This window comes from Dryobates pubescens, chromosome 12 (genome assembly GCF_014839835.1).
Source record: "Dryobates pubescens isolate bDryPub1 chromosome 12, bDryPub1.pri, whole genome shotgun sequence".
NCBI lineage: Eukaryota > Metazoa > Chordata > Aves > Piciformes > Picidae > Dryobates > Dryobates pubescens.
The window spans coordinates 21,700,017-21,844,195 of NC_071623.1; the positions used below are offsets into that span (position 1 = coordinate 21,700,017).

The window sequence follows — 144,179 nt, forward strand, 5'->3', positions numbered from 1 at the left end:
ACAGTATCTCCTGTAAGACGTAGGCCATTGTTGTTTTTTCCACGTGTAATACCCTCTGTTGCTCCTCAAAGTATGATAAATCACTTTCCTGCATTTGCTTATCAGCAGAGACTTCATGCAAGAGCTTATATCCAGCCTGCTCTTGCAAAAATGCAGAAAAACAAGTTTTGAAATCATGGTATCAAGTAATTTGGCACCTACCTATCCAGCCAGCTATTTGGGTCTGCCATAAGAAGGTGCTGAATAGGACAAAGCTCTGAATTTGCAGAGCCTAATGTGATCAAATAGCAAAAAATCTATTCTGTGACTATGCCATCCAGTCTGTGAGCCTGGCAGGAAGAGATTAATCAAGATTGGGGTGTAAATTTACATTAGTGGGAAGTATAAATCAGGCTTTAAACACATTAAGTAGCCAGTAGGCCTGTAAATAATGGCACAAACACAAAACCCAGACTCTTGGCAAGAGGCTGCCCTTGGGACACAATGGTAGAGGCTCCTGAGATTTGACAAAGGTTCAGAAAATAATCAAAAAGGGAAGGGAAATGCTATCAGTCCCCAGTGTGTATAAAACAGGGGACTAAACAAATCAGAATAACCTTAAGACATGAAGGCCTCCCTGATATTTCTCAGCTTCTCAGCTGCCCATGCTCCACTTGCAAAGCTCTGAAACCCTTCAATAAAAAAGCAGTTTCCAGGTATTCTGTCAGCAAGAGCAGTTTCCAATGTTTATCATGGAGAGAGAAGAGCAAAAACATTGTTCAGTCTTAACCTCACTGGCTGCTAGAAGATCAAAACCAAAGCAAATCTCCTCTATAGTTCAACTTTTCTAAATTAACTGATTTGCTCTACATCAGCACTTCCAAGTCCTTTTCTGATGTGGAGAGCTCCAGAACATTCCCAGTTAGTCAAAACACCACTATCTAAGATACTAGGACAAGGATACAGTGTCTAAATATGTAAGATGATATTTACTTTTCTTCCTCAGAGACAGGTTTTTGTCCTCTCCAAAATCAAGATGATGATCATAGGATTTATTTGCCCAGAATCATCAAGAAGGAAGGATTTTGACTGGTTTGGAAATAGCTTCCAGGTTACTTTTTAGTCACTGAAGGATGAATAGTGGGTGACCCTTCCAGGTACTCACAAGGACTTCCAGTCCAGACTTGTATTCATATTAGGAAGGGAACAGGAGTGAAAGGACACCTATATAAGGGGGAAACAGACAGGAAACAAATACTAGAAGCATTTGTGTTTATCTACACATGCAATGGACTTGATGTTTGTATGGCTTGTAACTTCCACAAGACCCCTGGTGTGTCAAACAAGTAACTGCTGAATGACTAAACTACAAACTCTGCTTCAAGTGTGTTTTGATCAAGTTTGCCCATTTCACAAAACTTTCCCATCTGGAGAACTCTGGCTCTGTGTGTCCACCCCTTTCCTGCAGGCTGAAGAGGGGAACTGAGCATAGCATGGGCCTCCTGTAAGACACTCTGAGGCTAGAGGGATGAGGATGCTGGCTTCTGTCATGGAGAGCATAAGCACCAGGGGACTTTGACCCACAGTAGCAAAGACCTCTTCCAGTGTTACTTTTCTCCATCCAAAAACTACATAACTTTTTCTTGGCCACTCCTGCCAGGTGGCAAGGAAAGGATTCATATTGCCAAGCCCATGTTCATTTGCTCAGAGCCAGACTAATTTTACTTTGCTCTGTACCCTCTGCATCATTGGCAATGCATCTCCATCTCAACAACTCTCCAAGCAGCTACAGTCAACACTAGGTTCAATCTGTGCACAACTCCAGATGGTCTAGGGGGCTGAGTCTTGGAGGAAGGGAGCATGCCCAAACAGCCACTGTAAATACAGGTGGTACCACCCCACCAATGCTTACATAAAACAACAGTGATTAAACTGGAGTTGCCTACTTATCTTTAGTTCTTGCCATCTCCCATGCTGAGTTGATAGGCAGTTGTAGGCACTATATACTTTGTGAAAACAGATCTCCATTACTCGTTGGGCTCTACTGATTGAATACTGACTGAATCTACTGATTTGGGGGCAGGTGTTGATCTGTTAGAGGGTAGGAGAGCTCAGCAGAGGGGCCTTGACAGGCTGGACAGATGGGCAGAGTCCAACGGCATGAGATTTAACACATCCAAGTGCCGGGTTCTGCACATTGGCCACAACAACCCCATGCAGCGCTACAGGCTGGGGTCAGAGTGGCTGGAGAGTGGCTGGAGAGTGGCCAGGCAGGAAGGGACCTGGGGGTACTGGTTGACAGTAGGCTGAATATGAGCCAGCAGTGTGCCCAGGTGGCCAAGAAGGCAAATGGCATCCTGGCTGGTATTAGGAGCAGTTTGGCCAGCAGGAACAGGGAGGTTATTGTGTCCCTGTACTCAGCACTGGTTAGGTCACACCTTGAGTCCTGTGTCCAGTTCTGGGCCTCTCAGTTTATGAAAGATGTTGAGTTGCTGAAATGTGTCCAGAGAAGGGTAACAAAGGTGGTGAGGGGTTTGGAGCACAGCACAGAGGAGAAGCTGAGGGAGCTGGGGTTGCTTAGCCTGGAGAAGAGGAGGCTCAGGGGAGACCTTATTGCTGTCTACAACTACCTGAAGGGAGGCTGTAGACAGATGGGGGCTGGTCTCTTCTCCCAGGCAACCAGCACCAGAACAAGAGGACACAGTCTCAAGCTGTGCCAGGGGAGGTTTAGGATGGATGTTAGGAAGGAGTTCTTCATAGAAAGAGAGATTGGCCTTTGGAATGGGTTGTCTGGGGAGGTGGTGGAGTCGCCATCACTGGAGGTGTTTAAGAGGAGACTGGATGGGGTGCTTGGTGCCATGGTTTTGTTGATTAGATAGTGTTGGATGATAGGTTGGACTCGATCTTGATGGTTGCTATTCTGTTCTATTCTATGCTATGCTATGCTAATCTTTCTCTATTCCTTTTCAGCCACTTGTACTGCCCTTATATTCCTTTTGTAATAACCCAAAAAAAAATTCCTCCATCTTGCTATCTGGCCTGCTTTCTGGAGCACTAAGAGCAGACAAAATAGTCTCTCTGTTCTCAGTCTGTGCCTACAGCATTCCCAAGCAGTCACCTATAAACTTCTGCCTAGCTTCTGAAGTTGTGGTCTGAAGCACGCCTCAGTGCCAAATTTTCTAAATCTGTCTACTGACTGTGTGTGCCTGTCAAATTTCAAAAGCTGCTAAGTGGGCCAAATAGAGGCAATTCATCTTGGAAAAATAGCAAAAGGCATGCCCCTGACACTGTGGCATCCCATTGCGAAATCAGGAGCATGGAAACACCAAAGTTTCTCAGCAAAAGCTCTGACAGAATTTTTTATTTATTCCCCCCCCCCCCCAAATGCAGTGAGGGCAAACCATTTTCAATATCCAAACAGTTTTCAATCCCCTTGTTCCTGGAAATGTTTGAACTAATCTAGGCAAACCTTCCCCCAAGACATCAGTGCGGCTACCTGACCCAGGAAATACCTTGTCAAACCAAGTGAAAAATGTGTAGGTCTAAAGTTTGGCCAGTGCAGGAGAAGAACCTGTGCTGTGCATGTGCATGCACATACTTGTGCATGAGCATAAAAAAAAGACATTTTTCAGTAACAGGCATCGTCCTGCTCTGGCACCACTTGGGCTCTTCACTAGTTTGCCTGGCATCAAAACAATCTCCTGGGGTAGCAAAACAGATTGGAGCGCATCCAAGTTTCACCCCCACTGGCTGTCAGGATGCTTACAAGGATGGGTACCCAGAGGTAAAGCATGCTGCCAAAGCCAACAATTTAGGAGTAGCTGAAGTGCCCCAAATGCTAGGAGGAAGGACTGCTTGGAAAACCAGAGAGGTCTAACTGTTAGCTTTTCCTCTCTTCATGCTAGGTGTTGCTCTCACTATGCGGAGGATGACCTAACACTTAGAGGTGTTAGTTTGCTATACTGCCAGAGATGCCTCCTTCTCCCACTCAGGTGAGACCTCACAGGGCCAAAAGAAAGGGGAAGCCTGAGCCTTTTCATAACAGTAACAGATGGTGTATCTAACCATGTCCAGTTTACCTTGCAAACCATTACAAGGAGACAATGGGTGGGCTGTCAGTAGGAGGCAGTGGAGCAATTCACGTATGGATGTGTTTCAAACTACCACCTGCACTGGAGTCATCATGCATTTAGTTCTTATCATAGTTCTCAGCAGATATGGACGGAGAATCCCTCTCTTTAGCAGCCCTGTTGTGACAGCAGATCAGTATTCGTGAGGAAAGCTGGCATTCAGCTTTGGTACTTGCTAAATGTCACAACTGGTATTGGAAATACAATAGCAAACACCCCAGTCAGAGAAAGATAGAGATTCCACTGGAGTTACACCCTTCAAACTCATACCATTATTGCAGAGGGAACTTGCATGCTTTCCAAAGACTGCCATGCATGCACTCTCAAATGTCCCTCATTTCTCCTGTTGCACACTACTATTTTGTTTAGCATCTCCTTTCTAAGGAGTGGCTTCGCCGCTCATAATGCAGCAGCTGCCAGTAAGTCACTAGGATAGACAGCCTTGTTTTCCACAGGGAAGTGTGTGTAGTCAGAAAGAAATGAAACATCTAAAAATAATGCCCTTAACACTCTTCATGCAGCTGGTTTTCTCCAATTTTCCACTGGCCCACTGCTGTATGCTGATGACAGTGTAAGAGGAGATCAGAGAGCCAGCTCAGTACTTTTCCATGGAAGGATGAAATCTCTAAGAATAACAATTTATCAGAAGAGCTGTGTCTGTTTGACCTGGCTCATTTTCAGAGATTAGAAACCAAATAACTCACAATGTATTGTGCTGACTTTGTGGGCTTTTCTTTATCTAAAAAGTGATTTTCATGTTTCATCAGTTCTTGGAGGTGGGGGGGAGGGGGAAGTATGCACATCTGTCTTCCAAAGTGGATCAGTGAGAGGATAATAACAAATAATGATAACTTACCCACGTGGAGTGCTTTTCATCTTGAAGGATCCCAGAAATGCTGTAGTTTGTGGTCCAGTCCTGAACAGCTGAAGTCACTGCAGCATTGCTAGAATTGTTATAATTCGCACATTTCTGCTTTCCCAAGGCAGAAGGAGATCTTAGAAGAAACCACTAGCCCTGATCTTCCACACTGGCAGACAAGCAGGCCAGTTGAAGGGAGTGGTAGACAACACTGTTGTGATGGAGGAGACAATTATGAAAAGAGCTTGAAAAAATACTCATCACGACAGTAACTGACAGGCTTGCTGCTGTTATTTCAGGTATAGAAACAGACCTCGCATCACTGTCCTAGCAGACTGCACAGTGGCAAGGCCCACACACTGACCCCGAGGTCAGCTGGCACAGACTGGTCACATCTGTGCTATTAAACTCTCTTAGCCTACAAATCAGGGTAGATGCATTCAAACTGACTGTTAGGAATGGTCCTTGTACTGAGGGAGCTGGCTAGCCCCGGCACTGGCACTGACACCACCGGAACTATTAAATCATTAACAATTAAACAGTAGGGAAAATCAAATTGCAGTGCTTTGGGATCAAGCTCTTGTAGTCTTTATTTTCCTAATACTGGAATAACTCCTGGCTTCCATGCAGAAGTGTCTCATTTGCTGCTGTGATGGCCTATATCCAAAGATGTGGATGTACATAAAGTCAAGGTGTCCTGGTTTAGACCTCTCTTTTTTCAGCATGGATCCCACTTATCCCACAGTGGTGCCAGCCACGGCTGAAGAGACAAGTGATGGCTCTAGCCACAAGGCCACTGGAGTAGACTTGAGGCAAAGCCAACACAGTAGAAGTGAATGTCCAAGGATGCTTAGACATTACACCACTGAGCTGAAAAAACAAAACCCATATATCAGTAAGGACTCAGATTCCACTGTTGGTTACCTCCACACACTCAAAGGCATTTCCCTTTGCTGCCTGCTCCTGCCCTCTTCCACACCATACCAAAACCACTTGTGTTAAGCTAATGAGATGTACATTCCAGATCTTTCCCAAGTCAGAAATGCCAGGTGCAACTTCAAAGCAACAACTTCAAGTAGGTTATTATGATATGATCTCCAAATCAGATTTGAGGGATACACATATTAAAAATATAACAGCAAATGATGAAGATATGAATTCATTACTTGAGCCCCTGGAGAAATTACCTGACTTCAGCACTGTAGAATGCCATCAGGATTCCTGTGGAGAAGAATTACTTAAGTCCTCAGTGAATTTGAGGGGCAGGGGAAAGGTCTTTCTCTTCTCAGTGGACATCTGTCAAACAAAATGGGATACATTTTAAAGGACTCTGCCAAATTCAGACGTTGTATGCTCCTGCCTAGCTGTCATGAGCATTCTGGAGAACTAGTTCTCACAGCACAAACCCAAGTGAAGTGCATAGCAACCTACTCTTTCAAGTATAATAGGAGCTTCTCCATTCCCTCTAGGAAACCCCCATCTACGTGCTGTGATGCCACATCCCATCTCAAGTGCTAAATTTGTCCAACACACAACATCTGGGAGATATTCACATGCACATGAAGAGCCCTGTCCCACAGCACTGAGGGAGGAGCCACGTGGAACCACACTTGCTCTGAATGTTTGCCAGGCAAAATAGTTCTGGATACTATATATACAAAGGTGCAATTTTGAGGCCCAAATCTACTCCTCCTGAAAGTAATGGCAAAATTACCACCACCTGTTGCAACCACTGGTGCTTCAGGAGACCCTCAGAAGAAACAGCAGCGAAGCTTTGCCATTCAAGTGGCAGCAGAAGCTCAACGACATGGTGGCAATACATGCTGCAGGTGGCCAACACACAGCTGTTGCAAACACCCAGCAGTGCAAACTCCAGTGAGAATTAAAAATAAATTTAGTGCTTTGGAAAATATTTATGGCTCCTATCACAGTTTGAAGTTATGAGCTGAGCAGCAGTAAAACCCGTTGTCATTAAGGATGTGGCTCCTTTCTCATCTATCAGTCTCTTCCCAGATGTTTCTGTGACATTTTAATGCGGATTTTCTTTCCAGTAATCTCATTTGAGAATCCAAATAAACTCGTAAAACCTCAAAATATGCTACTGGGGTGCATGCCATATGCTGCTGAAAAGTCCCCCAAAACCTTCACCAATCACCAAGCAATGCCTGCTCTGAGCACAGCATTGTCAATACATACCCAGACATGAAACAGGCCTGCATTCCAGAATGGCAGAGCAGATCAGGACTGCTCAAGTCAGTTCCTATAATACTCCCTTCTCTCTCCAGAAACATCAGACTGCAGTTTCATATCTTTTTTTGTTAGCCTCTGTTCAGACAATACAAATTGTGCTGCAGAGGTCACTCCAATAGCATGGTATGAGCCCTGATTGTCCCCATGAATTCAGAGACTGCAAGTACCTGAAGAGTTAACCGTTTATTCAAGTACTTTCTGACACTTGTCACAGTGTTGGTATTTTGCCACTTATTTTAGCCTCCACAAGGTCTGATCCCTATTTCCCAGCCCAAAGATCAGTGAAGCCAAAGGCAAACTTCTGAATTTGAAGTCTTTGCTGCACAACACCCACAAAATGAACCAAAGTGGATTAAGAGTGAGCAAGCTGGAGGGCTATGGGCTTTGAAGCAAGTGGTTCTTAGAACATTTGGACTCGGCCATTATTTCATTCTGTTTTAAAATTAGGCTAGGAAAAATAAAATGCTTTTACAATCAAATTATATTTGTTTTGCTCTTTCGTGTTTTAGCATGTTAAACTGAACACGCACTGCCTTCAAGGCAACTCTGTTTCAAGGGAGTCTGCTTCATTGTTTCTGGGAGAGAAGAAGAAAAAAGATGAACTTTGATGTCCTGCAGCCCAAAGCAGAATTGCTCATGAGATACACTCTGCCACAAAGAAGGGAGCCTTCTAGGTATCAGCAAACTATGCATGAAAGTAAAACTTATAGCATACAGTGAAACTGTTGTTGATTATAGAAATATTCACCCAACATACAGCATCAGTCTGAAGACGTGTGACAGCCACACGACACTGGGTGAGAAGGTCTCCACAGACAGGCAAGGAACTGCATTGACAGTGTCGTACATCACTCCTGCACCCATCTTTTCAGGAAGGTGAGTTCCCCAAGCATTAAACAGGCTGTGCAGAATTAGCTTGAAGGTAAGCATGCAGGAGGGTGGGGGAAGAAGAAATTCTCCTATTTCCAGGAGAACTACAGGAGAGTGGCACTGTGTTCCAACCATTGCTACCAGACTGCAGAGCTGGGAAAATCAATACATCTGCTCACATCTCCATGTCCCAAACAATACTCTGTCAGCCTTGGCTATTCAGGCCATGCACTTGTTCAGCCAGGGATTTGTACAATGTCTGGCACACTGGGCTCTCTAGACACTCACAACACAGAAACAGGTAAGAATCATCATGCCCAAAGCCTGCTAGGGCAGCTTCTAGGGCTGCAACCAGGAGGCACAGTTGTGTAATGCCTCCACATTTAGTTGTTATGACTTGGAATTTCCATTCAGAGTACATTAGGCACTATTTGAGGGGGAACAAGAAGTACCAACTTAGACTACATTTGGTAGCTCCTAAGTAGGACACAGAGCTAAGTCTGAACTTTCACCCTCGCTCTGAGCTCATGTCTTGCCACTGCTGGCCTCCTTACTCCAAGTTTTCCTTTCATCTTGGTTCTCTTATGGAGAAGGGGTCATCTGGAGTCATGAGGTTTCTTTTTCACATCTGCAGTTACCCAACTCTCCTTCAGGTAGATAGGGAATATCTGCATGTTGTAATAGAGAATGCATTTATCCACATTCATCTCTTTTTTTTCCACATTTCTCTTTTTTTTCCACACACCTGGGAAGTCCTCTCTTCACATATTCCACAAAGAGAAAGTTGTGTGAAGGGTATAAAGTCTTTAAACAGTTTTTCCCCTGGGATTTGAAAGTGGTATCAGCAAACCCTTTCCTCATTTCCCTGTTCTTTAGCCCTGATTCAAACGGGGAAGAGGGTCAGCAGCACACAGCTCAGCTTGGTGGTGCAGTTGAGAAGAAAAACATCAATGATCTGTTTGGGACAGAAAAGGAAAGAATTTGCTTTATTCTTATGCCAGTGTTACACAGTAGTTGTAGCTAATGGAAAAAGCATATAGTAAATGCAGCAAGTGTAATCCCAGGATGAGGGATACTCAGGTTGAAGTGTTTCTGAGGTGACCATGAAGAGCAGGAAGTGAATGTAGTCTCAATGCGGAACAAAAGGTGATATGTTCTCTTACCCTGGCATCACAAATCTGGCAGACTGGGGAACAAATTGAGGATGAAAAAGGAGTGAACACATCTCTGAGTCCTTATAAGTCTGCCCAGTACCAGCACAACATAACTATATTTTGAAAACCAACACTATTCACAAGAAGTGTATGAAATGAGGTCAAAAATCATCCCACGGAATCAGATGTGATCAAACACCTACTCAGACGTGGTCTGCAGGCTCTTGCTCTGATTGTTAACAGAGAGGAATCAGTGCCAATCACCTGATTTCTTAATTAGGCAGTAGAAGGATTACTTGGTCCAAATCTATAACCCTGAGCAGGATGTAGTTCCCAGTGAAGACAATATAGTGGAGTAGGCTGAACTCCCTTTGCCTTTTTCAAGGCCTAAAATGACTATTATCCTCAGATTAAATATTTCAGTGATACTCCCCCACCCCACTATATCCACAGCAGTACCAGAGCCTGGCAATCACAGGCAACTCTGCAATAACAAACTGGCAAATTCACAATGGAAAGTAAACTATTTCAACGAGGAATCAGATTTCATTTTATACCATCCAACAACTTATTTAACCAGAAGCAAAAGGCATTTTCCCCCAGATTAGGAATCTGCTTATTAAAAGAGAAGTATTATAGGGCTGGCATATGTTACATTTTATTGCAGAAAATTTGATGAAATAGTCCACTCTTGTATTATTGTTAGTTCTAAACCAACAAAAACGAAATAGAAAGACATGGAAGTTTTAGAGACTAATTTGGCTAAGTATCGGTTTCAGCTGTGCTTGTGCAACTCCAGGGAAGCCAATAGATAGCTCAGGGACGTGATATAGAGCAGGATTTAGGCTACCCAGTGCAGTGATCATCTCTTACAAATTTCTGGACTAGAGCATCACTACAGGAAGGAAAGGCAGGAATAAACATGGAGGTTTCTCCATCTTCTAGCAGATATGAGTCTCCAGAAGAAAAAAAATGATGGCTTTGTTTAACATTAGGTTAAAAAATGGTTTTTAAAGTGACATCACTGTCATGTTAGAAAATTACCAAAGACCACTTTAAAAGGGGGAGGAGCACTAATGAGTTTTTCCTTGAGGAAATATTAGAAGGACTCAGAGAATAGCTGATGGTACATAGACATCTCCTGGACAAGTGTCTGCAACATGCTGAGTGCAGATCTCTGTTTATGTGGAGGTAGGTGTGAAGCCTTGACCATGCCTTTTGACCAATTCTGATTGATTGGCAAGTGACAAACTGAGAGATCATTTTAATGAAGTAACAGATTTCAGTATTCTAAGAAAAAGGAACCATGAGAGCAGCAGCAAAGGAATAACAGGTCTCAGGAGATCAGGCTTCACCAGCTGAGCAAGTGGCTGGTAAAGTCTTCTAGGAAAATAATTACAGATAGCTGTGAGTTAGCAAAGGCTGCTATACCGAATGTGCAGGTTCAAAAGAAATGTCTTGATGCAACCTCTGAGCCTGCAATGCTGAGTTCCTCAGTGACCAGACTATCAAAAAGGGCTTGTGCAAATAATGAAAGCAAAAGCACGTAACAGGATGAGTGAAGTGGAACAGACGAAGCACACAGGAATAGAAATGAATGTCAAGTGACAAGGGATATAAAGGCAATAAGAAATAAATTAGAAGTGTAAAAAGTACTGCTTTCCCAAGCAGGAATGGGGAAGAGCCTCTTTCTGCATTGACAAAAAAACATTTACTATGACCTAGCATTAATAGGGAAATAGCCAGGTAGGCCACAGTGTAGAAAACACAGGTTAAAACTATTTCAATAAATTAAGGATGTTTCAACTGAAGTACATATGACATCTCCATTAATATCAAATTAATCCTTTATGATCAATAGAATAGAATAAACCAGGTTGGAAGAGACCTTTGAGATCATCATGTCCAACCTATCATCCAACACTACCCAATCAACTAAACCATACAACCAAGCATCCTGTCAAGCCTTGCCCTGAACACCCCCAGCGACGGCGACCCCACCACCTCCTCAGGCAGCCCATTCCAGTGGGCAATCACTCTCTCTGTGTAAAACTTCCTCCTAACCTCCAGCCTAAACCTCCCCTGACGCAGCCTGAGACTGTGTCCTCTTGTTCTGGTACTGGTTGCCTGGGAGAAGAGACCAACCTCATACAGTTAGGGGCTGAGCAGATCCTCCCTTGGATGATAAGGAGCTAGTTACAGTAATCTGAGAGCCCTGAGGGGTCACCTTGAATGGCTGATAGATAGACAACACTACTTCTCTTTGAAAATGGTGGGGGAATTACAGACCTGTCAGCAAACCAGGGATCCCTGAAAAACAGAAGCTCTTTATTAAATAAAACTGCCATTTTTCAAGTACCTAGAAGATGATAACAGTTACCCTGAGTTTGTGGAGAACAAATCGTGCCAAACTAATACAATTGCCTCCTTATAAAAGATAACAGGCATAGTGTGTTTGGGGACATTATGGTACAAGTCTCTTCTCCCAGGCAGCCAGTCCCAGAACAAGAGGACAGTCTCAAGCTGTGCCAGGGGAGGTTTAGGCTGGATGTTAGGAAGAAATTCTTCATAGAGAGAGTGATTGCCCATTGGAATGGGCTGCCCGGGAAGGTGGTGAAGTCACCATCACTGGAGGTGTTTAGGAGGAGACTTGATGGGGTGCTTGTTGCCATGGTTTAGTTGATTAGGTGGTGTTAGATGATAGGTTGGACACGATGATCTTGAAGGTCTCTTCCAACCTGGTCTATTCTATTCTATTCTATTCTATTCTATTCTATTCTATTCTATTCTATTCTATTCTAAAGTTGTTGTTTGACCACCAAATGCTGACTTACATTCTCTTCAACAAGCAGAGATGGTATGGTCTAGGTCTAATTCTGTGTTACAGGGCCATTTTGACTTTCAATAGCAAAGCACCTTCTTTATCATCCATGCCAGCTGAGATCCTCTTCATTTTGCATTGGCTCACATTACTGTCAGCAATGGATTATAGCCGGGCAATCAGTTGAGTTAGAAACCAGACAGTCTTTTGCATCCTTACACAGCTTTACTTCTGCAATAGAGTAGTTGGGAACTAGTGAAAGAAGGCTTGAAGGGTAGTAGAGAAAGCATGAAGGAGAGATTCTCACAGTGCCAAGAGAAGGATGAGGCTGTAAGATGAAATAAAGAGAGGTTAAGAGAGGAATGATGGTGCTGTGCGAGGAGGATGCCTTGCGAGACACAAAAATGCCAGAAATGATAGAGAATTCAAGAGGATGGGTAGGGAAAGACAGCCAGCAGACACACATTCCTGGGGAGGGAATATTTTTGGAAACCTCATTTAGCTATTCATGCAATCTTTCCTTCTCTTTCTCTCACACACAGAACAACACACATGGTGCACACAGACACCATCCAGTCTCCTTACATTAACAAATACATACAGCTAGTCTTGCCTATCACAGTGGTCCCAGAAAATGTCTGCTTCTTTATCTAATCTGGTTAGAGGGAGATACCAACCCAGGATATCTTGGGGCATCAAACTTTGAAGCTGCTCTCCCTGGGCATACCATATGGTTAAGTGACAGAAAAAGGTTCCTCCAAGAGGAAATTGAGAGCAAGAGCCTGATTTATGTGTCCAGAATCATGCTGTGTAGCAGATTTTCTCTCTGGATTACACAGACAGCCTAGGAGCCAGCCTTCTGAATTAGATACCTAAAATTAGTGCAAGCATGAACTAATATGTTTCAATAGAATAAAGTAAGTGATTGCTTTCAGAATGCACTTGGAAGTCCAGGATATTTTTATGTAAAAAACACACTTGCTAAACAGAAATCTTTTCATTCATTTCCAGCCTTCCACAGAATTTTTCAAGCTTCCGCCCCAAAACTAGAGCCCATCCACAAACTATTTTCCAGCTTTCTACCATCAAAAAGCATAACCCCCAAAACTTCAGCCAGTCAGATGACCACTGGTCAGTTTGTTTAAGTTTAGATTGCCAGACACAGGAAGATCTTTTAGCTCTCAGTTTTCCTAATGGACAACATGAAAATGTAATTAAATGAGATATTTTTAAGCAAGGAGAATTCCATTTTGGCTAACATTTCAGTCTTCATTTTAAAAGTCACTTTAAGTTTAAAATTCCACTGAAAAGGCATTCTACTGCAGGCAATGGTGTGACATAAATATCTAGACTGGACAGGAGAAAAAGAAATAGATGCTTTGATTTGGCAACCTATCTAAACACAAGTAAACTCTGACCATACAAGTAGTTCTGCTGAGAACACACACTGCAGAACACTGTAGCTGTTACACTAGATAATCAAAACATAAGGCACAAACATCTTTGCATTTGCTGTACTTGGAAACTGCCAGTTCCCATGTTTAAAATGCTGCCTTGGCTTACAGTTGCAGGCTAGCTCATCTAGTGGCCAGTTATTTGTCTAAGATGATAAATCTTCACTAAGACCCGAGTAAAGGACAATCACAGATTCATGCTGTCACTTAGTTACACACTTTCTCAAGTCCAATGTGCCAAATGAATGAGGAGTCTTCTGTAAAAAAATGCACATTTATTTTGTTAGGTAGACAAACCAAGCTAATGGTTGGAGAGTATTAAAAAGGCAGATCAAGTTGCTTTGCAATGGGAATTAGTAATCAATTCACTGGTGAAAATACAATTTTAATGTCAAGAAGAGCAACCAAATTAGGATAAAGTACATAATTTTCATTAGTAAAGATGTTTTCAGTCTGAATGGAGATGTTTTTGTAGCTAGTAAGAACATTATGTGCATATAAAGAAGCAAAGCTTCAGCAATTCTAACTTCAGCTCTGGAATAATAAAAGCTGAATAGCTACTTAGTTAAGATATTGTTTAGACTTATGTTAGTCCCATCACTCTGTGTTCTGCTATATTTCACATGGACAATGACTACTGCAGGATCTGGATTAATCAATAGAACTAAAGAGAAGAAATTATTTCAAAGTTGGTCTTTGTTAATGCCAATGCACAGGCTTGGGAGTGCTGTAGAAAATGCACATTGCATTTCCCTCCATGACAGAAGCATTCTCATTTTTTCATATTGGATATTACCACATGTCCATCCTGTTATGCTGTAGTCAGGGCTGTGGATGTGTAACATGTTAAGGTATCCTGAAGACTCACAAATCAGTCTGAAGTCAATGAGAGCCTGGAGGCTCCATGAGGTTACCAACATGATGGCTACTTACAATGGTATTTGGACACACAGCACTCAACACTGTAGTTGTTTCATCTCTGGGTGCAGGGCTCCACAGTAGGATTCCCAACACTAAGCTAGGCAGCCAGGCTCACTATAGGGTGTTTAGGGATCTGCCAGTACAATAGGATTCACATGGGGATATTCAATGGACAACAGATACTTCAGGTGGCTCAGATAAAGTGCCAAGAACACATATTCAAATCCTACATTCACATAAGGCTCAGCTGCCTTATTCTGGGCTGTGTGAAGTAGTTGCCTCCGTGCCACTCCACTCTCTGTACCCTCCCCTGTCCTTGAAGCATCTCAGCATTCTCTTTGGCAAAGAACAGGGCTAACTCACTCCTGCCTTGCATGGCATCCCTCTACCACCTCAGAAAGTAAGATAAATTGATGGAGTATTCACCAAGGGGTCTGGGGCTAGGTCACTTTTCTGGTGAGATTCGGACTTCTCTCTCCCATGTGAGCATACTAGCTACCAGGCTAGTTTCCCCAGTCACATGAATTGGCCTCTCAGGGAATAAAGCAATAAAACAAAAGTGGTTCTGGTACAGCCCAACCCCACAGCACTGCACTGGGTCTGGTGTGGAACCCTCTTCTTCCCACCTATGAAGTACAACAGGCCTTCCTTTGCTCTCTGCTCTCCAGAGAATGTTGTGTGGGGCTTGTAACAGTCAAGAAGAAAGCCACCTTTTACCTCTGTCAGTGAAAGGTAGAGGTTTGAATAGCAGAGAAAAAAAAAGAAAAGAAAAAAAAAAAAACACTACAGGAAGGAAAATCATTCAGGTTGCCCAGTGACTATTGACAATCAGACTCTTAAAGGCACCTCACTTACTGTGACCAAAATCACCAGCCACATCTGAGACAGCCTAAAGAGTTTCACTCATAATAAAACAATAAGTGAATTAAGCAGCCTGAAAGCTAGAAAACACAGAGAACAAAATAATCCACCAAAGCTACCAGGATGGCACCAAGTGGAAGAAACTTCTTGAAATACATTTTAGGTGAGTTACAGAATTTGAAAGGCTTCCAAAATACAGAGTATCATTTTAAAGTTATCTTGTAAGACAAAAACTGAGAAGAAAGCCCAACACACAGGACTCTGGTCCCAGAAATCACTCTTCCAAGGAGGTAGGTTGAAATCTTAGGCTGCTTCTTTTCCTGCAGACACTCTCTTCAAAGTAGATCAGACCAACTGTATCAGCAAATGGTTGTCCAGGAAGATGCCTTCTGAATAGAGGCAGGAAAAAGGAATAGCACAGGTGGAGCCCTCAGCAAGTGAGTGTCTAGAAAGGTGTAGTATCTAGGGAGAATGAGGGTAAAAACTCTTGATACATCTACACTGCAAAGCCAGCTGGATTTACAGAAAGAGACATCCAACAGAACAAATAGTGCTAGACACTGCTCAGATTGTCACAAACCAGTCAAGAGGGATCTAAGGAAGCAGGCTGGCAAGTGCTCACCCAAAGGTGCCTCTCTGGCCCTGCAGATCAATATAGACCAAAATCACTGATCCTCTCTCTCAGAGATCTCCTAAATTTCTATCTCCATGTAAACTCCTTGGCACAAAAGCAAATATTTGGTGATGCATTATTAGTCAGCCACTAATGGCTTCTGTGTCATATAAGAAAAACTCTGAACTGACCTAGTTTAACTGAAAGTAAGACATCTAGAGATGATTATATGATCCTGGTCTGCCAGGGGGATTGGACTAGAAGGTCTCAAGAGGTCCCTTCCAACCCCTAACATCCTGTGATGCTGTGAAATGCTTTTACTGCTGTCCAAGGGAGTTTTAGAATTGCTTTCAGATTTTACCTTAAAGGAAGATGATTTCTAAGTCTTTAAACTATTGAAAAACATCATCAAGCCAGAAACATCAGATGAACAGAAAAGTGTGAGCTTGAGTAAGACTGAGTTAATGTCTGAATCTCTCACAATTTCATGCTCCTAGCTCTTCATTCTCTCAGCCTGCATTTTAGAGAGCAGAAAACCAAAACCCTCTGACTGCAAACAGGAAAAACTACCACTGCAGCACCGGTTCTTCCTATGCTGGAGGACACATGACAGCTCTGAAAACTAGGTTAACAACTGTGTGCACTTCTAGCACAAAGCAAGGCTATGCCAAAGTGGAAACAATCAATACAATTGGTTTCTGTCTTTATAAGTGGCTGATAATTCAGTATTAAAGCTTCATTCTGCTCATGCAATATTCAGTAGTAAATCTCCATCAGTCTGCCTGAAGAGATAGGAAACTTGAGAACTCAGTGAGGCTTATGCACTAGTGTGCATGGAATCAGTGAAGTGGACTGAGCAAACAAGTTGAGAAAAGTGAAGCCATGCTCAGAACTGGATTAGATTGGATTGCTTGCCCTCATTTTCACTTCAAGAGGCACAAAATACCCAGAGGATCAGCTGGTTTCACAGAACCACAGAATGTTAGGGAGTTGGAAGGGATCTCCAGAGATCTTTGAGTCCAACCACCCTGCCAAAGCAGGATCACCTAGGACAGGCTGCACAGGAAAGCTTCCAGGTGGGTTTTGAAAATCTCCAAAGGAGACTCCACAACCTCTCTGGGCAGCCTGTTCCAGTGCTCTGTCACCCTTACCGTAAAGAAGTGGTGAAACCTCCTGTGTTCTAGTTTATACCCATTGTTCCTTATCCTATCGCGAGGCATCATCAAAAAGAGACTGGCACCTTCATCTTCCTACCCACCCCTCAAGATATTTATAAACATTGATTGGATCTCCTCTTGGCCTTCTCTTCTCAAAACTAAACAGCCCCAGTTGTTTCAGTCTTTCTTCACAGGAGAGATGTTCAAGTCCCCTAATCATCCTCATGGCTCTCTGTTGGATTCATTCCAGCAGGTCTCTGTCTCTCTTGAACTGGAGAGCCCAAAACTGGACATAGTATTCCAGGTGTGGTCTCACTGTTATCATCTGTGCCAGCAGTTTAACCATGGGAGATTTCCTCAAGTATGGTACTGTAGACACAAGCACAGTGTAAATAGTTGGGCAGCTGCTCCTCTGGGAATGCCAGCCACACCAAGAACTGCCAAACAGCAGCAGCAGCCAAGGTGGACTGTTCTCTCCTTGTTCACAGCAGTGATGGATGAGGTGCAGAGGGCTGAACAGGCCTGTTACAGGGCTCACATTGTTGTAAGCAAACATTTTCCTCTCATTTCAAATAACTGAAACAATTAAAATGGAAATTAAAACAAATCCAGAGAACTGCCTTAACATGATATAAGTACCTCAGACTTAAAAATCATACTAAGTTCATACATAATTCCAGCAACCACTGCAGCAGAGGAGAACTAGCTTTTGGATAGCCAGACCCTCTTTTCTCTCCCATTCCATCTACTCTCTAGCCCCTCAAAAAAAAATCCTAAAAAGACTGGGGCTGAGTTCAGGAAAAGGGTGTACAAGACAGAAGGACACTCATCTACCTTCAAATCAGCCTCTTAGCATAAAGACCCTTGACAGCATTGCTTAAAGTTTCAGGTTTTCTCACATTCAAAAGTCTGTCTTTACCATGGAGGCATAGACCAAAACCACCTCTGGTTCACAGTTCACCTAAATTTCCATCTCTGCATGAACTTCTTAGCACAAAAGCCAGTATTTGATGATGCACTATTAGACAGGCACTAAGGGTTACTGTGCCATTTAAGACAAACTGTTCACAGATGCAACAGAGGATGAATAACCTGGTTTTCATTTCCAAGAAGGCTCCTTTATACATGTCTAGTAGTCTAATAGTGGTTTAAGTATACTTTACACCAACTAGTTTCCACCAGATGACACAGAAGTATTAATCATAGAATCAATAAGGTTGGAAAAGACCTCAAAGATCATCAAGTCCAACCTGTCACCCAAGACCTCATGACTACTCGACCACGGCACCAAGTGCCACGTCCAATCCCCTCTTGAACACCTCCAGGGACGGTGACTCCACCACCTCCCTAGGCAGCCCAATCCAATGGCTAACAACTCTCTGAAGAACTTTCTCCTCACCTCAAGCCTAAACTTCCCTTGATGCAGCTTGAGACTGTGTCCTCTAACATACACAAAAAGCAGGTCTCACCCTCTATTTTTCATTTGCACCCAAAAAAATAAATAAATTACTTTTATGTTTGCTTGCTGTAAATTCCAAGACTACAAAGTAAATAGGCAGGGCAATAGGAAAGTACTTGGGAAAGATGAAGCAAGTCCATCATCTGCAGTGATTCTACTAAGTTCAAAACCAGACCTAACGATTAACCTGCTTTGATAGAATCATGTTTTTCATTACATCGTTCCATATATTTAATTATGCACTAATCCACCTCCAAGAAATCAGAGTGAGCTAAACTAGAGAACCATTACCTAAAAACATGACTAGGAGCCAAGCATTTGAAATTCACTTATTGATATAAAACACAAGGCAGACTTCCAGCACAAGCCGTCCCTCAGGTTTCATCCTAAGATCTATAATGAAAAATCTCTTCTCTTTACCACTTGTAGTCTTTCATCTCTTCCCAGGAGGGAGCAATCATCTTCCCAAGCCCTCCCTTGTGGTCCTAATTGTCAAAAGGGAGTCTTTCTGTTACTGCAGCACTGTAAGGATAATGAATTTACTGAAGTAAAGATCGTATCTGACAAAGACCAACTACTGATCTACAGCGGTGTACTGGTTCCCGGCAATGTGTTCTGGGCAAATCACTTCCAGGCAAACCAGCACCACTGAAAACTTACTGATTAATTTTCATGAAAGTGCAGTTTGTCACTAGCTTTAGAGACACTGTCAAGTTTCAAAATTTTCATGTAGGAATTGTAGTTGTTCCTCACCTGGAACTGAGTAAAGAATGTTACCCCAATAAGAGCTGGGAGATTCATTAGGAAACTGGCACACATTTAGAGGAGAAGACCTGATGTGGCAGGTAGGATGGAGTGGATTTTGGCTTATCTGCACATTGTCTCAAGATGTGGAGAGGGTGGGGTGCTGAAGTAAGGCTAAACTGAAGTGCAAGCTTGCTCTGGGCCGTCTGAGATAGTCAGGATGACAAAGAGGTGTGGCTTCCAACTATACAACTTCAGTTGCTGCAAGCCCAGCTGTTGACCTAATTACTCTGGCAAAACTGGACATCTCCCATGATTGATAGTTTCCTTTGGTGGGGGAGAGAAGCTTGCTCCTGCAATACCTAGCACAGTTTCAACCAGCCATACTTAGACAGATGCTGAATTAAATGCTTGATGCTCTGCAGGTTGGGATTTTTCTTTTTTCAAGATGCTTTGGTCAAAAGGCATACACTTCCAAAGCCTCAGAGTCAATCCCAAGCTTGCTTTCTTAGCAACCATTTTGGATGGAAATTGTAAAAGTGTGTGCCATCAGGCCAGATAGTATCTTCTGAACTGTAAACCTCTCTGAGCCCAGGACATGTTGCTGTAGGCTATCAGCCAGTCAGGAAACTGTCCTTTTCAAGACACTAGCCTCTTTACCAAATTTAAAGCCAGTTCACAGCACTAGCTTGAGACTAAAAGGGAGCCAAAAGGTGAGGCTTAACAGTGAGAGCATGGAAAAGAGGGTGTCTTAATCTTTAAGACTTCCAAGAGACCTGAAGAGGCCATTGAGTAGTCTTTGCATGACTGTAGTCAGCAAAACAAAGCATGACTTATAGGTATATGCATGCTTCAAATTTGTGCTGTAAAAAGTGAGTGTTAGTGAGGGAGAAAGCATTTAGCACTGATCAAGAATACCAGCCTTTTTGTTATTGTTGTTTGGGGTTTTTGTATGCAAAGTCCATTTCCTTACACTTCTGCCCTCTCTTTAGTAATAGTTGGTATTTTCAAGTCAGCTCTGCAGACACAAATAACTTCAAACCAAACCAGCTGGTGCCAGGACACATTACAGTCACTGGTCAGAAGTCTGGGCTGTCACAGTTCCACCATGTTCAGTCACCTGAAGTTCAGCAAGGGGCAGCTTCTCTCAAATGAACTCATTTTTTCAGAGCACCATGGTGACTCAAGTTCCTAAGCCATTTCCACCTGGGACAAAAGTGCATTTCAGGGTCAGATCCCCAGAAGAGACTTTCACACCATGATGCTGAGTGAGCTGCTAAGTCACCGACTGGAACCCCTTTTGTTGGCATAAGCATGGAGGCTTTCAGGGAAGAACTGCTTCTATATCCACATTAAAAAATACAAAGAGTAAAGAGCTACCTAAGTCAGACAGTGGTGGAGTTCCAAGGACTAGGAGGTTCTTTAAATCTCACTCCCCTCTAGAAACCTGAAACCCGATAGTGACGATGAGGTGTCTCTCTTCCCACAGAAGTCACAGCCCTGAATCTTTTTCCTCATATTTGGCACTCACACTCATGAATCTGGAGATTTAAAAACAAACAAACAAACCCAAAACAAATCTGTCAAGGAAGGAAGAATCCATGTCCCATTTTCATCCAATGGCTCTTTGGTTATTGGACTCCTCCAGGCCATGGAGTTGTTGTTCACTGGAAGTTCTGTCCAGGATCTCTATTTCAGTTTTAGGTAGCTAATATTACTGTTGTGTGGCTGTATCTAACTCGTGGTACTCAAGCAGCTTTAAAATCTGGAGTTTCTCAGAAGTCATCACAGCTATGATTCCTGCATCATCTCTGAAGATGGTTATTAGGGTCCAAGGTCTTTTGAAGTGAAATACTTTGAAATGAAATTAAAATATTTAGTCCATGATAAACATCTGGACTTCCCCTCTGTATACCCCCAGAGATAACTTCAGGTATTCCATCCTAGTCTAAAGTATATTTGAAGAAATGATTCATAATTCTGGCTTGCTTCCACTTTATAGCAAAGATAAGTGCATAGCTCTTAAATGTTTGCAGAGCTAATGAGCAGCAGCTGGGAGGCTCAAGAGACTTGAAAAGAAATTCATTTTCTAACAGAATCATCTGAACTAAGGTGCAGTCAGGCTTTACAGCCCACAACTGCTGAATTAAACAGACCTGATACATTCATCAAGCCTAAAACAACAGCAACAGGATTTGGAAAGTGGCACTCAGCTTCTTGTGATTCTATGCTGTCTGACAATCAGTGTCAAAGGAGGCAGAGCTGGAGTGTTTTCTCTGAGCTGCTTGCAGTTTCTGATAGACCAGATACAGGAAGGAAAGGCGTCAAGGAGCAAGGAAGGCCAAAATCCCCCCGTCCACCGCCACACACATATTTGGAATGTGGCTCAGCAGGGAGGCTCCCAAAATCATTGTTGGGAGAATAAAGGCAAGTTTTAGATGACAGGCATTTCAAACAACAGAAAAGTTTGAGGAGACCAATAAGAATAACAATTAGAATGGGAAAGGATTAAGTGGCCAACAGAAAGCAACAAAAGGAAAATTAACATCTTTTCAAAAATCACAAAGCAACTTCAAAAGCAGGGTAAGAACAATGAAAACCCCAAATTATGCACAGTTTAGCAGCAAAGCTCACAAAGAAATTAAGTGACTCCTGCAGAGAAAGGGTGTGGGGCCATCTTATAAAATTTACCAAATTCCAAACAGGATAACAAAAAAAAAAAAAAATAAATCTCACACACATAGCCTGGTAGGCAGCCAGCACCACTCAGTGTCATGATCTTGGAAGGCCAAATTCTAAAGTGCCTTTCTAATGTTAGCAGTTTTGTGAAGGGGGAAAGCTAGAAAATGAAACAATATTAATGAAGTCCCACTGGGATTAGCAGGGACAGGCAACCAGTGACACAGCACAAGGCGTCTGTGACAGCACCTTGCTTTTGTGCACCTAGTTCAGCTTCCACAGTTTGGGATTAACATTTGTATGGCAAGCACTTAACTCAGGTGGGCTTCTATCCATTTTAGGAAGAAATTCTTCATAGAAAGAGAGATTGGCCATTGGAATGGGCTGCCCGGGGAGGTGGTGGAGTCGCCATCACTGGAGGTGTTTACGAGGAGACTTGATGGGGTGCTTGGTGCCATGGGTTAGTTGATTAGGTGGTGTTGGATAACAACACGATGATCTTGAAGGTCTCTTCCAACCTGGTCTATTCTATTCTATTCTATTCTATTCTATTTTATTCTATTCTATTCTATTCTATTCTGTTCTGTTCTGTTCTATTCTATTCTGTTCTGTTCTATTCTATTCTATCTGTTGTTTGTTTCCAAATGCTCAGCCAAAATAATTGTGCTGTTCCCAGAAGGAGATTCGAAGCCGAAAGATTACCTCACTCTAATCAACTGAAGAGTTTTACTGCTCCTGTATGATCAGAGAGAATGCTAAAATTTAGCAGTAGCCTGAAACTTAGCCTGTTTTATGGCTTTACCTTCTGCTGTAAAAGTCCAAGTGAATTTAATTATAGATCTTAGAGAAACCACACTTCACACATCCTTACCAGAGACTGCCTCAATTTCAGCAGCTAATGATTTTGTCCTAGTGTTATTCAGTCTGTAGGTAAACTCAGGGAAATCTTGCAAAAGCTGCTTTTGACTTTTCCAGGCTGTCATGAGAGCGGGTACTGGACCTGAGACCAGGAAACTGCTTTGCTACACTCTGATGCTGTTCCTGCTGGCATCTAAAGTAGAGTGATTGAGATGGTGAAAAGAGAAAAAGGATTTGAGAGGGGGAAAAGAGAATATTGAGATCCCGAGACAATATAGGAGAAATTGTGGCAGAGGGAAGAGGACACCTACAAAACTGCCAAGTGAAGAGAACAAGCAAGGCCATAGAGTCAAGACCTTTGACACTAGGACAGGGCAGAAGGACAGGCTGGTGAGGAAAAGATTCAAGGAAGGACAAGGGAAAGGTGAAAGGCTGTCATTTATCTGATCACTGAGCAGAACTGAAGGTGTTCACAGTCCACAGTTGTGGCAGTTTAGGCTGGGTGCCTCCTGCTACTGCCACATCAGTTACACCTCCAATGTCCCAAGGGTCCAGCCCAGTAAGTAGACACAGGAAACAGTGTATTTCATACCCATAAATCCTGTGCCCTATAAATCCATTTGAAAAGTCATTCTCTTCCTATTTCTTCCCTCTCTGCTCCCATGGGAGATGCTCCCTATCAGGTAATGGTGGGGGAGTATCTCAAGTCCTCTTAGGCACAGCTAGGCCTAATGCCAGGAGGAGAAGGGGGGAGGGGGGGGTATAGTCTCAGACCTGGCCAGCCTGAGACTAGCCTAGCAGTGGTGGGGGGAAGGAAGAGCCCTGGGGGTTTTGCGCATACCCTCAGGTGGGGAGAAGGGAAGTGCTGGGAGGCTTTTGGGTGAGCTGTAGGGGACTCTGTATGCTTTGGGATTCTTTTGTCACTGCGCTTGTAGCTTCTGTAAAACACCAATTGCTTTTCCATTTAAACTTTCCATCACTTTTGCAATCCATTTGTGTGTGTCACTCTTTTGCCCCTTTCTTGGGGCAAGAGAGGATCTGCCTGGCCTCAAACCAGGACACCAGTGCACCTACAAGGTCTATTGCTGTTGGTCACCAGTGGGAATAGCGGCTGCCTAGCACTCTTAGTGAAGTGTATGCATGTGCTGCAAAGAGACCTTGCTTAGATAGATGCCCCAGTCTTAGCATTCAGAGGGCTGGACACAGGGTCACTTTCCTGTTTTTTTCCACACAGCCAAGGAATTTGCATGCAAAATTACTGCATTCAAAACTCATAGCGTTGCTGTGGAACCCTCATTTACCTCTCTCGTATCTGTATACTCAGATAAGAGCTTTTAATGACACAATCACATGCCATTTTTCTTTCAGCCCCATGCCTCCATCCACACGTGGAATGGACCACACTCTCTTAACAAACATCTATTCAATAGCTTGTTTTCCCATAACCGTTGAGCATTGGCAAACATTATTTACAGCATACAATTCAAATTATCTGTGAAGGAAGTCATTATCTCTCACAGTAAATTTCCTTCAGCTTATATCCATAAATACATCACTTATTCACAGTGTTGGCATTTCCAAGCCTAAAGACTCCATAGTTTCTTCAGGAGCCCAAGAATGCAGATAGATGTTTAAATTGAGTTTCAAATAATTAGGACCAGCATCTCTGGGAGTGTTTGGTATATTGCCCTACATATTTTTCTGTATTTGAATAAACACCTCTGAAAATCTGCCTCTCTGTGCTTGCACAACATCAATTCATTTATTTGCACAACAGCTCCCGGAGGGCAGGGCAGACAATATTATTCCCTCATTAGGAAACTGAAGCAATGAAAGTGTCTGGTCAGAGTGGGTGCCCAATTTGAAATAGGCAGGCACTGCTTTCTGTGCAAGAGCAATGCCAACAGCACAATATTGGCAGCAGTTCTGCATGCGCCTCGAATGAGCCCCCCAGGCTTGCAAGTAATTCAGGAAATAAGGAACACACCATTCATGACCACCTGTGGCTGCATAAATGATTGTCCCAGGATCACAGAGGCTTGTGGCAGAGAATGTGGACAACAGCTTGCTCTGGAGCAGGACAGCAGAAGGCTTTTATTTATCAGGCAGTTGTCCTCCTGCCTCCTACAAGACCGTGTTTTGTACCTCACACACATTTTTGCTTCAGCAACAAGATGCCAGGCAGCACCCCCTTTACTACACTGTGATTCATCTCTAGAGGAATAATCCTACTTTGCAGACTGCATCATATCAAAACCCCTTTGTAATCCCACTGTACCTTTGACAATATGGGCATGTCAAGGTAGTGGTGAATCCGGCCTTGCTTAACCTCTGAATGAACAGGAGCCTATGCACTTTATTCAGCTTTAATCTCTTTTCCAGGGCTGTGCACCTTAGAGACTGGACATAGGATGAAGATGCTGGACAGCCTGTTCTGGTGTCACTATACCACTAGTCTGCAGGGCAACTGTAGCTAGGTTGTCCACTTTCTGAGGTCTCCCTCTCCTATTTGTAAAATAAGGACATTAATATTGACATCACTTATAAAATATTTTGAGAAGCATTGATGGAGGCACTCTTTGAGTGTTAAGCATCATCACTGTCATTGCACATAGCAGGTTTTATGTGTAATACATACTTACATGTTTTCTGCATGTGGCTGCTGAACTTCTGGAGGTGACATATGAAGCTAAACAAACCAGTGCTGGTAAACCCAAGATTCAGGTCTTCAGGCAGTTCATCATCATAATTCCATGGTCTGAGGACACAGAGACACATTTAAGTCGACGCCTTAATCTCAAAATGAGTATAACTGTCATATTTTAAAGATGAAAGGACTGAGTTAGAACAACAACTGGTGGAAAGACATAAAACAATGCAAGAAAAATCAGTGGTTTGTGATCACTGTGCCAGTTTTGCTACTAACCCACCACTAACCTGACATTTATACCATGGTTGAAATTCCCCCATGACTTGTTCAGAGTCAGCAGAGAAGCTGTGTGCATAACTGATCTCCATGTCAACATGGCTGTTTTACAGTTATCTTATGCAACACATCTATGCCAAGAAGTCTGGTGCACAGAGGGAGAAGAACAAGCTCTCAGAGTGAATAGAAAACTAGATTAAGCCTTTGGGTTCAGAATCTTTTTCTTTGTTTGATTGCCATGCCATTAAATTGACATTGAAATGACACTTGAACTGCACTCGAACTTTGTAGCCAGTTGAGATCAGCTCTTGATCACCTTTTTGAAATGCAAAGCGTCTTCAGAGAGCTCGCCTCTAACCCCCACGGTTTTCATCCTCTTGCATTTTTACAGGCTGGTCAGAAAGGGATTTGTCTGCAAATTTAAACATTAGGAGTCATTTAATAAAGGCCTTCCATTCAGACACTTTGAAAACTGCAGTATGAGTATGAACCAGGATGTTCTGGGGTGCATCAAGAAAAGTGTGTCCAGCAGGTCTTGAGAAGTTCTTCTCCCCCACAACTCCATCCTAGTGAGACCACACCTGGAATACTGTGTCCAGCTTGGGGCTCCCCAGTTCAAGAGAGACAGGGACCTGCTGGAGAGAGTCCAACGGAGAGCTACAAGGATGGTTAGGGGACTTGAGCATCTCCCTTACAAAGAGAGACTGAGAAACCTGGGGTTGTTTAGTCTTGAGAAGACACAGAGAGGATCTGATCAATGTCTATAAATATCTCAGAGGTGGGTGTCAAGTGGAGGGGGACAATCTCTTTTTGGTGGTGTGCAGTAGTAAGACAAGGAACAAGGGGTACAAACTTGAATATAGAAGATTTCACCTCAACATGAGGAGGAACTTCTTTACAACGGGGGTGACAGAGTACTGGAATAGGCTGTCCAGTGAGATTGTGGAGTTTCCTTCTCTAAACACATTCAAAACCCACCTGGATTCATTCCTGTGTGGACTACCCTAGGTGATCCTGCTTTGGCAAGTGGGTTGGACTCAATGATCTCTGGAGATCCCTTCCAACCTCTAATGTTCTGTGATTCTGCATGATGATATGGCCACACCTTAGGTGGCAAACTAATGATGTTTTTCTGACTTACTGCTCTCCCTGAGAAGAACTGTTATTTTTGAGGTTTCAATTTTCTAGATAAAATCAATATTAAATATATATATGTATATATAATCATTCTGGTTGATGAGATTTAAAAGCAGGATTACAGAAAGATTGAAAACTCCATTCAACTGGAGAAAATAATTCCCCACTCAACAGATTTGTGCTTTGCTGATGATCAGAAGATAGCAATACCCACATTAATACCCACATTACAGAGCACCATAATACCACACAAGAGCAACAAGCACACATTTGATGAGATTACAGTTCCATACATTTGGAATGAGTATTGCAGAGCCAGTGCAGGGAATTTTATGCAACAGAAAGTCATTGTGATAAATAACACAGCCATCCTTTTGAGAAGAACAGGGTCATTTTGTGGACATTAGCAGCCATACAAGTGAAGATAAAGAAAACAGAAACACACACATTCTTTCCAAAGACAGCCCTGTTTTTCCAGTCTGTGTCCTTCAATGAAAAGAGGCAGCTCCAGAAATAAAAGCACAGGTCTGATGTTGTGGTTACGTCCATGTCCATGTCTTTAAGCAACCTACTATATATGTCCATTGCCTGAGCTTGGCAGAGAGCTGGTCTAAGGCAGGATTCAGGCCTCTAGACAAGCTTTGGGTCAAGCCCAAACCAGAGGTAAAATGTTTATGGAGTTCAGGCACTGCAAATCCCACAATCAGTTGGATGAGAGTTCATGTAAATGTTAAATCTTATAGGATCATGTTACATATAAACTTGGTGCCATCTTGGGCTGTAATGGCATGTGAGAACAGATTTTAAAAGAAAATTTATGAATACAATGCAACACAAAGCCCAGACAGACAAGTCTGGTACTAGGAAGCATTATTCAGCCCCAACGCTGCTGCACACAGCTGATTAGCAACAGCACTGATACTGAACTGATAGCAAATAGCATTGAACTGATAGCATATAGCACTGAACTGATGGCAAATAGCATCCACACTGGAGGGGCAAGGTTGAGTCTAGCTCTGCTGCCAGAGAAGGCCAGTTCACTTCTTTGGCTCAACAAAATGAGAAGCAGGTGCAAAATTTGCATACATTTACCCCAGCATCTGTGAAACACTTACAGCAACACAATCTGTGTATAAGCTATCGGAGATTTATCACCCCTGAGCTGAAGGCTACATCCAGGCAGAATATGAGGGTTAACCTTACTCTCTGAGCACAGCTCCTCAAACATCTCCTCCTTTGGCTGCCCCACCATCTGGAATAAAAACAAACCAGAGCGCTCAGTGTGGAGGTTTCCTGCATCTGGGTGCAGTGACCAAGTTCCCCAGAAACGGCAGTCACATCCCTAGCCAAGCAAACTAGAGATCCAGTCCTCCACACCTGGTTTTCACAACCTGTTTCCCATCACTGTGCTATGTCCCAGAGCCAGAGTTGAGGAAGGACACAAATGCTGTGCCACCCCAGCAACTATTTCCAGCTCAGCGAGGATTTCTGTCATATCATGGAGAGATTTACAGTTTTCTTTTTGTGGGAAAACACATCTCTTTCCTAGCAGCACGAGGCTAACTCCCTGCCTTGCTGCCTGCAGCTAGGCTTTGCCATGTTTTACTGTGCTGGGCTATCCACTTTAATGCACTGACAGTTTCACTTTCTCTGCACAGTGTGTGTTTTTGAACTTGCTTTGCAGCATGTTGTGAAGCAGACAAGGGAGGAGGGAGTAAAGAAGGAAGGAGTGAAAGAGGGAAGGTGGTTCAGGCCCATGGAAACATTGCAATTCCCTGGAGATTAATCTTTTTTTTTTTTCCCCCAACAGTCCCAATAAGAGAATCTAAATGTTCAGCAGAGCAAATCATAAAATAAGATGGTATGTACCATCTTCTCCCAGCCAAAAGCATTACCCCTACTTAGCAGCAGCCCAGACGCACTGACGTGAGTTCGCACCAACTTGCTGGTGGGTGTGGTGAGCAGAATAACTCTTTGTGCTGCTTGCCTGCACCCGCTCCAGCACTCACAAGCCCCACAAAAACACCTGAAGGTGCTGCTCTGCGTTATTCACTTGCCACCATAAACATGAACAGCACTTTGTGAAACACGGGAAGGTCTGCTTCTCTGGTTCAGGAAATTCCCATCATGAGGCAGCAGAGTCCTGCTGGTTTCAACCACAAAGCTGCTGATGTACATCAGACCCAGCTTCAGCCTACATCCCTGCCCTAAGCACCTTACAGTTTATGCCTAGAGTCTGCCACACAACCCTGTGGCATTTGGCCCAGACTGTATAGCTACTGAGCTAAAACCCTCACTGCCCTTTCCATTAGCCCACACTTGATAAGGTCACCTGACTGGATGGGTGTCCAGAGCATGTGATTAGGTGAGCTTGGAAAAGCTTTTTAAAACAAAATAATAAAGAAAACCTCAGCAAGGTGGTAGTCCATTCATTTCTACTCACTGTTTGCATTGATGAAGTCAGAGACGGTCAGTTCCCAGTTCATTTCCTAGGCTGATCTAGTTGACAGCAATCCAAACTCCACTTGCCCGCTGTGCCCTCACAGTTACCACATGCAGTCTGTTACATCAAGGAACCATCCTACAGTTTCATGCCAGGGAGTACAGTTTCTGGGAAAGATGCCACTGCTTCTTCTAATCAATTGTTTTAAGATGGCACTACTTCACCACGGCTGAAAGTGCCACTCTTGGGGACATATGAAAATAATTCCTTCATTTTTAGGTCAAATTTTGCCCTACAGCACCGCACAGCCCACATTATAAGAGAAACTGAAGCGAGAAGAGGTCCATTCCGGTATTGTGACGCCCAGAACTGAGCACATTGCTCCTGGTGTGGTCCCATCTGGAATATCCTTTAATATCCAAATCAACAAGGTTTCGAGTCAAGAGATTTAGCTTAATCCAACTAGTCCCCTCTCCTTGGGGGTAAGGGAGGGGAGCAATAGTTTAGGTTTCAACCTCAAGTGATACCTCATTCATGTAGCAAAACCTCCAGCTAAGAGAGGCAATGTATCACATAACAAACAAACCCCAAAAGACCAAAGTTACAGCATTAGCAAGCCCTAATGCATTTGCTGTGATAGCTATTTATCAGAGCATAAACAAGCAATGAGTAAACTAATTCAGCTTTGCTTTAGTAAAGGCTTAGCTGTAAGGGAAATCTGAGCTTGTTATAGCTTTCCTACAGAGCAGTATGAAATCCTATGAAGAAGTTTTGGACATTAGGAAGTTCTTTGCTATGAGGGTGGTGGAAGGCTAGAAGAGGTTGCTCAGGGAGGTGGTGGAGGCCCCATCCATGGAGACATTCAAGGCTAGGCTTGATGGGGCTCTGAGCAACCTGATCTAGTTGGGGATGTCACTGCAACACCCTGAAAGGGTGTTGGTCTAGATGACCTCTAAAGGTCCCTTCCAACCCAGTGCATTCTATGATTCTGTGCAAATGTCAGACAAGATGGAAGCTTCTGAATCTGTTGGGTCTGAGGAGTAGCTTGCAGTACCTGAAGCAGCACCACTTCCCTTTAGTACATCCATTTGGTTAAGGAGTAAACAAGGCACACCTTATCTGCACTAGATCTCTCTGTCTCCTGAGCCTTAATTGGCATATTCAAGAAAATTGGGATCAATTATCTCAGGCAGCATTCCACTGGCACCTATGGAGGACCAAGGAGGAACACAGGAGCCAGAATTACCCACCTTGCCCTGCAGCCTGCACTAACAGATACACAAATTATCCTACAGCAGCAAGTCTCACCTTTCCACAGAGCTACAAGAAGCATTTACCCTGGCATCAGTGAAACAAGGAAAACAAGGTGGGAAAGCATTTCAGGAAGTGGCTCCTGAAAGACAGGCACCTCACCTCAGGCAAACTCACCAGCATGAGGAACTGCCAGAGCACATTTTTGCCAGCCTAGGGGTGTTTTCACTGTGGTACAAATTGGCTAAGTCAGGACAAACCCAGAATTTCACGAACTGTCTTTTTGGTGCTCTGTGTCCATGAAAACCAGCCCCCATATGCTCACAAAACTGTCCTTGTGCACACAAGCAGGACTTCAGTTAAGCCACTGTAGTAGGAAGGGTCATAATTAAACAATTTTGATTTGCTGTTAAACAGGGCTGAATTTGGGAGGCAAAATGTGGACGTCTTTTAGACAGCTAACAGTCTTCTTCAAGTCACAGTCTGCAAAGGGTGACTGGGAAAGTGCCAGAACTGAAAGAGTTTTTCAGTAAAGACTCCAACTCTTAATGATACCTGCCTGCAGTTTCCCAGTTGCTGAGCACAAAAGAGACAGTAACTCAGTGAATTGTTCACATATAATCAGCCATCTAATTGTGCGTGCAACTGCCAAGCTGGAATATGCAAATCCATCTGTAAAATGAATATGCTCACTCTGGAAAGTGAACTTTAAAAGGCAGCCAGCAAGACCAAGTTCCAAATGTCTTCTGTAACAAATGGCATTCAGTTAAGTAGCTCTCAATCCATTTCTGACCACTTGACTTTGTGGTGACTTTTCCTAGATACTAAACTGCCCTACCTACATTCATCCTTCACACCACTGCGAGACCATATGTAAGCCTCAATAAGGTTCTTTGTCAAGGTGAAGTGCATGAGCTCTGCTCCATCTCCTGGAACAGTTCAGAGAGCTGGTCCTCTCATTTCAGTCATAAAGCAGCTGACAGTAATTGCTTGTTCTGTCTTGCTTCCAAGCAAATAAGAAGGAGGACCTGAGGAACAATAGAGTAGAAATGACACTTGTGAAACAAGCATGTTGTAAGTCCCAGATAATCAGCTATGACAAATGCATTCATAAATGTGTAATTGTTACATGAAGTGGCGAGGGGGGAGCTAGAGAGGTACTGTGTACAGACTCACAAATCACTGAAATTAGAGAAGGAAAAGGAACAAGCCACCTAGGGCCAACACAGAATCATCACCAATGGCAGATCATTAATTAAAGGCCCTAAGGAAATAACATATGGCTAAATGGGAGAAATTAAGAGGTTCTACAGGCTGGACTAGCATGCAGTTGCATGTTTGGAAACCCAGTGATAATGAAGGCAATGATAAATGACTGTGAGAAAAAAAAAAGAAAGAAAAACAAAGTGGGGGGGGGGGGGAACAAGAGGGAAATCAGATGAGCCAAAACTGAGTCTGAAAAAAAATAGCCCGAGGTATTGAAACAAATCAGGCAGAGGTCATTTCAGGATTTGTCTACATTAGACTTTCAATTCAGACCAGGAGCATGCTTTAGATGCAAATCTCATCGGCTTCACTTCATATGTTTTGTTCATGTCTGAGAGCAAACAAACTGGATCCTTCTCAGATGAAACTAAACCAGAAGATGCACTCTGAGAATGTGCTCCAGTTGCTGAGTGGTGGTCACTTTGTGGGACTAGGACAGAACAAATCTCAGATTAAAACATGAGCGTGTGCATCTTGCATCTTCAGCAGTTTTAGAACAGAATAAACCAGGCTGGAAGAGACCTTCAAGATCATCACATCCAACCTATTATCCAACCCACCTAATCAACTAAACCATGCAACCAAGCACCCTATCAAGCCTCCTCCTAAACACTTCCAAAGATGGTGACTGCACCCCCTCCCCAGGCAGCCCATTCCAATGGGCAATCACTCTCTGTGTGTAGAATTTCTTCCTAACCTCCAGCCTAAACCATCCCCAGGCACAGTTTGAGACTGTGTCCTCTTGTTCTGGTGCTGGTTACCTGGGAGAAGAGACCAACCTCTGCCTATCCACAACCTCCCTTCATCAACCATTCTGCTTTGGGAGCCTTCTCCTGATGGCTGTTACCTTGTGCTTGAATACACACAATTTCCATGTCTACAAATCTTGAAATGAGGACCTGAAATGAACTTTGAACCTGGAAATGTGTGAAGAAATCTGGACTCTCACCAGACTGGTGAGACTTTAGGGAAACAATCACTGCAGGTGCTACACTTCTGCAAAGCTGAGAAATTCCTTTGCACCCATCTTCAGCATTAAAGATACTGAGGAAATACCTACCTGTGCTTTTTTTAGCTCCTAACACAGCCTGACTAGGAGGTATGTTGGTAATAACAGCACATGCCAGAGCACAAGAATGGGTGTAAAAAGCACCCACTTTCTACACTTACCTTCATGAGTCTGGGTGAAACTTGTGTGCAAATCAAGTCACATTCTTACAGAAATAGGTAAGCTCATTCAAAACACTCCCCAATTTAATGGCTGGAAAGACAGCACAGGTTTGTACCCCTTTTTTTTCCCTTATTTTTCCCCCTTTTTCCTTCAGAAGGCTGAAGAGCTGAGTCACACACCACTAGTTACACACTGCTCAGTTAAAAAAAACTTTTTAAAACAGAACAAGATGTCCTCAGAAGATCACTCAGGCATAATCATTTCCAACAAATGTTGTTCCTGTCCTGTGAAGATTGTGTGTCATTGTTACAGGTTTTCTAGAATAGGTTGCTAAAGGGCAACAAGGCTGGTGAGAGGCCTTGAGCACAGCCCTATGAGGAGAGGCTGAGGGAGCTGGGATTGTTTAGCCTGGAGAAGAGAAGGATCAGGGGTGACCTCATTGCACTCTACAACTACCTGAAAGGTGGTTGTAGCCAGGAAGGGGTTGGTCTCTTCTCCCAGGCAACCAGCACCAGAACAAGGGGACACAGTCTCAAGCTGTGCCAGGGGAGGTTTAGACTCGAAGTGAGGAAAAAGTTCTTCACTGAGCGAGTCATTCGTCATTGGAATGTGCTGCCCAGGGAGGTGGTGGAGTCACCGTCCCTGGAGGTGTTCAAGGGGAGATTGGATGTGGCACTTGGTGCCATGGTCTAGTCATGAGGTCTGTTGGGACAGGTTGGACTTGATGATCCTTGGGGTCTCTTCCAACCTTAGTTATACTGTGATACTGTGATACACTGGAGAACCATCTGACAAAGCTTTGCAGGCATGCAAAAGACTCTCAACAAAGACCCTGTAGAAGTCACTACAGGTGTGGAGTGGATGTGGTAGAGGTCAGTGCTGTTGCAGAAGGCAGCATTCAGCTGATCTGCCAAGGCTCTCTCTGCCGTTGTGGCACAGTGACGTTTACTCAAATATTCATGCTTTGAAGATACAAAGTGATCTTAGGCTGTGAGACCAGGTACTCTCTTGTGGCAAAAAATATATCTGAATATCAGGAAGTAATGATATGAAAGTCAATAGACAATTTTCCTCATGGCCAAATGTAGCAATGATACCCTTACAGTTCCACAGTAGGTCTGTTGTCTTTAAACACCGGCACTGATGACCTGGAAGGCAGTAACGATTCTTAACAGCTTTTTTAGGTTACTCAGGCAACAACATTTTCCAAGGGAGTGTACAGTAGCTACAGGATACCAAGCAACATTTAATGCACATAAATATTGCACAGTGCAGGGGGAAACTGCCTTTCATTGTTGCAGAACCACATCAACTCAGCAAAGGGTGCTACTTCAAATGAGTACAGGGTACCCTGACTCAGGAGCTGAATGAACTAAGGTATTTTGGCTGTAGAAGGAGTGTCCTGCAGAACAATGCAGAGAGATTATCATTTCAGCTTCCTACATGAGTGGAGGTGCAGGCACAGCTGGGAAAAGGCACCGGTCACCTGATTTCAAAGTCGGTGCCACAGAAGTCACTACTGATCAATGATCTCCTGTTGTCCTTTTTCATCTGCCAACTCAATCAAAATGAGATAAGTTAATTTAAACAATTTATACAGCAAGGTCTTGCTGCCACAGCAGACTCACTTTGATTGGAACAGGTTAAGGAGTATTCACATGGGCAGTTACACCACCATGTCAGAGACAAAATAAGTTCTTTATGCAGTGAGGTGTGAGAAATTGCTGGAGACAAAGTTGGAGGACTGTGAAGGGGAAAAGAATACAGCAATAGCTAACTGCAGCACCAGAGACAGGATGGACTGACTGTACCCAAACATGACAAGCAGTTCCGATGAGGTTATTCAGTTATCTAGCACCGTCAATTGTAAGGGCATTTAATGCATTTTAATGTGATGGTAGATAAAATGTTTTGAGTACAGGTCTTCTGAATCAATCTTTCCAGACCTAGTGTGGTATCTGTTAAGCTGAGGGGATCCAGAAGAGTAAACTGAGATCATGTTCTTATTTAAATCTCTCCTTTGACATTCTGCAGGGTATTTGTGACTAGTCCCAGCTGTTAGCACCCATGGGTAAAATGCTCACAGTCTCTAGAAACTCCAAAGCACATTCATGGCTGCTGAGGTAACACCCCTATCCTCTCACCATTGACAGGCAGGGACAGGTAACAGCCCCAGCACTCAGGTGAAGTCAGGCAAACTTTTGTGGTCATCCTGGCAGCTGCAAAGATTTATCTGTTTGGATCAGCAGCTCATTTCCCATGCATACAAAGGACTTCGACTTGTCAGCACTCTCCATTCCCTTGCACTGCACAGGGCAGTATCTGACAGACATTCAGGGAGCAGACTGGTGGATGTGGGGAAGGCTGTGGATGTAGTCTACCTGGACTTCAGCAAGGCCTTTGATACTGTCCCCCATAGCAAACTGCTGGCCAAGCTGTCAGCACATGGCTTGGAGAGCAGCACTCTGCACTGGATTAGGAACTGGCTTTTGGATATATTACATCTGGTTTCCAGCGTCAATTTTAGGACTTTATTTAATTTTAACATATATTCTATTTTATGGAAGTTCTTGTACTTCATATTTTCCTGTTCTATCATGCCTAATCAACAGAATTATGCACTGACTAATGCTGACATGTCATAATATGACATATCATAATTTCAACACCTATTCTACCAAAAAGGGTGATTTAGAATAGAATAGAATTAACCAGGTTGGAAGAGACCTTTGAGATCATTGAGACCAACCTATCACCCAACACTATCTAATCAACTAAACCATGGCACCAAGCACCTCATCAAGCCTCTTCCTAAATGTGTCCAGTGATGGTGACTCCACCACCTCCCTGGGCAGCCCATTCCAATGGCCAATCACTCTTAATCACACTTAAATCATGGCAGCCCCTCACCGCATACCCCAAAATTGCCTCATGGTCAGGACCCCACCTGCTGCTGGCTGCTGAGCCACAACAAGGTGGATATGAAGCTTTCAGCATATAGCTGTTGCCACCCTTTGCTCTTACATGAAGGAATAGAATACATAGAATACATAGAATAAACCAGGTTGGAAGAGACCTTCAAGATCATCGCGTCCAACCCATCAACCAATCCAACACCACCCAAACAACTAACCCACGGCACCAAGCACCCCATCAAGTCTTCTCCTGAAAACCTCCAATGATGGTGACTCCACCACCTCCCCATGCAGCCCATTCCAATGGGCAATCACTCTCTCTGTACAGAACTTTTTCCTGACATCCAGCCTGAACCTCCCCTGGCACAGCCTGAGACTGTGTCCTCTGATGAACATCTCCATCCATATTACTGGAAATAGCATAAGGTGCTGCCAGAAAGCAATTGAGAGTTGGTTGGGTGCTTGATTTCTCCCTTCCCCCACCTCACAAAGAGCATGAGATGTAAGGAAGCTCATTTACATAAATGGAAGATGTTTTTCCTAATAAAGAGTGAAGAAAACTTCACCATAAGAAGCAGCCCCCCTCTGTTATTGACATTGGATTTTAAGAACCTGCACCAAACAAACTCTGCAGCAGCCTGAGTTTGGAGACAGTGCCTGACAGTGACAACAATACCCCATATCTTCTAGAGGGAAATAAATATTTGAAGCTGGAGGATGCATGCTCTGTGTCTTAAAATTGTCTCTGATTTAACAGGAAACCATTTCATTAAAAGGTGTTGGTGTGATGGGAGAAGACTTGTTCATGTCATAACATCTCCCTACAAATCTCACTCTGAGCACAGCTGTCGAGGAGAAACAAGAGAGATTTTTCTCACAACCTGAGAATGACAGAGCATTACATGAAGGGAAACTCTGGCACCTGCTTTTAAAATGAGCAGTTAATTTCGTTTTTGCATGTCTATAAAGCTCCTATGGGTTACAATGACACATGCTCAGATGCAGTCTTTTATCACTAAGTGTTTTTCAAAGTGTTTTACAAACTCAGCTGGTTCTGCAAAACTGTATAAATGCACATGCATGTTAACACGTTCTTGCCTGTTCCTGAGGTGCAGCTACCCAGCAGAGAAAATAAAGCCAATTTTTAAAGCAACAGTGCAGAGCAGGAGATAATTTAAGTAATGTAACATCATGCTCTTGAGCATTTCCATTGCCCTTGCTGGGACACAGAGTATTCATCTGCAGAGCAACACACACCTTTTAGCTAAAAATCGATGGCCATTCTGGAACTGCACTGACCCAGAGCTCATGAAGAGATTTAGAGGGTGGTCAGGTCCTGTAAGATATGTAGGTAGAAGTTCCAGTGAAAGCCAAGCACCTGGATGCCTGTGAGGCTCTAAATTCCAGATATCCTAGGGTGAACAGCTTATGGTCTTCAGGTGGGGAAAAAACTGCCTGTAGTAGAAGCTGTTGGACGCGATGATCTTGAAGGTCTCTTCCAACCTGGTTTATTCTAATCTGATTCTATTAAGCAAAGAATTACTCAACCTATAGCTGCCATTGCTTGCCTTGCAGTGGATACTCCCTAGCTTCACAATCTTCTAATGCCATCCTGATGCCAGTCCTTCCCAGGTAATTTTACACACAGGTATGGAAGCTGAATGACCCTTCCAAAAGGATGTTCCCAGTTGTAGTTGGGTACAACCGAGAATATGGTCCTGTGGTCCACTGTCAGCACACTGGGACAGCATCTTCTGCAACAGGCTGCAGAAAGCAGAGCAGTGCAGAAATGAAGTCTCATGATACAATACTAGGCAGGTGTGCATATGCCAGCAGGCAGATTCAGGCATACAGGCAGCAAATGGACAGTAAGTACAAAAGCCAGAAAATACAGACCCAGATTGTTGTGGGACAGCATTAGAAAGCTACCACAACCTGGTATATGGGCTTTGGTTAACCTCTTACTGCTAGGCAAAGAGTTGGAAAGTCTCTGTTTTATGGTGAAGCTAAAGCCCTAGTATCTGCTACCAGTCAATTAAGCAAGCCTAAGCTTTCAGAAAAGTGCTAGGAGTTCAGTGTAAGGGAAAAGTCTCCTGTGTAAGTGGACGTGATCTGAGGCTCCTAGGTTCAAATACAAAGTTATTGGATATAAAACCAAGGTCCTACCCTTTTGTGACCATTTAAGTTCTTGCCATTGGGCCTTGCTCTGTGTTCATATCATCTTTAGTCCAACCTGCAGCAGCCCTATCTGCAGAGGACAGGGTTTTTTTGGCTGTGCCAGACCAAACACGCAGCCCTCAATCCTGAAGGTTGTCAAAACTCTCTGCCAGCAATTTGGAAGCTGTGGACCACAGAGGCCACATTAGTCAGGCAGATCTCAGCTGTAGCAGTAAATATTAATCTCTAGTCACCTTGACTTTATCCACACTGTCAAGCTGTCTGGAGTCCAGACCTGAGCTTGCAGATGTAAGTGATAGCATTGAAAGTGCCCATAGGAGCAGAGCTTGAATGCAAGATAATCCCCTCCTATACCTACCCAATCCTACCTGGACAGCTAACATCCAGAGAAAACCAACACACAGGGAGTGTAAACAGGGAGTTTCAGGCTCAGTTGTGAACACATGGCCTAAAAGTAACAGTACACATGCATTTTCTGTGTTTATACACAAGGATACACCTTGACTCCAGCAGGGTTTTATGAAAACAGAATGTGGAAAAGATAGGTGTGAGGGAAGCAGAAGAAATTCTATCAACTCAGGAGATTCTGCTTCAGTTTAAAGCCTAACAAAGCAGCAGCAAACTAAATGCTGTCTTCAATTAGATCGTGGAGTCACCATCCCTGGAGGTGTTTAAGAAACGTGTAGCATAGCACTTTGGGACATACTATAATGGCCATGGTGGTCTTAGGTGGACAGTTGGAGACAATGACCTTGGAGGTCCTTTCCAACTGAAACAATTCTATACATTTTTGTCTCACACACTTCATGGGCAATTTAGGAAATCAAACAGAAGTGTGATGCAGGTCACCATTTGGATTATTTGTTTCTAAAATTCACTTATCTCCTCAGTGGCTCCTGAATTTTCTTCTTCCTGATTAGACCACTGGGGTTTTGTGGTGTTTGTTTTGGGTTGTTTGGGGTTTTTTTTGTCAAGTGTGCTCTCAAACTATTGTATTGTCTTCCTTTAAGTATCTTTTTTTCCCCAACCCCAACTGAAAAATGGGATATCTTGTCTCCTCCCTTCCAGGGAAAGGTTCTTGGAAGGAATAGACTTAACTTGCTGGTAATATATAGATAAAGGTAAAAATAAACATAATAGCTTTATAAATATAGATGACTTACGCAAAGCCTCTCATAAAACTGTTCCTACTAAAGGGATGCTGTACACCAGAGAAATCTAATCATAAGCAGTGCAAGTCTTACAAACAAGCATTCTTATGAGCACGTCTTCTGCTTCTCCAGGTGACAGGGACAATGCCTCATGCTGCCCTTTTCCTGAGTGTATTGGGTTGAACTGAGCTGGAGTTAATTCTCTTCACAGCATCTTTCTAGTGTTGTGGTTCTTGCAGCAGTAGTTGATAACACAGCAGTGTTTTGGCTACGGCTAAATCCAGTATCCAAGCTGTGTCCTTTCAACATTTCCCTGGCCCAGGAGTACATTGAGGGGTGGGCAAAATCTTGGGAGGGGACACAGCTGAGCCAGCTGACTCAGACAGGCCAAAGAGGTATTCCATACCATATGACGTCAGCTCAGGTATAAGAAGGAAGTGAAAGAAGGAAGTTTGGGGATTCGTCCATGGTGTTTATCCTCCCAAGAAACCACCAAGCTTAGAGAGCCCTGCTTCCTGAGACCGACCATCATCCTGCTGATGGGAAGTAGAGACTAATAGCTCTCTCTCTGCTTTCTTTTGCTTCCACATGGTCTATTTGCTGTTTGCTTATTAATGTTATTAAATTGCTCCTATCTTATCCCCAGCTTCCGTTATATTTTCTTTCCCTTCTTCCCCTGTTCACTTAAGAGGGGGAGTGATAGAGTGGCTTGGTGGGTATCTGGCCTCCAGGCCAGAGCCAAACCACCACACTGAGCTTAAACCTTCTAGTTTGTGCTTCTTTCACTCTTCTTGCAGTGGAGGATGTGGAGAAGCTTGTCTGTAACAGCAGCACCAGAGGCGGTATAAGCATTATCAAAGGCAACGGGCAGATCTGGAGAAGGTCTGCATCTCAACAGCACTGCTTTAACAATATTTAATGTTTAAAGAGACTGTCTGCTTTTATCATGTCATTATGAGAGTGGAGAACCAGAAATCTCATCTTCCCCTTTCTTCCTTTTTCTTGTTTTGGCTGTTGTTTTTTTTAAGGTCCAAGAGGCAAGGGGAAGATGCATTTCAGAAAGTAAATCCCAAAAGTGGGAACTTGCCTCACTTAAACAGATGGCAAGCTGTAGGAAGCCAGGCAGAAACAACATTCTTATTTTACAGTGGGAATGATTAACCAGTGGAAGAGGCTTTCCAGAGGACAGACCAACTTTCACTTGAAATCTTAATTTGAAATTTGGCTCCCTCTCAAAGAGAACATCTATGCCAAACTGAACTGATTGGGCCAACTCAAAACAGTTTGGAGTATGGCAATAAGTAAAGTTTGTGACAGTCAGAAGATTAAACCAAATGATTTAAGGCACCCTTTGGCCCTTAAGGTGTGTATGAGCATATGAAGCCAGGAGAGCACAGCTCTAAAGTGTTTTGGGACTTGCTTGATCTCTTCCATAATTTCTGCAGAGGACATAATAGAAAGTTCTTCAAACAGCTTTCTGGTCAAGGACAATGATGAAAGTGCTCAATTAGAAGAACTCAGAAGAGAAGACATTGATTCAGGACTGCATTGAAGACAACATAAGTGTAGAAGAATATGTGAAAATTAATCTAATTATAGAAAGACACTTGAAACAGCTTGAAAGTCAAGTGACTTCAAGTGCCTCCAAACTGCAATTTCCTACAACAGAAAGAGGATTGGCATATTCTTTTTGAAATGTTTTCTCTTCCTGACAATGAGGCTTCAATTAAGAAAAAAATAAATAAATAAAATGAAAAATGAACTACTTTATAGTAAAAAGTGCTGCAGAAAACTTACATGTAGCTGTGCAAGGGGAAAAAGAAGATTCAGGGATTTCCTCTGAATCACAGAATGGTCTGGGTTGGAAGGGACCTCCAAAGGCCATCTAGTCCAACCCCCTCTGCAGTAAGCAGGGACATCCTCAACTATATCAGGCTGCCCAGAGCCCTGTCAAGCCTCACTTTAAGTATCTCCAGGGAAGGGGCCACAACCACCTCCCTGGGCACCCCGTTCCAGTGTTCACCATCCTCACAGTAAAGAACTTGTTCCTAACATTCAATCTAAAACTGTTCTTATCTAGTTTGAAGCCATTGCCCCTTGTCCTGTCCCCACAGGCCTTTGTAAACAGTCTCTCTCCATCCTTCTTGTAGGTCCCCTTCAGGTACTGGAAGGCTGCTATTAGGTCTCTCCAGGGCCTCCTCTTGCCAGGCTGAACAACCCCAGCTCCTTCAGCCTGTCCTTGTAGCAGAGGTGCTCCAACTCCTTGATCATTTTCATGCCCATACTCTGGACCCTCTCCATCAGGTTCATGTCCTTCCTGGATTGAGGTCTGTGGTAGTTTTAGGCTATGCCTTTTAAATTAGCTGCAGATTTTGAGCAGAAAAGTAGAAAAATATAAATAAGTCACTATTGGGTGTAAAAAGGAAAAACAAAAGATTACTCTAAACAAATTCATTGGATAAATGTCTGGGATAAAAGAAGCTGTATCATAGCCAATTCTTCACATTGCATTTCACATTTCCCCCTTCCTTTTCTCTTCTCTTCTCATCTTGGCTGTTACTGCTTTGCTTGTGAGATAGTGTGCTTCTGGCTGACCTTGGGATAAGTCTAACCCACTGCTTTCTCTCAACTCCTTTCACTCTCTTGGGAGAAGTGGGTTTCGGGGGGGCAGTGGAACAGGCTTCTCTGGTCTTTTGACCAGGGAGGGGTTTCATGTTGTTTGCTAATTGTAAATATCTGTATACTATTGTAAAAAATGTATAATTTGTGCATATCCATTGCATTCCATTGTCAAGTGTAAGTTTTGCTTGTAAATACAGCTTCATTTGCTTCTGAGTTAATCTGGCTGAAGTTAATGCTGGGGGGAAACTTCAGCCCACCACAAGGGCTAATAGGAGGGACACTGAAATTCTATCTGACCTCCAAGTAAGGGACAGAAGTTTGAAATATGTCAGGAACAAATGGCAGCCATTTATCTGAAGCCAGAAAAAAAAAATCCTTCCCTCAACATGCCTAGAACACATCAGCCTGGAGAAACCAGCAGCTTTCCATGAACTCCAGAAGGCTCTCAACCAAGTGCTACAAGGTATTTCCAACTAATGGGCACAGATAGCAAAGAGGAAAAATATCATTAAAGTGAATGGGCACACCTAGAGAGTCTTCTCTCTGCCAAGAGTTGCCTCTTTTTTTGATCTTTTTTTCCTTTTTATTTCTTCTTTTTTTTGTTCAAAAAAAATGGCCCTTCACTGGACACCTTCCAGCACCTCCAGAGCCTTCCTGTAACTTTAACTCTTTAAAACCAGCGAGAGGGACTTCATTTCCTTGGCAAATACTAAGCACATCTCTGCTCGCATCAGAGCATTGAAGACATTACTTTTAAAGCTCAGTAAAAGAAGGAAAGATTTGCCCAGGTCTAAGTGCAGAGTTGTTTGAAGATTTAGTGGTAGCTCTGCATTTGGCCTGGCTTTGGAGTCAGAGTTCCTTTACACCAGCCAGAAGTTCCTTTAGGATCTATCAAACTGAGATACAGACTGGTTTAAGGTTGCAGTCATGAGCATTTGAAATACATTTCTGTTTGCTTGGGGCTTGCTTTGTTGAGGTGGTTTTTTTGGCTGTTGTTTTTGGGGGGCAGCTGTTTGTTTGGTTTGGGGTTTTTTGTTGTTGTGGGTTTGGGTGTTTTTTTTGGTGTGGGTTTTGTTGGGGAGATGTTTGGTGATCTTTTGGGGTTTTTTTATTTCATTTGGGTTTGGGTTGTTGTGGGGTTTTTTTTGGTTCAACTCTCCTGACTTTGCCTTTCCAAAACTGAACAGGAAGAGTTTTGTATAACCTGAAGATTTTTTTGTTTTGTGGTGGGTTTTGTGTGGTTTTTTTCCAGTGAAGGTTGTGCCAAGCTTGGGAATAAATCTGCTTACAAGATTAGGCTCATCAGTGTGCCTGGCTGAGGCACTGCAGACACTGGACAGGTGCCTGGTGACCTGTAGCCATGCTCCCTGACAGATCTGTACATGGCCACAGGCAAGACTGTAAAAAGTAGAGCAAAGAATTCCCAGAGAACAGAGACAGAAGTGAAGAACAGCACCTTAGGGAGAACAGGCACCACCTAGAGTGGACAAGGAGCTGTGGTCAGCCTCAGTACTTACTGCAGGGATTCTCTGGATCTGTGAAGTGCTTCACACTCTTTCAGGGGTGAGCTTTGAAGTTTCTTCTCACTGTTAAAGAGGATTTCTGCTCTGGGGATTCCATTATTGGAAGGTGTCTCCTGCAGGAGCTGTTCATTATCCATCCCTCAGTACCCTCTGCACAATCTCCCTATCAGCTGTTACCTACTGGCAGCTCTTCCACAGAGTGTAAGGAGGATGGGGAGGAGTGCCCAAGGTCATCTGCCCACATCCTGAGCATCAGAATGACCTGAGGGAAACCTGCTCTGAGGGAGGATACAGGATGACAGAATTCAGTATGGTGGAGAAACATTTCACATCAGTTTTTATTAATCTAAGCTCTCTGACTAGAGCAGACTCCAGGGTCCTCAGGTAAAAACAGTGTAATTAGCAAAATATCATGAGACTGAACAGCTCCTGCTCCACCACCACCACTCCTGCATCCATCCCAGAGCCAGGGGCAAGACCCTCACCAGCCAATACACCACCCAGAGGAGCTCAGCCCCAGCAAGGAGCCCCAGCCAGCACCAGTGAATGATATTGGAGGAGTCATCAATCCTGGCCCTAACAACCGGGGGGCCACCAGGCCCCCCGGCCTTTGTTGTCACCACCACCATCACCCAGTGTGCACCATGGGCACTCACCAGAGATGAGAGGAGGATCCTCAGCCCAGAAGGGCTCAGCTTGGGGCTTCTGCCCTTCCTGGAGGGGATTAAAAAGGGGAGTGGGTGGGGAGGGCAAAGTGGCCACACCTGGGGTGGGAGGAGACTCCAACAGAGCCCAGGTGCTCTGGGTTTGAGGGGAAAAGGGGGGAAATGGGGCAAGTGAGGGGCTTCTAGGGTGTCAGGGAGTGATAGGACTGAGGGAATGGAAAAACAAAATAGAGATGGGTAGATTCAGATTGGATGCTAGGAAGAAGTTCTTCCCCATGAGGATGGTGAGACATTGGCACAGGTTGCCCAGGGAAGTGGTAGAAGCCCCATCCCTGGATGTTTTTAAGGCCAGGCTGGATGTGGCTCTGAGCTGCCTGCTCTAGTGTGAGGTGTCCCTGCCCATGGCAGTGGGGTTTGAACTGGATGACCCTTGGGGTCCCTTCCAACCCTAACAATTCTGTGATTCTAAAACAGTTTTGCAGTTTAGGCTGGATGTTAGGAGGAAATTCTTCACAGACAGAGATTGGCCACTGGAATGGGCTGCCCAGGGAGGTGGTGGAGTCACCGTCCCTGGAAGTGTTTAAAATAAGGCTGGATGAGGCACTCAGTGCCATGGTTTAGTTGATTGGATGGTGTTGGGTGATGGGCTGGACTCGGTGATCTTGAAGGTCTTTTCCAGCCTGGTTAGTTCTGTGACTCTGTGATTCTGTGAGCTGTGTCGCTAGCACTGATCAAAGTCAAAACAGTTGAACACTCAGTAAAATCCTACAGGATTTTTACTTTCACTCAGGTATGAGCTAAAAAATTACATCTGAATGAGTGAATAGCTGGTATGCAGGCAACACACTAGGTCTTATGTCAGGATTAAAAACAAACAAACAAACAAACAAGCCTCAATGTTTGTTAGAAACCCTTTGGGAGGTCTCTTCAGAAAGCTCTGGTTTTTGGACCTGGGTGACACCAAGCAAGCTGTCGATCCTGCCGATTTTCAGGTACGTGCTGAGCTTTGTGCACGTAAGCAGTCAGGTTGAAATCATCAGGGCCAGCAAAGTAAACACACATTCTTTCCCAGATGCAAGGAGAAAGCAAAGACAACGGGAATAAAACAAAGCCTGTGCATGTGCTTGCAGGAATGAGATACCTTGATGACCATCTGGACTTCCTTAATTTTCAGCCTCGCATAAAATACCTTAGCAAATCCTTTTGGTATAACTATCTACCATGGGCTCCCACTGGCTTCAGCGGGCTGGCCACATTTACCATCAGCAGAACCCACCACATTTCTGTGGATTCTCACATGAGGAAGACCACTATTGTACTTTCTTAAATGCCAGCATTTAAGGACCATGTAATTCAAATCGTAATAACACTCAGAGGGGGCTCTTGCTCTTCACAGTGCAATTAACTGAGGGTTTCAGACCACAGCTGTTTTTAGAGTTCTCAGAGGTCAAGAGGAATGTTACGTGTGGGAACGATTATAGCGCTGTGATTTACAGTCCTCTTCACAGTCAGTGGCCTCGCTCCTCTCCGAGTAATTATTCAGTGCCAGCGGAGGCTGCAGAGAAGCTGGCAGCACAGACCTACGCAAGAAGTGCCCTGCTCTTCGGCAGTGATTCACTCTCCCAGCACAGACAGCCTTCAGAGAAACCTGTTGCAGCCTTCCTCAGCCAGGAAGATGGGCTGCCCCGCTCCCTCACCCTCCAGGCTGCCCTGGCCTCTCGCGTCAGGGATGCCAGGGGACCCCTCAGTCACGATGGCAGGCTTGGAACCTCATCAGTAGCATTCTCAGATATACCCAAACCCCTTACACACCCACAGGATAACACAGTGCCTGCCAAACCACTGCACACCCAAACTGACCCCTGCCCCACAGCAGACACTCTGTCTCCTCCAAGGTCACATGTCACCCAGTGCACCAGTGAGGGGGGACTGCAGGAAGCTCTGGCACCAGAGGCAAGTCCCACTTGCTACTCATCCTGCCACCAGGTCCTCCAACCACACAGCACTAGCCAATGCAGTGAGCTTGGGCACAGCACTGCATGCACAGGCCTGACACCGTTCTGTCACCTGCAAGACTGCTGCTCCCCACACTCCCTGTTCTGGCCAAGCCCTCTCCACCCACCCCTGAACCTAAGTTGTAAATCCAAGGTGCAGCAGAGACAAGCCCATCTGGTGCTGCTGTCTCAATTCAGGCAGCCACCTTGTGTGAGAATGCACCTCCCAGCACATAGAGATCCCAGGTACAGAATCATTTAAGTTGGAAAAGACCTTCAATATCACCAAGCCAAGTCAAACCAAAGTGATGCACTTGTGTCTTGGGGATGGTGAAGGAAGCACATATGAGGATCCATGAAGTGATTCCAGCTCTGGTCTACCCATTCACCAGCACCTGTGACACATCTGATCTCTGCCACAGGCCACCTGCCCACACTTCATTGTGGCTTGTGTTGTGGTTTAACCTGTGACAGGCAGCTAAAGACCACACAGCCATTCACTCACTTGCCCCAGATGGGATGGGGAAAAGAATTGGAAAAAAAGGTAAAACTCATGGCTTGAGATAAAGACAGTTTAATAGGTCAGAAAAAGAAGGAAAATATGCTATAGCAATGTCCAAAACAAGTGATGTACAATGCAATTGCTCACCCTCCACTGCCCAAACAGTAGGCTGCCACCCCCAGCCAACTCCCTCCAGTTTTTTTGGCTCAAAGTGATGTCAGATGGCATGGAATATCCCTTTGAGTCAGCTGTCCTGGCTGTGTCCCCTCCCAACTTCTTGTGCACACCCAGCCTGCAAAGTCCTTGACTTAATATGAACACTGCAACAACTAAAATATCAGTGTGTTATCAACATTGTTCTCATCCTAAATCCAAAGCACAGCACCATACCAGCTCACACTCCCACCCAGTTTACTGTCATCTGCAAACTTCCCAAGGGTGCACTCAATTCCCTCATCACTGATAAGGACAACCCCAAATACACACACATCCTTTAAAGTCAAATCGTGGGCCCACCACTCAGCAATTGATGCTCCCTTTGCAATTCTTTAACCAGATCTATGCCAGCAGCTCTGCCAGTGTATCCAGCCAAGAGAGAGAAACCCTCCACAGCTCTCTTTATCCACAAAGTCACTTTTTAGCAAAGCTTAACAAGGTGCCAGAGCAAGTCTGTAATGATGTCTCTGTGCATGTGGAACGTGGAAGAGCCACCACATCAAAGCAGAGGCAGCTGCTACCGACCTGGAGGACAGTCAGTGTAGAAACCTCTGGGTGAAAACCCCTGAGAATGAGTAGCTGAGAGTGACCCAACATAGCACTCCCCCTCGGCTGCTCACCTTACCGCTCCAGCTGCATCCTGTGTAACAAAGTCTCAGGGCCTGGAACTTCTCCAAAACTACTTTTCCAGACCAAGATTATGCAGATTTTCCTTTCTGATAATTGTCCTCCTTTCTCTGGCAGGAATCCCAAGGTCTCCTACTGCAGCTCAGATGAACCTGACCAGAATGGTGAGTGCACTCGCTCCTTTTTTGTTGTTATTTCATTGATGTTTTCCCTTTTGGCTGGGTTTAGTTATGATGTAATTCATTTTTTTCATCAATATAGGGGAGGACATTATTTATAGGGGATTACAAGGATTACTGAAGCAAACCATTTGCACTTTCTAGTGACTGGTACAAATTGCAATATCCAGTCCTGCCTCATAGTTAGCCAGTTGGAGGATCAAACAGTTTTGGTTTGATTCCTCTCCAGCATGCTGACGCAGCACAAGTCTTGTGTCCACACTTTGAGCACAGTGGGCACAGACCTATACCCACCAGCTGCTTCCAGCACTCCACTGTGCAAACATACTGATTGCTTCAGGGAACTTTGGTTTTATCTCTCCAGCATTCCTACATGTCTCTATGACCTGCACTTAGTGTGGGTCCCCTTCAGTGTCTCCACAAAGACCTTCTACTCCTCTGACACCCTTCTCCATCACATTTTTCACCCAGTGTGGTCTGTTGTGACCATGGCTGCAGCCACTCACTGTTGGAAGAGATGCTCAGCCCCATTCAGCCTTCCACTCCACTGCTGTAGCACCTAGAACTTTTAAGGTGCCTAGCTCCTTGTCATTTAATGAGTGAATGTATTACTTTCATGACATTCCCACTCACTGAGCAAGAGAATGGAAATGATGGCTGTGCATAATAAGATAATAAACATCCTGCTCTTTACATTTCCCTCAGTCATATATCTCCCAGGTAGCAATGCATACAGAGGGAACAGACTATATATGACATTTTCTTTCTGCTTGTCACATACCAAAAAAACAGTGAAGAAGACAGCCTGCAAAAACACTGACTATGCAACAAGCCTTCTCCACCCTGCCTCACCCCACTGCTGCTGCTTCTAAGGTGAATTGTAAAGGGAAACTCAAAATTAAAGGGCTTTTTCTCCCTGCAAGTAACTTTCATGTCAGGCCTTAGCAGAAAACTGAGATGAACTTACCTCATTACTACACTCAGAAGCCCCATGAGCGCCCTGCACACATTAGGCATTCTCCAAGGTGCACCAACCAGCCCTTGCATGAAGGCATCATGTGAGTCTTTATCTACAAAAAGTTCAAAAGTCTGCAAATCCTGTCAAGGTGATTTAAGGATTCTGCTTGGGAGAAAGTGCATCACAGTGTCAGGAAACCTCTGCTCCTACAGAACTCAGCCAGAGGCCTCTTATGGATTCAGTGAAGCAACACTATCCCCCCCCAAAGTATCCTCAAGATAAACATGTTGAAGATTTTAATGAGGCAGATTTTCTACGTGCCAGTTCACATTCTCCAAACAAGGTTGACTTGGCAGCCTAAGCACAATGCAAAAATAACAGGGACAAAAACTCTCCCAGGTTTAACAGTGAGCATTATCTCCCATTAAAAACACTTTTAGAAGGCAACCTTGAATACTCCAGAACTCGAATCTGTCAATGCATCACTCCCCCTCTTAACCAGCATTCAATAAGCAGTGACTCTCCCACTCCTCCGCAGCAATGCACAAATAGCTGTGCAAAGAGGAGCAGCATTAGCCTAAGGTAGTCCACCAGCTGCAGCCTGTGTGTTTTTAAAGGTCTGTTGAAGCAACACATTACATAGGTCACAGAGAGCAACGTGCTTTTAATCTTCCTTTCATGCAGCAGTCGAGAAAACGTGTTTGGCTCCACATCAATTCTCATTTTCATCCTATCTGAACCTCAGAATTCTAGAAAAGGACACAATAATTATTCCCTTTTAAAATTCTCTTGTTCAGTTTTAGTGGGTGGAGGGACACAGCACCAGCCTTAATGAATTTATCAAGCTTCTCATTTGCTATAGCTGTGTTTTTCTGAGAGCTCTTCAGGCAAATGCTGTGTCAAAATCACGCCAGCAACAAAGTTTGAAAGAAGTGAATCATAAAATCCAGAAGGCCAATAAAAAGAAGCTCTCAACTTAAGCAATACTCATGATTTTAAAACTCATAATTAGGTGGCTAATATCTGGGGGGTTGGCCTTGTGATACTTGAACATTTATGCTGTAGACACTGGCAGTGCTGGACAGATCCTAGGAGCCTCCCTGAGCAAAAATAATGTGTGGCAGACTGGTCAAGTCTGAACAGAAATTTCTGCGACTCCAACAGGGCTGCTTTGTATTCAAAGTCTTCCTTCATAACTTCTACAGGCCTGTCAGTCTGACTTCAGTACTAGGGAAGCTTATGGAGCACATTATCTTGAGTGCCATTATGCAGCATGTACAATCATGTATGCACAAGCATGTACAAGCAGGCAATCAAGCCCAGTCAGCACAGGTTTGTGAAGGGCAGGTCCTGCTTGGCTAACTTGATCTCCTATGGCAAGGTCACCTGCCCAGTGGATGAGGGAAATGACGTGGATGTTGTCTACAGTTAGGCTTTGACACTCTTTCCCACAGCATTCTCCTAGAGAACTAGCTGCTCATGGCTTGCACAGATGTACTCTTGTCTGAGTAAAAAAAATGGCTGTATGGCCAGGCCCAAAGAGTGGTGGTGAATGGGTTTCAATCCAGCTGGCAGCTGGTCACAAGTGGTATTTCCCAGGGCTCTGCACTGCAGCCAGTTCTGTTTAATATCTTAATCAATTATTTGAGTGAGGGAATCAAGAGCACCTTGAGTAAATTTGCAGATGACACCAAATTGGTTAGCACTGTTGGTCTGCTTGAGAGTAGGAAGGCTCCAGAGAGGGATCTGGACAGTGGTATGAGGTTAAATAAGGCCACGTGCCAGGTCTTACACCTGGGTCACAGCAACTCCATGCAACACTCCAGCCTTGGAGAAGAGTGGCTGGAAAGCTGACATGTAGCAAAGGACAGGGTGTGGTGTTGGTCAACAGTTGCTTGAATACAAGCCAGCAGCATGCCCAGGTGGCCAAGAAGGCCAACAGCATCCTGGTCTGAATGACAAATACTGTGGCCAGCAGAAGTAAAGAAGTGATTATGCCCTTGTACTTGACACTGGTGAGGTAGGACCTTGAACCCTGTGTTCAATTTTGGACCCCTCAGTAAAAGAAAAACATTGAGGTGCTATAACACGCCCAGAGAAAGGCAACAATGCCAGTAACAAGGCTGAAGAACAAGCATTATGAAGGGCGGCTGAGGGAGCTGGGGCTATTTAGCCTGGAGAAAAGGACACTCAGGGAAGACCTTATCACTCTCTACAGCTACCTGAAAGGAGGCAGAGTTTGGTCTCCTCCCCCAACAAGTGATAAAACAAGAGGAAACAGCCTCACGATGCACTGAGAGAAGTTTAGATTGGATACCAGGGAAAGCTCCTGCGCCAAAAGGGATGCCAAGCCTTGCAACGGGCTGCCCGTGGAAGTGGTTGAGTCACCATCCCTGGAAGTATTTAAAAGGCATGTAGGTGAGGTGCTGAGGAACATGGTTTAGTGGTGGACTTGGCAGTGCAAGTTTAAGTTGGACTCAGTGGTCTTGAAAGCCTTTTCCAACCTAAACAGTTCCATGATTCTATGATTCTATAACAGTATGTTAACTTACTAAACAGAAAACAATCCCCTGAAGTGACAGGTGATGTGTTTCAGTGCTCCAAGCCTAGATTCAACAGTAGGAGCAGATGAGTCATGTCGACTGTTGTCATTCTAGCTGCTCCTTGGATGATTTCCAAACCAGTACCTCTCTGCACCCCTAGCTCAGGCTGCAGCTCCAACAGTTCACTTCAAAGTAGCCGTCCAGCGGCCAAATTATATTCAGAGTCCCATTAAAACACTGAGCAACAACTCCTGCTCTGCTGCAATTGAGCATCCCAAAATTCCTTAAGCTCACACTACAAACAAAGAGGATTTTGACAGAATAGTCAGATGTATGGAAGATACACTCTTGGTCCGTGGAGCACATTACTGCATACACAAACCTCCTGGGGTGAAGCCAGTGGCCACAGAGACTGCTTTGCAAGCAGAGTGCCGAGTGCTTTGATGGTGCTGAGCCCTCAGTACGCTGAATAAACCTCCAGAGTGAAAGATTCAGCTGAGAAAGAGAAACAAGATCAGGATAAAGGAGCGACTGAAGACATGTCCAAGATCTTCACCACAAAACCAGTTGTGCTTATTTGTTTGCTGAAGGTTGAGACAGAGAAGAGAACATTTCAGAGCCAGGAGAACTGCCAGTTGTTATTTTATTACTTGCCCAACTCTGTATGTCCACAATCCACAAACAAGAAAACCAAAGTATCTAGGAGCATAAAACTACTTATTTTATACACTTGGGAACATAATCTAAGGAAGGGTTGAAGAGCTTCACCATCCAATTCTTTGGTAAACAAAACTAAAATACTGGTATTCAATCCATTTAGGGCTTTGGGAATGCCAAGAGAGTTGGACATTTTAGGTATTTGGCCATGGTTTGGCTGCAGAGACTCTGCTGGCTCTCCAGCCACACCATAGTGCCCTGAAATTTTATTCTTGGAGATCAAGTCGGTCACAGCCCAGTGGGACAAACGGGCTATTGATGAGGACAAATAGACAAGCACATCTTGAAAGCCTTGCTTAGGTTTCCTTTCCTCTGCAGGGAGAATTTACAATCATTCAGGGTACAGCTACTTGCCTTCCTCCACGGCACAACTCAAACTTTTTGCTCAAGCCCAGAGCTGGTGCAATCCTCTGATACACTCCAGTGTCCTCTCCCACACTTACAGCTATGGAGAGAGAAGGCTCACTCTGTTATGTATTAGCTTCCCAAAATAGCTAACTACCAGTCTGGGTGGCTGACCGGGCTAAACAAATTGCAACCCAAGACTCCTTCCTTAGCCTCTCCCACCCCACCCCCTATTAAAACAAAACAAAAAATAAAAAGTTCTTATTAGAAACTATCAATTATGAAGGAAACAGTGCATCCAGTTGAGAGGCAGCTATTCAGCAGCTCTTTCATAAATAAACCGGGCTGCTGAGAAAGCACCAGCGCTTATGTGACCACAGACCAGTCCATGGCTCTGCTTGTGGCTACTTGTTTCACTGGCGAGTGCTTCTATCCCAAAGGTAGACAAGACTTTCTGCTACTCCTTTCTGCACAGTCAGTACCTCAGAAAATAGGATCAGCTGCAGCTCCAAGATGCACTACTGCCAATATGGTCTTTGGATGAACTGGACTCAGAAGCCCAAGTCTTCTGCTCTTGACGTCCTATGAGCCCTGTGAGGAGAGGCTGCGGGAGCTGGGATTGTTTAGCCTGGTGTGATAGTTTTAGGCTGTGCCTTTATGGAAAAGACAGCTGCTGAACACTCTAACTGAATGTTTTGGTGTAAAACAGAAAACAAAGATAATTCTAAACGAATTTCATTGGTAGATCAGTAGAAATGTATCTTTAAGGATTTCAGTTGGGGTTCAGTCGGTGCAGCTGTCTTCTTTCTGTTCTGTTCTTGGCAGTGCTGAGCTTGGACCAATGAGACAAGAAAACTTTTTCTCCCTTAACACCTGCTTTGAACTAAGGGAATTCCCTCAATATCCATTTTCTCTCTTTAATCCTTTTTGGGAAAAAAGGAGGAAGGGGGAAAGGGGCTTTTGGGGGGAACCCTCCTCCATCAGGAGGGAGTTTTCTGTGTTACGTTCTTTCCTGTATATTTTTGTATATACTGTATATTTTCTATCTATTCATTGCATTTCATTCTGCTTGTACAAATACAGCTTTTCCCTTTGCTTCTCCAACTGAGTTAGCTGGGGGGGGAGAACTGAACTTTTCTCACTACCACACCTGGAGAAGAGGAGGCTCAGGGGAGACCTTATTGCTGTCTACAACTACCTCAAGGGTGGTTGTAGCCAGGAGCGGGTTGGTCTCTTCTCCCAGACAATCAGCACCAGAACAAGAGGACACAGTCTCAAGCTGCACCAGGGGAAGTTTAGGCTCGAGGTGAGGAGAAAGTTCTTCACAGAGAGAGTTGTTAGCTGTTGGAATGGGCTGCCCAGGGAGGTGGTGGAGGTGTTCAAGACGGGGCTGAACATGGCACTTGGTGCCATGGTCTAGTAGGCATGAGGTCCTGGGTGACAGGTTGGACTTGATGATCTTTGAGGTCTTTTCCAACCTTGTTGATTCTATGATTAATCTTCTGTTAAAATTAGGAATGAGCCCCACAGAAACAAGGAGCACGAACACCTGACTGACCAAAGATTCTAATTCACAACAAATAATGCCTCAGATTTAATAAACTGACAGGCTCATCTCTAACGAGCATCTAGAAGTTTCCTAGTGAATGCAGGCATCAAATTAGAAAGCGGAACAAATTAATTGCAAAATTTAATACTACACTAAAGGGAACTGAATAAAGACAAACTCTGTTCACAACCTTTTTCATTTTGTGATGCTGAAAAAACATACATTCTCCTTTCAACTCAGATGAAATCTAGGGCCCACAGTCCTAGCCAAAGGCAAAGTAACTTTAAAGCACATTTTATTTTACTCTCCATTTAAGAAAACTTCTGAGAAACAGAATTCTAAACCATGCTTTAAATGATTCCATATTTCCCTGTTTGTAACTCGTGCTTTTTTATCCCACAAATCTGAATTTTTCAGTAGCCCATCAGGAAGGGCAGCTCCGGAAGCCGAACTCGTGGCATAGTTACAAACCTGCGGCTGCTCCTGGCTCAGCTTACACTCATGTGGAAGGAAGGTCTGTCCTGGAAGCAAGAATCATTGATAAGCAAAGCTCTGCCTGGAGCAGGCACCAGTGCACACCACAAAACTGGCAGTAACTATGTTTTTTAAAAAGACAAACCCCACACCTAATATAAATCCAGCTTCAGTAAGCATGTAGCCCGTGCTCTCTATTCTCCCAACGTTTTTTCCCAGGAAAGAAGAGACAAAACGTGACAATATTCTCTTGAAAGTTAAAACTGGGGGTGGGGGAAAAGAAAAAGACCAAAAACCCAAACAAAACCAAACCAACAAGAACCAACCAACCAACAACCCCCAACAGAAACCACCCCCAACAGAAACCCACAAACATTCACATCTCCTAAATAAAGAGGTTCAGGGAGAAAATTTCCTCTTCCATTTCCATCATCAGTAAATTTGCTGACGACACCAAGCTGGGGGCAGGAGTTGATCTGCTGGAGGGTAGAGAGGCTCTGCAGAGGGACCTCGACAGGCTGGGCAGATGGGCAGAATCCAACGGCATGAGATTTAACACATCCAAGTGCCAGGTTCTGCACATTGGCCACAGCAACCCCATGCAGAGTTACAAGCTGGGGTCAGAGTGGCTGGAGAGCAGTCAGCTGCAAAGGGACCTGGGGGTACTGGTTGATGGTAGGCTGAACATGAGCCTGCAGTGTGCCCAGGCAGCCAGGAGGGCCAATGGCATCCTGGCCTGCATCAGGAACAGTGTGGCCAGCAGGAGCAGGGAGGTCATTCTGCCCCTGTACACTGCACTGGTTAGGCCGCACCTTGAGTACTGTGTCCAGTTCTGGGCCCCTCAGTTTAGGAAGGATGTTGACTTGCTGGAACGTGTCCAGAAAAGGGCAACAAGGTTGGTGAGGGGCTTGGAGCACAAGCCCTATGAGGAGAGATTGAGGGAGCTGGGGTTGCTTAGCCTGGAGAGGAGGAGACTCAGGGGTGACCTTATTGCTCTCTACAACTACCAGAAGGGGGGTTGTAGTCAGGCAGAGGTTGGTCTCTTCTCCCAGGCAACCAGTACCAGAACAAGAGGACACAGTCTCAGGCTGCATCAGAGGAGGTTTAGGCTGGAGGTTAGGAGGAAGTTTTACACAGAGAGAGTGATTGCCCACTGGAATGGGCTGCCTGAGGCGGTGGTGGGGTCGCCGTCGCTGGGGGTGTTCAGGGCGAGGCTTGACAGGATGCTTGGTTGCATGGTTTAGTTGGTTGGGTAGTGTTGGATGATAGGTTGGACATGATGATCTTGAAGGTCTCTTCCAACCTGGTTTATTCTATTCTATTCTATTCTATTCTATTCTATTCTATTCTATTCTATTCTATTCTATTCTATTCTATTCTCTAATTCACTTTTTCATCTGACAAAGAAGATACTAAAGAAAACGATGCTTTCTTTTCCCCTGAAGTTCTGCATCCAAGTTAAAAACAGCATCCCTCAAACCCCCCCCCCACAAAACAAAACCCCAACAAACCCAACCAACCAAAACAAACCAACCAAACCAACCCCAAACAAAACCAACCATGCAAAGGAGAGACCAACTCATGATGAAACAGCATGCTGAAGAGTAGTCACACCAACAAGACCTTGACTTCTGGGCTGGCCTTGACTTTGGCAACACACAAAGCTGGAGTGCCAGAGGAGGCAGCTTCTGGATGAAGCTCATTCAAGTAAAGAATATCCTCTTTGCATAACAACACATCAATGTCAGCTTACTTTATTCTACAGAAATAACTACACACACACATTCCTTCAGAACCAGAAATGGCCACAGCATTTAGAATAGAATAGAATAGGATAGACCAGGTTGGAAGAGACCTTTGAGATCATTGCATCCAACACCATCTAATCAACTGAACCATGATATCAAGCACCCTATCAAGTCTCATCCTAAACACCTCCAGTGATGGCGACTCCACCACCTCCCTTGGCAGCCCATTCCAATGGGCAATCACTCTCTCTGTGAAGAATTTCTTCCTAACATCCAGTCTAAACCTCCCCTGGTGCAGCTTGAGACTGTGTCCTCTTGTTCTAGTGCTGGTTGCCTGGGAGAAGAGACCAACCCCCACCTGGCTACAACCTCCCTTCAGGTAGTTGAAGAGAGCAATAAGGTCTCCCCTGAGCCTCCTCTTCTCCAGGCTAAGCAACCCCAGCTCCCTCAGCGTCTCCTCATAGGGCTTGTGCTCCAAACCCCTCACCAGCTTTGTTGCCCTTCTCTGAACACGTCTTCAGCAGCATGGGGGAAATATGAAGATCCTCTGGAAACTACTCAGTTTATGTTGGACCTGCAAGAGCCCTCACGACATTAATGTCATCTTCCACATGCACTGCTTTTCCTTTGGTTTCCACAAGAGCAAAAGAAAGACACAATACACACTAAGGATTTTGTCCTGATGCTTTTTGCAGTTTTGAATGTGCATCTGCATCTAGCTGATGGTAAAACAAAGCACCTTTTATTCTTCTGTCCATCTATGAGCATGGCTATTCTCTACCCTGCCAGCTGGAAGTTTCTGGCCATTTCTGTAGAGAGTGATCTTTTACCTGTACTTTGAAGGGAGTTACTACCTTAAAGAAAGCAGTATGATGTGGCTTTTGGAAACCTAAGTTATTTTTAATGCTTTTAAACACAGAATGAGTCAAGTTTTGGTTTTAATCACACTTTATTACAGTTTTCCAAAAACAAGCAAAAAAACCCAACCCACCCTCACCTCCAACAAATCAGCAAACCTCCAACAAATCAGAAAACCTCCAGCAAATCAACAAATCAGATTCTATACTCCTATATTTGTCCTGCAGACTTCCTAATCTCTCCTGTCGACGCACGTATTCTGCAGTCATGTCTTTGTGGAGCGGAAGGCTATTTTTAGCATTCTGACGCTGGATAAATCATCATCAAAGTAATGCTCTCAGAGAAAGGAAAACCAATTTTCACACTAGCCAGATATGAAGATAAACATATAGATTAAGCCCATTCAAACAATGTTTAACAGAAAGAAACTTCAAACTTTACAGTAACTGGAGACAGTGTACTGTAACCACACATGCAGCATGGCCCAAACTGATCTTTGGTGGGCATTAGATTGTTTTCCAAAGCAGGAATAAAAAAGGTTGTAAAAAAAAACAACCCCTTTCAGCCTTGGTTCTAGTTGGAGTATTCACTTCCTCTTGGCAATTAGTTTGTCTTCATAGTTGACTGGGTTTATGCCACTGCATTCTTCTGTCTTCGATACACGGTGCTTTATAAAGGCAGGTCTAATTACATCGATATCACGTCCCAAGTGATCCATCATGGTTGACACAATCGAAGGCGGGGCCTCTAAGTCTATCAAAAAATACCTGCAAGGAAACACACACATGATAAAAACCACAAAACAACACCTGTGCTGCAGCAACTTCAATTCAAGCAACTGCTTTGTGGGATCTCTTACATGAAACTTTGCAATTTTTCCTTCTATTTTGGCACCAGAATGGTTGGAAATAAAAACTCAGTCGTTCCTTGATTTCAAACAGAAGTTCAAATGAAGCCGACTCAGCCCACACTTTCCTTTGTTGTACAGCACCGCTCACCCAAAGAGATTCAAGAGAGCTTACTCTCCTTGTACCTGTTCCATTCATTTCCACACCTTGATTTGAATAATCCTAAAATAAAGGTAGGGTGGCACATTCATTTCAGCTACAACATGCATCCTCCTCCAAACTCCTCCAAACAGCATTGTTTCTCTGGGGAAGACACGCCAGTGTGAAACAAAACACTAGAGGCAATGCAGGTGCACTGCTCAGTGAGATGGGTGCCCTAATGACAGAGGTACAAAGAATGCAGAGCTACTGAATGCCACCTTTGTCTCTGTACTGCTGGAGACTGACCTCAGGTGCCTCAGTTGATGGGGACTGGGTTAGGGCTCAGTTAAGCAACAGGAGAGGAGCCTGAGGACTGGAGGAAAGTAAAAGTCACTCCAGTCTTCAAAAAGGGCAAGAAGGAGGAACCAGGTAACTACAGACTGATCAGCCTCACCTCTGCTCCTGGAAAGGTGATGGAACAACTTATCCATGGCACTGTCTCTGGGCATACCAAGGATAAGAAGGTCATTGGGAGTAACCTCATTAATGTTTATAAGTACGTGAAGGGCAAGTGTCAGGAGGACAGAGCCAGGCTCTTCTCAGTGACGTCTGACAATAGGACAAGGGACAATGGATGAAAGCTGCAGCACTGGAGGTTCCACATGAACATAAGGAAAAACTTTTTCACTGCAAGGGTGACAGAGCACTGGAAGAAGCTACCCAGAGGGGTTGTGGAGTCTTCTTCACTGGAGACTTTCAAAACCCACCTGGGTGCATTCCTGTGTGACCTACTCTAGGTGATCCTGCTCTGGCAGCAGGGTTCACAGTATCACCACCACCAAGGCTGGACTAGATGATCTTTTGAGGTCCCTTCAAACCCCTGATATTCTGTGATTTTAAGCTTATATACATAAAGGAACATTTCTTCTGTTAAAGTTCTGCTTCAGAGCTGAATGGAAATTTAAAACCAAACCAAAACCCCACAGCAACAGCAAAAGAAACCCAAGGAGGTGATCTTATCCCAAATTAGGCACATTGCTGATGTGAACATGGCTTACATTTTCAATCTGAAGGGTGGGAGCTGATGTTGCATACATGCCATGCCCACTTGTGCAGTTGGCACTTGACAGGACACTGTCATGCTGACCTAGGTGGGACTGAAGTCTTACTTTCCCGTGTGCACAGCCTCTATTACATGCACTGCTCCAGGGAAGCACTTTGTGTTCACCACATAGCTATCTTTGACCATCTATAATGAAAAAGTTGACCATCCCATTAATATCTTAGGTCAGCAAGGTTCCTTCTGCAATAAACTCCTTTGCTGAAGAACTGCACCTTGTACATGAGCTGAATTATAATTTTGTAAGAGGCTTATGAAAATCCAGTACACCCAAACAAATGAGAGGTCTACTGCACTTCATGAGCCCCATTTCAGACAAGGGACACAGCCACACACTGCACATCAACTAGACCCATTTCTTAATGTGACACATACCTTAAATTCACTAGCAACATTATGTCTGCTTTCCCTACAATATGAGCAACCTACTACCAGCTATCATACTAATGCAAAAACCAAATTGGCCATGCCACTGGCCACCTCTCCTCCCTTGAAATGCTGTGAATGAACCAAGATGGTCAATGGAGAGCTAGAACACTTTTTAATTGCTTTGTCTGCATTTGGGATCACACCAACCACAGTACAGTAAAAAGACATTGCAACTGTCTCAGAAATCCTACTGAAGAGAGCTAACCACTCACCTTGTTTGCAGGGACTACCAGTAATTTAAAGCCTAGATGTACAGCACTCTGCTTCCTGCCTATCTCACTGTAATCTTTATACATCCTTTTATTAATGTGCCCCTTTTCTTGTAGTCCACTTACCAGTATAACCTGAAAGTGATAGCCCTTAAAATAAAGTCACATTACCCAAACATGATCATGCCTCCCAGTTTGATTTAAACACTGTACCTAACACAGAGCAGTGGATTCTTACTAAATCAGCTTAGCATGAGCATCACAATCCATTTCCATAAAGGTAATCTCAGAAGGTAAGTCACAAGTCACCAGGTTTAGAAGCTGAACTGGGAGTCTGAAGAGGAAATAGAGGAGATGGGGTCATGAACAACAGACACATTCACATTATTCACACTGCACGGGGTTCATGGTCATCCAACTAAATGTGTTACATCCAACATGTTACACACAGTGGAGACCCAATGGGCCAAAAATGACTCAAGGAGCACTCTGGGATTATTACAGAGGTGGAACCCACCTGTGGAAAGCCCAGTGAAGATGCTTCTCCTTGGCCAGAGACATCCTAATCCAAAGCCCTTACACAGTCCTTTACTTAAATAGCCACAATAAGACTCTGAAGTCTCTTTAAGAAAGACCAGATTGAAGCACTGAATTCTTGTATGTGAAGGGTCTGATAGCAAAAACAAAAGTTTCCCTGCAGCCTATACTGCAGCAATGAGTCCTCCAGAAAAGGTGCCCAGCTGGTGCTATCTGTGGCTGAGCATCACTGAAGCCAAGGGACCAACGCCAGGTCACGTCAGCAAGGGTGCTGCTCTTCTGACTGCAACAGGGCTGCTAGGAGCTACAGGAATAACTTTCCTCGAGCAGGACTTGGAGGAACACTGGTGAGGTCAGTCCTTGCAAATCCTCACAGGCTTCAATGGGGAACAGGATTTGGCTTAATATAGTTGTAAGACTGAACTGCCTACCATTTTCTGGTCTCCAGAATTAAGAGATGCCACCTGGTTAAAAGTTTAGGGAGAGAAACGATTTTTAAGCTTGGATAATTCATTAGAAATACTGCCCAGCAACATCTGAAGGATGTACACCCCTTAGAAAGGGCAAGTTGTGTTTTCTGTTAAAGCTATTAAAAGCCACTGGTAAATTTAACAGATGACACTTCAACTCTCCTCCTTGGGAGGAAACCTTCCAAATCGTCGCACAGTGGCAGCGAACCAAAAGGAAGATGGGGCAAGAATTTCTGGCTGGTGATCTACCCCCACTCCCATGGCCCATTCCCTTAGGAAGGGCACTCACTCCTATTCCCATCTGCGCTCTTTGCAGCACCACTTCAGTCCCTCCATCTCTCAAAAATGACTCAATTTCTGCTTGCAAGTTGCATGCTGCCTTCCATTGTGTTCCTAAAACAGCAACAGTGTTGTTGTTTTTTTTTCCCCTCCGAAGGCTGCTTTGCAACTTTGTGCTTTCTCTCACATTAGCAAAGGGTGGAAATTTCCACTGACGCACTGTTGATAACCGAAGGAGAAGGGGGGGGGGGGGGATGGGAGGATGAGCTGTTACAGCATATCTTTATGACTCCTCACAGAATAGGTATTTCATCTGACAACACAAAAGTGCTGTAATTGGGAACAAGGCAGGTTTTTAAAAACAACCACCACATGTCGGCATTAACAAGCAACGTTTGCCTTCCTGTGCCAAAAAAAGAGAGGAGAAAAGGAGGGCCCACGTAGAAAATACTGTTTCTACATTAAAGAAAGAGAAGAATCTAACAGCTGCGAGAGCCGTAAGCAAACACAACTGATAGCGTAATCCCTGAGGAGCTCTGGAAACCCTCCCCCCCCAGAATATGCATATGGAAATCAACTGTCACCAGGCTGTGGGGCTTTTAATCCACCCTCCATAAGGCATACAGCCACCTTCATTTCAGGCAGTGGTCTGTGACCCAGTACCCGAGGCTGTAGCTACTGTTTGTGTAGTAAACGAAACCACATCCCAGTGAGACTTAAAGATAGGGGAAAACACAGGAATGCAGGAGGGAAACCACCTCATTTTTTCAAGCAAAAATGCAAAAGCATTTAGGCTCTCTAGGAGTCAGTCACCAGGGGAGAAATGCAGGAAAATTCCACTGATTCAATATGAGACCAGAGTTATTTTTGTCATCCTGCTTGACTGTAAATAGAAGGATGATTTAAATGCAGGAGAGCAAACTCAAATGTATTAAAACAATGCACTAACTGAAACAAAAATTACAATAGCATAGAATCTCAAGTAAAGGAGGACATGTCTTTGCACAGGAGAGGGGAGGGGGGGAGGAGATGAAAAAAAATCCATGCTTCATTTCTCCTTTTTAATATATTCAAGCCAGAAATTGTTTGAACCTTGAGTCCTAAGGATACTCAAATATTTTGCTTTCAAATTGACAGTTTAGGACTTCAAAGAACCCTGAAAAGCATCTGCATCAAAATGCACTTTTGAATCCTTCTAGAATGCATCTTTGTCACCCTGGAGAGCTGAGGAAACATCACATGTATGGCAGACTTGGAAGAGGCTGTGTAGTCCCATGGTTGTGCCCAAAAAATGTCTGTATGCTTACATTTCTCTTTTACACAGTGGCAGTAAGTGAATGGAAGTCTCCCCTGCAGATGTGGAAGATACAAAGAAACTGCTGTGATGAACAGGTAGAGGTGAGGCATTGAGCAGGGAAACAGGAAAACACCTGGAGCACGCTGCAGCACTTGTGTGAGAGCTTTCATTCTCATTAAGGTAATCACACACAAATTAAATTTTTTTGCTACTTGAATGATCTCTTCATCTCTGGGACCACTGAAGAGAGGTTGTTTGCTTTTTTCTCAACTCTGATGGTAGCTGCCCTTCCTCAGCATAGCAGGCAGGCAAGTTCATACTCAGAAGGATTATCATTTTGTAGCTGGAAGGACTAACACACTCGTTACAGCCAAGGGGGCCAATGGCATCCTGGCCTGCATCAGGAACAGTGTGGCCAGCAGGAGCAGGGAGGTCATTCTGCCCCTGTACACTGCACTGGTTAGGCCGCACCTTCAGTGCTGTGTCCAGTTCTGGGCCCCTCAGTTTAGGAAGGATGTTGACTTGCTGGAACGAGTCCAGAGAAGAGCAACAAAGTTGGTGAGGGGTTTGGAACACAAGCCCTACGAGGAGAGGCTGAGGGAGCTGGGGTTGCTTAGCATGGAGAAGAGGAGACTGAGGGGTGACCTTATTACTCTCTACAACTACCTGAAGGGAGGTTGTAGACAGACGGATGTTGGTCTCTTCTCCCAGGCAGCCAGTACCAGAACAAGAGGACACAGTCTCAGGCTGTGCCAGGGGAGGTTCAGGCTGGATGTTAGGAAAAAGTTCTACACAGAGAGAGTGATTGCCCATTGGAATGGGCTGCCTGGGGAGGTGGTGGAGTCACTATCATTGGAGGTGTTCAGGAGGAGACTTGATGGGGTGCTTGGTGCCATGGGTTAGTTGTTTAGGTGGTGTTGGATTGGTTGATGGGTTGGACGCGATGATCTTGAAGGTCTCTTCCAACCTGGTTTATTCTGTGTATTCTATAAAGAATAGATGGAAGCCCCTTGAAAAATCACAAGAACAACAACTGGGGAAATGCCAGATCAAAATCAAAAGCTGGTACCTTAGTAACTGGGCTGTGCTGTAGCAATGACACAAACAATCCATAGTGAGCTAGCACTTTGAGGAAAAATTCACTTTACCATCCACAGTCTTCAGAAATACCATTTGTCAAATTGTATGCATAGATGCCTGTGATGAAGTTAATCAAATAATGGAAAGACATTTTGCAGTGTTGCAGAAAAATAGTCTTTAAAGAGACACTGTTACCCTGCAGAAGAGAAACCAGCCTGATCTGTTTGGAGTGTTTGAAAAGTCATGCTCACTGGACAGCAGCTGAGAAGTCTGCAGAATCGTTATGAGCAGGGCTGAAGTTACAACAGCAAGTATTCATTTTGCCTGTGTCGGTTCTCTGCCTTCTGTATAATTTACAGCTTAAAAAAAAACCCCAAAATGGTGACTGATTCCCATCCCACCAAGCCCACTATTTGAAAGCAGCCTTCAAATTTCATCCTTTTTTTTTTCCTTGCACAAGGACTCCACAGAATTTAATGCATCAGCAAACGATACTGGCGCCTCAGCACCACAAACTATTTATTACACGGTGCCATTTCTTCTGGAAAGCACTAAAACTGCAAACTGCACTCCCTCAGGTAAGGGGGAAGGGGGGAAAAAAAAAGGTATTTCAGGGCTCTGATACTTGAGGCACATCCAGGCTTACATGTATGTGCATGTTGGCAAAAGCATTTGAAGAAAAAGTAATGGTTCAAGAAGCAAGCCCCATCTAGTGGAAGAAGATAATCAGTTTAGCAGAAAATACCACAAATGTGCATAGGGCTCAAATACTCAAACTGATTTTGTTCTCATCCAAGTGCACTACAGATCCAGAACTCCTGTTTTTTGCTGGAACATATCAATATGCTCTAAAATCTGAACAGAAACTAACAGTGCAGGCTGTGCAGTAGCTATCAATTTAGCTTGGTGGTATTAAGAAAGGGAAAGTTTGCAAACTCTTTCATCTGTTTTTCTTTCCTTCTCTCAGGTCATCAGGAGTCTGTCTTGAGTGAAGCTAAACATGTCAGAACATTTGTCTGCAGGATGAAGTCCCTTTAGCTATGCAGTAGTTTGGATTTTACTAGGGGGTGGGGAGAAGGTTTGTTAAAAGTTATAGACACCCTAGAGAACAATTCTGATAGGCAGCTGTTATTTCACTCTTACAGATAAACAAAATTGTATCCAGACATCATGGGTTACTGGAAGACACTTCAAGCATCTCTTATCCACATGGAATAATATTCTGCTGCAACCTACTTGTGCCACAAGCTACTTTTTAAAAGTAAGTTGTGTTAAGTACAGTTTCTAAGCTTAGGTACTTTCTGGAAAGAGGAAAAGTCTGAAGATGTCACACAACTTATACAGCTATGCTTCCAAAATATTCAAATATCTTAACATGATGCTCAGGTACTGAAATACTCCTCTTAGTAACTATCTATTCCTTGTGTACTAGATCACTGAGGCACCAAGAACTGAGACAGTCATGCCCCTTTTCCTGAGCACATGCTTTGGCAAAGCAACACACCCCATAAAGAGGGCAAAACACAAGGTGCTCCTACAGGAGGGCAAAATCACTTCAGATTCTACACAACCCAGAGGAGGTCAGAGTGATCTGTGGGAAGGCCAGGACAGCCTCCCTCTTTGCAGTCAAGAGAGGAACCCTGTGCTGAAGCTTGGTGCTCCCAGTGAGTAATCATGGTGCCACAGGGCCTGGAGGACAAGTTCATTGTGCTGTATGCTTGGAAAAGGATCTCCTTGCCCTGCCATTTTCCTCCATCACACAAACAAGTTCACAGCGTAACTGAAACTGCAACCTGGATATTCCAATTCCTGACCCACAAGAAGCTGTCAGTCTAAATCCTGTGCTCCTCAGTAGACTCTGGCAATCACCAGGGCCCCTGCACAACTCCTACAGAAAATTCCCCATGCACACATTAAAGTAGGATTCAAAAATACAATTCAGCAAGAACAAAAGTAAGACCTGAGTTTGCTATTTCAGAAAACAAGTGGGCTGATGAGATAACTGGAAATGAACAGCTAAACAAAAAAGCAAATAACAAAAGAAAATTGCCATCTTTTCAAAATCAAATTTGAAGGGGGGGGGGGGGGAATAAAAACCACACAAGGCAATGAAAAATTGGCAAATAGAACATGGAAATTGTTATTAATAATCAGAACTATGCACAGCTTAGCTGCAGCACTCACAAACAGAGTAAATGAAATAAAAATGCAGGGAGAGAGGTCCACAAGCGTTTCTGTATTGCAGGTAGATTTCATAGGGGAAAGCACACACATACACAAAACAAAGCAGAAGGGAAAAGGCACAATGCTCTGTGAGGTTACAAAACCCTATTTAGATCTGAGCACTGCCCAGGCTGAAGTGTGGGGGTTTTTTCTAAAACAGAGGTAATAAAAACAAGCATGGAAGCAACAGTGAGTGGGAGAATAACATCACTACCAACAAATCTTTATCAATGATATAAAGAGTGAGATTGAGTGAACCCTCAGCAAGTTTGCAGGTGACACCAAGCTGAGTGGCACAGTTGATATGCCAGCAGGACAGGATGTCATCCAGGAGGACCTGGACAAGCTGTAGAGGTCCCTTCCAACCCAGAGCATTCTATGATTCTAAATCTCTAGAGACAGTATTCAAAATCCAGTCACACCTGGCCACTTTCTTTTTTATTACAGGCTCTGTCATAGCTCCTTCCAGTTTAATAGATTCCTAGTCTGCAAAAAGTTTTAGCCATTACCTTCCCAGAGGAGTGTCTGAACCTTCTTTTTCAAAGATCTGTTTTGCAGCCACCCTTGTCCCATCTTCCCTAAAGTAAAAATATCCTACATACCAACCACAGCCCCCAAAACCACCTCCTTTATCTGGTGCCCCAAAGCATGAAGTGTCACAAGCATATGATTAAGGCATAGCCTGGGAAGGCCAAAGAAAACAGGTATGCCAAAAAGTGCAAACCCACAGACTGTGCTACTGAGCTGTATCATTTTACAAGCAGTTGCAATATTCTCCACTTTAGCTCTGACCAAATATGTGCAATGGCTCTGCAATGTCATCAACCAGCCTCAGGCTGGATCCTTTATTTGAAGGCTGCTTTGAGGGATTCAGTGCTTCTGCATCATCTTAAACAGCCAACAAATCCAGAGTTTAACGTTCCTTGAATTCAAATACCGGTACACAGCTTATTGAAATGGGTTCACTTTTGCTTGTTCCAGAAATAAGCACCTCCTGATGCATGCAGTGCAGTATTAAATGTTAAAAGTAATTGGAATACAACTCATTAGTAACTATAAACAAGTAGTGGCCAGTAAAACAAATACTTGGCACAAATCTGCTGTCCATTAGGAGATAAAGGTTGTAATCCTTATTTACATTTTTCCACTGGGTTTTTTTTTTTTTTCAGTGGCAGGGTGGCCATGGGCAAGTCCCTCATGCTCCATGCCTCAACTAAATTTACATATCTAACCCACACTGGAGCCTATTTGTCCTTCACACAGTTTATTAATGCGTAAGATAAACAGTATTTGTTATAGCTTTGTGAGATGTTACTCGAATCGTGGTCTTAAAGGCTTTAAAATCAAAACATTCATGTTCTACTGCAGGAATTTAATAGCATAAATTGAATTAGTAGCTAATTCAGCTTCAGTTTAAAATATCAGTAAACCAGTGATTTCAAAGTTTAATTCCTCAGACATATCCACACCGCTCCTGAAACACACTATTGCTGTAATTACTTGAACGTAAAAGCTGTCAGTGTTTGGTCTCTAGAAAAAGGGGAGTGTTTTCTGCCAAAATAGGTGCATTTAAGAGAAAGACCTAAATTTGTTGTAATAGACCCTTAATCCCCATGCACCACCTGCTAAGCGAATATAATTTCCTGAAAAGAAGCAAGTCAATCATTTGTTAGCATCTGAGGTCTTCAAATCTGCCTGGGAAAGTAAAAACTGCTCGTTCCAGTGACAGCTGTGGGCCACAATCCCCTGTGACGGGCTTGGAAAAAAATCTCAGATTAAGAGATCAATTGGCAGCAAAATTCTCATTCTCCACAAGGTCTCCTGGATATTCTTAAATGAGTAATGTGCCTGTAATACAGTATGCCCAAGACAGATGATGCTGGAGCACTACAGAACGCAGAGGGAAAAGAAAAAGCCCCCTATTAAGAATACAACCATCCTCCCTATTGACTTAAGAATACTCACTTTTAAGTTTAGTTCTTAACTCTTCACTAAAGACACTACCAACACCTAAGTCCAGCAGTAGCTTTGCCATGGACATCACACGCCCATGGGTCCTTTCACTGTCAATCACTCCATTTTATGATATGCTGTATATTAAAAGACTTGAACTGCAGTTAAAACCAGAATTAACTAAATGAAGAAAATATACAGGAGACAGATGGCTACGAGGCATGCCAGAGAACACACCTCAGTTTACCTGTGAATAGCTGGTGCTGTCCAGAGCACCGGCCTGGATAGCACTGGCAGTTTTAGGAGGGAGCAAAGCTAGGCTCACTAATGCTGATGAGAAAGATTGCTTTAGTGGGGTTTGATTTTCAGGCAAACACCCCACAGAGGTGGGGGGGATTCCTTGCCATTCTGAGTGACAGGTTCATGCAGCTGTCACTAGGACAAGAGCCATCTCTAAGACACACAATATTAAGCTGTGACCCCCGTGCCACAACTATTGTATTGCACTCGTTTTCATATAATTTATTGCTATGAATATTGAGTTTCACAGATTGCATTGGGTTGGAAGGAACCCAAGAATCACAAAACAAGTAAAAATCAATAAATACAATTTTAAAAATCAAACCAAAAAACCCTCCAGACTTGAAAGCTTTGAAAAATTCAGTGCTCTCCCCACCACAGTCACAGAGCATCATCTGCACACTCACTGAAGCCCTTTCAGCTTTTTGGGTTTTTTTTCCAACTCTGTCCTGTTAAAACAAACAAACATAAAAAAGTAGAACTGACTGATTTTATAAGGTGGATCAAAACCTGACTTTTCACTTCCTATTCCTAATTTATGTTTAATATCCCAACTAATTTGTTCTAGAGATAGTATAAAACATTGGATGGTGTAGAGGAATCCACCATACTCATACACTGAACTGCAACCTCCCCAGCAAAATCTACACAAAACCAATTCTCCCTCACTACCAGGTACTGAAACTGCCTTCTGGTCCCCTCTGTAGTATCTCCTGTGAATTTGTGTTTTCCAATTAAAAGCACACAAAACAACTATTTCCTGTGGTACCCTCTCTCCATCACTTCTCCCTTTCAAGGAGTCAAGCAGTTTAGGGGAGGAAGCTACCATATTCAAATGCAGAACTTCCACATGAAGGGCAAGCAGAGCGACCGCTAAACACGTAGATGCACTTGAATTGGGAGTCAGAGGAGGAACAGTGATGGTGACATTAATCTGACGGCTTCCTGCCCATTTTTCAAGACACAACTGCAATTATTTGCTACTAAATCTTTGCAACCTTGCTTCATTCAGAACACAAAATACATCTGCTCTAAGGACTCTCCAAAAAAAGGAGGGTTATAGTCGAGATTCCCTCATCCCGCTTACTATGTAAGTAATCTGCTGCAGTAAATGAGTTCAGCCAGTTTACATATCTGAAAGATCCTCTAGAGAAATGGCTTCTATTAATCTCTGCTACATAGTTCTTGTGATTCGGGTTACTATTCTCTCCTGTCCTGTTTTTTTGAAGAACCCAAGACCTGATCTGCAGAAGTACTGCCTCCCAAGCCAAGCAGAAACTGTCATCTGAAGTGGTGAAATGTTAGAGTGCTTAAGTACTCTAGAGAAAAAAAAATCAAGAACCAGAAGTCTCAATTTCATCATCCAATATTAGTGGAACTCAGTCCCTGTGCCTCAGCTCCCCTCCTTTACAATGAGAGTAATGCCAGCTAGTTGCCCTGCTTAAACCATCAGAAAAGGCTTTAATGTTTATAAAATGCTTCTACTCCAACAAAAGATGAAGTAATTAGTAATCTGTTTGAGGCAAGTCTTTGATTAGCTCCCACGTGAGGGCAACAAGAATTCATCCTAAGATGCAAAACTGACAGGACCAGGCCAGTTTTGCAGAAAACCATAGAGCGCAAGTGCAAGACGGTTGCACTCACAATGCCATTGCTTTCTGTTGAGTTACAGGCATGTGGTGGAGATTTCATTCCCTTCCCTTTCTGTCAGTCTACTTTAACTGACAGCTGTTACCACTCCTACTTGTACAGGAGAATGAAGAAGTCCTCAGAAGAGGGAGTGAAACTGTGAGCCACCTCCAGAGGGATGATCCAAGAAGGGCTTCACAAAAAGTGCCCCTCTGGAATCACCTCACCTTCCCCAGCGCCGGACAACCCTCAGGGAAGTTGGGAGGCAGGCAGGTTCACCAGCCATTTGATTAGGCAGAGTTGCATTACAGGGATTAGGAGGAGCATGTTGCTAATTGTTATTGTGATTACCACAGGCAGCCCCAGCACTGTGGGTTGCCTAGCAACATTTCTCACTCCTCGCAAGAGCCAGAAAGAGCCATCGTCCATTTTGGAGGTAGCCTGAAGCAGCAACAACGAGCTGGTCTAAGGGAGCAGGGGGTGAGATCCACATCACCTTCCTCCTGCACTGCAGAGCAAGCCAGACATTTGAGATGCCAGTTCACAGCTTCTTTTACGTTTATCATACTTCCTTGTAAGCCACATGGTCCTCTTCAACATCCTTAATAAAAGCTGGATCAGAAACACAAGCAAAAATCTTGCAGAGCGCACATTTTAATCAACATTTAGTTCAGATGCATGAGAGAGGAAGAATCAATCCTGCCAATAAGCAACTAGCAGATTAAGTATGAGTTTTATCAGTAAACAGCCTGACTGCCTTGGAAAACAGTTACATAAAAATGGCAAAACAAAGTCACACTGTGTATGCTTAGGAAAGGAGTTCTGCAAGCCTGGACTCAGGCTACTTGGAACACCACAACTAAATACTAACAAAAAGCAAAATGCCATAAAAAATAAAAGAGCAAAAAAAAACACCACTTGAAGCACAGCGCACACACACAGAGCCACACAACCCCTTACTGAGATCAGACAATACAGGCATACTCTCAAAAATCACAGGGAAGGGTAAACTATGAGTTAGTTGTGTACATTTTAAGGGGTTTTAAGGAAAAAGGCACCGTGCATACCCTCCTCTTCTGTGGCGCTCCCTGTGCTTGGAGATTCTGTAAGGCAGAGATCTTTCTCCCAGGTTTTCCAGGTTTCTCACGATGGCTCCTCTCTCCATAAGAGCCTCAACAGTGCGCTTCAGCGCAGCTGCAGTCTCAGGCTTTAAAAGAAAAGAGAAAAAAGGCAAAAAAAGTGGGAAATGTACACAAATCTGGTTATTCTTACCATGGGATTAGAAGGGACGCCTGTATTTGCACGGTTCAGTGCTGGAGGAGATCATTCTGTAACCTAGGAGGGCAAAGTGGAAGCAGAAGCAGACCTCCTAAGACAGACAATTTTTAAGAACAGGCAAATTCCTCTGTGAATTACGGCAACAGCAAATTTCCCACCAATTTCAAGGTCAAGCCCCAACAACAACAGGACAAAGGAAATAGATAATGTGTGTGTGTGTGTGTGTGTGTGTGTGTGTGTAAATTCACCTGGACAGGTGTAAGTAATGAGTAATTATAAATATTCAACAGTTTTAAGGTCCCTGGACCATCAAGGCTGATCAATATTGTTCACTACTCCATTTCAAGTGAATGGTGTGAAGGGAACACTAATCTGTGGCTTGCTACAGAGACAACAATTAGCACTACATTCATGGCATTCTCACAGCCAAGCTTAACAACTGTGGGTTGGATTGGTGAGATGGATTGGGAGCTGGCTGAAGGACAGAGCTCAGAAAGTTGTGGTCAGTGGGGCAGAGTCTAGCTGGGGGCCTGTGGCTGGCAGTGTCCCCCAGGACCAGTACTGCATCCAGCCCTATTGAGTATATTCATTAATGATCTGGACAAAGGGACAGAGTGTATTCTCAGCAAGTTTGCTGATGATACCGAACTGGGAGGAGCAGCTGACACACCAGAAGGCTGTGCTGCCATCCAGTGTGACCCAGACAGGCTGCAGAGGTGGGTGGGGAGGCATGTAATGAAATTCAAATATGGGCAAGTATAAAGTACTGCATGTGGGGAAGAACAACCCTATATACCAATACAGATCGGGTGCTGACCTGGAAAGCAGCTCTAAGAAAAAGGATCTGGGACTCCTGGTAGACAAGAGGATCACCACGAGCCGACAGTGTGTCCCTGAGGCCAAGAAAGCAAATGGTATCCCAGGATGCATTAAGAGGAGTGTGGCCATTAGGTCGAAGGAGGTTCTTCTCCCCCTCTTCTCTGTGCTGGTGAGGCCTCACCAGGAGTATTGTGTCCAGTTCTGGGCACCCAGCTCAAGAAGGACAAAGAACTACTGGAGAGAGTCCAGTGCAGGGGACTGGAGTATCTGTCATTTGAGGAAAGGCTGAGAGAGCTGGGTCTGTTTAGCTTCAAGGAGGCTGAGGGGGCAATCTTATTTATACTTACAAATATCTAAGGGGTGGCTGTCAGAAAGATGGGGTCAGACTCTTCTCAGTGGTCCTCAGTGAGAGGACAAGAAGTAATTGGCATAAAGTTAAACATACAACATGAGAAGGAACTTAAATTTTAAGGGTGGCAGAGCACTGGAACAAGCTGCCCAGAGAGGTGTCAGGGTCTCCATCTCTGGAGACTTTCAGTGCCCATCTGGATGTGTTCCTGTGTGATTTGCTTGAGGTGATCCTGCTCTGGCAAGGGGGTTGGAGTTGATGATCTTCAGAGGTCCCTTCCAACCCCTACCATTCTGTGATTCTGTGATTTTACATTATTTCTACTGCACGTGCATAATAGGTATTTGGACCCTTGACTAAATCACTGCACTTTTGCACAGCTGACACCAAAGCCTTTTAAAGAGTTCAGGAACTGATGTGCAGTAATTAGCCTAACATGCAGAGATTTCACTCCTTAGAAAAACAAGTTTGAGGGACAGGCAGCCAAAAAACAGTAGGTAAAACAGATGCAGCATTTTCTCTCTCACTGCATATCAGGGCTCTTTAGAGCTCTGAATCATTTCAGTAATGACACTCAACAATATCTATGAAAATGTTAATCAAGTACAAATTAGAATGTTTTGGAAACAACTACAGACTTATACTCTCTCAGCAACAAGAAGTATTTTAAGAAACAGATCTCCTACAGAGAAAGGAAGCTAAATGGATGTCCAGCTGAACACAAACCAAACCGTGTATCTTTCTTCTGCTTTCCTTGAGACACTTCACATCAAGATATATTCTCAAGTCTACTTATCCAGTGAGATAGCAACAGCTGTAAATGGAAAAGTAATAAAAGAGCTGATTTTCAGCTTCACTCAGATTTTATTGAATCAGACCACCATAATAATGTCACTGCCCTTTCTCACCCACAAGAAAACTTGTGTAAGCCTTCAATAACCTTACACTTAAGGTGACTGAAAGTTAGTTTCCTAAGTCTAAGGTACAGATCAACACCTTGACTGAAAAAAAAGGGCTGTTCATTATCCAGATCCCTTAATGGAAATTGGTTAGAAAAGCTGGTATCTGAATCTCACAACACGCAGCGTGGCCCATGCTTTGTCATGTGAAGCTTCTCTTTCATTTTCTTGAGGATCACAGAATCACCAAGGTTGGAAGAGACCTCAAAGATCATCGAGTCCAGCCTGTCACCCCAGACCTCATGACTAAACTACGGCACCAAGTGCCACGTCCAATCTCCTCTTGAACACCTCCAGGGATGGTGACTCCACCACCTATCAAAGTGTCTCCAAATGCAGAGTCAAAATGTTCATTACATGACATGTTGAAACATCAATGGCTCTTTGCAAGTTCTGAAGTACACACAGCCCAAAATGTTTTCTTGTCCAACTGCCCTGTGGCAGTTGAATCGGTCAAGGGATCACACCTACTGCTCCTCGCTATCTTTATCCTCCTCCTCTCTCCAGCTGCAAAAACTGTTTCAGAAATTTCTTTTCAACACAAAGAGCCTCAACAGTTACACAGTCAGCAAAAATGCCTGGGCTCTTTTTTTTTTAATTTAAAGATATGTTTAGATGGTGTTGTAAAACAATTATGGGGGCCAGACAAGCAAGTTCACGCACAAAGAAGTGTTGCTACCTTACCAAACTTCGTCAGTGCCTTTTTTCTCACAACAAATACTAAAAGCATCTCTTGTCACAGTGTGAAAAGTTAAGATGATGGGATTAAGAGATTTTATAGATGATACTGTGTTAATGTAAACAATATTTTAGCTCAAAATCAGGAATAGCACTATTTTTCAGTTGACTTAGGATGGCTGTCTCCATTGTCATTTATTTGATTATCAAGTAAGCACTTTTCACTCTTAGGACCTCCTTTCCCAAAACATTTGCAGGACTGATTTGGCCTCCTTAGAACTCTTTGTGACTTCTTTCCATAATGCAAGCCATTCCCACAAATATCTACATTTCTGGTATTTCCAAAACTCACTTGTGCTTACCTGAGGGGAAAAAAACCCTCTGTTCAAAACTTACAGAGACAGACCAGATGGGCAGGCAGGCAGGCTACAACTATATAGCCCTTTGGTAGAAAAATAGCATAAAACCAATTCTGTAAAATCGTGTATGCACTCACATGTGAATGCTCTAGCTCATGATGTTGGCTAGCTATTGATACTGACCATGTCAATACTCCCATTCCTCCCTTTAAATCTGTGTCTTATAGAATCATAGAATCAACAAGGTTGGAAAAGACCTCCAAGATCACCAAGTCCAACCTGTCACCCAGCACCTCATGCCTACTTACCTCTCAAATACTTCTGCCTACTAGATTCAAATACTAGAGAGGATCCCATCATACAAGGATTTTCTTCCAAGAATGGATTCTTAGTCTTCTCTATATGCTCAGGTTTTGCATTACTTTTAATCCCCTAGCATGTCTGACAACTACCACCAAGGAGCCCAGTTCTGTCCTTTCTCTCTCTCTGCCCATAAACCCAAGCAGAAGGACAAGAAAACACAATCAGAGAAGAACTGGTAACCAGCAGCTGTGGCATGTCACTTCCTCAGTACATTGAGCAGTACTCAAGGAGTGGGAAGGAGGACTGGGAAATCTGTAGGGTGAGCTGATAGTACTCAAAGTGGGGAACAGGATCAAGAAAAGCCAAGTAAGGAAATCTAGTAGTATCTACACAACAATGCTATCAACTAGGAAAGAGCATAGAACAAAGTCCTATCTGCATCACACCTGTGTGCTGTTTTGCCATAGTGGAAAGTGCTCTTTCACACTTCTGCTATAGGAGAAGCGTTGTAACAGCCAGAGAAAGTAAGCAGCTCCACTTTACTTGACCCCATCCTCCACACTCCACAAATGCCAAAAACCAAAGGGAAGAAAGGGGAGTAGAAGGTCTTTTCTTAAGACTTTCCCCATGAAGAATTTCTATGCAAGCTCCCTGTAGGTCTTTTAGCTTAACTTCCATGGCATAAAGATGAGAGAAGCTGGTCCAAACACTGGAAAAGTTTTATGCTGCTTCCATCAATGCAAGATCTCAAAGATCAAACCCATCTAGATCAGGAGCTATTTGGTGAGACACCCTCATTTGCTGAAAAGCTGTAACTCCATGCAGACAAGTCAAACACTGGGGTAACATAGCTGCTAGTGATATCCAAATTTTAATGCTTTAAGAACTACACCAGAAATCTGGCTTCAATAAGCAGAGAAACACAAGAACTGCTGAGTTAATGAGGCTGGCACCACAGTATGCATTACCATCTACAAAGTTTTGCCTTTTAAACAAGAGTCTGACACATACTGATAGGATTTTACTTACCTACATCAGTAAAAGGAAATGAGCTGGTTTAGAGAGAAAAGGCAGCTAACCTCCCAGCTTTCATATTTTGTGTACTGCAGCACACCTGTGGTGCTTCCAACCCTTGTCTTGAAAACACACTCCTGGAAGGCAACAGGATCTACCACTGTGCCTGCTCTGTCTGGTTATATTGCAGAAGCCTCCACAGTGCACAGAGAATTATGACAGGAGAAACCTGCCAGGTCAGTGAATAAAAATACTATTAACTTTGCTGTTGTTACTTGTCTCCTACTAGCACAAAAAGTACTGATCTATAAACAGAGCTCTGTTCAAAAGAGAACTTAATTGATTGAGACCTTCAGACAAACAGCTGTATGTCCAACAGTGGAGCTGTCTGACTTACCCTTCTTAACACCCATGCAGATTTACGTTAAAAGCTATTGTGTAACCTTATTCCTCTACATCCCTCATACCCTCGAACGACACATAAGCTTTTTGTCTCTTTTATACATGCCAACAGATCAGCACATTCCCTGGGTGGCTGCATGTCCAACATGTTGTGCAGTTTCTAAACACAATGGAGCCTAAGATCAAGTCCCATGTATTTAAAAACAAAACAAAATGAACAAGAAAAGCAAGCCACAGATTTCTACATGAAGGACTGTAAAATGCTATGCGTTTTTGCAACCTCCCCACTTGTGGACACACTTGGAAAACATAAACTAATTGTTGGTTTGGAAAGCTTGTCACTGTAATCCCTCTCATTCTTCCTCTCCAAAAAAGATCATGGTTTATCATAGCTTGCTTAAAGCCATCAACCAAACTATATATAGGCTAGCCTCTGCTAACCAGAATATCCACAGACACAGGTTCCTTGGTTTGCCTCAGAGCCAGACCAATTGAGGACATAGGAAATGGTAATGCCTGGCTCCCAATCCAGGAGCCACAACATTTTTTCCTGAACAGCCAGCACTAATTCCAGTACCACAGATGTGGGGAAGCAAAGATGAAGGAGAGAAAAGGAGAAGACGGAAGCTGGCACCAGGATATCCATGCTGGGTAGCAGGCAGCACGACCAAGAGCACGTAAACTGTGGTGTGTAATTCTAGCTTAGGTTCCCTCTTCTACATGCATAGCCAAGCCAGAGCCCTTTCAACTGGCATCACCCTTAGTGAACTTGGTGAACTTTATCAATGAACTAGGTTCACGATCATTCAACCATGAGCTGCATCTTTTTCTCAGAAAGGTACAGCCCTGTAGACCAGACCATGATGTGGAAAGACAAAGAAGGAGCTCACTGCAGACTGTCCAAGAAGTTTCCCTTGGAAAACTGCCCCTGGAAGAAGTAACTGGAGGACTGTTGCCTACAGATCAAAACTGCCCACTTCTCTACCCCTACATTTTTTTATACTTAGAGCTGCCCAGAAGAAACATGCTAACTAGCATGTAAAGCTTGTATCTGCCAGGCAAGCAATTGCAACATTACAAAACATACTTCATTTGCTTTCTCCACAGGTAAGGGTCGCTGCAGCCACATTTACCATACAACTGCACTGCCAGGGAGACCCTGAACAGCTGCTGCCAATGCCACAGGAACTACATGAATGGATATCACCAGGCAGCTTTCCACAAAAAGTCCAGTCCAGTTCATTTGAAACTTCACTATTCCTGTTAAGTTCTATGTAGCTCCAGGTGTCACGTAAACCACAGCTGAACACCATGCCCTAGCACCTCACACCTCTGGCTTCTCCCCTTCTCCTCTCAAATCATCATCCAAGTGAGCAGAAAGTTGCTTCATGCGCAGCCTTCTTCAGCACCTCACCAGATGGCACCAATGGAAATGGATGGGGGTGCACTATCAATTAACAGCCCAGGACCAAAGCTACTGTGTCATGAGGTCTGTGGAGACAGGTTGGACTCGATAATCCTCGAGGTCTCTTCCAACCTTAGTGATACTGTGATACTGCTACAAACACATGGTAATAAGCAGCAAGTACTGCAACACAGTGACAACAACCTCTTTTTGAGGGGAACCTACATACCACCAGCATGAGTGAAAAACATAGCCCAGTCTTAATCAGTCAAACAGAACTCAACAGCACCAGCAAACTGTATTAAAAATAGCCAAAAAGAAAGAAAAGAAATGGGGAATACTCTGATGGCAAAGCATCTTCTACTGGAGGCCAAACTAACAGAGGGACCTTGACCGACTGGACAGATGGGCAGAGTCCAATGGAATGGCATTTAATAAGTCCAAGTGCCGGGTGCTGCACTTTGGCCACGGCAACCCCATGCAGAGCTACAGGCTGGGGTCAGAGTGGCTGGAGAGCTGCCAAACAGAGAGGGACCTGGGGGTGCTGATTGACACCCGCCTAAACATGAGCCAGCAGTGTGCCCAGGTGGCCAAGAGGGCCAATGGCATCCTGGCCTGTATTAGGAATAGTGTGGCCAGCAGGAGCAGGGAGGTCATTGTGCCCCTGTACTCAGCACTGGTTAGGCCACACCTTGAGTACTGTGTCCAGTTCTGGGCCCCTCAGTTTAGGAAGGACATCGAGACACTTGAACGTGTCCAGAGAAGGGCAACGAGGCTGGTGAGAGGCCTTGAGCACAAGCCCTATGAGGAGAGGCTGAGGGAGCTGGGATTGTTTAGCCTGGAGAAGAGAAGGATCAGGGGTGACCTCATCACCCTCTACAACTACCTGAAAGGTGGTTGTAGACAGGAGGGGGTTGGTCTCTTCTCCCAGGCAACCAGCACCAGAACAAGGGGACACAGTCTCAAGCTGTGCCAGGGGAGGTTTAGACTCGAGGTGAGGAAAAAGTTCTTCACTGAGCGAGTCATTCGTCATTGGAATGGGCTGCCCAGGGAGGTGGTGGAGTCGCCGTCCCTGGAGGTGTTCAAGGGGAGATTGGACGTGGCACTTGGTGCCATGGTCTAGTTGTGAGGTCTGTTGGAACAGGTTGGACTTGATGATCCTTGGGGTCTCTTCCAACCTTAGTTACTGTGATACTGTGATACTGTGAACAGGAACTTTTCAGCCATAAAGCTCCATAGAACAGCTTGGAGACAGACCAGAAATGTGGCAAGAGTTTGGAATAAAGCTTTTGTAATGCTGAAATCTCATAAAAAACAAGAAGTCAGCAGCTGAGTCCTAAAGGGAAGGACAACACTGTAGCTGGAACTAGAGCCATGTGAAAATACTCTGCACCACTGCTCAATTTTCCATCTCATTAGCTGGCCAGAGGGAGCTAAAGAGAGGACAGAAAGTCAAAGAAATAGGAAAAAAAGAAAAAACAACAAAACCAACCAGAAATGGGTACAAAAGAAGTCTTCTAAAGCCACCAAAGCTCCTCCAAAGAGTCTCTTTAAAGACAGACGTGGAAGCAGACACCAAATACTTTGTTTTGGGGCTACAACTGTACTCAAGTTCTTCTGGCTGCTTACTCAGTTCAACAGGAAGCATCAGAAGTCAGTGAGCACATCTCCCTAAATTATAAACAGAAAGAAATCCATCATAATTAGTTTGATTATCCCTCAACATAGCAATAGCAGGATAAAATAATGTCATCTTTTCGTTGTTAAACAGCCACAAAAGGTTGTTCTGAGGTTGCTTACTGAGGTTGAAACCAAAGAACACATAATCTATGTTTAGAAGAACTCTGCAATTCAAAAGCAGCAAAACTAGGAAGAAAAAACAACTTCTTACTACTGCGTCAGAGGACACAGTCTCAAGCTGCCCCAGGGGAAGTTTAGGCTGGAGGTGAGGAGAAAGCTCTTCGCAGAGGGAGTTGTTAGCCGTTGGAATGGGCTGCCCAGGGAGGTTGCGGAGTCACAGTATCACAGTATCACCAAGGTTGGAAGAGACCTCAAAGATCATCAAGTCCAACCTGTCACCACAGACCTCATGACTAAACCATGGCACCAAGTGCCACATCCAACCCCCTCTTGTACACCTCCAGGGACGGTGACTCCACCACCTCCCTGGGCAGCCCATTCCAATGGCTAACAACTCTCTCTGGGAAGAGCTTTCTCCTCACCTCCAGCCTAAACTTCCCCTGGTGCAGCTTGAGACTGTGTCCTCTTGTTCTGGTGCTGGTTGCTAGAGAAAAGAGACCAACCCCTTCCTGGCTACAACCACTTTCAGGTAGTTGTAGAGAGCAATGAGGTCACCCCTGAGCCTCCTCTTCTCCAGGCTAAACAATCCCAGCTCCCCTGGAGGTGTTCAAGAGGGGATTGGACATGGCACTTGGTGCCATGGTCTAGTAGTCATGAGGTCCTGGGTGACAGGTTGGACTTGATGATCTCTGAGGTCTTTTCCAACCCTGTTTCTATGATTCTATAATAAAACACTAGAAACTTATTAGTGAAAATGATAGAGCAAGCACGCAGGCATTTCTGAACTAGCCAAGATCAACACTGACATAAGAAGAGCTCTGCAATGAGAAACAAGGAAAAGCTGGAAAGAGTCAATTTAAGTCATCACACTGCATTTTAGTACACAAGAAGACACAGCAAACCAGTAACAAAATAATCAGCAGATTAAGAACGGACAGCAAAGAAAAGAATCAGCGCTAAGCCAGGCACACAAAACAGCTAGTGGCAAGGTTGTTCTGTGTGCACCTAAGGCACAAACTTGAATTCCTGGTACAAGATAACAAGCTGCAATTACTATAAATGCATAACCAACACAGAAATCAGTCTCAAGTAGGGTACAACCGCTGAAGGATAGGCACGGTTCAGAAAGATCCCAATGAGGATAAAAGCGGTACATCAAGCAAACAGAAGATGTGGGAGTAACGCTGCACCCGTGCGAAAAACAAGCTGCACGTGATCCACGAGCACAATCAGGATGTCCAAAAACTGAGCAACATCTATGTGAGGGCTCTGAAGTTCAGATCCAGGCAAGGGTGGAAAGGGCTCAATCTAAGGAAAGCTCAACATAGAGCAGCCCTAGATAGGCACAACTGTGACAGTACAATTTTCCCTATATAGAATAAGGCAAATGGGAGAAACCCAGGTGCTCGTGTACATGAGAACATGATTGTGTATTTACATCAAACATGGATTGAAAAGGCCTGGTACTAAACTAGAAATGTATTTGGCAAATAGTGAGGAAGTTACAGCAGGCCAAGTCACCAAAGGTAAGTTTGGCAAAGTGATCAAAATTGATTCAATCTGAATTAAAAATAATACCCCGTCTTCAAAACAGATCTTTAATTATTAGTTTAACAGGATCCAAACCAATGTACTAGCAGATTCACCTGATGCTAACATGAAGCCTGGGGACTCGGATGAAGAGGAAGCAGCAACTTATAAAGTCAAAGTGGTGCTAATATCTCTTCTGTTCTGAAACCCACCTTTCTGCTTCAAAGAATCTAAATTCTGCCATATGTTTTTTTCCATTTTCTCAATGTTTAAGATCAAAAGGAAATTACTAAAAGAAACTGAAGTACCCCATAAACAGCAAGTCACAGTTAACAGTCTCAACATTGAACTTAGCTGAATTGAATTCATTTTGGAGAACTGATACTCTTGATAATTTCTAAAAATAACTCTGTTTTTTAAGTCTGAAGTAAACAGCAACCAAATGCTCCATAATTGAGGGCAATTTTGAGGGTTTACTACTAGAAACAGCTAATGCAACAATTAGCCACAACTCAAGAATCCATTAAACACCTTTCTTAATACTCCATGTAGTGAATTATCTCCTTCTCAACCACAATAAATTAGAATATGGACATCAATGTAGCACTCCTGGTCAGCTGAAGTCTACCTATCAGAAACTTGCCAAGACCAAGCTTACCAGAAACTACAAGTAAGTTTTGTTGCTCTCATGACTTCTAGATGAGTATACATTTCATCAAGTTTACTTTGCACAGTCATTAAGTTTAAATAATCAAGAAAGGAAAAGGGGGGAATAAAGAGAAAAGTAAAAGACGTGGAGGGCTTTATTTCCAAACTCCTTTGCTCCCTGGGCTCCCTGGTGCGTGCACACACACACTCATTTAATTCCTGTCGTTTTCACTTCTATTGTGCACAAGATGAAAAGAGAATACATTCCAATGAAGAGAACAAAAAGATAACAGTAGGAGCAGAAAAAAAGGGAAGGCAAGTCAAAGAAGCCTTCTCCAATCTTGTGATAACAGAAGCTGGAACCCCAGTCAAAATAGCCCGTGCTTCTTTCACCATCTCCTTACTTCTCACTGGTAAGCCCCTTCCTGAGCATATTGTGAGGGGATACATGGTTTCAGTTTGCCAATTCAGGTTACCAATTCCTCTCCTCAAAGCAAGGAGCTCCCTGTTTTATGATACCCTGGAACATTTTGAACTTCTCAAACTTTCCCTTTAACACCTCAAGCCTTTGCACTACAATTGCCCAACCTCACAGTTTCCACCTTCAGAAGACCCTGAGATAAGCAATATATAAAGTCACTTAACTGCAGAGTCTAATCTCATCAAGGTCTGTATCAAGTTGTCCACAGAGTAAGTTTAAAAAAGCAACTCTGTGCACAACAGTACTTTTAACTGTATTCAGGATTTTAACCACCACAGGAAGCAGAAGTTGTGTCTTACCTCCCCCCTCATCTTCCAAGATTACATCTGTTTTACAGTGTACTGCTTTCTTGAGAAAGTTGGTCATGCCCCCTCTAGATAAGAGGGTTTGTGGTTTTATTTTGCCTAGTAAGATCTTGAATATGATGCAATTCCTATGAAAACAGGCTGTGGATGAAAAACAATGCATGCAAACCTGCCCCAGATTTAAGGTGGAACTTAATTTTGGAAGCTTACTTCTCAAGAATGTTATCTATACTATAAAAATTTCTCAAAACAAGACTCATTTTAAGTAAGATTTTTAATTCTAGATAAGATCTCTATTCTCAAATCAGCTTTCTTTTAATTTCTCCCTTCTAACTCAGCCTTGTTTCCCATCTTCATACAATGTATTATTTCCCTAGTGTTTTCTCTCATCAACTTCTTTTATGCTTTTCTATTCACCCACACATTTAACTGCAGCTCAGAGGACTTACAGACACAGACAGAAAGGGTCCAAAAGTGATGGCTACTATTTCCAGGATAAACTGAAGCCCATCATCTCCTTGCCCCAAGCCTTCAAAAGGAAAAGGCTGCCTTTGGCTGCCTGGCACCTCCAGTCACTAGGTTCTCTGCAAGGTGGGGAAGGGACATAAATCAAACTACTGCTGCTGCTATTGTTTGCTTCCCTGGATGGTTTGGGGACAAAGAAAAAGGGCTTCAGCATGTTGCAAATGGTACACAAGATGACCAGAGCTCACAACACAAACCACACAATACTGAGCCTGGTACTTTCCCACAGGGAATAGCTCACTGTCTAACATGAGGCACAAGGAGGCAGCTCTGAACTCACAGAAGTTCTTCCAGTGCAATTGTTCTGGATGCTGTCAGCATTTTTCAAACCACCTCTGTAACAGAGGCACATCTGTGCAGCAGCAAAGGAAATGGGCAATGCATGGCTTCCAGCAGACAAACACTAGTTTGGTTGAGCCACAGGTGCAAAAGGCCAAAAAGTTAATTTTTACATTCCCTGGGTTGAAGGCTTCTGCCTGGAAGTGCCAGCAACAGACCACCCTTAGGAGAAATGCCTGCAACTGTACAAATCATCAACTGTAGCAGCTGGGTATCGGGATATATTCCAACCAAGTCCCCAGCACTCCACACCTGGTGTGTATCCCTAGCACCATCCAGACTAGTCTAAGCCATTGAAGAGCTCCTTTCTAGGAGAGAAATCTTCCAAGGACTAGAGATCTGGCTTCTAACATGCAGCTGTTACACCCATCATGCACATCCTTACTGCCACAGAAGAACAAAGTAGAGCGCGGAGAAAGAAAAAGCTGAGTGTGGTTAGTAAAAAACTTCCCCAAAAGTGTGAGAACCATAGTCACCATTTTCTAATGCTCATGCTTTTGCAGAAAAGAAACAACCTTTGGCTTTGAACCAACATGGCATTTAAGGTGGAAGTCATGCTGTTCCCACCAGCTGGTGTGCAAAAGAAAGTCAACCTTGGCAACCTCTTGCCCCAATTCTCCTGCACACTACAGCATATAGACCGTGGGATACTCAATGCTAGCACACAAAACTAATTTCATGATTCAGGTTAAGTACTAGAAATAATTGCTGCCAAATTAAAGGATTATAAGCATCATGACCATGATGTCAAATTGTCACCTTATTCCTAGCAGCCTACAAGCATCTGAAAAAAAAAGAGTAAATAAAAGCAAATCACTAAGTACCACTTGCTTAAACATGCTTGTGAGATGGGCAGGAAGAAAGGACCTCCTGGCTTGTTCACTTTCCTGGCACGAGAGCACGCACAGGGCAAACTAGGACAGCCACGTCCAAGGAGGCAGAATTCGCTTCGGCGCCAGCAGGCAAAGAGTACTCATTACCACCATCGCCTTGGGTTTTTCCAGGGAACCCTCAAAATAAACGCTGCTGGAGCACTTCTTGAACCTACCCACAACTGGCCTGGGCCAGGGCTCCACAACCAAAGAAACGCTGAAGTCTGAAAGCGATTGACAGAGTCCTTGCTAACTCATACAGATGAACCCAGCTAGTGACAAAGAGGCTTCTTGAACCTCTTTCACAGTCAAAGACACAGAAAGCTCCTAACTCAATAATCACCTAAAAAAGCTAATTAGATAATTAATTAACAGGTAACTTAAGAAAACACGAGTCCCACTCCCTCCTGGAAAGCACAAATCCAAACCAAATCTGCAGGCAGAAAATTCTGCTTGTTTTTCCGTCCAAAATTCCCACTCAAAAACCATTTTTTCACCCATTCCTGGAACAGACAGTAACAAGGAACCTACTTTTCTTTTACAACGCAGCAGTGAGAAAATATCAAGAATCATTTCCAGCATTCCCACTGCAGCTGAAAAATCTCAGTTTATAGCATCCTCGTCTCAGCTGTTGCCAACAACCCATCACTAAACATCTTAATCCCAAATCCACAGGCCTGCCTGCCTCCCGTCCTTGCTGAACCAGCATCACTGGACAATGAAGAAGTCATGCTGTACACCACGCTTTCCATGGCTATTAGTTCAAACATGCTTATGGGGGACAGGGACTAGGCAAAGAAATAAGTGAGATGTGCTTGGTCTCCACTATTAGAATTGTGTTAACGTTTTAATCTTTTGTTCAAATAAAAGTTGAGGAGGTATCTTTCTCTCTTCAAAGTTAACTGTTTAAGTACTGACAACCATAAGTTCCAACCATTCCCTACAAGGCAGGAGAGCATCATACACATCACTCTCAGAATGTGACTGCTGGCACAGACTCTTTGGAGGACTTAGGCATCAGGACTCATTTGATTTCTCAATCACACTAAAAAATAAATACAAGGCAGACACTGAGGCATCCAGGCTGGGGCAGTTCTGGAGCAATAGCGAAGCACAACTGGAGGTATTTAGGGATATTCCAGAATCAAGAGGGTGCCCAACCCAATCAAGAACTGGGCACTTAAAGAAGGAGGCACAATGAACAGGGCACTTAAAGAAGTGGGGGGGGAGGGAGGAGAAGGGGGAAGTAACAGTTTTGCACGTGGTGGGTTAAAGAAGGCTGCTCTGTTAAATGAGGCTTCATCCATACTTTGTTTTCCGTGCAAGCTGCTGCTCTGCAGGGTGCTTCAGGTGGCTATTCTTGTCCTGCCAGCATCCTGAGCTTAAGATCATACAACGATCAGTCCAACCCAGCCTACCCCAGCCCCATCTCCCTATGCTATGAGTTGGCCTTAAGGTTGTGCAGCCAAACTGTGCACCAATATTTTTGATCCTTAAGTTTTTCTTGTAGGTTGTTGAGGTTTTGGATGTTGGGGTTCGGTTTTGGGGGGGTTTTGTTTGTTGGTTTGGGGGGTTGGTGTTGGGTTGTTTGAAGGGAGGTTGTGGGTTTTGTTTGGCTTTGTGGTTTTTATTGTTTGGTTTGTTGTGGTGGTTTTGTTTTTTGTTTTGTTTTGTTTTTAACTTCACTACCCAAATGCCCAGTCAGTGCTTCAAAAGGTCTGCCCTTTAATAACAGGGGAAAGGGCAAGTATATTTATATATAGGGATGCAAGGCTTACTGTAAGTAAGGATATAGATGACAATTATGGACAAGTTCTCCAAAACAGCTTCACAAATATCTATTCTGTTACTGGTTTTTCTTTTTCTCTATTTTTATTGAAACTTTGTACAGAAGTTTTAAAGTTTTATTTCCATACAATACTTTTAGACAGGACAAAAATGCCATGGTAAAGGAATGTAAACTGCAAGAAACACAGTCTGAAGTATCCAAATACTCTCTAATAAGAGTTTTAGTTTGAAGACCAATGCAGTAGGCAAAATAATATGCATACAGTATACAAAGAACAGTATACACAGGGCCAGCAATGCTAACTATGAAAGTTTTGCATCAGATTTACTTCAAAGATTTATAGCAATATGATAATTCTATACACTAGACCAAAATTAATTTATCATACATCGTTTCTATGACAAAAAGCTTGTCATTAAGGACAGTAGCAACTTACAATATAATTAAGCTGTATTAATCTCATTAACACTTCTAAATCTATATTCCTACTACAATATTTTTTTTTTCAGTATATTGTCTTATAAGATCTTAACAGACCTTTAAATAACACTTTACCAAAAGAGACCTGGATCCATTATAGTGATCTTATCTACATGCCCATTTGGCTTATTAAAAAGAAAAAAAAAACAGAAAAGAACAGAAAAGAGAGAGAAAGAAAGAACAAGGGACAAGGAAAAAAAGGCAAGTTTCAAATGCTATATGATATAATTTGGTTTTGGTCTGAAATGTATTTTAGTTTAATAGTTAAAATTTTAAAAAAAAAAAAAAAAAGGCAGTTCATTAACTGGTAGTTTATATAAAATCTGCAGAAAAATACAACAGCAACAAAACCCCAAAATACTTCACAGGTATCTAAAAAAAACAAACAAACATTAGATCAGAGATACAAGGTAAAGCAGCATCACTTTGACACTGTGCTTTAAAAATAAGTAGATGAATGAAGAGACTGCTCTAGTGATATTAGAAAATTTGCTTTCTTCTTGAAGAAGACTACTAACATTTTGCACAGCAACTATTTTTATAACCACCTCATTTAAAAACGTGTATTCATAGACACAGAGAATTGTCATATCATTACCATTTTTGCTCAAAGTGTCTGACTTTACACAGTGAAACTGATAATGCTGTCACCAGATGTCACTATACCATGAATTCAATATCAGAACAGAAGTGAAGCAAATGCCTTTAAACCAACACCATAGAAAGAAATAGAAAAAGAGTGTTTTGTAAACAAAACAAACCACTTTGCAAAACAAGAGAGTTCAGAGATCTCACAGTGAAATCAGAAATCCTAATTATATATGTTTACATTCTAGGACTACTCTTTACCTTAGGCCAATTAAAGCACATTAAACCATTTAATTATATACAAACATTTTCTTTTAAAAAAAATAATAAAAATAACAAATTAAAACATTGCACACAAGTCTGCTTTTTTAACACCACGTGACAAGGTTAGTTTCATTTTCAAAACAACTACATTTAAGGGCACAGAACATACAGAATACCAAATTAACAGATGAGTAGTTTTGCTTCGCTATACATGCTAAATCCAAAGATCTCCTCAAGAAAGCTAGAGCTTAGAAACTCCCAACTTCTTCCACGCAGCCTGTTCTCTGAAAGGGAGCACCTCCCAACATCTCCTTTATCTTAGGATTTAAAAAAATATATATAAAAAATAAAGCTGTATGTTTTAAAGTCATAAGCATCTCCTGCTTTAAGCGTTCACACAGAGATCCTTTGACGGCTCTGCCCGCTGCGCTGTAACTTTGGGGGCAATCCTTCCCGTTACTCAGTTACAGCGCTCTCGTGACTTACACCAGAAGTCTCATGCTGGCCCTTTTGGGGTAAGGGTGGAAAGGGGAACACAGAAGTGGAGCAGTAGAAGATACACAAGTGGTATGCTGAAGGCCATTTTAATATCTTACAACCTCTCACCATTTCCTTTCAGGTGTTAGTACAAGCTAATGGGAAACATTACAAAAATAACAAAAATTTCTCCAGCCTTTGGCAGAAAATAGCATGAAATCAGTCAGGAAAAAACAACCTTAAATAACAATAATCTCCCAGAATGTACTACTAAGCACTCAAGAAGCCTCTTCCTTTCCTTTTTTTAACTTTTAAATTAAAGGTTCCTAACAAATTTCTAGGAGAAAAAAAAAAAAATAAATCATATATCTTAAGAGAAAAATAAGTTAAGGGAAATAGCAACAAAAAAAAACAACCCATGTCATTCCAAAATCAGTTTTTCAAGAGTGTCATTCTAAGCTCAAGGCAATAAATAAACCAATCACTCCAAGACAGAAGCACATGTCCTGGATCAATCCCTGCATGACTAGCCAGTCCCACTGAGAAGGTGGAGGAGGCCAGGCGTTAAAATCAATGGCACTGACCGTCCACTACGTGAGACACGCTGTAGTTTTACCAGACCAAAAAAAGCTGGTGTTTTAAACCAACACTTCTCAACCTGGGTTAACACCTCCTCTTCCACGTAGATCATGACCAGAAGATTAGCAAAGGCATGTTTACGCTATTAAAACAAAATAAAATCCTCAGACAACTTCTTATACGAAGGTCCACAACACAGGGCCACGGTACTTGCTCACCAACACACAGGTTACTGAAACTGCATAATACTATTTATTTTTTTTCCTGATAAAGGCCTTTTATTAAGTGGTTATATGCAGCAAAGAACATCGGCAAGTTCTATAACCTCCAAGACGTGAAAACAGAATGCAACCGAAGAGGCTGGCATTAGGCAGAGAGTAGCATAGAAATGTGTTTTTAAATGCCTTAAGAGAAAAGCACTGGAGAAGTAATTTGCTTAAAAGCATCTTCAGAATAACAGATAGATCTAAAGATGAGGGGATGCAAAGTATTCCTTTATTCAGATCCTAACTGCTAAGGGCCACAAGGATGATCAGTGGGCTGGAGCACCACTCCTATGAGGAATGACTGAAAGAGTTGGGGCTGTCCAGTCTGCAGAAAAGGCTCCGAGGTGACCTCATTGTGGCCTTCTGGTATCTGAAGGGGGCCTACAGGAGGGCTGGGGAGGGACTTCTCAGGATATCAGGTAGTGATAGGACTAGGGGGAATAGAATGAAGCTGGAGGTGAGGAGATTCAGGCTGGACGTGAGGAGGAAGTTCTTCACCATGAGAGTGGGTAAAGCCCTGGAATGGGTTGTCCAGGGAGGTGGTTGAGACCCTGCCCTGGAGGTGTTTAAGACCAGGCTGGATGAGGCTCTGGCCAGCCTGATGTAGTGTGGGATGTCTCTGCCCATGGCAGGGGGGTTGGAACTAGATGATCCTTGTGGTCCCTTCCAACCCTGACTGATACTATGACACCATGATACTAACTACCACTGCGATTAATGCCCAACTTGTTATTTCAGCAAAAGTGAGAATACATTAACTGAGAGATGGAGCATCTCAGATTCAACAGTCAAAGGCTGCACCATACATTTGCAAAGGATTTTGACTCCCTACCACAGTCACAGGACAATTTCACCACAACTGTAGTCATACTGAACAGGACATGGGCATCGTGTGTGTTAACTCTTTGAGTGGCAAATGACTTGGGAGGGTAAGAGCTGAGGAGAAACAAGCTGGGAAAAGTTTGTTATAAGCAAACCACTCTTCAGGTGTCAATACTTCAGCTTCATAACCATGTAAGGCACCTTGAGATAAAAAGCAAGCACAGATGAAGCAATGGCTGCCAAACAAAAGGGTCCCTGAGCTAACCTGGCTTCACAGGCTAGGTGGCAATGCATTTGTTAACACTGAGAGCAAGGATGACTTGTCTGGAAAATCCAACTACCAGTCACCGATAGAAACACATGCCAAGTTACTAAGGGACAGTGCCTGACACACGAGTCTGTTTCCTGGTGCCAAATCAGGCATATGAGCCAGATCCCAGCCTTTTCAAGATACTGTTGGATGGAGACATATTGTTACCCTCCACAAGCTGTGCTTTTCGATCCCGCTGAGACAAAATTTTGCCTGCATAGAAACAATTAACTGTTTTACCTCCTCTTTTGTCATCCCCACTCAGCCCACTAATGAAGTAACTTGAGATACCATTAATGTTTCACACACTACAATTTTGCTATTAAAAAGGATTCAAAATATTTTTCTGAATAAAGCAGCCACATAAACCGTTAAGAAAATGTGTCTTGTCACACTGGTATTAGCATCATGACTCAGGTACAGTAACTTGCCCCTTCTACAGATATTGCAGCATCACTTCTACCCTTATCACTGTTCCCAGTTGAGAGCAGTCTATTCTCCAGCAGCAACTAAACAAAGTGGAGAGAAGTGGGGCACCTCAGCCTGTTTAAAGTCTCAGAACAAATGGGATTCAACTGACTTGAAAACACCACCAAAACAAAAAATGCCACACAAATGGAAGTTACTTTTATCTGAAAACATGTATTATTTATCATACTACTAAAAGCTATTTGGACAGACTGCAGCTTATGGTACCACCATACTGGAAAGTACACTTCCTCCTGCAAAGGCAGGATATAACCCTTATGTCATCTCTACAGAACTATTTCCCCCATAGGGATTGGTTCTTGTACTTGGTTCTAAGCCAAGGAAACTGGCCCCTTGAATTAATGCTGCTGAACTGCCAGCATGGTCCCTCAGATTGTTTTCTGCCTAGCCAGTTCATGCTCTCCCAAACAGGTCCCAAGATAAGCTCAGGAGCAAAGACAACTGGAGGAATTATTTTCACAGGAAGCCTGGATACGACCCCTCTCTCCTGGAGAGCAAGGGAGTGTAACACTACAAATGTATCCACATGACATCAGCTGGCCCCTACACCCAGGAACTGGTCCTTGCTTGATTTAGTGTGAAGGCAAGAGCACCCAGGAAAACCCTGAAAACTGTTCCTTACTGCCTCAGGCAGCCATCCTTCAGGAGAAAAGAAACTCAGCACCTCAAGACCTACTATCATCTGGGAAAAGTTGCACTTTATTTTTTTTTTGAAGACTCATAAGGGCAGACCTCAATTGCCAACACAGATTACAACAGCACACACTCCTCATCTCCTGACACAGAATCCCCCAGGAGTTCCTTAAAAAAGAATGTTTGGCAGGGTGAAAGTGGGAGAAGACACAAGGCAAAAGGGCTCTGGAAAACGAGGAGCATTCCCACCTCTTTCCCCCATTTCTCCTTCCTCTTATCTTCCCATTGTTTTTCTCCCTTTACAGACTCAGTATGCAGCAAGGGTAGGGCTGCAGCAGAGCAGAGGAATGGAAAGGGGTCTTATTTTTTGTGCTTACCAAACTGAATACAGGTAGAGTCTCACATTTCTTTTTCCTCTAAAAAGAGGCTTCTATTTGGACTGTACAGTATAGTGAAATAGTATTTTTTGTTTTCCCCTCTCCTTCAGTGCAAGTTGGTCACTTTCAAGGTTGTTTCGGGTTTTTGTTTGGTCCCGTGGGAGCTTTTGTTTGGGGTCCTTTTTGGCTTGTTTGGTTTCTCGTGTGTGTGTATGTCTTGTTTGTGTTTTTGTGGGGGTTTGGTTTTTTCCCCCTCTTTTTCTACTTATAGCAACTTTTCAGTAGTGGAATTTACAGTAGACAAATCAAAATGGAAAAATGTTCTCACAGAGACAAAAAAACCAACATAAGAGAGAGGACAATACTAATAGCCATCAATCTTTTAAGTGCTACAAGGTAATATAAAATATGTTCCCTTTGTTGCCAAAAGAAAGAGAAGCAACTAAGCAAAGCAAAGAAAAAAAACAACCAAAACAGTGAGCAAAATTAAAAGGTGCTCATTTGGCCAAGGTAGTACAGCTATGGTACAAAGAATGACTCCACGGTGATGTGCATCACAAACCCTACCTTTAAAAACCTTTCAACAGAGCTTTGAACATTTAGATTTTACAGATCAATAAATAATTACTCATTATCTCCACTTAAATGCTGACTGAGCTCTAGAACTGCTTGACTTCAAACAAAGCCACCTGCCTGCCTTTGGTATATTTATACACATATACACGGGAAAATAAAAGGTTAGTATTACAAATGGAAAAACAAAAAGTAAGTGGGGGGGAAGGGGGGGGTGGGACAAAAGAGACACCACCTGACATGGTCTGCTTTAAGCAGAGATAGGACAACATCTCAAATTGTCTCTAAATAGGTTAAAGTTGAGTTGATCTTACAATCATAGCGTAAACAATGCCTGGGTTGCAGTTATGTTATTAGAAAAGGAAAAACAAAATTAAAAATCTCCAGAGACCTTTATCAACTTCTGTATGTTTAGTCATACCCTTAAAGGTTCACTATTCACTCACAAAGAGAAATAGACAAACATGAATATTCCAAGTGAACAGACACAGACCAGTCCAGTATTTAGTAACAGTTTAACTTTTGGAGTCTCTTCCAGCATTTGTAAACAAACAGTCTCTTCCTCCACCTCCCGAACAGCTCTCTTGTTCATGGTTTTACTCTTAAAGCCACAGAACCAATCTATGAATTTCAAATGTGTCTCTCTATCGTCAGTCTCTTCCTCGCGCTTTTTCTCCCCCATCAAAGCTGCTTGTCCATTCGAATAACAATCAACTGGTGTCTCAACTTCAGAGTGACTCATAGAAATCACTGGGTTGCTGTCATCTCTGCAAGTACCCAGAAGATTGATATCCTCCGGCTTCACGTTTTTAATGTTTTCTTCTGATTTGCCATTTGGCATGATATGGTTTGCATTTTCATTGCACTTGAGGATGCTCTTTTCTTGTACTTTGTACAGCTCCCCTGTGGTAGCATCCTCTTTTATGTGCCTGTTTCTCAGGGCCCAGAACGTGGTCGTCCGAACTTGCTCCTTTGTAGGTGGAGGAGTGAGAAGGCTTACTACAAACGTCACAATCCCAGTGATCCAGAAGAGAGACGTTGCAACATACATGTAATGGATATTTTTGATAAAGCTTGGCCTAGTATCTGGCTGGTTACACTCTGGAGCACGATAGATAAACGCCAGTACCAACCGTATTGCTCCCAGAACAAACCCGGCCATTCCACCATAGAAAGCCCCCTGCTCGTTGCAACGCTTCCAAAAGATACCCATAAGAAAGAGAGCAGCCACCGGTGGGGTCAAGTAGTCTGCTACCTCTTGAATATAAAGGTACATCTGACCACCTTGCATTTCTACAATTATGGGGACCCAGGCAATGCTTATGACTACCATGAACGCAACAAAGACTCTTCCTACAATCATCAGTTCTCTAGACGTTGCACTCTTTCGAATGAGCTTGTAGACATCAAGCGTGAATATGGTGCTGGCACTGTTGAATATCGAGTCCAAGTCACTCATCAGTGCAGCAATCATCACAGCCATCATCAGTCCCCGCAGACCAACTGGCACAAGTTTCATCACCAAACGTGGGTAGGCAATGTTAGAGCATCCAGCTCTGCTCCCGCAGACTTGGAAACAGTGTTCTGGATTAATGCAGGCAATATCATCTGCAAACAGTATTCGTGAAATCATCCCTGGGACAACTATAATAAACATGGGCAGCAGCTTTAAGAAGCCTGCCATCAGAGTGGATCCTTTGGCATGAGCAATGTTTTTTGCAGCTAAAACTCTCTGAACTATGACTTGATCGGCACACCAGTACCAGACAGAAGCTGGGGTCTGTCCCAACAGAAATCCAGGCCAGGGAATGTCTTCATCTGTTGGCTCACGCAACATTTTCAGAGCGTCAGGCTTTGGGTCAACATTGCAGGAATTGGTATTGGAAATGTTGTAGGTTAACAAGATAGATGTAATATTTGGTGATGCTAACATGTACCTTCTTTTAACTTCTTCAAACCCACCAACCTCCATAATACTTATGATCATAAGTGTGAGGGCACCAATAATCATAAGCAGAGCTTGAAGGGTGTCTGTGTAGATGACAGCCACAAGACCTCCAGTCACAGTCAAGAGCGCAGTCATTCCAATAAGGAGGATAACTGACAAATAGAGGTTCCAACCTAGCGATTCTTGAATAAAAAGTGCCCCTGAATACAAGTCAACTGAGAGTTTGGTGAAGATATAAAGAATTAGAGACAATGCTGCAAAATATATTTGAATTCTATGCCCTCCAAAACGCTTGGACAAGTATTCAGGCATGGTGTACACTCCCGACCGGATGTAGACTGGGATGAAGACCCATCCTAAAAGCTGCAAAAGCATTAAGGCGTTGAATTCCCACGCACCTACTGCAAATCCACTCGCCGCTCCGGATCCTGCGAGCCCAATGAAATGTTCACTTCCAATATTGCTTACAAATAAAGATGCACCAATAGCTACCCAGTTCATAGAACGCCCCGCCAAAAAGTAGCCACTGACGGTGCTCCGATTGTACTTCCACATGGCAAAAAAACCTATGCACATTACAAGCACGAAGTACAGTGCCACAATGGCAATGTCTGCTGTTTCCAAAGAAGCCCTCATTTTTGCAAACAAAATGACTTCGCACAGCTGACGTCCACTTCTCGCCCCCCAGCAACCGTCTTTTAAGCAACACGTGAACCAGTTAACATATATCAACACTGCGGATCAAATTCTTTGTCCCTTGGGTTTGCTGTCCTGATGCTGGTGGTTGTGGTACATTTACTTTCTCCGCTTCTCAAATGGAAATTTGGAACTTAGCACGCACTTTTAATCCACATTCCACAAGAGCATCAGCCTTAACTCAGTTGATGTAGGAGAAATTCTTAGTTGCAGCTAAGTTTAGTGAGGCCTACTGTACCAACCCTGCAAGGCAGCAAAGACAAAAGACAAAGATTGAATTAGAGAAGAATTTCATGAAGTTATGAGAAAAAATTTGAAGTCTAGTAAAACAATGACTGAACACCACAGTTTTTTCCCCCTTACATCTCCTGTTGCATTTATGCAATCCATAATACACATAACATTTGTAGAACTGAACAGCAATGCCTATTACAAGTCAACTTCAATGTTTACAAGTACCTTAAGGGACGCAGCAATTCTGAAGCATTAAATTCACCAGAACTATGCAAGGAATATATTTGATTAGAGACTTAAAAGTCTGCTTCTCAAACTACTAAACAGGTCTCCCTCTTTCAAGGAATAAAAAACACAAAACTAAACAAAACAACAAAGGAGCATTAACCTGGCTAGTCATTTCCTGTATTGCACTAGCACTGCACCCCGCAAATCCTGATAGATCCTAGCATCACATGCATGCACTTGAGACACCAGCTGGCTCCTAGTGCTCAACATCCAAGTCAAGTCACGATGCTGGGAAACACACATTTAGGATCAGATGGGGAACCAAGGTTATTCCACAGGTTTCAGATGAGCTTGCAGCTTTCTGAGGTACAGATGATTACAGGATTACATTTTACTCTGAAAGCTTTTCTTAGATTACATGGGATACGTATGAAAAAGTCCCACTCAAGCAAGTGACAAAAGCAGAACTACACCTGACATCCAGCATCAGAGTATTTCTGTTTACCATGTAACTTTTAATACCCCCCCAGTTTCAGGATTTTTTGGGAGCACTCAAAGTACAGGAGGGAGAACTGGATGGATTTTGGCAGCAGTCACAGTTGCCAAGACAGCAGGAAGAGCTGTTCCCAGCACCATCCATTTGCATTCAAGCATGAAGAGCATACTCGGCCACTATTCCTGACCCCAGTCACACCCAGTTCTACCAAAGCATGTCAAGAGACAGATGCTCATTTCAGTGAGTAGAACTAGTAGAGGGAGATGGATAATAGTGAGACTCACTAGCAGACAACCTGACAGGTGAGAAAGGGGTACTGAGAAGCTGCACAATAGCTTCTTACCTCTGCCATGGAGACAGGATGCTGCTATCTCCTATTTATGCCTTGGGAGGTGTTATTTACCCATAGCCTTTTTAATGGGTTTAGAGAGTGATGGCTATTAGCCTCTTCTACTTCCTATGCCAAATGGGCACAGCAAAATGAGAAGGCCAAAGGAAACAGATGGTCTGAAGATCAGAACACAGATCTTCAGTATTCAATACTACTACAGAAGACTAAGGAACAGGGACTGACTCCATTCCTCTTTCCCAACCACTGGTAAAGATAACATAGGCACACCAAAAAAAAATCACTGATTATTTTTCTGACCACAAGATCTACCAGCCTTCTAAGTCCTATAAGCATCAGCTTCAGCCATTGCCTCTCACACTTATTTGCAAAAAGTGCTTTGGCACTATGCTGAAACCTATGATTAACATCCAGATGATATATTCTAATATTTGGGTGGTAGCACATTTGTTTTGGTAAAAAAAACCAAGTAGATACAAACTTTAAAAGTCCTCAGGTAGAGTAAGTAATAAAAACTACAGTTAATGTTGAAAATGCACACATTGGCTTACTTTGTGCACCACTGAAAGCAGCAACAGTGCACATCTCATGAACCCAAATGTATTTTTAAAGCAGTTTACGAACTGCAACTTTAGCCTTAAGAAATTCACACTGGTGATATTTGTATGGGCTGGCGGCTTTTCAGGATTAGTTCAGAATCAAGAGATGAAATGGGTTCCCCACCATCACCTCACACGAGAGTACACACATTCATTCTGCTGGAGTTACAGCCAATAGTGAGAGACTAAGGAAGCATGGCACAAAATGGACTGATTACAGTTGTGTGCTAAACTTATCATGCTCATAAGCCTCAAACCACAGATGTATTTTAAATTCTTCCATAGAAGAATTCACATTTATCCCCACCCACAAATGCAGCAGCAGTTAAGTGGTCTATTAGTTTGATTCAACACCTTTCAGATCATATGATGCCAACAGATACAAGTACAATGTACTATTCTTGGGTTTAAACACTTCTGGGTAACATTTTACTAGTGTTGTGCCTTTGGCTATATCCAACTCACTTTTCAAATTCAGCTATGCTAGGTTTATACCAAAATTATAAATATTTTAATGAAAAGGGATGAAAAGATTTTACTCAGACACAGTGAAAAGAAGAACTACTATAGAGAAAATTAGAATAATAGGCAAGCTAAAGAAATAGTAATAACCTTTTCCCTCTTCTGCTGCCCTGCCCTTACTTAAAAAAAGGGGGGGGGGGGGTGGAAATTAGACCTTAACTTTAGTTCACTTGCTACCATCTGCCCTGGAGGTTAATCAATGACCTTGCAAAACTGTACTGGAGAGTAATACACATCCATCACAAAAATATTTGTTAAAGTTGATTAGCTACAAGAGGTATCCAGCTCATAGTGTCACTATTACAAACATCTTCAATCCCTCTGAAAAGTGTGCAAGTAGGAGACGCAGCTGCCCTTGGATAGATTGTGACATTTCTCAATTAGGATACTTGCCAAACTACAATGGGCTCACCCTAACCAAAATAAACAAGACATGAAGTTTCTTGAGCATTTTCCACCAGAAGGTACAGCCAGACCATGCATCTGAAGTCTACAGGGATCTGAACCGTCACCTTTGAAATCAACATCTGAATTTTGCTGCTTGCTTGAGCAGGAAGGTGGAAAGTTTTCAGTAGTGCTACAACTTTGCTACAGTGGTACTAAAATACTGTGCTAAAGTAGCTTCTTGTACCAGTTTCTTATTAGACCTAATTCTAAAATAACCCTGGAACTTTTTTCATTACAAAAATGAGACTCATCCCTCTGAACTTTCAGCAAGTTGTGACCTCAAGTCTTAAGAAGGACTTTAGAGACGCCCCGTGCGAGTTTCATCTCAAGTTATTAGAACAGCGTACATTGTGGCACTAACTCGGGGCCGGGGGGGGGGGACAGAAAGACAGTGCTGCTGCCAAGGACTGTGAATTTCTGTCCCCTAAGGCTGTTTTCTGGCTGGATCGTATCAAAGACACAAAACAATGTGCTTCCCTCTTGTCTGAAGACAGAGTGCTGCAGCTTTGGTGAAACAATGCATATGTCTCTCCAACAGGCAGCCTGTCCTTTCAGGGAGGGGGGGAAAGTCTCAAACAATTCCCTGAAGAGATATTAGATAATGTGAAGCAGATTTAGGGTGGGATTTTATTTTTTTTTAATTTTTTTTTTTGAGAAATATGATTGTTTTAAAGCAAAACTTTCTCCACAGTGCTTTCCTAATGAGATGGGATTTAAAATATGCCAAAATCAAACTGCTCCAGCCCCAAAGCAACTATTTGTTTTCTGCTCAGTCCATTTCTCTTATCAGCAAATGGGAAAGTTTCTTACATTAAAAGAGTCAGTCTCAATGGCCAACACATTGTGGGTTAATATGAGGATGCAGACATCCACATATCACAAAGGAGCATCCACTACTACTATTTTTTAGTAAATTAAGTACATATTTAAATTTATTCATAGATTTCATAGTAGTTTTGAAGTTCTGCCTTAGAAACAATGTTTTTCTTCTGCACCTTCTTCAAGCAAGGGTATGTGAACTCACACCAGTAGCATTTTACCTACTGAACAACTCATTTGCATGGAAAAAATGCACCCAGATTGCCAGGCTCAACACCTACACAGTAAATATTAATGATCTCTCTCCTAGGGAAAAAAAAAGTTAAAGTCAGTCTCATAACTCAGGCAGGCCTGGGTAACATTGAAAACCTCAAGTGTTTTGTCTGGCCTGCTCACACTGCAGGCCACCTGCTAAAGTGATGCAAATGAATTCCTAACCTGTCCACTACTCCACAGTAAACACAAGGTTGTCTGAGGTAGCCTATTATCTCAGAAAAAAAGGAGGGGGAAGAAAGGCAAAAGCTTCATTCCATTTATTACAGCACTCTAGAACACAAAAGGAACAAAAAGGAGTACAAATGTTCTTCATGGAGTAACTGAGACATATCAACTTATCCTTACGTAGCACATGCCCTTGAGAAAGCAGAGGCTATCCTTGCTAGCTGCTCAACAGAGCCCAAAACATCCAGGACTGCAGTTTCAGGACTCTCCCTTGTGTATCAGGAGCTGGGGCGAGAGGAGCCGGACAGGAATCCCACCTGAAACAAACTGGGTATGCCGTAGGAAGCAAGAATGTTCAGAGGCAGAGGTTGACCTGTAGCAGCTAATAAATAACTCGAGTTAAGGGCTGGACTGGTATTCCCAGTAGCTCAGTAGGCTGGGGTAGGAGAGTACCACATTTGAGTTACCTGAATCAGCAGCGACCTGACTAACCTGTTTGCCACACGTGCTCTGCTGCCCCAAAGTGGTACTGCATCAACACTTCTGTTGGCCTTGGAGAACACGGGTGCTGCAGGGGCAACTCAAATCATCACTACCACAAAAGTCCAATTTGAGGTGCAAGGTTCAAGTCAATCACTCAAAGGAGTTGTTATGAACACATAAGGTCTGAGGTTTCAGGAATTGCTCCAGCTCTGGTCTTCATTTTACTGCAGCATCAGAAAAAGAAGCTTGCTCCACAATACATTCTTCTCCATTCTTTTCTAAAGGACTGCTGAAGGAGACATGAGAAATAAGTAACCTCACAGCATGCAGTTCAGCAGAAGACAGAACTACACTGTGTTTGCCAGGCAGAAATGTAGTGCTACTGTGGTCTATTACAGACACAGTAACTGGAGTACTCTTAAGTATGACTGAAGCTGAAGGGCACTGTGACTGGCAGCACTAGAGCAGCAGATCAATTTAGCTGATGGCTTCCACTCCCCATCCCAGGTGTATACACCTCTTTAGGTCTCCCACCAAATCACAAATTAAGAAGGGGGAAGCAGGCGGGGGGGGGTGGCAGGAAGGAGGCAGAAGAAAGAATGTAGCTTTATGGGAGTGCTCATTCAGTACTCTGTAAACACAGCAGAAGCTACAGTACTGTTGAATTGCAAAGCAAGATGGCTTATTTTCTGAAACCTACATCACTAGCAGTGCCTCAGCAAGCCACTTCATGCCACCGCCTGTGGCATTCACATTTGAATAGTTTCTTTTCCCATGAGTTACCCTCCAGTACTCTGTCAGGAATAGTGGATTTATTTGCTTCCACTGTTCCTCCAAAAACTCCCAACACCTAAAGGCAAAGGGGGAGGTTAAGCCAGGACAGAAGAAAGGAGATAGAAATGTCCTTTTTATTTGTTAAAATGAAGACATACCACGAAGAAAAACTACCTTCTCCACACCTATCTAGACATGCTGTATTCATCTCACTCAGGTCCTAAGAGTAGTCCATCAGCTTAAGCTTATTGACTATTCAATTGAAAAAAAAAAAAGCATGTAAGCACTTCCTTTTTCCCCCTTGTCAGCCCAAAGAACTGGCTTATGTTTACAGGGGTGTCAGATGTTATCTGGGTTCTCTGAAGAGAGCAGAAAGTACAACTGCTGATCAACTGGGCCACTCTTCCCTCGCAAATAAACACAATTACTCATCTCTCTGCCATAACTCAAGCAGATAACTACCAGAAACTCAAGATGCTCAAAGACTGTCACTATAAGTGGCTCAATCCCTCAGCAAGGCACCCATGCTCATCTTTGCAGCTTCAGATAGATGATACTCTTTATTCTACAAAGGAACTGGAAGCAGAAGAGGAAAGAGTACTGAGAAGACACGGTCAACAGTAACTAAGTAAAGAGCACAGAAGGGCAAACCAGGGAAAGCAAGCTATTTTAATAGAGGCAGGAGGTTGTCTGTCCACCAAAGGATGGCAAAAAATAGAAGATTCTGGCATCAGGCAGCATTTTTCCTGCCAAATAAGTATGTCAAGATGTCAGCTGACAAACCAAGTTGGAAGCTACGGAAGGATACTGAGCCCAAAGAATCAAATACCTTCTTGTGACAACCTAAACTTCAGAAGCATAAATATTGTTACTGCCACCGGCAAGTACTATTTACCTGAATTAGTTTGAAGGACTTAGTCACTAAGAGCAACAGCAAAATAATGTGTAAAACAAGCATAAACATACAAGTATTTGATTTCTGTAGAGGACCTGAGACCACAATCTAGTTCCTGGATGTAAAGGACTAATGTTCTCACCATGTTAGAAGCACACCATCAGAAAGTGTCGTAAAATCCCCACCACAAATGAAAATTACCATTTTCTTTATCTGTAAGGTACAAAGATGTGATCCAGTTGGTGGTTATCACCATTCAGCCATAAATAATGTATCTGGTCTCGTCCTAGCCTAGAAAGATGTGTTGCTTCACCCCATCCTGCTCTGGCAAGGGGGCTGGGCTAGAGGATCATTCTGTGATTTGAAGAGGATTTTGACTAGGGCTGTAAAGACTTCAGAAGTCACTTGAGGAGTGAGAAAGCAGCAGTGGAAGTGTCAGTTAACATGCAACTGAGGGAAATACTAGGAGAAAATAATTCCTAGAATTTCTAAGGAGAATATTAAAAAAAAAGAAAAAAAACCAAACAAACCCACACCAAAACAGACTCATTAAGCTTATTTAAGACTTCCCCAAGTTCCCATTTATGGGTGCCCACAATCTTTCCAAAAACAAAGCTTCACAAGGTTTACTAAAACACAGGACAAGTTTCAGGGGCATACATAGTGCTAGAATTTAAGTATGAGGCCCTCCAAGATTCCTAGCCTGCTGGGTGCTCCTGCAAGATTTCTCACCCTTCTTGGGGATTTTAAGGCACCAGAACAAGGCTTTAAGTTATCTTGGATATAACACAACTAGGGCTACTCTATGTCAAGCTTTGCAATTACCTACATTAAAAGTTAGCAAACACTAATCTGTTTTTCTAATAGTTTCAAACAAAACAACTACACTGAACACATTCCCCTCCTGCATCCATGTTCCACATGTACCTGTGTTTTAAATTATTATTCCTCAGACATTTGCATAACTGAAGCACAAGGACTGGCTGGTAACTGAACAAACCAAGATGAAAACAAAACACAAGAAACATCCTCATAATCATATTTCTAGGGTTCATGATCCTTCCTTTATACTATCTACTTTTCCTCCCCTCTACTCACTAGGGGTAATGCCTTTTATTAGTACCTCATTTTCAGTACCCACATTGGCACTAGTACTCGGCCTTCACTTGCACAGATCTCACCTTACTTTCCCCATCTTTCCCATTCTACGTAACAAGCTATATTTCACCTGCCTACCTTCCCTTTTATTTCTACCCCATTCACCTTCTTATCAGCTCTTCTACAGAATGCATGCCAGAGATATTCCTGCTGCTCCACTGAGCAGGCAGCTTTGAAGGGAACACGGTGCCCAGCGGTTTCTGCTGTCCTCGGATAAGCACCACAGAGCTGGCACAGGCATCTGTATCAAGCAACTGCTTCCACATAAGCAACTCTTATGCTCCCAGAAGAGACCTGGGTATCTGTGGCTCAAAAAAAAAATAAAAAATAGCAAGCAGCTCTGGCAGGAATGTGACCAAAAAAGGCAAGATAAGTTACTTGATCAATAATCAACAACTACCGAAGTAATTTTGGGGTGGAAATTGACAGTGCTATGGCTCTAGCATAAGAGAGAAGGGGAAAGTCAGCTCCTGAAAGAATATGTGAAGAACTCAAGAACTTCCATCATTACAAAACATGGTATACATGACAAACTAGAAGAAAGCAAACATATACATACATTCATACTTGAAGTAATTTAACTGCTTATTTTAAGTGATAGAATAATAGAACTGTTAGGCTTGGAAGGGACCTCTAAGATCATCTAGTTCCAAACCCCCTGCCATGGGCATGGAAACCTCACACTACATCAGGTTGCTCACAGCCACATCCAGCCTGGCCTTAGAAACCTCCAGGGGGGAGGCTTCCACCACCTCCCTGGGCAACCTGTTCCAGTGTCTCACTACCCTCATGGTGAAGAATTTCTTCCTAAGATCTAATCTGAATCTACCCATTTTGAGTTTTTTGTCAATTCCCCCTAGTCCTATCATTACCTGACACCCTGAAAAGTCCCTCCCCAGCTTTCTTGTAGGCACCCTTAAGATACTGGAAGTGCACAACAAGGTCTTCTCAGAGCCTTCTCCTCTCCTGAAAAGCCCCATCTCTCTCAGTCTGTCCTCATAGGAGAGGTGCTCCAGCCCTCTGCTCATCCTCATAACCCTTCTGTGGACATGCTCCAGCACCTCCAGATCCTTCCTGTAACAGGGGCTCCAGAACTGGATGCAGTACTCCAGGTGGGGTCTCACCAGAGCAGAGCAGAGGGGGAGAATCACCTCCCTTGACCATCTTATATGTCCATAATGGACATCTTTAAAAGAATCAGTCACTTTTGAGGGTTTGCACAAAGGAGAAAATAATGTTATCTTCTCACAACAGGTTCTCCTCCCTTATTTTTCAGAAGTTAAAGGACAGACAGTCTGCAATGAACAAACAAGGAGAGATACAAAGCTAAAAGAGAAGAGCACATTACTAAATAGGTAACAGAGACAAAGAGAAAGTGCATCTTAAAGGTTAAGCTGCCACTCCTGAAGAAGGGCTAGCCAAATCCCACTGAACTCTGCCAGTCCCAGAATGGACTCAAGAGCCTGCCCATAGTTCTGCTTCAGTGCTCAGGCTTGCAGCTCAGGGAACAAGAGTGGCAGAGTTAACCAGAGCATCCCATTACCTATACGCACTCAAGCATATCACTTGATACACTGCAGAAACCTGTGAAAGCCTCTTGGTTTATAAGTCCCTTATTCTTGTCATCATCTTAGTACTCACTTGGGAAAGTTGTCCAGATTTACCTAGCTAACAGCTACCTGCTTTAACAAGGCTCAAACAGTTTTCTGTTTAAAAAAAAAAAAGGAAAAAACCAAACACATTAATTCCTTACCTTGCCCCACACTCAAGCCAGGCACATATCTCAACTTGGCAAAAACTTAGAATAGGACCACTCTCGAGTCTTCAGGTTGAAAAGTGGCAAATGTCAGCCAAGAGGGCATCATTCTCAAATGCTGTCTGTACCACACACTTCAAAATCCAGTTATTCTTACAAAAACAAAAAGCTGACTCCTACAGGAAAGTCAAGGTTAGAGCTTGTGGTTTTCCATTCTTGCCTTTTAGTTCCAACTGTTTCATTCCAGCACCACCTCAGACACAAGGGTCCTTCCCTGCTAGACGTAATACTGTGAAGAGCAGCCAGTTTCAGCCTACAAAAAAGTGAAAGGAAGTAAGAGGAAAACTTTTCTGTAATTTTAACCTGCTAAGTAGGAAAACGTGCAGGGAAGATGAACAATTCGACTGTAAGAACAGGTAGATTCACCAGAACAAAAAGAAAATAAAACCAGTATCTGCCTGCTCACTGCCATCTTCATTCTTTCCCCCTTTCTTCCCAATCAGTAAGACATCAAGAGCCCAATTACTGCAACTGCCTACACAGCCATTAAGTATAATAGCCAAGATGTCAAGCAACACTACTGCCCATGACTTTGGCTTTCCTAAAATACCTAAAAATCTCCCCAGCAGGGTGGGGAATTTCTGAAATATGGCAACCCACTCCAAAGGCAACAAACATATGCTGAAGACAACTTACATTGTGTGAACATGCCAGTCAAACTCAGAGCCCAGACTCACTGCAGTATTACAGAGGTGGGTGGATGGGTCCCCTAGTCTAGGTATTCGCTGAAAGAAGGTTATTAATTAGGTTTCCAACTATGACATACTATATATTTGCCCCTCGTTACATGTGAAGTGGAGAAGAGTATGCTGCTAATAAAGCATTTTTCTTCATTTTTAGTGAAAAACTCTAATTAGTATTTTCAAACTGTCTATTTACTTCAGTTCCGTTTACAAAGTTGATTTGTTGAAGAGCAGCGTCCCAGTGCGCAAGAGTCGAGCGGCAGCGAGAACAGCATGGGAATACCGCCACCTTCTCTGTCTATCCTAGGTTCCCCAGGCTGCCAATTATCCTTGGACGGTGTCTCGCATTGCCGCCCTGTGGTCAGTCTGAAAAATAGCATCAGAGCAATAGGAAACCATTTCCAGCCGTTGTTCCCTTTCCCCCCAATTTCCTTCCCCGGGCTCTCAAGAGAGCTTCGGCAGGACGAAAAGGGTAGGAAGAGGAAACCTCCCTGAAGAGCTCTCCTGCTAATTCAGTAGCGGCTCACTACCCTTTCCTGCTGAAGGTCCTGAGCTGCCATAATTACCCTCCTCCCCTGCTGCTGAAAAGCCAGATGACTCTCCTGGGAGAAAGTTAGAAATAACTAGAAATTCGTATTTTGCTATAAATAGTAAAGGTTAGAGCATGAACAGCTGTGTCTTCATTTTGCACCTCTACCTTCACCACAACTGTAGTCTCTGACGCAGGCTCTTGAGGGTAGTCAATGTGCTGTTTGCACACATCTGTATGCTACTGGTAACAAGTCTGCATCAAACTCACCAAGCTCATTCCACTGCTTGTTACTTGGGAGTGTAGAAAGCCACACATGTGGACAAGATTCATTATTTCCACCCTGAGATCCAGTCACTTCATTGGTCCCATGTCTTCCTTCTTCTAAAGCATGTCCTCCATATACTTGCATACAGAGTAACATAATCCAAGTTCTCCACTGCAGCTGCTCTTCAAACACAGTGATACCACAGAGAAGTAGGGTGGGTTTTTTTAAAGACTTCTTTATTTTGGGAGTGCTTTTAGGGTTCATCAGTTTTTTTCCCCCCCAAGAGTCACTCCTCTGATTAAGGACTCCATCCACAGGCAATTTATAAATACGGTATATCCAGTGCAAGTTAACTACCTGACTGTACACTAACTACCTCGAAAGCAAGACACAGAATGGCTGCTCAGCTATGGCTTCAGAATAAAGTCAGAAGCTCTTGTGACACACATATGCAGAGAACTGGTGGAAAAGTTTTCACCCTTGTCCCCCCATGCCAAGCTCTTGGGTGTTGTTTTGAAGACAAAGAGAAAGCTGAAGAGACTCCAAGAAAGTCTGCAAAGAAGCAAGGGGACATGGCAGCATCAGGCAGGACTCAGGGGTCATGTTCACACTGTAACCACATCGAAGTTAGATAGGTTAGAGGAGACCAGCTGCACAAGACTACATGGCTCACAACAGAAGCCACATGCACAAAAAGAATGAAGAAGGACCCCAACCGTGAACATGGTACTAGGGAGAGCAACAGAGTTTAAAGCAACAAAAGTGAAGTTGAGGGATTTATTCTGCCTAGATCTATGAAAATGCCAAGGTAACTATTAAAAACAACTGTGGGCGGGGGAAACCCCACAAAACTACAAAATTTGACTCTGAAGACAGTCATGGAAGCCTACCATATTGTAGCTCTGAGGTTTGCACTTAAGCTGCCAGAGAGCTCACAGGAGCTAACAACAGCCCTAAAGCGTAAGAAAGCCAGACAGGAGTGTTGGTGTGAGGTTTTTTTTGCAAGGCAGAGGAGCTGCCAGAGATGAGGAAGGATGCCACAGACACCAAGAGAAGCATCAGCACTTGTTCAAGCCTAAGACCAAAATATGCACAGGAGCACAGAGTCACCACACATGGCAGGACGGAGAATCCCTGCCCACAGGTACCTTCATCAGGAAGCACTAATGTTAAAGCAGCCTTGCAATTTATTCAGGACTGTATATGATATCTCCAGCTTCTACAGGAAGCAACTGAACGATCACTGCAATTTCAGACTGTTTCATTAGCTTTGTATTCTCCAGCTTTTTGGCTACTTTAAGTTTGCATTATGATTGAGATTATGCACTGCTATGGGGGTCGTTAGGGCAACCCCTCTGCCACGATTCAGCAACACCATGTTGCATATAACCACCACAGGAATTCCCCCCCCCCATCCCCCCAAGTGTCTTTATTACACAAGAAAGGCTGCAGTAGTAAGATAATGGAACACAAAAAAGTACCTAGATCTGGTGTACAGTCGACAGCAACAACCATCAAAAATAAATTCATCTAAAGACAGACATACTAAATTTTACAGTTACAACTGTGGTAGGTTAAAACCAGCACTACACCTGAACCCAAACACAAGTGTTTTAACAAAATCACAGAACTAAAAGGCACCTTAAGATACATCTATCAGGAAAGAACATACTAGAGTCAAATTCCAGAGAGGAAAAGAATGTAGATGCTAAATCTGGAATGCACCGATGCTCATTAGAAGCATCATACAGCTAAAAGCCTATCCCAAAGATCCTTTCCACCAGGCAGCACTCCATGGCATCCTTACAGAGTAGTTAGTTTATTCATGTCTCAGTACCGGGTCAGACCTGTCATGCTTTCTGCCCTGCTCTGTATTTATAGTATCTGCATGACATAATGCATCTCTCACATTGACAGCATGTATACCAAACGTATCAACCTTACCTATGGCTTACACACTGACAGGAAGGATTGCATAGGAAAAACAAACAACAACAAAAAACCACAAACGAAAAAAAAAGAAAAAATAAAAAAAAACAAACAACAAAAATAAAACCCCAACATACTAATAAATTTTAAACCCCACATGTTGACAGCCCAAGTCCAAAGCAGCGTGTTTTGTCAGACCAACTGCTGCTCTGCGAGGTGGTGCAGCAATGCCATCAGTTTTTTTCCCCCTGTTGCTACATTTCTCCACTAGAGGACTCACCTGAGAAGTCTACTACTGCTTCTGCAGTTACGGCAAGTTCATTTAAAAAAAAAAAAAATAGGCAGCCCTGACATGTGGATGGTACATGTAGAATGAATGGAAATGTACTAGTGTATGTCGCACATGTAATACATGAAGACATGCTCCCGTAACTACCGGGAAAAAAAACCCCGCCACGCTATTTAGCTTCCCGCTATCGTATGACAAATATACATGTTCATGTAAACGGTGATTAAATGCGAGAGCAAGCGTGGTCCACGCTGGGTCAGATCAGAAGGGTTACAGCTCAGCCGAAATGCTGCTACATTCCAATACCAGCACTGCATACGAAACTGGTAAGCAGCAGATAAAGACTGTAGAAGGTACTAGAGAAGGGCTAGGATCAGCTAGTATTTTTCATCTAATCAGGGATGTTTCTATTTTATTTTTTTTACACATAAGAATACGCACCTCCCGCACCGATGCGGCTCTTGTAAAACAGAAAGAGCATCATAACCTCACTCACGCCACGGCTTATCATCATGCCAGTAAAACCAGCGGCAACGGCTGGCAACGCTTCCCGTGGGCAATACAGCGAGCCGTTATCACCAGAGTTCAACTGGTGTTTGCAACAGCAGGGGAAAAAATGATGAGAATGGGACGCCTCTGGCACAAAGGGGGCCGGGTCAGGCACGGGGCTGATACCCCGCGAGGGGAAGCCTGTCCGAGTGAGCCCTTCCTTTCCCCCACCAAGGTTCACAGCAAGGACTCCCAGAGGCGAGAGGGGACCTAGTGTGGGGCTTCTGCGACCTAGCAAGGTACCCAGAGAAGCAAATCACCGCAGGTGCTGGGGTGGGGGAGGGCAAAGCACACGGCAATGGAAAGCGTTGGTGCTGCAGAGGAAGAGGGGGAAGTGCTAACATCAATGCCATAGGGGGAAGGAAAGGACTAAGTTCACTCACACCAAGCAAATCGCAGAAGAGGGTAAGACGAAGAAAGGCATCTATTTCGCTAAGTGTGGGATCAGCTTACCTGTGGACCAAAGGGGAGGGAGGACAGAAGGGGACTGTGACTCTCTGGGAACAACTAAGCAAACTCTCCAAAGGAACAGGGGGGTGCAAGGAAAGAGGAAGGCGAGAGAGGGCAGAAAACACACACAGGAGCCTGAAGCACACTGCGGAACTCCGCTGCCAAGCGCGGAGGGGAAAGTAGGGAGGGCAGGGCTCGCCCCAGGGAAAGGGGCCGGCCGGGCCGCCCCACGCCTCAGCGAGCGCCCGGGGACGGCTGCCGCAGGGAGAACAGCACGCGGCGGCTGTGAGAGGAGGTAACGAAGGGACGCCGAGGACTGGGGAAGGGGGAAATATGTCTAGTGCCACCTGTCTCCCTCCCGCCTTCCCTCCCTCACTCACCCTCTGCATGGCTTTCAGGATCAAAGCCAGTTCATAGCGAGGCATCTTAGAGCTGTATGTGGCGGGAGGAGCGGGGATGCGGCGGAGGAGAGGGAGGAGGGGAAGGTGGTGATGCCGGAGATGGGGGGACCGGAGGAGAAAAGTGCGTCCCCGGCGGCAGGCGCTGCTGGCGGTGACTCCTGCCCGCGCGGCTCCCAAGCTGCACAGCCACACGGGCGGGCGGCACGGCTTAAAGGGCGCCGGCAGCTGCGCAGGCTCCGCCGCGCCGCCCCTTGCCGGCGCCAAGCACCGCCTTCGCCGCGCACACGCCCGCCCGCCGGGGGGTCGTTGCTGGTAGCCCGCGGGCTACCCTGCCGTCCCGGACCGGGGGCAGTGGGGTGGGGGGCGGCGGGAGGGGGGACACCAACCGCCGGGAAGGGGGACCAAGCCGAGCGGGCCGGGCTGGGCCGGGCCACGGCGCGGGCTCCACCTCTCCCCTGCGGCGGCTCGGGGCCTGCGCCAGCCTTCCTCCTTCCCGCCGCAGCGGCGGCGGCTGTGGCTGCTGCAGGGAGTGGAAATTTCCACTGTGTCCGCCCCCTCGCTCCCCCCCTCCGCGCACGCACGCACCCGAGACCGCACATTGGGGAGGGGGGGGAAGGACAGTGCCGGGGGCACGGGGGCCTCTACGCCTGGCTCGCTGCCGGCGTTCGCCATGGCCCAGGGCCTGCTGCCGTCGTCCCCACGCACCTGGCAGGGTTGGCACCAGAGAAGGTGGCACACCGAGGCAGAAGAGCCACTTTGACAGAAAGCAAGGCAAGGCTGCTGTCGTGGCTGGGGCCTCCCGTATGGGGCATCCTCAGCTCTTCCAGAACCTTCCACAACCTTCCACGTCCCAGTGTTTCAGGGCCCTTCTGTGCTTTTGGCCCCTTGATGGAGGTGTAGGTAGATGTGACTCACCCCCAGCAGGCTAGGTGTAGGGACCCGAGGGCTTGTAGGATGAAAGTGCAGGGTTAGAAGATGGCTGGCTTGATGCTTAAGTGCTCCAAGCAAGGAAGATTGCAGGTAAGCGTTTCCTTGCCAGTGGTGCTTTGTATACACATTGTATTCGCACACAGCCATCAAGGTCAGTGACAGAGGATACCCTCTGTCAGCAGCACATGTGACATTGGTGTCTAGCCATGGCTGTGCCAGAAGCTTACAACCACTTGTATCCATCGAAGAGTGGAGAACCTGGTGGCATACCAGGCTTCTCTCAAGAGAACTTGTTCCTCCACGATTTGAGGCTTACATTCTCCTGTACCCTAGACTGTCCACCTAAGGAAAGCTAATGCTGAGTGTTTGCCCAAGGTTTTGAACCCCTCATTGCATGGCTTTGTCTGCTCTCAGAAAAAACAGGAGAGGCAGGGTAAGATAGTAAAGCCACCATGCTCAAGGGGAAGGACAAGCAGGAAAGATGGCAGATCTCAACATTTTAAAAGTTCAGTGAAATACATTATCTGTTAAATACCAGTGCAAGGCCATTAAGAGAGGCCTCAGCCATGCCCTTCCACACCAACAAGCGTGGTTGCTTTCTGTTGCTCTGCTTGTACCCAGAGTTAGTGAAATGAATCTTGGGTGCAGATACTGCTAACCGGAAACATTCCCAGCACTTCTCATTGTGACTTGTGGCACAGCCAGCACAGACAGTGCTGTGGGCCTTCCTTGTCATAAGCAGTTGTGATTTCTAGGTAGTTCCCTATAGGTACTGTGCCCTACAGGCACAAGAAAGCCTATGTGGGTGCTAGGAGCTGAATTGTGTGCGGTGACCAGTTAGCTGTTCAAGACAAATTGCCTACGCAGAGGTGTTTGCACATATTCCCAAACTCCCACCCCCACCCCTCCAAGAGCTTGGGGAGTAATTGCCAGGCAGCTGGCAGGTGTAATTTTCTGCCTGTTGGTGCTTACCACATAACAAGCCCACCCTGGTTTACTTTGCTTGCCTTTTCTTTTCTTTTTTTGTTTTTTTTGTCATATGGCGTTGCCTGGCCTGAGCATCTTCCTTGTTCTAAACAGGTGCCTGATCAGATCCAGAGGAAGTCCAGACTGTTTGTTAAGGGTTGGTCCCCAATGGAGGTGACATTGCTCAGGTATCCTTGCTACATACACGATTGAACAGCTGTCCCCACCCTCCACCCAGTGTACCCTGCCAGCGGCACATTGACATGTGAGCCATGCTGTTCTCTTCCCGCTATGTGAAACCCCTATGCCCTGATGTTCTACTATCACTCTACCTGCTCGAAACACTCCTCTGCCAGAAAAAAAGAAAACACCTCTGCCAGAAAAAAGGAAACACATTCAATCCTTCTTTCTGAAGCCTTTCTCACACAGAGAACTTTATGTAAATCCCAAGTCTATATACTGAAATACCTGGTGCTGCTTTCAAATGCCAATATTTGATTCTCAGTTGGATATACATTTATATTCACTGTTCATATTATGTTCCAAATGCAAGCTCCTCAAATACATACCTGCACATTGCCAACAAACCCTCTTGGTCTTTTTTTGTGAATCCTATCTACACCCATGCTTTAACACTGTGTCTCAAGACCCCACAAATGTAATGCTGAGCCTGAGTCCACTTATATCTCTGCCTAGGATTTGCTCACACATGCAGAAACATTTGGGCATGAGATTCTATCAGCACACTCCCAGACAGGCGTTCCTATATATATTCACTGAATGAGATCTGTGTGCCTGAGAGTCTGTCATGCAACACAGGTGAGAGTGACCATATCTGAGTCTGAATTTTACATATTTATGTCTGTTCTCATGCATCATGCCTACATAGAGCTATGCACATTTGCTCATGGACTGACCACAGCATACATCTGCAATATCCTGTACCTTTGTGGGAATTCCTAGTGCATTCTCTATACTGATGTAGTGTGTCTACCAGGTATGAAGTACCTTGAATCTCACAAGTTTGTTCTTTCCTCAGAGCACTAACCACCAGTATACAAAGATCATAGGAAACTCTCATTTAATACTTAAAAGCACATGGTTCTTCAGAAAGGTCTGAGTAATATGCCACAAATACTCAGTAATAAAATATAAACTCTCCTAATACTGATTTTTTTATTTTACTTTTTTTTTAAGTAACAAATGCAAGCTTTTGAGTTTTGAGAGGCTCAAGTTATGGCTTTTTTATTGCTGGGTGTTGGGCATGCTACAAAGGCAAACTGTCCTCTCTGCATCTTAGTGTCTTTCAGATTCATGTGTATGCCAGAGAGCAGCACAGACAGCACTAATGTGTAACATCTCTCTTTCTGATAAAGCACGAGATAAAAATATGTTCTCAGGCATTCTACATGCATATGTAAATACAGAGCCTATTCTGTGAAAAACCTTTTGGAAATGTTTTAGGGAATTAAAAAATGGCATGCAATATCACATAGACTCCTGACAAAGAAGCTAGTCCAGTCCCTAGGATTAAAGGGAAAATGAAAAAGAAAAAAATCAACTGCACTTTTAAAACTTAAAAATTACCATGAATAGCCTCTCTAAGCACAGCTATATTGCATTCCAGTAATCTCTGTCTCATGATGGCATATACCTAGTTTTGAAACAAGTACTCTGTGCACCACAGAAAAGCTAATTCTCTCCTCTTAATAAAGAATTTAATTTCTTGCTGTAATATATTGCACAATATCAAACTAAAATCAGAATTGATCACAGGTTTAGGACTATGATGTTGGTTGTCTTGAACTTCAGATCAGGACAGGTTTTCAGAGTGTTAGCAGAAAAACACGAATTTGCTTTAGAAAGAGTAATTACACTGCCAAGTGCATTTTTGTTTGCTTGTACTGGTGTTTGTCTATAGACTATAGACAGGCCTATAGATAGCTTCAGATACGTGCCTATTCTCCCAAGTGTTTACTCGTCTTCTCAGCAGGGTTTGTAGCTAAGCACTACACATTTGAGGTAACAGCAGGTGAACTTGGGAGCCTGCATGGGAATACCTGGCCTGCATCAAGAATAGTGTGGCCAGCAGGAGCAGGGAAGTCCATTCTGCCTCTTTACTCAGCACTGGTTAAGCCACACCTTGAGTACTGTGTCCAGTTCTGGGCCACTCAATTTAAGAAGGACATTGAGACTCTTGAGCGTGTCCAGAGAAGGGCAATGAGGTTGGGTGGAGGCCTCGAGCACAAGCCCTATGAGGAGAGGCTGAGGGAGCTGGGGTTCTTTAGCCTGGAGAAGAGGAGGCTCAGGGGAGACCTTATTGCTGTCTACAGCTACCTGAAGGGAGGTTGTAGCCAGGAGGGGGTTGGTCTCTTCTCCCAGGCAATCAGCGCCAGAACAAGAGGACACAGTCTCAGGATGCACCAGGGGAGGTTTAGGCTCAAGGTAAGGAGAAAGTTCTTCCCAGAGAGAGTTGTTAGCCATTGGAATGGGCTGCCCAGGGAGGTGGTGGAGTCACCGTCCCTGGAGGTGTTCAAGAGGGGATTGGACGTGGCACTTGGAGCCATGGTTTAGTAGTCATGAGATCTGTGGTGACAGGTTGGACTTGATGGTCTTTGAGGTCTTTTCCAACCGTATTGATTCTATGATTCTGTGATACCTGCATGGCTCAGTAGTCATGGCAGGTACCTCTACTCACCCCCTACTGCCAATCCTGTCAGCAAATACCCATGAATCCCCAAACAAAGTAAATTTGTCTAATACTCCTTCTGTCCAGGTACAGAAGACAGCCCACCTCTCTTGTCAATTTCAGTTAGCTCAGAGTGGCAGGGAGCTCTGTGGTAAAGCTAAAGGCTTCAACCCTAATGACATTTACAGCAATATATGGCTGCATGATGGAATGAGGGTTGAATTTTTTTACTGTTTGCTTTTTTAAAAAGCTAGATAATTGCACATATAAAATCTGCTTTAAATGAGGATTAGGTTGCAAAATCAATAGTACATAATGAAGAGAGTTATTTTCTCCTTCCTCTCCTTTGCATATGCATATGCAAAGTATATAATTGCATAGTTTTCTTTCGGTGGGATCACTGCCACATTTCTTTTTGAGGGTGGAACTGCTCTGGAGCTGTGTTGGGACTGCACAGGGGCGGAGGCCGCTGTCTAGGGGAGTTTTTCCATATTTGTTTCAGCGAATGGAAGATAGGCAGTAAATGACAGTACAGGATCATATGACAAAGGAAGAGCTCTTGGTTAAAAGATGCTGAGCTTGGCCTTAGGAATGGATTCAATCATTCCTTTGCCACACAGTTCTTGAGTGATGTTGGATAAGTCAGTTAAACCACACTTGCAGGTGGCCATGAACTTCATGCTCCTCATTTCTGGGTATGTGAATTGGTATTTTGTGGTTTAATTTGCAGAAGTGCTGAATGATCCCAGATGAAACTAAATTCAATTGGTGCTAGACATACAAAGCACTCTCAATGAAGAACCTCACAAATTCCTGAAATGTTCACTTGAAGTAGTAACTCTCAAACCAAGTAACCAGAAATCTACCAAACCTTAAATTACATATAATTCTAGCCCAAGTCCATCCCCAAACCATCACGTTCAAGAGGCATCAAAATGTATTTATTGCTGGCAATTCTTTTCTGTGAAAAGGGAAAGAAGAGGTATCTTTCTGCTCTTTAGCCTCATACCCCAGGAAGTGTCCTATCCCCCCCAAAAACCCAAATCCAAGATAGTGCAGCAATGTTGCTGTGACTCACCTGCCTCTCTCACAGAGACCCTCCACTGCTTCTTTGTATATGTATTAATGGTTCTGCCAGATAGGACGATGAGTAAGTCAAATACAGCTGCGTAGTGGTGGGAGTGACAGTGGCAGGGGTCACAGGCTCTGAGAGAGTCCAGTTCTTGCAGGCAAAAGCACTATGGCACACTGGAAATTAATGTATGGTTGGGAAGGTGGAGTCACCAGGAGGGTGAGTGAATTTTCAAGAACTGCTGAGTGGCAAAGGTTCTAGGGAAAAATATGGGAGGAGCGGGCTCAACCTTTAAACTAAGAGGTAGGCTGGTCAGTGATACAAGTACAAAAGTAACTGCAAAAAATGTAGTTCGTGAGGAATACAAGATTACAAGGAAACATCCCTAAATGCATAGCAGGTAGAGGAAGACTCTAGAAAGCAAGCTGCAGAGCTGGAGCAGGCCCTCCATTGGTTTCTATGCTCCAGTTTACAGGCAGGAACTTGGCTAAATCTCAGTTAAGTGTCTCATTAGCCCTCCAATGTGACTATACACTCCAGCAAATTAAGGACAAGAGTAAAAACATAAAAGGAGCCTGTGAAAACAGAGTCAGAAAGGATAAGGCAAAAAGAGCAGTACTATTGGCAAAGGAAAGAGAGAATAACAAGATAGGACTTTGGTGCATTAGAATTTAGCACAAGACAACGGCAAAGATAATATCTACCCTTTGGCAAATATGGATAGCTAGTATGAGGCAACACAGAAGAAGCCAAGGTAATTTTCCCCTCACCCCTCTGCAGAAAGAATTACCTATGATCAGTTGACTAACTATCAATGTCTAAGGCTAAATAACAGAAAGAACAGAATAGAGTAATGCAGTAAGTCAGTTCTTTCCCAGTCAGCCAGACCTGACAGAAACCAACTGAGATCATGTGGGAAACTGGCTGAAACAATCCTAGAGCCATGAGGAATCCTTTCCAACAGCACCTGGGGAACAGAAGAGTGGTGACAAGTGATTGCATTAACTGTTTTTAGAAAAGAAGAAAAGCAGCTTGTGGAATGTAGCTGGAGAAAACAGCATAATGTGACTTGCTGGAAATATACTGAAACAAATAATTAAACAAAGTTTTCTTTTGTGCATGAGAAATAATGAAATGATAAGTAGAGGCCAAGAAAGATTTGCCAGGAACAAATCATGCCGATCCAAGCTAATTTCCTTCTCTGACATGTAGCAGGACAATAGATACTACATATCTTGATGTGAACAAAGCTCTCAGCACAGTCTTTTGTGCTTTCTTGTAAGTGAGGTAAAAGAAAACTGTTGCAAGGTGGAGTCATAGCTGCTTAAAAAAAAAATACTAGAAGAGGAATTGGCTTATTGCTGAAGGGGAAGAATTATGGAAAGCAGTTCCATAGATGCACTTCCTGGGACTCATACCGCTCACTGTTTTCATTTTGTTTTGGAAAATGGCATATTGAATATGGCTACTAAAGTTGTAGACAAAGTTCACCAAGCACCTTGGCAGGGTTATCATCTTGACCAGCTGAAGAAATTTCTGAAAATAATAGAATTTGGTGCAGTAAGAACAGGTGTTAAACTATTACACTTGGGTGAGAATAAACCTCCAAATAGAAAGCAGCCAGAAAAGAAAGGACCTGCAAAAAAGTGCCCTGGTTGATTCGGAGGAGCAATGTCATATTGGTGTGGAAAAGCAAGTATTGTGCTGAAATGTGTAAATTGGCTGGGTGAGATAGGTGAAATTATTTCTCCACTCCTCTCTAGCACTGGTGAGGTGTCAGACTGGAAAATGTAGTGATACACTTTGGTCACTGAACTCAAAGGAGGATTGGGCAATTAGGGAAACTCACAAGGGCAACAGAAAGCACTAGAAGTCTTTTAAAACTGACACTCAAGGAAAATTTCAAAGAACTGGATTTGTTTAATCCAGAGAACAGGGGACTGAGAAGGAACATAACAGTCTTCAAATACATAAAAGATGCTTAATAGAAGGCAGTAGGTAACTATCAATGCTTAGGAGAGAGCAGGGAGCTTAAGTGATATCTAGAGTTACAGTTTCTGCTGTATATAAGGAAAAATTTCTTGGCTAGAAGGCTAAGAGGGCCCTGGTGCTAGTGGAAGTCATTGAGTCTGTAGCATTGATGGTTTTAAACACAGCTTAAAAACGCATAATTGAGATACGGTGCAGTGTGTTTGAAAAGGGGGGTGCTACACCCAAAGACAACAGCTTGTGAGCCAAGTGTACTTAATAACCTGCATACACATATTTGAAAGGCATGTGGCATCTGGAGCTGGGTTTCGTGGCACCATGAGAGTGTCATCATTGAGTGAATGTCTCTCAGCTCCCAGTAAGTTCTTTCCAGCACATGTAACCTCAAAGCAGGGGTAAAGAAAGCAGATCTGACATGCAAACTTTAAAAAGTTTTTGACCTCTAGATAATTTCTTGAGGTCTCTTCCTACCTCCTACATTTGTAAATAGTCAAAGGCTGAGCCAGGATGACCAAATTACTGCTGCAGCAGTGTCCTGTTGCAGGTGAAAAACAAATATTAAGGCTTCGCTGGTAACTTAGAATGAATAAGTAACTCTCTAATTCCATCCTGCATTTGTGGCAAAGGAGCTTGAAATCCCATCATCTGGGAGACAACCAAGTGCTAGCATTTTATGAGACAACTGAAAGGTTTTGTCATGAACCAGAAAAGATCAGGTTTGTTGCATTGCTTCGCAAACATTTGGGAGGCAACTGTTTTCTTTGTCCTGGGGGCATGCTGTTCTGAATAGCCAAACTAAGAAAATGGTGTGAGGAGCAGCAAAGGTACAAAGAGGGGAAATTACATACCAGCCTGTGCAAAATGTGTATGACCCAAGTAGGAGTAAGATTCAGGTCTTTCTGGTGTTCATGCCAGTAATGTCCATCTTCGTGCACTGCTGTCATACCATAACAGTATTGGGTTTATAAGTCGTGTGGAAGTTGCATTTTTGGTGACCATGACCATAGACTCTCTATTGCTAAGGCATTTTCGAGTGCTATGAAAGTAATAATGTGATTCTATGCAACTAAAATTATGCCTCCTAAATGCATAATGCTTCTCCCAAGATTTACAGCTGTTTACCATGTACTCTGTGAGGGTGTTTGCCAGTAATGAATTGTGTTCCGAAATACAACAACATGAACAAGAAAATCTAAACTGATCCAGTTGTTTAATCTACTTTAAACCTACATTTTCTCAGAGGAATCTCTAACCCTGATTAATTCAAAGAAATTACGAGGTTTGATCCCATCACCCTTATAAATCACGCATGCAAAACCCAGGCTATTATGTTGCTACTAATAGTGCTGACATGTATATGTATGTTCATAATCTTGTGAATATATGAGAGGGGGAAAAAAGAAAGAAAACACAATTTTCCCTTGTTTCAGTAGAATCCACCTGTCACCTGCTTCCCTGGGGAAGACCTGCATCATGGCTTCAGATTATTATCTTCTCAAGTTTTAGTTTATGAAAGCAATGAATGTTCAGCCAGACTTTGCCTCTCTTACAGACACAGTAACTTCCATGCCAGGTTACCATATCCCCAAGTTTCCCTGAATATTTATTCTTTTTTCCATTCACAAAATGTCTGGCCAGAAAACACAGATTTCATACATTTCTTCAGAATTTTCAGATGTCAGACAGTCTGACTGAAGTTGTGACTTTGAGCGTGGCTGGTAAATGTCTGACTGTCATTGACTCACCTATTGCACACCTGCCAGTCACTTCTGTGCTTCATGTATGCCAAGGCCAATGCTTCTGCCATGGCATGTGCTTATTCTGCATATACTGTACAACTGATTATCACCTGTGCAGGACTTCTGATGCTACAGAAATGTTTTGGATTGACTGTGCTTTCACAGACCAAGTACAGAGAAAAGCTAACAATCTCAAAAGCCTCAGATTCAGTGCACGTGCTTTATCCAGGACATGCACCAGTATTTTCGTGTGAGAAATCCCCAAGAAAAAATAGCCTCTTTGTGGAAATATTACTCAATAAATGATAGTTAAGGCTAAAACCTATCTTGCACTATGTTTTTCCAAATGTGCAAGGGAAAGAGCAGATGAGAATCTCTTGAGAAGAGAGAGGAATATTGGGGAGAAATGGTCAGTTGATGCCAAATATGTTTAGCAGGTAAGAAAGCAAATCTATCCCTCTCCAAGCTGCCTGCCTTGCAAGTAAGTTAGCTGTGACAGGCTTTACTCCCACTTTGAGAAGTGTTACATACAGTACATCATTCATTCCACTGGATTAAGGAATTCTTTCTTGGTATGACATGAAGACTATTTGTCAGGCACCTTCTCTATTTCCCTCTTATGCTGCCAGCCAGAGAAAGATTGTTGTGATCAGCAAAAAGCCTTGCTATTAGTCTTGGTTTCTTTACTGTGGAGTAACAATTTACAATTATCCATAATAAACAGGATCCCATATTTTCTCCACTATTAACTTTAGTGCACAGAGCTCACTGGAGTCATACTAGAGAGGAGTGTAGTCCTATCAGTATTACAGTAGGAAAGCTGTTCAGTGCAACAGAAGTAGTTTTAATCAGAGGATTTGAAATCTTTCAGATAGTACAGCTATTCAGGCACATGCAGCCTGCAGTAGATGCCTACACCGTTACAACCATAAGCTCCACGTTCAGCCTTTTCAGATGACTAATGCACTTGTTAGTCAATTTCTACAATTAACATTTGTGGAGATGTGCAACTGTCTGCAAAGGTCAAACTGCTTACAGGTGTTTAATGTTACTGATATCATCTACCTGGGAAATGAGATCACCTGGGAATTACGCAGGTTTGGAGAATTTAGTAGTAACAGTTTCCTAAATCTATTATGAAATTTCTGGCAGTTTCTATTTCTGTCTGGATGGGAACTCAGAAGCAAAATGTCTTTTCCGTCGCATTTTAAAACTGCACACAACAACAAGACTTCCAAACTGAAAGTAAACGTTAGAACATTTTTCTGAACTTCTCCAAGACCTGCAAGGTTTGAGAGGTTTGAATAAAATTGTAAATTCATGTCTGAGTCTCCCTTTAATTTTCACAGGAGAAAAACCCTTGTCTTGGAAAAGTCCTGAGACAGCCTGCACTGGAATGACTCTGAGAGTCACTTGGTTGTCCCTTTCTCAACAAACATAGTCAGTTGTGTCACCAAAAAAAAAAGTCTATATACCTTACAGAAGGTTAGCATCTGGCGAAGGAAGCATTGAGCAGTTCAATCTGAAACTGGACAGGACAAACACAGTTTTCTGTCACATTGGGTCAGAAAAAAATTAAGAGGTTAGCAAATGCACCAGATTCTGCCAGTAACTAAAGCTCTGCCCCTTTGTTTAGCAATGAAGTATCTGCAAGATGCAAGAAATGCTTTCTCCAGATTTGAGTTCAGAGACCATTCCACTTCTTCTTAAGGAACATGCACTCACACAGATTAATTTCTTTCTTTTATATATATATATATATATATATATATATATATATATACATACTAAATGATCCCAAGGAAACTTCCTAGCTTAACAATGAGTAACACAATGGTAATACCTCTGGTTTTGTTATCACTTTGTTTTTACCTGTCCAATTCAATTACAAGTGTAATTGAAGTTCTCTTAAGACAATGAACCAATAAAAGTTTCATTTCATTTTTTCATGGAATACAATATAGTGAACACATATACTAAATAACTAATCTACTGTCTTGGTTTTTTATTATATTCTTCTAATTTAAGTAAAATATGGGATTCTGTGAATTATTTATGGCAACAATACAACATATCTGCATAGTAAGTATATGCAGCTCTATATCTAATTCCCAGCAAAATAAAAAAATATCAGTGCATGGACCTAGTGTATTTAAACCATTCAAACTAATCTACATTAAGAACTTAGTGGCTCTCAAAGAGCTAATGAAGCTTATAGTAAACCCTTAGCATAATATACTGCAAGTTCCTTAGTGAACGAAGTGACAGAGCACTACAAGTCTGCCTTAGTGACAATCACTAGCCAGCTCTGCAGTTGTGAGCATGAAACTTTCAGTCATTCTGAACTTTTAAATGGGATTCTACCATGAAAGAAGGCCTGAAATAGGAATCAGGGTTCAATGTTTTTTGCAGGAAAATTGCTTCACGAATGCATACTCTGACCTCCAGACCTGAAAAAAGCATGAGCTCTGAGGATCAGCCTAGGGGTATTTTAATGACATATGCATCATTTCCAGTCATAACACTTGTTGGCCTTTTTATGCTATAATGGCATCTTGGCTATCTCATTGCTTTCAGTGAATTTGCAGAGGTACAGTAAATAGTTTTGTCTCATCTGTAAAAGAGAAGGAGCTCCAGCTTGCTCTGTCTCTATTTTTTTTTTATTCATGGGAAATAACAAAGTAAAAAACCTTAGAAGAAAACACTGCAGGCAAGAATATATGAATGTGTAAAAATAGAGGATTATCTATTTCTTCCATACTTTGAATAAAAACTCAGAAACCTCTCTCAGGACCACAACCTAAAAAAAAATAAACTGATTCAGCTCATAGATGAAAACAGTTTGCAGCCTCATTTCTTACAGATAGCAGCCTACATCCAAAATCTCTCACTTCTCTGCTTTGGAGAAATGCAGCAAATTTGCTTATAGCCCTGCTGGGTCTGTTCTGCAGTTTAGCACACAATATGAAAACACAGGGTAAGAGCAAGAGTATGTTGAACCTGAGTTACTAAGCACAGCAAGTTAGGGCAAGCACAGAGTCCGGGATCAATGCACACAGCCCTCCCAAGTGTGTGCGTGTGTGTACACATGTGTCTGTACACATTGTTGTCCTGGATGTGAGAATTAAGTGGGACTGTCTTTATGAGGTACCACAGCAATCTCAACAGTGCATCCCATTAAAATAAGGATTTGCAGACTTACTTCAGCAGCTACAAGTGTCTGGGAAAGAGTCACATCTTTTTTCAGTTGCAGATGATGATCTGTCACATTTACTGGGACTTGCAATGCATGCAGGGCAATTACAGTACTGAAAATACTACCAAAAAACGAGGTGAATGGGAACAGAACTTTGCTATCAGAACTGCATATTGCAGCAGCAAAATGTGAGGCCCTATTTACAGAAATTAGGAATAGGTGATTAACAGAGCGATTTCTTTACCAAATGTGCGTGCAAAATCATATGCAGAAGATACAACAAAACAGATGACAGTTGCAGGAAAGTAGAAGTCAAATAGCCCTTTGCAGAGATGTTATGAATGCTGATACATATTAAAAACCATTCCAGCAATTTGCATTTCTGCTGGTGAGATTAGATTTTTTAAAAATGGACACTGTGAAACAACTGTAGCATTGCTTTATTGGATGTGGAATTGTCTGCACTGTGTAATAAGATGTTACAAGTCTGTAAGGCAGAACAAGTTGTGCTATTCACAGCAGAATAACTCAGGCCATAACAGCAACTCCTTTCCTTGTTTTTTAGCAGTGAAGTCTGCATGGTTCCCTCCCTGCACAAAATTGTGCGGAGGATATGATAAAATCAGTAATTCTCAAGATCACTTCTTTCAGCTGGCACTTCTTTAACATGTCCCATTTTCAAGTTCTCATGGAAAACATAGATTATATGATAGAAGGTACCAAACACCTACCTCGTGTTAATAGGGCAGTAACACATAATTATACCTAGTGCTGTACACCCTCTTCCCTTCCAATACTGGCAATGCAGCAGCTGACAATATTGGCGTGTTTCCATTGGCACCACCAACCACTCATGCTCAGCGCTGTTCCAACATCCCCTGATGTAAAATTAGAACAGTAAGACCACATCCTGCCTTCCTTTGTTTGCTCACCTATTTAGGCAGCGGTTTCAACTGAGCCTGAACCATCCACTCCTATGCACAGACAGAACCGTACACAAAGGAGCTGTGCTGTCCAGCACTCCCACAGCACGCTGTGATAACACAGAATGATATCAGTGGAGAGAACAACCTCTCTGCAGTGGTCACAGACCACTGCAGACAATGCTGGTGCTGCAGGCAGCATCCACATCAGGGATTTTCTTTGCTGACCAAAAGCCCCTACAGCACAGCTGTCATTTCTCTGCTCAAAGAATATGCATGGTAGAGGCTGAAGTCTTTGCTGCAGCTAATGATTAAAAGACGTGACATTTTCACTTACCTGGGGTACCAGTACAATAATCTTCCAGTGGTTCCTTCAACTTCAGAAGATACGAATACTAGCAATCATCTTTACTGGCTATGATCATTTCCATGGCAATGCTGTTATTTGTCTAGTGCTTTGTGTGTGCCAGGCACTCTGTGAAGAGGAAATAAGAAAAAGCCCAAGCTATTTACAGCTTGATGGCCTGTATCTGCAGCCTATGGTAGCACTTCTGCAGTAATTCCAAAGGTATGTGTGTGTGTACACAGGTACATGCTCATGGAGAAGTTGTGGGGCTTGCTTAATTTTCAGCCATATCAAATCCATGGTTTTGCTTGATAACCTGACAAATAAATACTAGCATCAGCAAGTGGAGATGGGAGGAATGAGCATGTGGAGAAGGAAAAACAGCAGAGGAAAGGTGAAACTATGGTTTTGGCAGCAGCATTAGCATAAGTTATGGAACTGCAGTACCAGCGTCACCATAATCTTGTGTTTTCTGTGTCTTAAACGGCTGTGGAACTGTGTTTCACCTGCTGCAAAGATGCTAGCAGAACACTTGTACAAACATTATTGCAGGTGAGTGTGGGCTGCAGAAATGGGAAATGAATATACAGTAAATCAACATAGAAAGGAACAAAAAACAGAAACAGAAGTTCAATTACCTTTTAAGAGACAGCAGCTCTGCAGCACTTGTGGCAGAGTTTTAGACAGGCACACTGGAAAGAGTAGTAGAAATTGCACTCAGAAACACAGAGGAAGCAATAAATTTCCTTTAGCAGAACGAGGCAAATTCTGCTTTCTTTAACTGTAACTTCCTGGGCTCTAAGTATTTCTAAGTCTTGAAGCTGAACAGGCCTTTATCAGTATGAAAATGTCAAAGAAACTGGAATGCTTTACTTACTTTCCTGTATTAAAAAAAAAAAAACAAGAAAGAAAAAAAGGGAAAGGAGTGGGGAGGGGGGAAAGGGGGTTTTGCTGCTTTGTAGTTCTACCAAACTGAATAATTAACAATAATGAAACTGTTCCATGTCATATAAACAGTGGTCCCATATCTCACTCTTCTGTAGACAGTTTATATCTATCCTTCCATTTGGAAAGGATAGCAGTAGGTCTAGCTGTACCTATAGATAAAATAGTAATATAGATATCACACAGAAAATTACTGTCAAAGTTTTGAACTGAACCTCTTCTGATAGATTTAATCTCAGATTTTCCCACGACGTCACCAACAACCACTGTTTATTATCCATAGCAGGGTGTTGCAGTTTAAACAGATTCTTTTTGATTTCTTAAATTCAGCAGGCTATGTCCACAATGCCCATAACATGAAAGGATTCAGGCAATAGCTAGACTTTTTCATGTTGAGTCACATCCAAAGATCACTCCTTAGATAGGCGATCACTGAACAGCACACCTTTCCAGAAAATGGCATTCTTGCTAGTCTAGGTCTTTGTCAACAGACCAGCTCAGCTGTTTTGCTATCTGGACTGCATGTGAAAGAATTATTCACTTGTTTCTTGCTCTTCACTTGCCCAAACAGGTTTCTGTATGGGACCCCAGGAACAGAAGAAAGACGATTAATACATAACATGTAACTTGGCACTGTGTGCTTTGACCGTGGTGTTTGGAAACAGGGAGACTGTGAAAAACAGTATGCTCAGTGGAATTTTCGTTCATGCATATGTTTTATATACAGCTGCAATGTACAGAGACCGAGTTATAAAAGGTGCACTGGAAAAGAAGCAATAAAATACCATTAGCTTTAGCACTTTAGAAGTTAGGGATGGAAATGACCCATAAGACCTCAGCCAGAGAAAGGTTGCTCCTTCTAGGACTGTGATAAGTATACCAAATAGGGATTGAGTAGGAAGCATATGTACCATGCTTTAAGCCTGCCTTTCCGCCTACTTGTCCATCTCCTGGGCTTTGCCTCTCTCCCCTCTCCCAGGTGGCACACTGTTCCACAGGGCACTATTTTGATCCCATGACTGCCAACCTGCAAGCTACACCAGAGCAGGAAGCCAGCTGTGCAGAGAAAAGAAGGGGTGGGGGGAAAGTGGCACCTTCAGAAACAGGCTGCTGAGTTTTCATGGGCACTTTTCAACAATGTTATAAAACAGGAAAATGAGAGTCTTTGCACTGATGAATATGGATGAGAGATCTAACACAACGAAAACCTACCATCCGGATATAGTTTTAATGGACTGTACGACTGTTTTTCATTACAGGACTGTGAAGATTAAAGATTCCACATGATTGATATTTTTGAGTTGTTGGAGTCAATGTGCCAGGAATCTGTGGAGGTTTCAAAAATGCATGTAAAGCTGTGCACTGTAAGCAATTGTCATTGTTAGATGGAAGTAAATATAAATTACAGAAGAATCAGAAAATCCTGTTTCAAATAGCGGCTCACACAGTATTTCAGTTGTATGCATACAGTCATTTGGAGGGAAGGCAGGGGAAAAAAAAAATCTGTGATAAACTACCACTTAATGACACATTTTCAAAATCTGGATCTTGGTTTGCATATAGAAAAGCTTTGCCTGCACCTCCTGAAGTGTACAAATAGCTTTTCTATATGCAAGCTAGCATCTGGAGTATGTATGCACCTATATCCAGGATGGTGCATACAGTAGAAATAGATGTGAAAATCAGGACTTAAAAATTGTAAAGGCCAAGCTGAGGCCTCTTCTAAAGCTGTTTTTCAGATGCTAATTTAAATATATGAAAGAGAAGAAATTGGGAGTTAATCTTTCTCCTCTCACCACTCTACAACTTTCCTATCTGTGTTCGATATAATAGGGTCTGAGAAGAAAGTATTACCATAGCTAATGTGGTACCCAGGGTATGAGTCATGCACAGAGTGCCCACTCCTGCATGTGGACAGAGGGACTTGTAACACAAAAGGCTCTGAGGAGGAAGGACAGCACTTGAGCAGCCCCCAGCTACTGGGAGGCTGGAGGTGGAGCTGGCTGGTGATAAGTGGATGAATTGTTTCCATCACATGGTTAATGACTCAGCATCATTATCCCAAAGTATTTATTTTTCATCTCTACCAGCTCACTCAGCACACTTGTCTGCAAAAGAACGGAGGGGAGGTAGGCATTTAGTTCTGTAGCCTTTGCTGAGCGAGGGTCATGCATCTTTTCCACTGCTGCTTTGCCATCTCTAGGGTTGTAACACCATCAGAGAAATTCCCACTGACTTCAGATCAGGCACCCCTCAGCCAATAAATACACCCTGAACTTCCAGAGCAGCAAGGAATTTTAACCCAGTCACCTGTGTGCACATACATTATTTCTACATGCACACACTCAGCTGGAAACTCATCACCTAGGCTGACAACAGTGAGGGTGCAAAGCAAACACCGACTGCCCTGTTCCAGTGTTCTCTGAAATATCAGAAGTGATGCCACTCCACTGGCAACTGCCAAGTAGAAATGGCCATGACAAGAGTGGGAGTAATCAGCGTATGTGCAGTATATACTGAGACATAGCTGCTGCAGCCCTCATTCCCTTTAGCTGGTTCCCAGAATAAGAAAGTGGTAGTATGTGTAGGTTTATTTTAAGCAGGGCTAGAGCACACATATAGCTGGCTTGTACAGTCTCCTGCAAATACTGCTTACTCGATGGGATATATTATGTCACTATGTCCCTAAATACCTCTGCTTTGCAGACCAAATTCAAAACATAACTTTTGGGGGAAAAAAGTAACACTTACAATATCTTTTCTGTTGTCAGTGGAGTGGAGACGTGTTAATGCTGATTTTGGTGCTTATCTGTATTTACTGCTAGCCCATTGGCTCTCTGTCACTAGTGTTCATAAAGACACCCACAACAATGAACAGTGGAGCCTTGCTAATGCCTCCCACCAGCCATATGGCATGCAGAGCTTAAGGGTGCAAGGTCACATATTCCTTTGTTTTTATTGCCCGTTTGGCAAAGACCTACCATGCAAGGGCGCTCAGTCACCTGCATTGTTTGGACTGTGTCATGGGTTAAGCACTGGAAGTCTTAACCATAGAGACAGAAAGTCCTTCAGGGGCTAGACAGCCCAGGAGGTGGACACAGGAAATTGTAGTTCTGCCATCTCTTTATAAGCAGGCTGTATGATTTGTTGTCTCCCTTTTTTCCCCTCCTTTCAGCTCTCCAGAGGCAGTCCTTATCTGGTACTTGGGGGAGTAGGCCTTTTTGTGGCCTTCAGAGGCCACGAAATTTTCCCTGCGCAATTTCAGCCTGTTAAGGCCTAATGGAAAGGAGACAATGGGGGGAAGGGGGTTGGGGAGGGGGGAAGGGGCAAAGAGAGAAAAGGAGCACTGGGGCTTGTGGTTTAGTCTGGCTGGGGGAAGGTTCATAGGGGTTTTCATGTATCCTGTATATGTATTCGGCGTTAAGGATTCATATATTTTGTATTTTTCCGTGTATTTTTGAATGCAACTCTGCATTTCTCTCCAATTCAGTGAGAGCATTCTATTTTACTTCCTTTGGGAGTAAAATTATTTCTGTCTGCTCTTTAAACAAAGACAGCCTGGAAGGCCTTTTTCCAGCAGAACATACATTCACTCCCTAGTCTTCAAAATTAAACCCAATCAGCAAAAAGAAGATGAACACAGTCCTGCACAGAAGCACTTAAAACAATTGATTGTTGTCACTGAAGTGTTAGGGACCATCCTGCCCCTGCCTCCTGTGCCAGTCACTGAAGGAGAGAGGCACTGGGGACCCCAGTTTATAAAGAGCACAATTACTGAAGGCCAGTTTGTACCAGGCAGCCTGGTGTTATGGGATGTTCCTTGCTGCTCTTTCCATCACCAACTGATTGCACATTGTACCAGCAGCTGCTTTTGCCTCTGAGGACAACACATGCATAGACTAACACAAGAAATAGCCCATTAGCTATTTCCTAGCTGTTAAGGGCTACCACAGTGTGCAGTCTGCTACATGAGCAGTACCTTCCAGGGCAGAGAGAGCATATTTGTTGGCTGGCAGTCATAGTGTATGTAAGGTCATTACTTTAAGCTTTTCTTCCATCTGTGCTTCTATGCCCTCTAACTTAGGACAAAGACAAAGGCATGGTCCAGCTCTTAATTTAGACCTCAAAGTTTAGATAAAAGTTACTCATTCCAGATAGACTCAGTTCCAGAAGTCACAGTCCATTTTACAAATGAAGATGAATCAATGCCTCCCCATGTTAGTTATTTGTGTTTCCCATTCCCTGCTTCTAGGCATCTACTCAGTGAATAACTCAGATATACACCCAAGGAGTCATAAGAGTCCCTTTGAACTTAACAAATAGGCTACATTGACCAAGTAAGCAGATGCAGTTCATGCTTAATTTAAATTTGATGAAGTTTGACACTTTTAGTCACCTTGTGTATCAAACAGAAACAGCCCAAAGAGACTAGAAAGTCTACAGCCAAATTGTCTCCTGAAAGATGAAAGATATTAATATTTGCCATAATTTCCAGGAAGAAAACCAAGATGGAACACAGCATTTTCAGAAACAGCATGCATTCTGTATGCCTTCATGCAAGGTTCACTTGAACATGAATTTCTGCCAAGCAGCCACCAATGGTAGGTGGCACTCTGAAAATAAAATCCCAGGTATCTCAACCTGATAGCTCAGAAATGAGGCATCCTAAACCACAGTACAGTCTTGAAAAGATGTCCCAAAGTCAGTGTGTACTCTTTAAGTCTGAGAAACACTAGGAGCAGAAACTTCATCTCTAAATCCTATCAAAGGTCAGGACTCACATTCAGACCTGGTGGCATAACACACTTGTGCTACCTAATCATGAGCAAGGTTACCAGCAGTTGTAGAGATATGCATAATGGCCATATCCTCTCTTTTATGGGTAAAATCTTGGGAAGGGAAAGGAAGAACATATCAATTACATGAGCAGGTACAATATTTGTCCTCCCTTTAACCTAATGTCCTAAAGTGTGTGAAAGACTAGCATTAAGGATTGCTATGGGCCATTTGCTGTAACCTTATCTAGACAACTTCCTGAAATAAAAGAACACATTTCAGCTCCTAGGTAGAAGCCTTCAGGCACATGAGAATATAACCAAAGAACAAGTTACCACAAACATGGGCTACATGTAGAAATGAGACAGTCAGCGGTTTACTTCACTCAAGAAAATGAGGTTCTGAAGGTAAAAAGTCTCCTGAAGTGCCTGCATTTGGTGTGTATAACCTCACTGAAGTATCTAAGATCTCATTATCATCTCCTACTTAAAGCATAAAAAACCCCCACTTTTACTAATACCATTACATGATGTCTGTGGCTAAAAGATGCCTGCTAAATACCAACACTTCACCTGGCAGTATCCTCTCTTCTCTTTTCAGAGAATTAACCCTGGCCACAGTAAAATAAAGAAGAAATTCACACATTGAAATTGCTTGATGATGTAAGCATGGGCTGAAGTATGCATTAACGAACCAAATGTAACACAGTGAAGTGGGAAGCCTGCTAATAACCTTACAATATCAGACACAACAGGGTTGCTAATTTAACAAGCTTCACTAATACAGGATTTGTTGGCTGTTTCCCCCTTAAGTAGACATTTTTTCCAGTTTTAGTTCCTTGCCAGGGCTAATTCCTCACACCCATTTGTGTTTGTTTCTTACATATTTGTTTATTTGAGTGTAACAAATCCATCTTCACAGTATACATGCTTCTTAATGCACCCAGCATGGATTATAGGAGGTTAGGTCTCTGAATGCACAGAAACTTGGGGACTCTAGACAATACATCGTAAGTACGGTGGTAAGGGATGTGGTTTAGCACAAAACCAATCAATTCTGTGATTCTGTAAAGTTTTCTTCCATCTATAATTTGTCACTGGCTACTATTTAAAGTGACTCTAGGTATCACCTTGATGCCAGGTGTGCCTTCTATAGAGCCAAGACTTTAATCCACGTGTTTTCAGAGAATCATGAAAAGGTAAACTGGAAGAATCATCACTGCTCTGCAAGCCCATTCATGTTCTGCTGTGAAAATAAATAAGCCAGGTTCTCCACAGTGAGTGGTGAAACTTATCATGAACTCAGTGAGACCATTTCACTTCCTCTGTATATTAAATCTGCAGTTTCCTGGTAATCTTACTCTATGGTATCAGTGAGATAGCACTGCTTTGACCAGCCTCTCCACTGGGACAGTTAATGAGCAGCAGGTCCTATTCATGCTGCCTGCCTCTGGCACCAGTTAGTAGGACTCTCAGGCTTGAGAGGCCAGAGCACAACCACCCATGGCATAAAGGCTTGCAGGGAGTGAGATCAGGATCCTGCTGCAGAAGAAGGAGAGTGGTCACTGTAGAAGCAGAGTGAGGTGCCAAGTGAAAGTCCAAAAGCAGGAGGTGGGAGGCTGGGACTTTCTGTTGGCTGAAACAGAGAATATATAAGAGGGAAGGTTCAGGCAGGCCAGGAGCAAAAGGAAGAGGGGAACAGCAGTGAGAGGCAGAAGTGAACCTGGTGGGAGCAGAATTTATTAGGAGATGGTTAATTCATTCACCAGATGACTGTTAGTTTGCCCTTATTCACTGCCATTAAGAGCATGTATGCACACAACAGCATGTGTATTTTTCACTTGCACAGGTTGACTTGGCATGTGGACAAGAAGTAGTGGTACTTCTTTATTCCAAGTTCTGGGACTTCCATGCTCTAAAAGGGATCATTGCCTATATAGGCTGAAAGTGATTGGCTGAGAGTCCAAGCTGAGTGTGAGATTCATCTTCAAGTGACCACAACACAGGTGCTCAGCAGCAGGCAGATGCCTAAGGGACAACCAAAGTGTCACCCAGAAAGAGAAATCTTTTGGCAACCAGGACTCTCTGACCATCACACATAGCAGAAGAACTTCCAGAGCAACCAGGACAATTCTGGAAAGAAGGATAGGTGTTTCTCCTTCTAATGAAAGAAAAGTTGGCAAGCAGACATCTGTCACATCTAGCCACATAAGAAGAATGAGGCCAAACTGATCTGCTTCCAATTCAACAGTGTCTTTAATGTTGCTATGTCCTCTCTCTATCTCTGAGTACCCCCATCATCCTTCTTCTCTCCTTTGCTGGTTTCTAGTTTTTGCAGACATAATGTGACAAAGCATATGAGAAGGATGTGTCCTACCAACTGGATGCAGGATTTGTTTAAATTAAATTTACACCAAAAAGGTACAAGAACCTGCTCAGTCACACTCAGGTGTACCTGTATTCTGCACAGCTGTCTAGTGTTGGCAGAAAGACAGGGAGGAAGGCTTGCATCACCCTCCACAGCTTCCCAAGTACTAGAAGATCACAGGAGAGCTCCTTACAAAAAGCACCTTGTCTCTGTGGTGAATTTAACCACCATCACTCACTATTATTGTGGCTCTGTTGGTAGCTGTAGCAGTGGACCAAAGGCAAACTGAGCATTTAAGGACCTTTTCTTTGCTTTCTAAACCCGTGTCAAAATTACAAAACCCTTTGATCTCTCCTTGCTCCACGGTTTCCAGCCCTGCCAGTAATGGCTATGGAATGGCAGGCAGAGTCCCTTGCTCCACCTTTTCTCTCCCAGGGGAAAGCACCTGCATTTTTCTACCACAGAAAGTGAGCTTTGATTTGGAATAAACTGAGGAGTAAAGTCTCAGAGAGTCCCCCTCCAACAGATACAGCAGAGGGGAACACACCTTTTGAGGCTATGCCTAACAGGGCAGAGCTTTTTTGGGGATACTTTCTATTGAAGTGGCTTATGCCTTCAATTTTGTTGTATCACAAACTTCTAAGACAGGGAGCAAGGCCTTGGCTTATAAGCTGAGTTGCTTCTGGTTCAGAGTCAAAAACCCTCAAAAATGCAAATGCTAAGAAGAAACATTTCATGAAAAGCATCCTTTGGGATTTGCAGCTGTCTGGTGACACTGACTCTGGGCCTTCCCAATGGACAGCAAGTGTGTTTTGGATTTAGTCAATAACTTGCTCTCACATCCAGGACAAGTGGAGTTCAAATTCTTCCCAACAGACTAATTAGGCAAAATATTTAGAAATGCTGTCATTCCATTCATGCTTTGGCCATAACATTTAGAGAAACAATAATGCTTTTCATATTCACTGATACCAAGAGTCTCTAGCAGTGTCTACACTGGAAAAACACATAATCTCCCTTAAGTCCACACATTTATACCCAGGCCTTCATAGCTTTTACAACAGAGATACCTGCTACACCAATGCACATGCACCTCAGTATCCAAAATTTGCTCATATGGGCACCCCTGAGAAGCCTTTACTTGGATTCAGAAGCACTTGCATCTGTTCAATAAAAGGGCAATATCATTTACAGCAGTAGCAGAAAGATAATCAGACAGGTTTATTCTCTGCCAAAATGGGCAATGTATATTTACAAAGCTTTTCTAGTTCCTTTGTTGTGCATTCTTTCCACACATCATTACAGAGAGATCATGTTTACAGCAGTGGCTGCTACATGGTATCATGTTGCCTGCTTTCTTAAAAAAATAAAATGAAAAAAAACAAAACCCAAACAAATAAAAACCAAAACATGCAAAAGAAAGGAAATCTTGGAAATGTTAAAAAAAACTATTTTGTTTCCATTAGGCTGTAACAGAATCAGCCTAATGAAAACAGCCCAGGACCCGGGGGTACTAGTCAATGGTAGGCTGAACATGAGCCTGCAGTGTGCCTAGGCAGCCAAGAGGGCCAATGGCATCCTAGCCTGGATCAGGAACAGTGTGGACAGCAGGAGCAGGGAGGTCATTCTGCCCCTGTACACTGCACTGGTTAGGCCACACCTTGAGTACTGTGTCCAGTTCTGGGCCCCTCAGTTTAGGAAGGATGTTGACTTGCTGGAACGAGTCCAGAGAAGAGCAACAAAGTTGGTGAGGGGTTTGGAACACAAGCCCTATGAGGAGAGACTGAGGGAGCTGGGGTTGCTTAGCCTGGAGAAGAGGAGACTCAGGGGTGACCTTGTTGCTCTCTACAACTACCTTAAGGGAGGTTGTAGACAGGCAGAGGTTGGTCTCTTCTCCCAGGTAACCAGCACCAGAACAAGAGGACACAGTCTCAAGCTGCACCAGGGGAGGTTTAGGCTGGATGTTAGGAGGAAGTTCTACACAGAGAGGGTGATTGCCCATTGGAATGGGCTGCCCAGGGACGTGGTGGAGTCACCATTGTCAGAGGTGTTCAGGAGGAGACTTGATAGGGTGCTTGGTTGCATGGTTTAGTTGATTAGGTGGTGTTGGATGATAGGTTGGATGTGATGATCGTGAAGGTCTCTTCCAACCTGGTTCTATTCTATTCTATTCTATTCTATTCTATTCTATTCTATTCTATTCTATTCTATTCTATACCTACTCATCTTGGAAGGGGGAAGGGGGCAATACAAATATGTCCTGCTTTTTTTTTTCCCCTTTTAGATTGGAGTGTGTCATGATGAAACCATCACTGCGTCACGAGCAGCGTGCTTAAGAGTGCAGCCAACCAGTTCCAAAAGGGTATAAAAGCTAATGCCCAAGAGTTTATAGAGTGACAGAGCCAATTCTAGTACTGATTTATTGAAACTCCAACTGGAGCACTTAGATTTCATTTCTGCCAAATGATGTTGTTGGAATGCCTGGTTATTTTCTCATGCGAATGACTGAAAAAAAAAATAGCCCTGGAACTCTTAAAATTAAAGGCCCTCTCTCTTTTTGTTAGGCTGCAACAAACCAGCACATTTCCAGATGCTTCTCTTTTGCCAGTGCTTTTTAGACCGTTAAGGTGTTGGTTTGTTTGCTTTTTTTAACATAAAACCTGCATAGATCTTCTGGATGCAGGTACATGGCAGCAATCCACAGAGGAGTGGACTCCTCCCTTGCCCTGCTCCATTCCCGTTTTCTGGTGTGTGCCTTATCCTGTAAACACCTTAAACGAGAGCTGGCTTCGGGTTCTACTATTTGTGCTATCAAGTGGGAAGGCATTTTATTTTTCTGAAATGAAAGGGCCAATTTATGCCCTTTTATGGACCATTAGAGAACTTGTTGCAGTGGAAACTTTTTTTGCAATAAAGGTTCCCTTGTTTATGAGCCTTTTGTGTTGCAAGTTGCAGTACCACTTGTTACTTAGGCAGCATCCTACAGGCTCTGGTAAGGAAATCAGACCTTCTCATTCCTTCTCCCCAGGATGCAACAGGGGTTTTCCAATGCTGTTTTTAGACTGCCATCAACTTTTTACAAATCTAATGAAAAATGCTCTATCTAAAGCCAGTTTGTGCCACACATGGCATGAAACAGTCTTCCTCACTATGAATAAGTGCATGTTTATAAAGTAAACAATACCATGGTTTCAAATACAGTAAAATATCTTTTCTTTAAAATATGAAACTTCTTGTCACTCAAAGCTTGATCACATTCAGTTGAGAACCACTTACCCCAGCCATGCCCTGTTTATGTGGTCCCCTATTTGTTCAGCAAAGCTCTGAGATAAGCCAAAAAACTATTATTAACAGGAGCAATTCTGCTGTTAAAACCAGTCCCATCAGTATTGACACTGCAGTCAAAAAAGAGTCTTTATGCATAAATTGGTCCTGCCAGAGGTATTCTTGTTGCCTTTTCAGTTTTCAGACTGGTTTTGTTTCCATTTTACAAAAAGATTCCTTCACTGTTGAGTGAAAGAACCTGACAACCAGGGAAAGAAGAAATGTAGCTAACAGGCTCTATCAGGGTTCAAATAAAACTACAGAACATAGTGCGTCTCCATTTGAAAAATGAAGACACAAGGGCAAACAAGACAAAATATCTGTCTGCCTATCTGATTTAAAAACTTTGACTACTACTACTAGAGCAGTACGTGGTGGTGGTGTTTATAGGGGAACATAAAATGGTGATATTCTTTTGACAATATTATTTAACCACAAATGACAGATAATTATCGACTAAAGGAGCTGAGGGTCTCTTAATACTATTAAGATATGATGGTGTAGATATGACAGCAAAATGATTACTGTTATGCTTGTTAAGACATAGGAGCTAAGCTCCACTTTTCCATGGATAGAGTTTTCAGTTTACCATTTGGTCTTTTCCTGTTTAAAGATCAATATCATGCTATGGAGAAAGCAGGGTCAAATTCAGCATTTCTTTTGGTGTCTCAACATCAATACTCCAAAGTGCTGGGCAGCCTGAGCATGCACACATCACAGTATCACAGTAACTAAGGTTGGAAGAGACCCCAAGGATCATCAAGTCCAACCTGTTCCAACAGACCTCACAACTAGACCATGGCACCAAGTGCCACGTCCAATCTCCCCTTGAACACCTCCAGGGACGGTGACTCCACCACCTCCCTGGGCAGCACATTCCAATGACGAATGACTCGCCCAGTGAAGAACTTTTTCCTCACCTCGAGTCTAAACCTCCCCTGGCACAGCTTGAGACTGTGTCCCCTTGTTCTGGTGCTGGTTGCCTGGGAGAAGAGACCAACCCCCTCCTGTCTACAATCACCTTTCAGGTAGTTGTAGAGGGCAATGAGGTCACCTCTGATCCTTCTCTTCTCCATGCTGGGCTCATGATGCAAAGTGACTGAAAAACCTCTGGCAGAAGAGCCCTCTCATGTTCACAAACATCTTGTCCCTGATACTAAACCTCCAAGACATCTTTACTCCACCTCCAAAACCATGATATGGGAAAGATAAGAGGTGGCTGGCACAAAGCCTCTTGGCTTTTGTGACTTCCAAGAAGGCACATGGATTCACATGTCATCAGCTATTTGTCCAAGTGGCCCTGTGATCAATCTTTTCTCTCTGGTGCACATTCCTGCCTCCTCCTCCTTCCCCACATGCATTTTGCTGGTGTTCCCCTTCACCTTGATATCCTCATTGTGATGACAGTGGTTGTGTGGCTATATGTTCACTAGTATGACCACAAGGATATCAAGGCAGAAGGGAACATCAATAGAAAGTGTGCATGGAGGAAGGTAGTGGCATGGACTGATGTCAGCACAAAACTGTCCACAGGGTGTTATCACAGGTACTTTGAACTTACTCAACTAGAGTTAAAGACAGAGTTAAATGAGAGCTTAATGTTCATTTCTCCTAAATGCCTATCCCACACCAGACTTGCAAAATGGAGAAGTTCATACCGGACAAGCAAATACCAGGATATTGCTAGTTTATCCATTCTAGGCTTACAAAATCAGCTGGCATTTGGTCAATGAGGTTATTGTTTATTAGCATGTTTCACATTCAGAGCAATGCTCTGCTGCTCAGTGAGAGGTGGCACCTCCAGTAAGTCAACAGAATGCAGGAGAACAATGTCTCTACAAAACTAATCACACCTCAGAAATATGTGCGAGGAGCTTCCAGGGCTGCAACCATGACACAAGCAAAGCCAAAAAAAGTCACACAAGGGGTAGCAAGAAATTACTGTGGAAGATTAAAATGGTGAGAATTGATGGAGTAGGTAGGCAGAACATACTTTCAGACCAAGCACTCCATTGGCAGAAAATGGTAACAAAAGCTGTTTGACATTTAATGGTGCAATTAACTTGTGTGGGTGCAGAGGGTTGCTCTAGCTCACACATTTTTAACTGACCTAACTCCAAACTCCCAACAGTGCCATTGGTCAAATATGGCAAAGTTGTCCTATGCCAGCATGTGTGAGCATGAAGAGGATTGGGGTGTTTCCCAACAGTTCCTGGCATCCACCTTCTGGCAACTTGGGCTGTCTGTGTCCCTTCCCAGTCACTGCCCTCCATGCAGCACTGCCTTCCTTTCCCTGCTATGGTTCCAGACAGAGGGAGTCAGGAAAAACAGAAGCTTTGAAGGCAGTAAGTCAGCCAGCTGGACTAGAAGTCTTTGCTAAGAGTGGCAGTTTAGATGAGAAGGAACTGCCAAAAGGGAATTAACATTATCAGTAGCCATCACTTAATCAAGGACATGAGAAAGAGAGAGAGAGAGAGAGATAAATGGTTTTGGCAGTGTGGAAGGGGCTGAACTTCAGCTGTTTAACAGAGAAAGCTTGGAAATACCATTCTCAGAAACTCTGCAGGTGGAGTGACTAGACAGAGATATTGCCAGCCTAATTTGCCTCCCACTCTTGATCAGAATACACAAGCCTCTGGAGTCACAATGGTTTCACTTCAAGCTGCAATGCAGTTGGGTGAGGTTTTTTTCACCCATTCCTACATTTTTGAGCAATTGTCTGCTCGGGCTGAAGTTTCCCCACTCTCTCTCTGCATCAGAAAAATTTTGTTGGATCCTTTCAGCCATGGATGAATTTTGCAAGAACAAAAAATACTACTGCAAGATGTGCAGGGTCTGACAGGCCTTTCCATCTCCTCATCACAACAAGGAGCACACAACCCTTTGCAGTGGTCTTCAGCATGGCTGAGCGCCTGCATCTTTGCACTCCCCTCATCTCAGTAGGATGTGTGTGGTGCTCAGCCACTTTGGAAAAAATCAGGCTATTTCCACAGAAATTAAGTCATCTCTTGGCTAAACCCTATCATGTGCTGTTCAGCAGATGTAGAGGGCCTCTTTTTTTGGCCTATGTAGCTGATCAGGTTCTCTGCATTCAAGAAAGCAGTAGCACAGAAGACCAGCTCACCATGTGGGCAAGCTCACGCAAGAGCTTACCACGGCCTGTGGTTTTAGGGGGGTGGCTAGTTGATTAGGTTTGTTAGCATGACAGCTGCCTTTGGAGGAAGGCCCAGGGGGGGTTTCATTTCTAGAACATACTGCCTCAGCTATCCTGAGGAATCTCGGTTTGGCCAGGATGAGCCTCAAGGCCTTTCAGCGGCGTTTCCTCCTTCCTAATTTGGGCAGGATTTGGTTCTACAAGAGCAACATGGCTGAAGCTTAAGACCATCCTTTTTTTAAATTACTTCCTTTTTTATTATTATTGTAAAATAAGGTACAATAACATGCAACACACAAACTCATGAATCAACCTAATTCTGCTGTGACAAGTTTAGCTCTGGCTATGTGATCCCTCTTGGGAGATCACACAGTTTTTCCTTCTCATCCCTTTAATAGTAAAGTACTTTTGCCTGCCCTTTCTTTCTTCTTGTTTAATTATCAGCTATTAAAACGACACAGACAATAACACCTCCATTTGGCCAAACTGTTCAGCCTGTTATTTGATATCTTTCTCTCACAATCACAAAACAGTTTCCCAGTTTACCCTCCAGTCTTGCATGGACCTCCTGCTTCTTTCTTTGCTTTCTCTTTTCTGTGCATTTCTACTGCTGTCTTGCCCTATTGGAAAAACAATGAAGGAAGAGAAGACAAGTGAAGGCCCTATCAAAAGAGATTTGTGTGGAGAAATAGGGGGGTGAACAACTGTCTAAAAATCATCTGACAAAGTGCAGGTATACCAACAGTTTACAGTATACCAACCAGCACCAGAACAAGAGGACACAGCCCCAAGCTGCGCCAGGGGAAGTTTAGGCTTGAGGTGAGGAGAAAGTTCTTCACTGAGAGCGTCGTTCACCATTGGAATGTGCTGCCCAGGGAGGTGGTGGAGTCACCATCCCTGGAGGTGTTCAAGAGGGGACTGGATATGGCACATGGTGCCATGGTGTAGTCATGGGGTCTGTGGTGACAGGTTTGACTTGATGATCTTTGAGGTCTCTTCCAACCTTGGTGATTCTGTGATTCTGTGATCTGTGATCATTGGGCTGACCAGTGTCCTTTCACATCCTTTGCCTTGCTCCTTTCTTGCTGCTCTTCCCCACCTGCTTTTCCATCATATGAGCAGGTGGCCACTATGAGGTCTTTGCAAAGGGAACCCTTTTTATTATTTGTGGCTGTGGTAAGTCAGCAAAACAGGATTCTTAAAATACAAGCAATGCATTGCACCAGTTTATCTCACCCTATGAGATTGTACATCCAGGTTAATCATCATTATAGTCCAGATCTAAGATTCACCTTCAGTCATAGAAGTTGATCTCTCCAGAACTGATGTAGGCCACCACAATCCAGCACCCCATAGTTATTGTATGACCTTGTGATTGTCTTTTTAAAAAATCAATAGAGTTCTTGTAAAATATTTTATACGAGCAGAAATAAACACTGGGAGCTGTCCTCATCAGGCAGGATGAAAACCAGACCCATCATCACAAATACTAAAAGGTCAAATGGCAAAGGGCAGAGTAGTGCTGAAGAGAGTAATGGCATCTAAACAGCCCTGTCAGTTACTTTTACAGCTCCTTGAGACAAAAACACCAGTTGGAGGATATGCAAAATGCTGCTGAGATGTACCTGGAATAAAAAAGGCCACAGTCCTGAAAGGAAGCAAAAGTAAGAGGGCTCATTATGTGCTTTCCAAGGTGGGGCTGAAGTATGCTTTTCTATCCCTGCTGGGCTGCAGCCTCTGCTAGTCTGCTACCTGGAAGCCACAGAGGGTGGAAAATCACCAGGCCTAGAAGTTGTCCCATCATTGATTTATTCTGAGGCATTCATTATTAGGCTAATCTCTACTCTACAAAGAGACTGTCAATACTGCCCTTAGAAACAGATCTCTGCCTGCAGAGCAGATATAACCCAGCCCCTTGCCCAGGCAACTGGGAAGCAGGCTTGAGATAGTCTCATTTCAAGTCATTACAGTCCACTGTCACACTCCCACCAAAAGGAGTAGGGGTCTTGCTCCATCTCCTGCACTGCTTCCTTCTATGCTCCAAACCCTACCTTAGTGCTTACCTTGAGCCTTCAACAAATCAGTGTGGCTCATTACACCATCAGAAAAATCTTTGCTGCATTTGTGACTCACTACCACCTATTGGCAGGGATGGATGAGCAGCCATGACCTGCAGACAGGGTGGTGGGAGTTAAAGAAAGGTTAAGGGCAAGCATAACTGTGATGCCAGGCTGCTGGGAGTCAGCCAGCTCAGCCCATCTTGATGAACAACACCCTCAAACCACAGAACATGACTGTTTTGACAACCCTTCTGTAAAATTACACCTCTCCAGCCTCTTGTTCCACCTTGCAGTAGCACATCCAGACAGTCCCACCACCCGCTTCCCCCTTGGCCTCTTAGGCAGTGAGAAACCCTCCGCATAGTGTCGGGACACAACCAGGCCCATAAAACCCATGTGGCTGTGTCCTCATGGGAGAGTGTGTCAAAAGGGGTTGGCATGCCATGGGTCAGCTCTTGGAGCTGGGGACATCTTCATCTGCAAAGCTGGCAGCTGGCTCCCATTGCCTGGTCCGTGCCTTTGTGCTTTGACATACTTTTTTCTGGCCACCAATATAAATGACAAATGGCTGCAGTAAATTTTCATCACTGCCCTCCTATTGCCTGTAGGTTGTTAATTGTACATGACTGAAGCTATAAATTGCTGCAATAAATCGTCAGCATCAAGTTACCACCTTTGAATTGTTCATCAGTTAACAGCATCCAAAGGATAGCCAGTGATGGGAGCAGGTTTTATGAACCCTGTGTTTATGGTGCAGGTACCATGTCCCTCCACCACACACACAGGTGTATCAGCACAGTGGGCCACTCAAGCCACTCTGCAAAGGACCAAAAAGAGGGGCAGCAGCAGTGCTGTGCAGCAGAGGGAAGAGCATGGCTAGACTGCACCTTTCCTTGCATCCTAATGACTCAGTGCCACCTACAGATTTCCCAGGATCCTCTCTTATTTCATGAGACCTGCTCTGATTTAATGATTGCATGGCTGTTGAACTAGGAAAGATGACCAAGCCTTGCCTCTTCTTTCACTGCTGCTGTAGCCAGCAGTCTTCTGCTCTCCAGACGAAGGAACTGTCTCTTGCCCAGGGAAGCACTGCTGGGTTTCCCCATCATGTGGAACGGAACAGCTGCCCTCTGGCCAGGGCTGAGCTTTAAAAATAATAGCTACACTACCACAAACTATCATGAGGCAAATAAACAAGTCATCCAGACATCAAAAATTGTCAAGGAGCTAATTTGCTGCTGTTTCTTCATCACTGAAATAGAGTCCTGCTACTCTGGATTTATACCAGTTATATTTAAGGCTAGTTTTAGCCTCAGGTTTCCAAATCCTTTTTATTGAATTAAGGACAGAATTCCTGTTTCCAACGTTTCACATCAACATGACAACACTGGAGCAAACAAGAACAGTCCATTTAAAAGCAGGCAAACATTTCACTGATGAAAGACAAACACTGTAGGTATTTATTAAGGCCATAATCCAAGCAAATCTCTAATCCACTTAGCAAAAAAAACCCTTCAAACAATAGTTTTCAAGATTCTCAAGAACTCCAGGGCATCTGAAATGCTTTACTTCATCTCCTTGCTCAAAGGTACCCCTTGAATAAGAAATTCTTAGGTTTTCTGGATACTGATGTGATGAAGGACCTCAGGATCTTTTCAAGTTTTCATATAATCACAGACTTAAAGACTCTCTTTGCAGCCCTCTCACTGCATTGCTTTTTTTCTTTCCCTCTCACATACAGACTGGTCTTGAAAAACTCCAGAGCTCCATCAATGGTTGGATGCAAACGCTGTATTTTGGAGTAGTCCTGCCTTATTTTTTTCTCTCCATGGCTTTGTCATACAAAGGACCTGGAAGCTGGTGGCTAAGAAAGTCTAGATAAGTTCTGTGCTAATGGAGCAGTGTTTTTGAAGCCTTCACATGTCACCATCAAAAAATGTTTTCGCGTGCAGAATGCTCCCTGCATATACATAACATATCTGGAGATTCCTCTGCTTTTTGCTGTCTTCCTTGGGCTCTTTTTGCTACTGCTCTTACAGAGCTGCTGCTTCTCTTGCAGTACAAAATGGTGGCTAACGTGGCTTAAGTATGTACGTTCCAGTCTGACACTTTGTTCATCCTCTAAGCGTCTCTAGTTACGTCTTCTTCAGGCCAGGTCAGAGTGACTGTCATGAAATTCTGTGACAAAACACAAAAATATATTCCTCTGGTGCCTGTACTGAGAGTCTAGAGAACATGGCTGGTATGGTAAAGGAGCTTCTATACAATGCAAATATTTTTCATTCCATTGGTTCCCCTCCTAACAAATGATTAAATTTTAGTTTTAAGAGAACAGCTCTTTGAAGGGCTGACTAAAATATGAAGATTTTTGGAATTCCCTCATTTCCAAGGAGAAAAATAACATTTGCCTGGTTTTAGATTAGCAGAGGAATAAATACAGAGGATTAAATATATGAGTCTGAATTTATTTTTATGTTTCTGATGATCAAATGCTGTGAGACTGACTTTGTTGTGCCAGGTTTTTCCCACTAGTTATTTTTAGGGGTTTTAGATTGTATTTTCCCCCAACTGGTGACATAATGTCTTGTTAAGACAATTGACCCAGATAAGACTATGCCAACTTCATCAGAATTGGTCTTATGCATCTGGATTTTTGATATTTTGGTGGGTCACAGACCAATAGTCTCTGTGGTATGGAAAATATTTCATTTTTTTTTTTAGACTGCCAGCTTCAGCAAGACTCCTCCAAGTTGACACTAGTTAACAGTGACCTAATTCAAGCTTCATTTGACAAAGGTGCCTGGCCCTAAGGAGGACAGTGTAAGATAAGCCACAAAATTCAAGGATGAGGCAGAAGAGCCTTGTCTCATGGGTCAGCAAGCAACCCGAGGGAATATTGCTGCTTCAGAACACCAACAGCTAACATTTGGGGAAAAGCAAGTCATTGCATCAAGATCTTAAAAGCTTCTTCAGTAGCTGACTAATCAATCATTTTCCTTCTCCAGAGGAAAAAAATCCCTCCTAGTGGAAAGCAGTATGCCAGTAAAACAGTGCCACATCTGCTCTGCACGTCCAGCCTCTACTACACAAGTATGCACAAGATTCTGAGAACTGAAGAGCTTGCAATGCCCTCAGATTTTTAGTGTCTTTTTTCTTACTTTTCTGCTCCTTACTATTAGATTCTACAATAATATTGCAAACCAGTAGTCTGTTTCAGCTAAAGCTGCCCAAGGGGACTATGGCTTCCTTTTAGCCTGGCAGGAGAGAGTTGAAGGGACCAGCACCTTCATGGGAGCAAGCAGGCAGAAGCCAGCACCTTGTGTATGCCCCTCAGGGCTGGCCAGCTGGTCAACATGCAGGCAACAAATGGTGGAGCACTGAGCACACCTATGGCTATCTGCTTGCTCAGCCAAGCAGGAAGAGAATTTAGGAAATCAGTGACTGAAAGGGCACAAACCCACAGGAAGCAAAGCTTCTTCCTCGTGGAACAACTTCTCTCATCTTTTGGTTTAACCAGTGTTTAGTGCAAAAATAAAAATTTAGCAGTGTGCTTGTCCTGGGTGCAACTATAGCATAGACTTTAAAAATATGATCTTCATCAATACAAAGGGGCTTGGGTATTAGGAAAAGGTTCTTCACCATGAGGATGGTGGGACACTGGAACAAGTTGCCCCACAGAGGTGGTGGAAGCCCCGTTCCTGGAAGCTTTTAAGGCCAGGCTGGATGAGGGTCTGAGCAACCTGATCTAGTGTGAGGTGTTCCTGCCCATGGCAGGGGAGTTGGAACTGAATGATCTTTGAGATCCTTTCCAACCCTGACAAATCTGTGATTCTGTGAAAATTAGCCTTTGAACTAAGTATGAAACTAACAGATTCAGATCATTAATTTAAGTATTCAATATAACAGTGGAGGTGACAGTTACAGCAAAACTTTGTATTCACCTTGTAGAGTTGAGCTCAGGATTGCTTAGATCTGGTATTCATTTGGTGACTTAATTCTTATTCAGTATTCATATTGATTTGCTTTTTATTTCATAAAGTATTTTAATCCTGCATCAGTGTAGTTTTAGTAATAATTGCTTCATGCTGATCATTTATCTCTTGGTTTTCTTTTGCTTTTTAAAAGCATTTTAGTAGCATTTCTAAAATAAAAGGACCTGCTATTGAAACTGGGTTTCCATCTGACTAGATTTGTCTAGGGAACCAAAGGGTTTGTAGTGCTGTTATATTTTACTCCTACACTTGGAGTTGGCAGTAAATTTCAGGGGACCCTGGTTCACTCCCTCCTGTCCTTGACTCATTGGATTACTTCCACTGCTATCCAGACTCAGGCTTCTTCTTCTCTTGGCCTTAGAGCTTACCCCCCAAAGCAGGTTGGTATCTATTAGTTGTTTTATTAATGGGATTACAGGATCATCCTTCAAGCAATGACAGCAGGGAACACAAACCCACTTTCATCCTGACAAGCAACTACCCTTTTAACTTGATCACAGCAATTTAGTCCCAAAGTAATAGAAGCTGTTTACACTTTTGGCTTAAAGTTTAGCTACAGAGACAATCAGAGGAATCATTCTGTATTGAGCCTACAGAATTTTGACAAAGCCCTTTGCAGACTTTCCAAATTCATCCCCAGACAAGTCTGCTAAGAACTTGACTGGTGCAAGGTACAATGCACTGTGCCCTTTTATAAATTCATGACAATGAAGTATTTGAAATCTGAACTATTTCTGGACCTTCCCAATGCAGAATCTGCCTGCAGCGACTGAAGGAAATCTGGGCAGGGCCAGAGTGTCAATATAGGTAAGTTTCACATGTCTGATTACTCTAGCAACCCTAATGTTTACTGTAACAGAAGCATGTCTCCAGGTGTAAAATCCAGCCTACTTGTTTTCTGCAGTCAGGAGTAGCAATGAATGTAAACTAACTCCTTGGATATCGATGCTCCCAAGAGATAACACCGTTCCCAACCAACCACTACAGCAGGGTACGACTCAAAACCCTCTGAGCAGGACATGAAACATTCAAACCGAGAAAAGGGAAACTGTGTAAGCAACCTATATGGAAGACCTTCAACCCGAGCAAGTCAGCAGCGTTCCACTGCTATCTGCAGCTCAGTTACAGCATAGTGGCATGGACACACTTCTCAACAATTCCCACAACCACGATCCAAGGGCTGCAACACCTCTGTTATGAGGATGGGCTGAGGGAGCTGCAGTTGTTCAGCCCCAATAAGACTCTGGGGGGGACCTTATAGCTGCCTTCCAATACCCAATGGGATCCTACAGGAAGGCTGGAGAGGGATTTTTCATGAGCATGTCTAGCAACAGGACAAAGAGGAATGGTTTTAAATTGAGGGAGAGAAAGTTTAGACTGGATCTTAGGAAGTTCTTCAGTATGAGGGTGGTGAAACTCTGGAATACGTTGCCCAGAGAGGTTGTGGATGCCTCCTCCCTGGGAGTGTTCAAACTAAGCTGGATGAGGCCTTGAGCAGCTGAGTCTAGTTGAGAGACACCCATGCCCACAGCAGGGAGGTTGGGCTATTACAGTATAGTATCAGTCAGGGTTGGAAGGGACCACAAGGATCATCTAGTTCCAACCCCCTGCCATGGGCAGGGACACTCCACACTAGATCAGGCTGGCCAGAGCCTCAAATAGTAGATGATCAACAAATTGGAGGGACATGGATTTGATGGAATGACTCTTCAG

At 43.4% G+C, this 144,179-nt stretch overlaps 2 protein-coding genes across 6 annotated transcripts; both read right to left on the minus strand.

The window, feature by feature from the left end:
• Nucleotides 1-57,022: 57,022 nt before the first annotated feature.
• Nucleotides 57,023-108,086, minus strand: MRPS6 (mitochondrial ribosomal protein S6). Its single transcript, XM_054166067.1, has 3 exons — nt 107,978-108,086; nt 70,350-70,489; nt 57,023-57,534 (listed from the first exon to the last, which is right to left on the minus strand). Exons 1-3 carry the CDS (start codon nt 108,020-108,022, stop codon nt 57,354-57,356), a joined length of 366 nt encoding a protein of 121 aa, XP_054022042.1. The 5' UTR covers nt 108,023-108,086; the 3' UTR covers nt 57,023-57,353.
• Nucleotides 91,219-108,093, minus strand: SLC5A3 (solute carrier family 5 member 3). Of its 5 annotated transcripts, XM_054166063.1 has the most exons (3): nt 107,978-108,092; nt 102,838-103,153; nt 91,224-93,882 (listed from the first exon to the last, which is right to left on the minus strand). In XM_054166063.1, the coding sequence occupies exon 3, from the start codon at nt 93,577-93,579 to the stop codon at nt 91,438-91,440; it is 2,142 nt and encodes a 713-aa protein (XP_054022038.1). In that variant the 5' UTR covers nt 93,580-93,882; nt 102,838-103,153; nt 107,978-108,092; the 3' UTR covers nt 91,224-91,437. The 5 variants fall into 5 exon arrangements, with proteins under 5 accessions (XP_054022040.1, XP_054022039.1, XP_054022041.1 ...); XM_054166065.1 differs by lacking the exons at nt 102,838-103,153; nt 107,978-108,092 and adding an exon at nt 98,267-98,400 and having other exon boundaries at nt 91,219-93,882; XM_054166064.1 differs by lacking the exons at nt 102,838-103,153; nt 107,978-108,092 and adding an exon at nt 97,955-98,258 and having other exon boundaries at nt 91,219-93,882.
• Nucleotides 108,094-144,179: the final 36,086 nt, after the last annotated feature.

What these genes read in the sequence shown, in the direction of transcription:
- MRPS6 (XM_054166067.1), bottom strand. Translation starts at nt 108,022, where the DNA reads ATGCCTCGCTATGAACTGGCTTTGATCCTGAAAGCCATGCAGAGG. An exon ending in TCCTGAAAGCCATGCAGAGG is followed by an intron (nt 70,490 to 107,977) that starts GTGAGTGAGGGA and finishes TTTCTTTTAAAG; the next exon opens with CCTGAGACTGCAGCTGCGCT. An exon ending in GAGCGCCACAGAAGAGGAGG is followed by an intron (nt 57,535 to 70,349) that starts GTATGCACGGTG and finishes GTTTCCTTGCAG; the next exon opens with GTATTTTTTGATAGACTTAG.
- SLC5A3 (XM_054166065.1), bottom strand. Translation starts at nt 93,579, where the DNA reads ATGAGGGCTTCTTTGGAAACAGCAGACATTGCCATTGTGGCACTGTAC.